Genomic DNA, 144,179 nt, shown 5'->3' on the forward strand with positions numbered 1-144,179 from the left:
CAACCTCTTAGCAAAATAAATATGGGCAAAGTATAAAATAATGGGAGGGGACAAAGGCTTGAAAAGTGGGACAGATTTTAAATATTGCTTTTATAAACTTAGAAAGTTGCCATAATAACATGGTTTGTGTTAGCATGCATTCTTGTGTAGGATATGAAATCTGAAACTCAATGTATGTCATTATTTATTAACTTCAATCCTCAATGATTTGTCAGAAAACCACAAATTTTATGAGGAACATAACAAAAACTACGACTGTTGAGAGTTATAAAGCCATAAACATAGCACACACAAAGCATAATATTAAAATAGCATCATAATAGAAAGGTATAATAGTGCATATTTTAATTAAAAAGCTGCACATAAGTACATTGCCTTTTTGCAAGGGACACATCTTTGCACTTCCCAATGTGGGGGCTGTGTCCCGCAGCTAAATATACTAACTCTAAGACTTCTGTACCTTAGAATAAAAGTAATACTAAACTTTGTCAAAACCAAGAAAAAACACTTTAAAAATATTAATTAAATGCTTTTATAGTTATATATTTTAGTTTTGATGTTGCAGTTACATTTGGATAGACAATTTTCGACCATGTAATAGTCCATCAAGTGTCATTTATACATATATACACAAACACACACACATCCATATTATATATGTATATCCATACATGCATACACAGAGGGCCGGATTCAGGAAACCTCCGTGTAAGATTTAATATGTTTTACTCAGAGGCTGCAGTTGAACGGTATGATGTCCAGCATGCCATGCATATTCATGAGGGCATGCTGAATCATACCCTAGGCTAACACGGTCCGTGTAGAAAAGTAGGGGGCGTGTCTGAATGCCGAGTACTGCAGAGGGACATGCCCCCAGAAGAGTCAGAGGCCTGAAAGTAAACACCCATGAGCGAGTCCTTAGAAATGTCAAGGAACACAACACCACACATCTCCACAGACTAAACCCTACTGAAAAATGTGTAAAACGTAAAAATAGCAGTTTCATTTTTTTTTTTATAATTTCAAAAATGTTTGCCCACATTTGTGTTCATTTGCGTGGGTATGACCTTCACTCAGCCACAGTTAGCAGACATTGAAAAGCATATAAGATCTACATATGCAAATTAAGCCAAGTAGCAATAGCGTAGCAGTAGAAACGTTGGCCAAAGAGAAGGTAGTCACGGTTCGAGCCCCCACAACATCATTCACCATTTTTATTTAAATAAGTATGAAACAATCCCCTGACATATATATATATATATATATATATATATATATATATATATATATATATATAAAACTATAATTTAAGTAAAATGTAATGAAATGGGCCATGTATTTGTGAAGAAATCCGACAGAATAATTTATAAAAAAGGATTATAATTGCCCATAGCTGAGCAACGCTTTAGCAAGCTGCATATGAGTGCTCGTAGGTGAGCAGCACTTTAACAAGCTGCATATGAGTGCCCGTAGGTGAGCAGCGCTTTAACAAGCTGCATATGAGTGCCCATAGGTGAGCAGCACTTTAACAAGCTGCATATGAGTGCCTGGAAGTGAGCAACGCTTTAACAAGCTTAATATGAGTGCCCGTAGCTCAGCAGCGCTTCACCCAACGTAATATGACTGCTCATAACTAAATAACGCATTACCCAGCGTAAGCCGTTTGCGTGGAGCTGCGCAACGCACCAACCAGGTTAACAGCGGGCAACATTGGGCAAGCTGTATCAAAGCCGCCTTTACACAGACACACCTCCTAGCCTGTCTAGACAGTAGTAAAATAAAAAAAAGCAATGCCAAGGGTCGAACCCAGGATACTGTGCACCATAGTCAACGTACTGAACCACTAAGCCATGACAGTTGTACTGAGAAATACAATATTAGCATATATATAGGAATGAATGAAAATAGAACCATGACAAAGCAGGTTTGCTTTAAGCTAATAAATATCCAAAATGGCCAATCAGTGATAAGTGCGGGAAAACCGGCATATATAAGCCCCATAGGCGGGAATACACACCATAACTGATTGTGGTACCCATTTGCAGTCAGGATGGCAGGTGCAGGAAAGGGAAATCGCTTTAGAGGACAAAGGTGGGGTGTTGAGGAGTCATAATATATAGTTTGGCTCCTAGTCCATGATCATGAAGCACAACTCATGCAGGGCCAGGTTCAATGGGGAGCGCACAAGGCAGAGGCGTGGAACCGGTTGGCACATGATCTCACCGGTGCCACAGGCATTCTGAGGACTGATGAACAGGTCTGTCACCACCATGCGGACCTGAAGCGATGTAAGGAGGACCAACTGAACCGCTGGATCCAGGAGGCCCGTCAAATGCCCAATGCCCCACTACTGAGTAAGTATCCATGTAATTATGTATGTAAGAAATGCTATCCTAGCCTATAGTATGGAGAGGTATGTTCCAATATTCCTTCATTTATATTACAGCTGCAGGTGTCCATTCCACGAATCGGCGAGCCTATGCTGATAGCCTGCTGAGGTTGCGCCACCAGGCAGGTTAGTAATTATTTAGCTGGTATTGTTATAGAATATAAGTGAGACAGATTGTAAAAGAGTTCATTGTTGTAACCTAGTAATAAAGGTGAAATAAGCCTAGAATAAAGATTCTGCTAGTATTGTAAGATTAGATAAGTGATGCAGACTGGAAAAGAGTGTATTGCAATCCAGTAATAAAGATTAAACAAGTCTCAAATAGAGTTTCCACCTGTATTGTAATATCAGATAACTGCTTCAGCCTGAAAATGAGTGGTAATCAATCAACAAAGGATAGACAAGTGTCGAACACATCCTTGTAAATTCTGCCATATGAAATAAGTGAGTCAGCTGGAAAGGATTGTTGTAACCCAGTAATAAATGTTAATAAAGCCTAGAATTATGTACCATTCTGAAATGTAAATATAAAATAAGTGAGAGAGTGTGAGAAACACAGTTTGAAGCTACCAAAAAAGCTGCAATAAGTCTGGAATATAGGTATACTGCAGTCACTGCATATTATGAAATGAATGAGACAGCCACAACCAAAGAGTGTAATGTCTTAAATAAAGTACAGAACCTGGACTGTGTCCGTCCCACAATTTAGATATGTTGCTGTACCCTTGCATTATGGAGATAGTATGGTTGTATGAAATGCTGAACATCCACAGTTGTCTAGACCCATATAAATCAAATGTAGTAGGATGCTGTACCTGAACACAGACAGATACGAACATATATGAATAAAAATGGAATGTATATTAATGTAGCAGTAACATCCCCATCACCAACATTCCTAAGGTTGCATACAGGAAACTGTACTAATACATGTAGGGGATATATATCTGCATCTACTAGGAATGTACAGTATATGTATAGGTAGTGTAAGTTGTTAATGAAATATTTCTCCACCCTACCCTATTTTCACAAATTATGCCATTCCACACCAAACTGGGTATGTGTATTCACAATTAATTCCCATGGACATTTGTCCTGTTGGTTCATACATATCTGCATGTATGTTGATGCATGTGCCCTGCTCACATATCCAAACCTGATGGCCTGTTGCCACCAATCAACCCTGTATGCTGTTGGAATGTGCACTGTTGTTCTAAATATGCATGTGTTATGCTTGCTGCTCAATGTTCGGAATTCATGGGTGTTTGGTTAATGGGAATACTGATGCATGTTGTTACAACTAATTTTGAATGGTGTTGTTTGTTACTAACCCAAAATGCCATAAAATACTGCTAAACATAGGACAACAGGGAAGGCGGGTTCCAGCGGACCCACCTCTCCCATCTCAGCTGGTGAGTACACCTAGCACCAGTGCCCAGGCCGGGACCTCCTCCTCCGGTGGCCCTGTACCACCTTCAGGTGGAAGCACTGCAGGGGATGGGGCTTGTTTCCCTCTGCAAGCGTGGCCGGAGGAGAGCCTCCACTCACCCTCCATAGGGTCCGGTCTGTGGTGCTTAGTGAGATCAGGCGTTCTGTGACTGATCCCCTATGCCAGCTCGAGGCGAGAGTGGCACAACTCACGGCTGTGCCTGCCCATCCTATCCAGCCCCCAGCACAGCCCCGGCCTAGGCTGTGAAGGTGCAGTGGTAACTGCCCATGGGTGGGGATCTCAGTTCCACTGTTGCCATCTGTGGGCTCATGGGCTTGCGATATCCAAACATCCGTTCCCGTCAATTGTGTTTACCCCCCACATGTGTCATACTCCACCCCTGTATGCGTCTTGTTTGTCTTGTCTGTTAACCTCCCCAACCTACCTCCCCAAATATACCTACTTCCTGTATCTCACATTCCACTCTCACCTGAAAAAAAAATAAAAAAAGGGCACTCTGTTCCCACAAAAAAATTATGCCCCATACATAGCTGCCCAATTTGCATACATGTCCGCTGGACATGTAAACTGATAATTCTAATTGGCAGTACAACACATTTTGTTGTCCTCACCCCTCTCTCAGGGGTGGAAGGTTTCAAATTTCACACGAAATTTCAAACATATGCACAACTGTTGCTGATAAAGAAATGGGCAGCTATGGACCTTCCCTACATCCTTCCTGCACATCCCGAGCTTGTTTTCCTACTGTCCTACCCTCTTTGTGCCCCCTTTTTCACCACTTTCCTATTTCCCCATTTTCTTTTCTTTAAAAGAAAATAGCGTGGGTGTTAGCGGGAGTAAGCACTTTAAGCAGTAGTCAGCGGGTGTGCGCTTGTGTGCGCTTAGCTAAGCATTGATAAGCATAGCTAAGCATCGCGCAAACCCGCTTACAACTGCTTAAAAGTGCCTTAGTCACTCTGTATGACAAGGCCTGTAGTCTGCTCATCAGCAAAATAAAATACGTCTGTCAGTCTTGAACCCCGGACCTTGGAAATACTAATCTGCATGAATTACTACTGAGCCACAGCAGATATACAAGAACTTGGTGCTGAAAGAAATATATCATAGTGAATGTAAAGGGAAAATAGGAAGGCCAATACACAAAGCTTGTTCTGTGTATCTTTACTGGCAATTCTTGTGGAATTGCATTACATTAGTGTGAGAAGAGAAACAGCCATGCTAGTAGGTAATAATGTTACAGTAGCACCTTATAAACCCCACACAGTATCAGAGCAGGATAAACACCGCCATATTTGAATAGGTAAGAGGCCAGACCTCCCAACTGTGACTGATTTACAGGGATTTCCCTGATTAGCAAACAACTGTTACCTGTGCCCCACTGACTCCCTGTGAAATGTACTGACAGTAGGCAGAAAGGTGGGGAATCCCACATAATGGTAACTGACACTACTTGCATGTCAGAAATGGTGTAGTAATACATATGCTCAAAATACCCCACAGTCACAACTGCAGAATATCTGAAATATATCACGGGTGTATCCCACTGATATGTACCTTTCCCTGAGGCTGGTCAAATATATACCTGAGAGTATCTGAGGCCTACAAGTGTCAGAAACACACAGGCATATCAGCCTGTCTGCTGTTACATACTTTGCGAATAGCTGTAGAATTACTTCCACAAGCATGCCCTTATGTAGGAGTACAACACAGAAATATCAAAGGATGTAGCCATCTAACATACTAATGACAGTATAGCAGTTCACAAGCACTGCATGTGCCTGATATTCATAATTGTTAGTACAATATACTTAGTTGTCCTCACCCCTCTCTCAGGGGTGGAAGGTTTCAAATGTCACAGCAAATGTCAAACATATGTACAGCTATTGCAGTTAAAGAAATGTGCAGCTATAGCCCTTCCCTACACCTAGCCTGCACATCCCTAGCTGGTGTCCCCACTGACTTCTTGCTTCCTGCTTACAACTGTTTAAAAGTGCCTTATTCACTCTGTATGACAAGGCCCTAGTACTGCTCAGCAGCAAAATAAAATACCCCTGTAAGTGACAAACCCCAGACCTTGGTCTCACCAGACTGCATGAAGTGCCACCAAGCCATAGCAAACATATAAGAACTTAGTGCTGAAAGAAATATATCATGCATTACAAGGAGTGAATGTAAATGGAAAATAGGAAAGCCATAGCAACACATTCCAGTAAAGACAAATATCAGGCATTCAAGGAGTGAATGCAAAGGGAAACTACAAAAGCCATAGCAACACAATGCAAGAACTACTGTTGTATGCCAGTTAATCCTCAAATCCCACAGGTAAGTGCAAACTGCCATGTAAACAGTGTTAGCATTAGCAGGTGTGAGTTAACATACACTGAGAAGAGTGAACTGGAAGAAGCAACAGTCAGGTTTCAGTACAACATGCAATTCAGTGGCTACAACACAGCGTTAGATATGAGAGATATACCAACCTTCTGACTCACAAAAAAGTGTCCACAGCAAACCAGCATGGTCCCCACCTTGCAAAACTGAAAGGCCTATGCCTACCTAACCTATCATTTTATAACAGTGTCCTGAAATCACAGTGAGAACTGCAATTACCACACAACAGGCTGCATGCAATTACTAAAGGCTGGCCACCAATTGGTGCAGAGGCCATCACATGCACATGTGCAAATATCTACAAAAGCAGCCTGTACTGCCAGTCCACACATGCAATAATATCATTGCAGCAACTGGAGGGAGAGAGAGAGAGAGAGAGAGAGAGAGAGAGATAGAGAGATAGATAGATAGATAGATAGATAGATAGATAGATAGATAGATAGATAGATAGATAGACAAAGACAGAGACCAAAAAAAAAAATAAAAAGCAAGCCAACCAGCAAGGCAGCAAGCAAGCCAGCAGAAAAAAGCTGTCAGAGACAAAGGTAATGTAAACTACATAATCTAGTAATCTACATACTGTGAACCCTCCATATGTGTTAGGAGTCTGTATCTATATGTATATGCAGATGTGCACAGGGCAAGGGACATGCTGCAACTGTTAGTGAAGGCTGGACATACATATGTAGTTGTAGGTTGCTGTGTGCACATATCAATGTAGGTTGTACTGTGTGGCATTGAAAACAGCATGCAGTGCAGGTATATGTCATGTGGTGGTTAACTTCTGTGGGACTGAGCCAGTGAGGCCTTCTACAGATATACGGCCTGAGGACAGCATAATGCATTATGCACAACACTGTGCAATATCATTACAGAATGGTATGTCTCACAATTGTTTCAGAAGTGATATTCCCACCATGAAAGGTGGGCAGTCTATGTGCCTACATGTGCATGTATATGTACAGCAATGGATGTTTAGAAGTGTGTGTGTGCATATATATATATATATATATATTTATATATATATATAAAAAATATATATATTTATATATATATATATATATATATATATATAAAAATATATATATATATATATATATATATATATATATATATATATATATATATACATATATATATATATATATATATATATATATATATATATATATATATATATATCTGCATATATATATATATATATATCTATGTACATAGAGAGGTATGTACAGATAGATAGAGATATATAGATAGATAGAATATGTATATACATATAGATATAATAGATGCCTACATATAGATATATATGTAGATACATACATATATACACATAGATATGAATGTCTATAGATATGTATATCTATATATATATATATATATATATATATATATAGATATATATATATATATATATATACATATATGTAGATATGTATATATATTTACATATATATATATATATATATGGATATGTATATATTGTTATATATATATATATATATATTTATATATATATATATATATATATGTATATATTTATATGTAAATGTATATGTGTGTGTATATATATATATATATATATATATATATATATATATATATATATATATATTATAGATATATATATATATATATATATATATATATATATATATATATATATATATATATATATAGAGAGAGAGAGAGTGAGAGAGGTATATTTATATATATATATATATATATATATATATATATATATATATATATATTTATATATATATATATATATATATATATATAGAGAGAGTGAGAGAGGGGGACATGGGGGCAGATGTACTGCAACAGGTGCCTGGTGACCAAGGCATGGACTGAACACCAGTGTTGATACTGCAGTACCATACCCCATTCCAAAACGTTACCCACTAACTACCACATAGGTGGTTGCCCGCCTACCACTGGAGGTGTCAGAAGGGAACATGGGACATGGGTGTACAATAGCCTCCCTTTTGATATCTACAATGGCCCACTAGTCTTGTAATCCCTGTACATGGTACGTGTCATCACAAAAGGTGTGTCAGCTAGGGAAATGTAAGTCAGTGTACCCCTGTACACTTCACAATGTACTACGCAGTATGTACCTCCCATGAGAACTACAGCAAGCAGAAAGGCCACAGATATACCTAACAAAGACTGATAATGCCCTCAAACACATTCCCTATGCAGACTGACTCTCATAACCACAGCTAGAGTGCCTTGGATACTTTCTACACAGAGGTTACCACTGCTGGACATACACAGTTATGTCACACCCATACCAGTTGGCCAATCAGCATGGCAACACTTCACAATCCATCCAGTCTACATGACCTAGGGCCCTAATCCTTGTCACCGCACTAAACAGCACATGCTGGAGGTACAGGTTTCTATACGCAAATATGACATACCCTGGAGTAAACCACCCACTACGGATATGTCTGTCCATGACTGCAAATACATACAGTGGCCTACAATGCATTCTACACATGACACACCTAACCACCACAAGGGTATCATACGGACAGATACCTGTTTTCCAAGCCATGCTGTATTGCTGTAACGCAACTGTGGCATTGGCATCGGCATGTAGTTAACATAGTATTCCAACAGTACCATGTAGGTGGTAGCACCTATCATGTAGAACGGGTAATGGTGTGTACATGTGGACAAGTGTTATCTTGTCTTTCCTGTAATATTCACATTTCCAAAGGTATTCTGCAGTCCCTCGGTGTATCACCTAAGCAAGAAGGTGTTTGTATGCATATTGGCAACAGTTGCCATACACCTACACTTGGTGCCCATCACTCACAGACTTTGCTGTGTTTTAACATGTCTGACATATACTCCAGACATGAACCCTCACCCACATTAATCTATCAAAGCTTTCATGGGTGTGTGTCACATAGTTGGCCTAGGGCACAGATCACTGCAGTAGCCTGCATTGTCACCAACATACATGTATGGCCTAAGGTCTGGTAAGCTGTGGCACATGCTGGCAAAGGTAACAACTGTATTCATATGGGGCAGACTTCACACATAGGAACTATTAAAGGTCAAAGGTACATTTCTGTATGTGGCACACACATACCAGATGTGTGCATTGAAATTACTGTTATAATAATATGTCATACAATAATAAAAGCAAAACACACAACACATTGACAAATACACATATGGCATTTGTAGGATTCAAACCCCTACCTAACTATGTTATGATACTGGAGAGAGACACATTAGCACAGCATGCTATTCTCATTACTGGATGATTTTCCTTCTCCTGCTGTATTTATAGGGTGCTGACATCATCAGTCTTTCCAAAGAGGAATGTACATATTTTAGTGCGTTATCCCAGTCTTCAAAAAGGCCATTCCTTTCACAGAGAATTGCATAAATACACCCCCACACACACACACACACACACACACACACACAGCGTTTGCAGGATTCAAACCCCTACCTAACTATGTTATGATACTTGAAAGAGACACATTAGGACAGCATGCTATTCTCATTAATGGATGACTGCCCTTCTCCTGCTGTATTTATAGGGTGCTGACATCATCAGTCTTTCCAAAGAGGAATGTACATCTTTTAGTGTGTTATCCCAGTCTTCAAAAAGGCCAGTCCTTTCACAGAGAATTGCATAAATACACCCCTCCACCACACACACACACACAGCGTTTGCAGGATTCAAACCCCTACCTAACTATGTTATGATACTGGAGAGAGACACATTAGCACAGCATGCTATTCTCATTACTGGATGATTTTCCTTCTCCTGCTGTATTTATAGGGTGCTGACATCATCAGTCTTTCCAAAGAGGAATGTACATATTTTATTGCGTTATCCCAGTCTTCAAAAAGGCCATTCCTTTCACAGAGAATTGCATACATATACAACCCCTACACACACACACATAGCATTTGCAGGATTCAAACCCCTACCTAACTATGTTATGATACTTGCGAGAGACGCATTAGCACAGCACGCTATTCGCATTACTGGATGATTTCCCTTCTCCTGCTGTATTTATAGGGTGCTGACATCATCAGTCTTTCCAAAGAAGAATGTACATCTTTAACTATCCCTCAGTATGGGGGTTAACAATATCTGTGCATTAACAGAAGCCTAGTTCAGGGTTACATATGCACACTGGCACTGCCAGGTTATGATCTATAGCATGCTTCGTGACCACAGGACTTGTAACACACAACACAAGTAGGGGGTGTATCCATATACATCACAGATACACACACCTCTGGGTTGGTACCACTGCACTAAGCATGACAGGCCATACATATAGAACTACCATGGTTGTGTGTGAACATGACCAATATTGACATTTATACTGTGTGTGTTGGAAGTCATGTTGTGTTCTTACTGCCAGACTCCTTTGTGTCATAACTCAACAGGGATTATGCTGTGCCTGCAGGGTTTCCATGGGGTAGTTTGCAAAGACTTGGCAACATTCTCTCATACTGGCTGAACACTGCAATACTGTCATGGTGTAGTGGTTCAGTACTTTCGTTATAGTGCACAGTATCATGGGTTTGAGTCTCATCACTGCTTTAAATGTTCATACTGAGCAGACCAGACTGGTTAAGGGCCAGTTGGGCAACTATGAGCACGTTGCATTTTGTTCAGCTAGGGCCTACTTAAACCAGGCTTGTCCAACATTGCTGTGTATTCACCAACTTGGGTGGACATTGCCAAACATTACTCCACATTGACCACAGTTGTACTAGTTGGTGTGTGTGATTCTGTTCATAGGTTCATACTAGGCTATCTGCCCTAGGGCATTTATAATCCTAGCCAGAGTGTGTTTGGCTTTCAACACACATTTTAAGTGGAGTTTGCCATGACATTTTTCAAGGTTAGTATACTGTGCCTCTGTCTAACAGTGACATAGAAGTGATACCCAGGGTAAACCTACAATCTCCCATCCACTCAAGATTCCTCTTGAAGAGAGTCAATGAGGGACTCTGGCTAACCTGGAGTGGGGGTTTACTCAAGAGTTGGGGGAGCCTCTGGGTTATGAACCTGTCACTCCAGCATGTCCTATTTATTTCAGTCCTGAGGTTCAGGTCTCTTGAGTGCATAGCTTGATGGGATTCTGAGTTTCCGAGGTGCAGCATGTCCATTGATTCCAGGTTGGACATGGCTTTATACATCAGACACAGATTGCCTCTGGGCAGGTATTATGTCACTGAGTGGAGCGGCAGTTTCTTTAACCGGCCAGCGAATGGCATGTGTTTGAGCCCTTTGATCCTCCTGGTGAGGTACTTTTGTGGTCTTTCTAGCTGCTGCAGGTGTCTGATAAGGTACATCCCACAAGGGACATTGTACTCAATTATGGGCCTGATGAGGGGTGAGTTAAGAGGTACGATGACCTCCCCTGATGTAGATGTGAATACCTTCATGATTAGGTGGGCTATATGAATTGTTTTTCTAAACACTTTGGCCACGTGGTTATCGAATGAGAGATTGCTATCAGCTTGGGTCCCCAGGTCCCTTATCACTTCTTCCATACTTAATGGGTTACCACCTATGTGGTAATTTGTGGGCACTTAGTTTTTGACAAAGGGGAGGACTATACAATGTTTTGCGTTTAGCTTGAGGACATGGCTCTGGCACCAGTTGTCTGTTTCTATGAGGCCCTTTTGTAGGATGCTTGTGTCAGCTGGAGGGTCGATTATGGCACCCAGTTTGCAGTCATCTGCAAACTTGTTCACCAATAGTCCTTCTGTGTTGGCCTGTACCTCTGAGAAATGTATACCAAACAAGGGAGGTCCCAGGACTGAGCCTTGTGGGATGCCACTTGCAGCTGGTTTGGGGTCTGACATGGCTCCACCATTTCTGACCATGTGGGTTCTGTCCTTGAGCCAGTTTGCAACCCATCTAGTGACATAGGGGTTTATATTGAAGCTGGTTATCTTATCTATGATGACCAAGTGGGGTACTGTATGGAAGGCTTTTGCGAGGTCCAGGTAGGCTATGTGGACCACCTTCCCCTTGTCAATGGCCTTCGTGACTGTTTCAAATGACTCAACCAGGTTTAAGAGGCAGGATCTGCCCTTAACAAAGCCAAACTGGGTAGGATCCAGTGTCTGTAGGTCCCCAATATGTTTATTTCTGAGTTCCATGATGATCTTTCCATAGCTTTGCAGACCAAGCTAGTCAGGCTTCTGGGGCAATAGTTTGCAGTATCCATTGAGGCACCACCTTTGTGGAGAGGGACCACTGTTGCTGTACACTGCTCTTTGGGTACATATCCTGTGGTAAGGCTGAGATTGAACAGTGGTTTTATGTTTGTGTTCAGTTCTTCTTAGGGTTCATGTTGGACACAGCCCAGGACACAGTCTGGTCCCATTGATGCTGTGTGTTTTGCATTGGAGAGGCTGGCTATTACCTGAGCATCTGCGATGTCAGGGGGCCATCACTCTGCTGGGATAGATATTTGCCCTTTTGGTGGTGGGGGGGAGAAGTTTGCGCTGAACCTGTCAGCTCAGATGTTGGCAATGTCTGTGGGTTGGTGTATTGTTTGTCATTTTGGACTACTTCTGAGCATATCTGGGGATTCCCACACAGGTTCCTACCATAAGTAAAGAATGCCTTGTGATTATCCTTGGTGTCCTGCACAATTTTTATCTCAAAGATGGCCTTAGACGATCTTATGTGTGGCTGTAGTTTTTCAATAATACTGATCAGAGATGCCTTCCCTTTTTGGGATTTTGATCTATCATATAGTAGCTTCCTCCTTGTATTGTATGTTTTTTTATGGCTGGGGTCCACCGGACAGGATGCCTGGCTTTGGAGGATTGGGTATTGGTTTTATTTGGGATTGCATGATCCATGCATTCCTGAAGGTGTTCATAGAATGCGTTTATAAAGGGTTATGAGGTCTGGGCAATATTTTCCACAGGCACAGGGGCTGTGAAGGATTCCACCTCCATTTTGAGGAGTGTGACATTTGCTTTAGTGAATAATTTTCACTGTGTTTTTCTGGCCATGGGCTGGGATCGGGATGTGAATATCCAGTGAGATTACTCTCTGGTCTGATCTTACCAGTGAGGGGTACACTTCTGGTCTTGGGCATAGAGTCTCCATGTTGGTGATGATCAGGTCCAGTATGTTTTCCTCTGTTGTGGGAGTGGTAGCAAGTTGTTCCATAGCATTTTGGTTTATAATTCTGGGAACCTTTGGGCTAGGGTGTTGGGGCTAGGGTAATGCTCCCAGTCTATGTTTGGGTAGTTGAAGTCGCCTAATATAATGGTGTTTGGGAAGACCTTCATATTTTCATGTGTTCTCCAGTCGGCCAAGTGTGGTTCCTGGGTTTAGGAGGGTGGGCTGTAGCAGGCTTATCCCTTGTGAAACCTATGGAGGTGGGTTTGTGTTTTGAGCCTTACCTAAAAAAGGCGCTATGGGGGTGACAAGAGCCTTTGGCAATATTCAAAAGGCCACAGGTGATAGATGAAATCCATCCCTAGTGAAGTCTTGTCAAGCATGTCATCCCAGGCTGACAGGCATTGTATCCCCTTTCACTGACACCAATACTTAAGCCAATTGTTGTAATTGATCATCTTGTCTTCATACTGTGGCCTCATGTTTGGTGAGGGTAGGATGATACTCAAGGTCATCGAGTTTGCATATACTACATGGTGGTAAATGCTGTTTAGCACTACCTTACATTGCTTAACACATGGCAATTATGCCTCAGGTGGTGCTGCAGGGCTGCTTATTTCAGATGCACATACTGCACTCCCTATACATGTTTGGAAACAGGTAGTGTCAAGTTAGGCATCCCTTTTACTATATGTGCGAGTCAGAGAGAGGTATCATTTCTAGGGTTCCTACTGAGCCAGTGTATGTGCTATGCGTTGCCTCTTTGCCAAGGCCAAGGCATACTGGGCATGCCTCCTTCTGCCTACTGGAGCAGGCTCAGGTTGTTCCTCCTCCGAGTCACGCTCTGCCTGTGATGGCCTTGGCACTGGTGGGGGGCTGTTTGGCCCAGGCCTATGCTGGTCCTGCTGCAGCTGTTTTTGCAGAATCATATTATGTAGCATAGCACATACCATGACAATTTGGGTACATGTAGTTGGTGAGTATTGCAAGGCTCCACCAGATGTGTCCAGGCACCAGAACCGTGACTTGAGCAACCCAAACACACGCTCAATTACATTTCGTGTTTGTGCATGTGCCTCATTATGGCATTCCTGTTCAGGTGTGTGTGCGTTTCTGATGGGTGTCATCAGCCATGGCTCCAGTGCATAGCCAGCATCCCCCACTAAGTGACCATGTGGGATGTCCCCATTGGCAAATGTCTGGTAAAGCTGCATCAGATGCCAGATATGGGAATCATGGTAGCTTCCAGGGCAGCCAGCACACACATTCATTATTATGCCCTGGGCATCACACACAACCTGGCAGTTGATGGAGGGGAAGCCCTTGCGGTTAATGTAGGCCCTACCCCGCTCACTGGCTGGTGCTTTGATGCATATATACATGCAGTCTATTGCACCCACTACCTCAGGGTATTCTGCTATTTGCTGGAAGATACGCATATTGCTGGTCAATACCTCACGGGAATTGGGGAAATATACATGATCACCGACATGTGCTGACATGGCATCCAGGAACTGGTGCAGTACCCTGGATGCTGATGCCTGTGATATCCCCATTATATCACCAGTTGGTCTCTGAAAGGTACCTGTTGCTAGTAATCTTAGGCCAACACATACCTTGGTTTCCACTGGGATGGGTTCCCCTCTGTTGGTTCTGTGTGTGAGGCGTGGCCTGCACAGCTCAACAATTTGCTGAAGGAGGTCTCTGTTCACTCTATAGCGCTCCACTATCTCCAGCTCATTAACCCCTGGTAGGTGACCCTGGGCCTGTACACTCTTCTCCGTCTCCTCACTGTGGGTTGTCCGGCAGCATTTGCATTGTCACCACCCTCAGCATGTTGCATATGTCGCCTTATAACAGCAATGGCAGCCCCTAGCATTTTTTGTCTGAGTGTAGCTTTTTCAGTTTTCACTTCTAGTAGCTTACTCCAGTGTTGCAGTGTCTCTTGAGAGAAACAAACTGCACTGTTGTTTGCAGAGTTTTAAGTGCTGGGCTGGGCTAGTGTTCTGCCTGTGTAATTGCCTGATTCTGATTGTTTGCACCTGCTAGCTCTACTAGTATTCCCTGGTAGCTTCCTACTATTTGTTGTGCTTCCTTTTTCCTTTCTGTTTCCTCGGGGGAGTGAAACGCATACAAGTGGAAACACACTCACAGCAGCTCACATGCACGCACACATGCTTAGACGGACTAAAACTTGCTTATTCGGCTTAAAACGCGCGCACACCAGCGCAAACACACTTACAGGTCTTCCAACAGCCTTATACATGCTTACTCCAGCTTAAACGCATGCACTCACGCTTCCACGTGTGCACTCTGTCTTACTCGAGTTTACAGGCGTGCACACACGCGCATACCTGCTCAGCAAGAAACTTTGGTGTTATTCACAGTATACACCTTCCATTTCTTGGCTTTCCCTAACCTACCTGTTGACACACCTCTTTCCATGATGTCTAACTGACAGCTAACACATGCCACTGTGCTCCAATGAGCTTCACTACTTTCATACATACCCCCCTTGTGATGTCACCTATCTCTTACTCTGTTCCTCCCCATATCCTACTCCTACACTCCACTGACTGTGTTCATTTGCTATGTAAAAGTGTGATTCACTATCCTAACACTCATTTACATAGGATTGCCTACTAATGCTTGGCTACATGTCTTAGACTGGGCTTCTCCCCTTAGCAACCCCTACTCGGTGGCCATGTTGTCTTCAGCCTGCTATTCCCTTACATTGTCATATAACAATTTTCATAAATTCCACGTTTGTGGCTTTTATTGTCTTATTTTATGATTTTTATAGTGCACCCTGTTTGCGTGGCACTGCACTATGCTTAAACATCGGAAATCGCCAAAAAAAAATCTTTTTATTTTAATTTTGCATCGGGGAATCTTTCCAATGGCCGCATATTTGGCCATTGGCATGCTTCCTCAACCATATGCAACCTTTATTTGGAGCTGACAAGGCTCCATTGTGCTATTTGTCAACTGAGTACATTTCTGCAGCTAACAAGTCTCCTACTCGGACAGGTTTGTGCTTCCTGGATCGCAAATTTACCTCATTTGCATGCCTTTCGGCTGCAACTGAGGTAATTTGCATATACCATCCCTGTCCGTGTAGGAGACGTTTTAGGAGCTCTCTTACACACCCCTACTGGCTGTTCCTGGATCGCTTGTTGGACATGATGGCTGCATGGAGTCTTACTCTACTCTACTCGTAGACTCCGTGAAAGCCATCGTGAATCCGGCCCAGAATCATTTGTGTGACTTTGACTGTGCCTATTTTTTCTTACATTACTCCAGGAGTGCCTTTTTGGAGAAGTTTTGACAACAGTTGTAGTCATGTACAGAAGACAAAACAGAATCCTGATCTAGTCTGCATATCAAATATGTATGTACATTTCTTTATTTACTGCACTTGTTTATCAGGATAGTCCAGCTGGGCAGAAAGCTACCCCTTTTGAGTAGAGGTCCAGGAAGAATAGCTCTGGAAAAATTACATTACATAAACAACAAAGTAAACATAGGTATACAAAATTTAAACAGAATATCATTAATTAATAGCAGCATAATGTAAAGAGCTATGAAATATATTTAGAAATTAACTAGGTATAAGCAGAGAAAATGAGGAAATGAATTAGTGTTGAGAGGTGAAAGAGAATGTTTTAGTATAAGTAGAAGGAAGAAAAGGGAGGTACAAAGGAAATGTAGGAAATTTCAGAGCAATAACTGAGGGTGTAGGGCTTGGAAATAGTAGGGGAAACTAAGGGGGGGGGCATTTATCATCTAGGAGGTGTGTATTTACAGAGCCATGTATTTTCTTGTTTGCACTTTAAAAGAGTTGGCGTTTACAGTGTTTCTTAGCATGAGAGGAAGGGAGTATCAAATTTTAGCCAGGAAAGAAGAGTACAAATTGTCACCAGCTGAGTGGTTTGTTTTTCTAACAGCTACTAATATTTTGTCAGAGGATCTCAGTTGTCTGTTTGGGTTATAAAGCTGAAAAATATTTTTCAAACTAGGCCATTTGTCTGAATAATAGATAAGTTTGTGGGAAGTGACTAGATGGAAAGTTTAAGGTAATTGTAAGCCTTAGCTCTAACCACTGCAGTTTTTATAGGGCCAGAAAGTGATGCGTCCTATGATAATGACTGGCAGCAAATTTTGCTATCTTATTATAGCACTGTTCTAAGAGTGAGAGTTGAGTGGACTGTAAGTTACTCAGGATGGGAGAAGAGTAAAATAATGTAGGGATGGCAAGGGATTGAGCAATACCTTTATGGCATCATCTGTAAAATATTGTTTTACTCTACAGAGTACACCTATGTTTTGGTAAGTTTTCTGTACTGTTTGTTTTATGTGATGATCAACTTTTAAGCTGTTGTTAAAAGAGACTAATAGAAGCATAGATTGACTTACTTGTTCTATGTTGGTGTTAACAGAGGAAGTGATTTTGAAATTGTTGTAGTCATTTGAATGCTTTGGGGTAAATAGGATCCTTTTTTTTAAGGATTAAGGTGTAGCTTTGTCTCATTCAGTCAGGCCTCTATGTCGGAGAAAGACTCTTGGGTGAGTTGGTTTAATTTATCTGTGCTTTTAGCAGAACAGATTATTGTTTTGTGTCATTTGTGTACTGCATGATAGTGGTTTGTTTAGAAGCCAGGTGGAGATATTTAATAAATATATTGAGCAACATGGGGACCTAAGGGACACCCACTGTGATGGGAAGGAAAGAGATGTCATTTTGACATTTTACCATCTGTATCCGGTTTGAGAGGTACCTGGAAAACCAGGGTAATGAAGTTTCATGCATTCCTAGGGAAGTTAGTTTATGAAGCAATTTCTAGTGTGATACCATGTCAAAAGCTTTGAATAAATCTAGGAAAAGGGCTGAGATTAAGTTCCTAGAGTTCTGATATTGGCTAACCAATGTTAAAAAACAGCAGGAGAGTTGTACATGTACTATGAAAAGGACAGAGACCATGCTGTATAGGGGAAAAGAGGTATTTGTCAGAGGGAAAAATGAGAAGTTGAGACTGGATACAGTTCTCCAGAACTTTTGAGAAGGGATACAGTATGGCTATAGGCTATTTGAGATCTCATTTGAGCTTCCACCTTTATGGGGAGGAAGAATATAGCACCATTTTCATAGGGTTGGGGCGTAGCTTTTGGAGATGGAGCAGTTGATTAGGATGGAGATACGAAAAGCTAGGGCATCAGCTGCAATTTTTCAGCTTTCAAATAGTATGTTATCATGGGCAAGGGTGGTAAGTTTTAAGATTAGTAACTTTTTTTGTAAAAACTACAACTGGTTTGAGGAAAGTGCTTTATGGGCTAAGAAGGGCAGACAGAAACCTGTGTCTGCCTGTGCCAGCAGTTTAGTAAGAGAGGTTACTGTTTGGATGCAGTTGGTACTGAATTTGGTGGCTATGTTGTTACTTTGGTTAAATGTTAAATGTAAGTTGTGTTGGTATACTGGGTTTTAACAGCTGATCGATTGCAGTCCAAAAAACTTTGAGATTGTTATGATATCCTGCCTGTGTATTAATATTGTATTTGCATTGCTCTTGATTTGATTTTACTGGAGTTTTGAAATATGATGGGCACTGATTGGCAGTCATGGTTTTAACTTGTTTCAGGTTTTCCCAGGCCATGCCTCTCTTTTTCATGAGCAGTTTAGTACTTTTTGAGAACAATTTTGCTGGATTTGATTTACTTCTTTCAGTTCTTATCAGGGCTAGTTCATTTAGTATGTGAAGGAAAACTGAAATGAACATAGCTAGAGCCTCATCTAGTGGAAGGGTTAGAAAAGTCTGCCAGTTGACTGATTTTAGTGCTACAATGACATGGTCGAGGAGAGGTTACAAGGAAGGTTGTACCAAGGTTGTTTTGGGTAAGGTTTATGATGCCTTATTGGGAAGATGGGTAGGTGATCACTTATGGTATTCAATAAAGCACCCACTGAGAAGATTCTGTTTTGGGCACTAGAACAAAAAACAATCTAAGATAGAGGTTGTACCATGTGGGAGATGAAATAATCCAAGTAAAACCATACAGATTAATGACATTAGAAGGACTGCCACTGTCAGTAGTTTGCCAGTCAATATTCATGACTCCTAAAATGACTGTCTTAATGAGATGTTGATTGATTACCTACATCGAAGGACTTCAGCTGTTACCATGTTATTTTGGAGGGACAATAAGCTCCTGTAATGCAGATGCTTTAGTGAACATGAATTTGCAAGGATGCTATAAATATTTCAGCACTGAAAAATGGGAGTGGGCTTCCATGAGACCTAGAGAAGTTTAAAGTATTCTTGTAGATAATGGCCACCCTACCACTTTTTATAGGTTCTGTCTATTCTTAATGTATTATATCCCAAAGGTAAGATTTCTTCATCTTTTATTTCTTGTTCAAGCCAAGTGTCTAAGGTGACTAGTATAAATGGGAAGTGGTAAGCTACCCAGGTATACACATCAGTAAGTGTGTTTCTTATACTGCTGTGTATAGGTGGAGATCGCATGGCATTGATGGCTGAATATTTTGTTATGTGGCATACTTGTTATTTTGTTGAGTGGTTGCAGGACCTGGGTAAGGATAGCTGTCATCACATTTTCAAGTGGAAAGACACCAGGGAGTATGTAAAGAAGTGTATGAATTTCAGGTTTGGTCTAGGGAAAGGTTCGTTGATTATGTTGTTGTGGGTGTAATATTTTATTTTAAAGTGCTGAACAATAGCACAGGAGAAGAGACTAGGGGATATTAATTGTTGGAGTTGTATAGTGGTTGGAAGTTGACTTGGGTGAGTATGGAAAGTTGTGTATAGAGGTAGGTGCTTGTAATATGTAAGGCAGGCAGCAGTTGTGAGGGATAATACAATTGTGTAGAATACAACCAGGAACACCAGCATGTAATTCGTTGGCAACAAAACCCAATAAAATAAACAAAGCAAACGAGGTAGTTGATGCCAGGCACAGGTAGTGCCACAACTTGATAAATCACACTTTTAATGATTAAAAAATTAATAAAATATAAATGGTCAAGCGCTTTCGTCCAAACACATAGGACTTCTTCAGAACCATTTAACATCAATAAAACACCAACTTAAGTAATAAAAAGTCATGTGATGCTCCTACTCATTAATTATCTTAAGGAGATACAATATACATAATAAAAAAGTTATAGAGAACCATTGCTTTTTTCCCCGACTATTGGTACAATAGATGTGTGTTCATTAATACCTGGTAAAGTTGTAGCATTTAATTTTAATTGCCATTTCAGCTCACATTCATCCACTTTATTTTCCTAATTGGCTACCCATCTAGTGATGTAAGGGTTAATCCTCAACTGATAACATTTTTCAATGATACCTGAATGGGGATTGTGTCAAAAGCCATGACCAGGTCAAGATAGGCGGTATGCACTATTTTACCTTCATCCAGGGCTTTGGTAACTTTCTCGAAGAAGTCCACCAGGTTTAGTAAGCATGATCTACCCTTAACAAAGCCAAATTGGGTTGGGTCTAGAGTTTGAAGATTGCCTATGTCCTTGTTGATAATGTCCATGATGATTCTTTCCATGGCCTTGCAAATGAGACTGGTCAGACTTATGGGTCTATAGTTTCCATGGTCTGCTGATGGCCTCCCTTCTTCTAGGGATTACTGTTGCTGATCTCCACTCTGCTGGAACAAAGCCAGTTATCATGCTATGGTTAAAGAGAGCTGAGTGGGTCTACTAGGTCCTGTTTTAGATTGCCTAAATCCAAATAGATAGTAAGCATCCTGGGATGTTATCTGGTCCCACTGAGGCTGTGTTTGGCCTTGGAGAGTGCATATAAGACCCAATCTCTATAGATAATAAGCAGACAACTAATGTCAGGTATGCTTTGGGGTATGGCGGAGGGGGAGGAGTTTGCACCAAATCTGTCAGCTACCATGTTGCTGATTTCCTCCAGTGCAGTATGAGTGGTACCATCTATTACAAGTTCTGTGCAAAGCTAGGCATTCCCTTTTAGGTTTCGGACATAATTAAAGAATGCATTATAATTATCCTTAGCTAGGGATGCTATTTTAGCTTCATACTTAACTTTAGAGAATTTCAAGAAATTTCTGATGTGCTTGTTCAAAATGAGGAGGGAACTCTTCCTTTGCTGAGTCAGTTTCCTCTTATTCTTGTGCATCAGTTTCTTCCTCTTGTTATATAACCTGTTTATACTTGAGGACCATCAGAGTTGCTTGTTTTTTTTGCAGACCTGGTTTTGATCTGGTCAGCTACAGCTGAGTCTATGCAGCTATTTAATTGTTTATACAGGGACTCTGAGTACACCTCTGCATAGGAGTCACTGTTGTCTGTGCGGGGGTTATTAAGCTATTTATACCACCATTTAGTAGTCTAAAGTTAGCTTTGGAAAAGTTCTTCAGCTTTTTACTCCTTTGGGGGTGTCAGGTCCAACAGTTACTTCTAATGAGATAGTTTTATGGTCCAGCCTTACCAGGCAAGGCATCATATAGGGGGGATTGTAGTGACTCCCCATGTTGGTGAGTACTATATGTCTAGGACATTTGAGCCCCTTGTGGAGGTGCAGACTATCTTTTCTGGAGCATTTGTATTAACAAAGTCCAAGAACCTCTGGGCAAGTGTTTGTACTCATATATGTCACCCATTTGATGGAAGGATAGTTAAAATCACCCATGACTAAGGTACTGGGTTGTATGGAGAGTGGTTGCAGTAAGTCCAGGTAGGCAATGTGCTTTTTTTGGTTCATGGTTTGGGACCTATAGCTAGCAATAATGTGGTAGGGTATTTTGCTTAGAGATAATTGGATGTGGAGAAGTTTGAGAGAGTCATATTGTTTGACCAGTATTGAGGTGTATTTGGCTTTAATAAAGATGGATACCCCAGCCACCTTCAGTTCTTTCATGCTCATTTTGAGGTCTGAATGTGTGGTCAGCATTGTAGCCTTGCACGGCCAGGGTACTCTCCATGGTCTTGAACTATGTTTCAGTGACTGCACAGATGTTTGCACCTTCCAAGGTGAGGAGTGCTTCCAGGGAGTTCAGGTTCATGTTTAGACTTCTAGCATTAAACAGCAGAACCTTGAGTTTGCCTCAGGTGGATTTTGTTACGTAGGAAATGTTGTTTGACATTGTTATAAAAAGGCACTATGAGGGGAGGCAAGCGTCTTTTCCATTATCCAAATGCCTAGAGGAGACAGGTGCAGACCATCTCTGGCAAAGCAGATGGATCCCCCTGGATTGACACCAGAAGCTAAGCCAATTTTTGAAGTCGATCATTTTTAGTTTATACTGTGGCATCATCCTGGGAGAAGGTAGAATGCTGCTTAGGGATAGGCTCATACCTGCCTGGGACACATAGTCTGAGAGTTCAGTCATGTCTCTATTCATATAATCCTGAGAGATGCGTCTCAAGTCATTCACCTCAGCATGAACTATGACTGAGTCATAATGGTACTTTGTGTCAATGAGTGACTTGAATGCATGTGTGAGCTGACAGATCCTGGCACTGGACAGGCAGTTGACCATGACCTTTTCCTTGACTGGTGAGAGAAGTATCTGTGTGTTTCACTATGGAGTTGCCTATGACCAAGACATTTGGTTTAGACGTGTTCTGTCTTAGGGGTTTAATTGTTGAGACACATTTGTATGTGTAATTATGAGTAGTGGTTTCTATCTGCATAACAGTGTGTGCACTTTGTTTACATTTGGGAGGTCTCTGAAATGTTTGTAGACTTCTAGTGAGTACCTCAACATATGTGGGTCTATGTGGTGTGTCTTTAGTTTGTGTGAGAGGTGAAGAGTGTGTACTGACAACCTGTTTGGTATGCAGTTTGTTGTTACATGAGAGAAGTGATTCCAATTTCATAGCATACTTACATCTCTCACATAAGTTATTTGTTTGCTGTAGGAGTAAATGGTTGCCAGTATACATGAGGTAATTACTACATTGCCTCAGTATTCCCTTGTCAATCAGGCTGGCCAGAGAAATGATGGGAATCTGTCTGTCAATTATAGCAGGTTTTTACAGTATTAGCTATTAAGAAAAGGAGTGGGCTAGATTAACCAGTTTTTGTGCTAGGACTATTAAGGGTTGCTTAGCTGAGGATTGTGGATGACAGGTGTTGCAATACTGCTCAGTTAGCAACTAAGTTGCCTTTAATGCAATAAAGAAGACTGTGAGGGTTTCACTGACAGTTGTCAAGGAAAAAACTGTGTTTCAAGGCGTTTGCTTCTATACAGTAAATCGCTAACCCTAGTTGCACGATGTGCATTGACAAGCAAATGCAAGGCTTAAATATAGGTGTAATTAAAAAGTTTTAAGCTAATATATATACCAATAGGAAAGTACACAATGACCCTTCCTCTAGCAATCCCCAGCTCAGACAAGGCTGGACCCACACTCTTTTGCCCCAAGGGGGCAGAGGAGCCTTTCTTAATGTAAGATGGTTGGTTTAGTGCTCGGGTGTAACAAACACAGGCTAGATTCAGAGGTGTGAATCTAGACTATTCTATCTAGGCTGGAAATCAGTTGAAAACAAGTGCAGAAAACATGCAGTCACAACAGTAAAAAAGCAGAAAAATGCAGTGATCAGATACAATGCAATTTGAAAAGTGCAATAGAGACACAAAATATACTTATTTTCTTGATGCTTTCCCAACCTAAACAGACCAGGCTACCTCCCAGTGCACTGGATGGAAAATCCATTGACCTCTTGACGTAAAAGCAGGTGCTTGCTAGAGTGTAAAAATACATTACTTTATGTAACAGCTAATTAGAAAATGAATTCAGATCAAGTAAAGTAGTAGAACAGACAACATGCACTTTTTCAATGCAAGCACAAGGAAAGGCAAATATATAATTCAATATTATCACCAGCAGTATAGAAAGGGAGGAGCTTATTAAGCTCAATTTACAATAGGGGTGGGCAGCTTAAAATCACTAGGTTTAAATAGCACATCAACAAAGGAGAGGGTGGAAAACACTGACAGAGAATCACCAGCTGTGTTTTAGTTTATGCAGGCTTGGAATCTTTTCAGCAAAAAACAAAGGAACAGAAATGTGCTTAAAGAAAACAAAATGAAGTAGGCAATAGAGGATGCAGCTCTATCAGTCACAGACAAAAAAATATAGGTTAACTTTCCTCACCCAGCAGGGAATCACTAGCAGTGCATTAGTTTATGCAGGCTTGAAATCTTTTCAGCAAAAGATATCCATGGATCAGCTTATGAACAATATATGGATCCTGTCATGGAACAAATTGTTGCCACATTACTGCTCAAAGAATTCATAATAAACTCTCAAACTGCACTGCAAGATAGCGGCTTTCTTTCAAAACAAACTTCCAGTAACTGAAATTTGGTTAATTCCCCATTAAAAGATGAAGAAATATTACATCCTGTCATTGACTCTGATCAGACCATGCAGCAGAGAGGGCTAAAGGTGCAGCTATCATATATTCAAACTAGAGCTTTCTATAAAAACACTACAAACATGAGATTATTCCAAAGAAGAAATCCTCCTAACTTCCCTTATACAGAGAACTCATAAAACTCTTTTCATAGGTGCTATCTATATACACCCTGCTTATTACTGTGCCAACTAAAGTAGATACATTAGATAAAGAGAGTATACTAGTAAGGACTTACCGCAAACCCAAATAAACTCATTCTGGAATTATGCCAGGCTCACTAAGTGACCACCATCCTGTCTATGCTGCATGGGAAAGGCTGGATTAACAAGTGGAACAAAAGAGCTGCAGCTCAAGGGCTGCATGCGTGGAGAAGGACCTGATGTTTCCATTAGTAGCTTAGTCAAAAATCCGGTGCTACCATCAAACAAAACAAATAGGTCTCTTAATTTTCACCTCCAGGTCCATGGGGTCCATAATCCATCACTATGATATCACATTAAAATGTATGAAAAATATGTTACGGCAGAATGCACAATCTGATAACTCCTGCTGAAAAAAAGTTCATGTTATTTTTCAGTGCGAGCAGTAAACCCCTGAAATACTTCCCATTAGAAGATGACGTAACTTAACTTTAACAAAACTTTCCTTAACATATATAACTCTATAGCCTCACATCACAGGAAGAGAATTAAAACTTTTCCTGTCCCATTGTAACCTATGACAGGTCATGTGGCTCAGACACAAAAATTATACAAGTGTGCAATTAAACACTTTCAGGCATATAGACAACCAAGGAACCAAACATAAATGTTGGTTACAAATAAGAAAATGCCCAATACTAGAACAATCTGCAACAAAAATATAAGAACAACCCCAGACCCTTCAGTAACTTAGTTGACAGTCAAAAACAGCCTAACCTGAGTCCATAGCTCAGCTTGCAGATTCAACTTAAACTTCATAAATGCAGTTACTTTTCTTAAAAAAAAAAGGAAGGAAGGAAGAAGGAAAGAAAAAGGAACTTCAGCTATATCATACCCCATAATTTCTCAAATGTTTACCTCCTCTATCTACCATGTTCCAACTAGCACTACCAGAAAAGTACTACAAAAATGAAAAAAGAAATACAGTTTTAGCACCATAGAGTTATCCTTTAAGAAATAATGGTTTACTGTTTCAAGATGTCAAAGGGAGTTTCCATGGAAGACAACAAGGCAAAACAGTAAAATGGGCCTGCACAGAAAGAAACTAACTTCAGAAAGTCTGCATGATAAGAGGAGACTAAAGACTCATCAGCTTATGAATGGGAAAACATGTATTTTCTCACACTAAGTTAAGAATGATATGAACATGACTTCCTAGTGGTAGGCATTCTACTAGCCTTTTGAGTAATATACGCAGCCTGCAAATAAAACAATTCCTTATCTAATCACAGACTTTTTTTTTCTTGCTCCTCAAACTACAGTGGAGGGGTGCTAGAGTGTGAAACAGCTACTGGACACTACATGAGCTAGTTGCAACTCTGCCAAACTGCATTAACAATACAGAAAACAAGGTCACCTTTGATGCTGCAGTGTTTCCTAATGTCAATGCGGCATTCTGTCTTCATGCATCCAGAACGACACTTTGTATCAGCAGGATAGGAGAAAAGAATAGAACAGCTACCTAAATTAAGACCTCTCATGATTGTCTCAGGATCTGATCCAAAAGTTTAGAAGCTGTACATTATCCTGAGTTACAAGTCAGCTGTTTTTTAGAACTCTATAAAATGATTTCTGGATCATTACAGAGAAATTACTGACACTGGTCTGGGATGCCAGGATCAGAAATTAGATAATGCTTCTCTTAACTCCAAATCCTAATCCTTACCACCCCTGTGAATATCCACTTCCCTTAAAGGTACAGCACTCCCTTATACAGTTCTAGCATGTCGAGTGGTAGATTACTGGCGTCGTCTCCAGTTCAGCTGGTCAATCTGGATATCTTGAGACAATGCTACAATTGTCTCATGTACACAGACAACCCTCTCCTCCTCCCAACAAACACAAATACATGTGAGAGATGCAACTATATAGCCAAACTGGAGGCTGAACTCTCTCAACTCAGGGCTGGCATGACCAGACAGGAGGAGATGGTAACCACACACATACCACAACTGCAAACCAAACACATAAAAAAACACATACTCGGCTAGGCTCTAAAAAAAACTTAAAAAACAACAGAGGCTCCCCAAAAGCAGACGCAAAAATCCACCACCTCAAATGACCAGGCTGAACAAGGAGAAGGTGACTGTGAGCTGTCTATTGGGAGCTAGGATCCGCCACATAACATTGTCCATGCTGGTGTGAATTATCTCCTCCCTGGACTACATGAAGATTATGTAGCCCAGGCTGGTATGACCCTGACCCTGAGCAGCATCTTGCCCTCACCAAGAATTATACCACAATACATAGACAAGATGATCAGCTTTAACAATTGGTTCAAGTACTGGTGTCATTCTAAGGGGATCAATGTCTGTCTGCCTGGGATGACATGTTGGACAAGCCATGCTGCTTAGTCTAAATCTCAAGATGCAGGCACTTGATGCACTCCTCAGCATGGTGAAGCATCAGAGACCATACAGCAACTGGTAGCATGTTACAGACCACCCTCCCAATCTCAAGAACTCCACTCAGCCTTCCTGAAGACATTGGAGGATATGAATGTATCACAAAATACCATCATACTGGGAGACTTACTACCCAAAACATAGATTGGGTACATATCTAGCCTAATACCCTAGCCCAAAGGTTTCCTGGAATTCAAAATTCAAAATGCACTGAACACAATTACACCTCTCCAACTAGGAGATAAATATACTAGACCTGATCATCACAAACATGGGGACAAAATGTTTCACACTGGTGAGATCTGACCACAAACTAATCACCCTGGACACCCCTCCACCCCCCACAACCCAGCACAGACCAAAAAGAAAACCTTCTCCAAGCAGACTTCACTCTTCTTAAGACTGAGATGGTATCCTAAGCCCACACTGTGCCCAGTGGATACCACATCCACAATGCCGAATCCTTCACAAATGCTTTCTATGGACATCTCCAAGAATGCATGGATCATTAAACAAATCCAAGTCCCTCTCTGTCTGGTGGACCTCAGCCATAAACAAATTGTATAACAAAAGACATCTCTGATCAACATTAGCCATAAAACATCCAAGGCCAACTGTGAGAGAAAAAAAAATGCACTAAAGGACAGATAAATAACCACTTCTTCTTCTTCAGCTATGTTACCTGGGCGGAAACCCTCAGATATGCTCAGAGATGGTTCCTGAACCCACAGATATTGCCAACATTCTGGCTGACAGGTTCAAAGAAGAAATACTTATCCCAGCTGAATGTAATCCTAAACAAGGCAAAAACACAGCATCAATGGGACCCTGAACACTGGCATACAGCAACAGTGGTCCTAACCAGCCTGGTCTGCAAAGCTATGGAAAGAATCATTATGGAACTCATAAACAGAGACATAGGGGACCGGACACATCTTGCCTTTTAAACCTGGTTGACTTTTTGAAACAGTCACTAGAGCCCAAAGCAGTCCATACAGCATACCTGGACTTGACTCAGGCATCATAGATAAGCTCAACAGCTTAAATGTAAACCCTTATGTCACTAGATGGGTCAATGTCAGACTCAAAGCCAGTCCAAAGTGTGTCCCACAGGGATCTGTCCTGGGACCCCTCTTGTTCAACATTTATTTCTCAGATGTTAAAGCAAGACAAAGTTTGCAGATGACTGCAAACTAGGTGCCATAGTCGATACCGGACAACTGGTGTTAAACTAAATGCCAAAAATGTATAGTCATCCCTTTGGGAAAAACAAAGTACCCACAAATTATCACATAGACAGCAACCCACTGAGTACTGAAAAGTAATCAGAGACCTAGGGACCTAAGTCGACAGCGACCTCTCATTTGATACCCACGTTGCCATAGTGGTTAGAAAAACATTCTACCTTGCACACCTCATCATGAAGGGATTCACATCCAGATCCAAGGATGTCATTGTATATTCCTCCCTCATCAGACCAATGATTGAGTACAATGGCCCATTTGGTATGTGTACCTCACCCGGCACTGCAACAGCTGGAGAGACCACAAAGTACCTCACCAAGAGGATCAAGGTCTCCAACATATGTATTCTTCTGCCAGACTAAAGAAACTTCAGCTTATTCAGTATCATACTGCCTGCTCAGAGGTGATCTCTGCCGGCCATGTCCAATCAGATCTGATGACATGCTCCACCTCAAAAAGGACATGCTGGATCACGACCTCTCTCAAGAGAAATCTTGATGAGTGGGATGGGAGATCATCTATTATATAGGGGGGACCTTCATTGTGTCACTACTAGACACAGTATTCTAAGTTTATTCTGTACATTTTGTACCATTTCATGGACAAATGCCCCAGGGCAGATAGCCTAGTACTATACTATGAAACTATGAATCAAAAAGTGAGGTTAGTTAGAGGTCAGACAAAAATGGATATATACTATACTGCATGCATTTGTGGGGAAGGAAAACATTACTGCGCCCATGGACCACAACATTTATATTCACATGAAGATGTAGTACATTGCATCTATTTGTGAGTAAGGGAAGCTTTCCTATTCCCCTATGCCCTGACACATTCTCTGAAGTTGCACTGTCTCAGAAAAGAGTACATACTCCTTATTTTCAAGTGTACCTGTAGGTATTGCATTTTCTATATGATTCTTTTGTACCTCAGAATGAGAAAAAATAAGTATCAGGGGTGTTGGGAGTATTATCTGTCATGTTAAGGGTGCAGAGGGGCGTGCTCACTTGCAGAGTGATGAGCCATTTCTGTATAAAATGCCTTTTCTTCACTACATATCCTATAAGCTGGGATTTCCTATCATAACTGATGCACAGACACATATGCTAAGTAAAACTAACAAATTGCTACCTGTCTGCTCTACCTCTTGTAAATTCCACCACATGCAACTATCATCACTGCAACTTGTAATGTATCACTTGTCTAAAAATGTACATAGAGATTCTGGGTCTATATCACAAAATCGAACTTCCAAAATGTCGAACACCATAAGTTTGAACTTGGAAGATCAAATTCGGATAACATTGAAACTTCAAAACAGCGAATTTTTTCCCAGGGAAAAAAATTTGGTGTTCCAAAAAACACACACACAACACAATCACACCAAACACCTTCAAAACCTACACTAAACCTAACATACACCACTATCTATGCACTATCCTTAACCCAGCCCTAACCCTAAAGTCCTTTACTACCGCACACTTATCTGACCCGCGCCCTAACCCTAAAGTCCATCACTATCACACACTTACCTGACCCATACCCTAACCCTAAAGTCCGTCACTATCGCACACTTACCTGACCCGCACCCTAACCCTAAAGTCAGTCACTACCTGTTCGTACACTTACCTTGACCCGGTCTGAAAATGCTGAAGCCGCAAAAAACGGCAAACCAAATTCTTTCCCTGGGAAAGAATTCGGGTTTCCGCGGCTTCGACATTCTCACCTTTCGAACTACCAAGTTCGGCCTTCTGGTATTTGGCATTCCTAATGTTCGATTTCGCAATAGGAATCTGAGATAATCAGTCAGCTCAGTTAGAATTTTTCTCTAAATTTAATGCATTATGCAATGACAAGTCTTAAGTGTGATGTTACTACTTGACATATGTCACCAGTTTGTATTGCGCGCTCTCTCTGTAGTACCATGCACCCTGGGCTGAGCCTGCAATTGGCCAGGTTTGATCAGTGCTCTACTCCGGTAAATAAATATGTGATTTAAAAGGTAATTTTCAGGATATTGTGAATTAAGACTGTTGTTTTTCTAATGCCATGAGTCCATTGATGGCACTTGAGAAAACATTTCTGAATTTAGATGTGTAGGTAATGATACAGCAGAACAGTCAGGCCCAGTCAGTCCACCCAAACATCCCACAATAGTCAGGATCAGTCAATCCACCCGAATATTTTGGGACATTTGGGTGGACTGACTGAGCCTTACTACTGTGGGATATTTGCGTGAATTTACTGAGCCTGACTATCAGGCTCAGTAAATCCACGCAAACATCCCATAATAGTCAGGCTCAGTTAATCCACTCAAACATCCCACAATAGTCAGGCTCAGTCAGTCTACCTAAGCATCCCATAATAGCCAGGCTCAGTCAGTCCACGCAAATGTCCCACAATAGTCAGTCTCAGTCAGTCCACCAAAGTATCCCACAGTAGTCAGGCTCAGTCAGTCTGCCCAAAAGTCCCATAATAGTCTAGTTCAATCAATCCACCCAATCATCCCATTCCCTTAGAAGATAAATAGCTTAGAGGAAAACCCATAAATCCAAAGTTACCTAACAATTGGTAAGAGGGAATACCTCCATGTTTCTTATATGCATCACATCCCTGGTGTTGTCATTCACATACTGGGCAATACCCAGCTGCAAACAACTTAGCATCACCTTCGAACTGGTGTGAACAGGATCTGAGGAGTGGGCTGTTCAAGAACACAAACATGCCCCCTCACAAAATGTCTGATGCATTTGTTTTCAGGACATCTGGGGAAAAGAAAGCAACAGAAATGGCCTGAATATATGACAACTAGTTATCAACTACTTAATGGCCTGAATATATGACAACTAGTTATCAACTACTTAATGGCCTGAATATATGACAACTAGTTATCAACTACTTAATGGCCTGAATATATGACAACTAGTTATCAACTACTTAATGGCCTGAATATATGACAACTAGTTATCAACTACTTAATGGCCTGAATATATGACAACTAGTTATCAACTACTTAATGGCCTGAATATATGACAACTAGTTATCAACTACTTAATGGCCTGAATATATGACAACTAGTTATCAACTACTTAATGACAACTAGTTATCAACTACTTAATGGCCTGAATATATGACAACTAGTTATCAACTACTTTGTCAGAACTTGTCTGCTGACATCAGTATCATGGCAAAGTCCAAAGGAAAAAAAATTCAGTGGAGAACAAGCCTAATCCTATTTCAGAACTTCAAGACTGTTTCTGGTGCTGGGCTTTTCATAAACCATCAGTAAACTGTTTTAACACATAAATGAGTTATGTACCAATGGAAAGGCCACCTTCTTCTAAGTAAGAAAAACAGATACTTTTATTGTCCATGTTGCCATCTCTTCATCAACAGCCCTGGGAGAATCAGCTGTGAAGCAGATGAGAAAATAGGGGCTTTTGCAGGGGGTTGCACGATGTTCTAATTATACAACAGCTCTTAGCTGAATGGATATAATTGTCACTTCGAAGACACAGAAAATATGTTGGTTTTGCTTAATGTGGGAGTATACTTTGCAAGTTTGATGTGGGAAAGGGAGATCCTGTACTAATTAGCCTGTAAAAAGACCCAACCTTATGAACTGGCAACAAGTGAGAAAAGGTACAGATTCCTACACTGATAAGAGGTCTTGCACTGCTTTTAAGGGCAACTTCTTTATTTCCTTGCAAGGCTGCTGTTGTGGTTGGAGTTCTTTTAGTAGTTGTCCTGGATATCGACACAAATACAGCTTGATAGCCATACCAAGCTCTTCATAAGTGTAGTACAGTTTGCCTCTCTCTCCAACAAGGATATTCTGCACAAGTACTTAATGAGATCACAGGTATTACAGGGTACCACAAAACTATAATAATGGATGACAAATATTGACTGGAAAGGACAGCAAAACCTGCACCTAAAATATCTTGTTACAATTTCAACTTAGCACAGCCGGTCTCACAGGGAAGAAGACCCAACACTCATACTGGTCTCACAGAGAAGAGGTAGGATGCAACACTATAGAAAGTATCTCACAGAAAAGAAGACCTAACACTCACACTGGTCTGACAGAGAAGAAGACCCAACACTCATACTGGCATATTCTCAGCAACAGCATGCCTTTCAAAGTTCAGACAGTGAACATTCTGCCCACCTCCCTCAGTAACCACTACTCAAGCCATGCCTCCTGATGCTCAAAGTACACATAACACCCCCAAGTCATTAGGACAGTTAAACATATTCCTGACACAAGAAAATAACTTTGTTGCACAGCTCTTACAGTTCAACTGGGTAACAATATACCAATGCACTGATACAACTTCTGCACTTTCTACATTCTGCAACCTACCTGATGTTCCCACTCAAAAAGGCAAGTCTCAAAGGGAAATCCACACCATGGGTAATTGATGGTTTAAAATACTAATTGAAAATAAGGGATCAAGTCTGGAAATGTTAGAAAGCCAATCAACTTAATTAGGACAAACACAATCTATACCTTAAACTGCACAGGGAAATCCAGCTTAATGCTAATGATCGGAAAGTAGTCTTCACCAGAAATATGCAGACAGAATATCTAGAGCATTCTAAACATTTTAGGAAAATTAAAAACTTGAGTACCTATAAAGTGTTCCCAGTGCAAACTGACTTCCATGTTCCACAGGATGACATCAGCCAAGGAATTTTCCATAACATTTCCTATCCACCAGCAGACTTCTCAATCCACTTCAGTTCTACTCCACCCTTAACTCCTAATGCCCTACTGAATAAATACTTAGAGGTACCCTCCCTTCTACTTCAAGGTAGTGAACAAAGTTCAAGTCTAAGAGCTACTAGGTACAACAGATTGTACCTACAACATGTTTCTTACCATCTTTCCATAAGTCTATCTCTAGGCTGTCAGTACTTTTCCAGGCCTCTTTCCTTCAATTTCAGCCTGTCTTTAACCACCAAATCCATCCTAGTTAGCTTTAAAATATACCTTGTTACACCCCTATACTCATAGCCAACCTATTTCCCATTGCCATGAGGCTGGAAAAATTATGTTATGATCAAATAAAAAACTACATAATCAAATACAATATTTTCTGAAATAAACAGAAAAGCGTCAGTCCCAAATAGACTACTCCAACCATACCTCTCAACTGTACAGATTTTTGCCTCATATCTTTGGTCCATTTTTCATAAAAGTGTAGTTTCTGGCAAATTAGTGGCAGATTTATTTATTTAACATTTATTTTACCAGGATAAGTCCAACTGGACATCATGTGTCCTTTTTCAGTGGAATCCTGGGGAGAAAAGCTCCAAAGAAATAACAGTGTACATACATGCTTTAGATAACAATAAAACTGGCATACAAGATAATCATTAAATCATTAAAGACTAAAGTAAGAAAATAATGACAGACATTTGAGTTTTATACTTCATATCCTTCAAAAAATGCATTCTAGTGCAAAACCTGTTATGCTATCAACTTTCTAAATTTGTTAGAGCAACATTTAAAAACTGTCCTTATGTTTGGGCCTTTGTCCCACTTTTGTTTATGGCTTTTGTCCAGATTTCATGCTCTAAGAGGTTGAGAGGTATGACTGCAACTGCAGTTTTCTCCCTTACTAATCTAATATGCAGCAATATGGACTTAGGCCTACTCAATGGTGCAATATTCCTGAACACGAAACAATCCTTTCAGATGGTGAATCATACCATGCTAATTGAGAAGTTACAATCAGTCTGAGTCACCAAAGTGCTAATCCCGTGGTTTATGGATCGCCTGTCAGACAAGATTTTCAGAATATCTGGTACTAATATCCCTTAAAAGATTGGCAAAACATACTCTGGTGTCCCCTGGGGATTAGTCCTAGGGCTACTCTTGTTTTTCCTGTTCATTAATGACTTGCCATGAAACACTCCACAGACACAGATGTTGTATACAGATGATACTGTGATCACTAAAGCTGATAAAAATGCCACCTTCATCACTACCGAATGATGGAATTGGCTGGCTGCAAACAAAAACACTTCAAAGACAAATATCATGCCTTATGGCCCTGCTTAACGACTGATTAAAATAGCAAACTAACCATAACTGACCCTAGGCTCCCCACTGCCAATAACCACCTCACAAAAGCCGCCCTGCTCCTAGATAAAACATTGACATTCACAGAGCATACTGAAGTAGTGATAAAGAAGTTATGTCAAAGTTCAAAATGGCATACAAGATTTCAAACCTGCTAACCTGAGAAAGCATGTTTGCTATTATCATCAATGTTCAAATACCTCGACTGGAATATGGGCTGTCTCTTATCACATTGGGATCAACCAAAAATTCTAGACTGATTCAAATCACAGAAAACAATATACTCTGATTCATAAATGCCAGTGTCTGTGAAGCAACAGATAGTATACACACCCTTGCTACTGGAAGACAGAAGGCTGTGGGTTCTATTCCCACTGCAGGTGACTGGATTGCTGACACTGCACAACAGCATTCGGGGGATGTTACACTCCCAAATGTGAAAAACCAGAAAACGATGCACTGAACTCGAGCACAAAAAACGATGGTAATGGAAGTAGAACTTCATCAGACAGCAACCAGTGATTTTACAAGGGGTACTTAAATAACCTCTCAATTAATTGTACAAATGCATACAGTTACAGCTACAGCTGGTAGCGTTCTACTACTTTGTGGGACGAAAAACGCTGGTAGCGTTTCACATATTGCTTCATTGCTTTTATGCTGTATTTACCAAGTGAATGCTTTGTGGTTTTCATTGATTAAAACGTTTTCGAATTTCTGTACAAGGTTTCATTCTTCAAAGGCTGGCATTACCACCGTTTTTTGTGCTCGAGTTCAGTGCATCGTTTTCTGGTTTTTCACGTGTTTTGTCCATTGGTTGCCAGTTAGGAAGAGATGGAAGACATTACGAAAGGGGAAGACTCCTCGCAGGGAAATCTTACACAGCTGCTTCAATTAATCAACACGAGGATCGACCGCTTATCGGAGAAGGTGGATAGTGTTACCAACTCCAGCGGGGACCTTAGAAGCACAGCAACCAGTACTACCATGGTAGTTTCGGGAGCGCAACTAGCACATAACTCTAACAGGTCAGCTTTGCCTCAGCGTAACCAGTATGGTGAAGCAAATGAGAACACAGGGCGTAGGTGTTCTCCTGGATCCAACCCTGGGAATGATTTTAATGTGGGAACATGGCTAAATGTGGAACTGGACATGGAATGCCTACAGGCAAGTAATGAAGTTATTTATTCTAATGAAAGTGAATGCTCAATTATGGACAAATTGAAACTTTTTGATTTCAAGTTGTTTAAGATTAAAAAATTACAACTGGAATTGAATTATTTTAATAAGTGCATAAAAGAGAAAATCGTCCCAAAGGGGTTGAGACACTCGTACCCTTCTGGTTTGGTTCATGGATCAGACTTTTTTAATGACCTAACAAACATGTATAACAAGCATGGCTTAGAGGTTATGCAATATATGGCAAAGCATTACCAAATCAGCCTTGACATGTTAACTAAAGAGACTGTCTCCCTTGAACAAGATATAAGGGTAGACATTGATTTCAATAGGAATGAGTTTGAATATGACATAATCCTTTCTAGCATAGCTCAACAGATGTTGAAACTTAAAGTAAATAAAATTAAAAAACTGCAAAGAGACTTGAAAGCATATCATGAAGGGGTAGCTTACCCCAAACCACCAATACCTCAAAGCAGTGTAAACAATTACAAAAATTTGATAAATCATACCACATACAGAGACCAAAGTAGTCAAAAGTTTAATAGAAACATTTCCAGTAACTTGGAGACAGGGGCTGAACTGGATGTGGGTGGTTTCGACAATGACGGTGACATTTTTGAAGGAGAACCAAACTGTTCAAACTCAAACCAATTGTACCTTACTGACAATTATCAAAATCAACATCAAGCACCACAAAAACTACATGCAGGGGTCAAACGAGATACAACACCCGCAGCAACAACAACAATTACAACTGACTGGGGTAAAATTGCATGAAGTATTGCAAAACAGTGAGGGTGACTTTTCTATATACAACTTTACAGAATGTAAAATTGACCAAATATTGGTCAATTTATTTGCTAAGGGATTGACGTTTGTTCCTTTCAAAAAATGTGATATTGCTGAGCTGCTTGTTGACTTTAAACTGTTTATACGTAAATTGAACCTGAATTTATTGTTTGGAAAGGCTTTGAAAAATGAAAATAGTTTGAGAATAGCAAGCACATTTAACCCACCCCAGAATAACACATTAAACATTTTTGAATATTTATGTGAAAATGAATTTAGAGAAGTCTTGAAACATTCTAATAAAGTCCAATGCAACCTGTCTACTGAAGAAAAGTCTTTGCTAGACCTATTAAGAAATTTACCCCTTAGACTTATGAAGCCAGATAAAGGAGGAGGATTGGTAGTTTTCTACAAGGAAGATTACTCTAATACCATGTTAAAGCTGTTAGAAAGTAGTACATATGCCTCAGTTAGTAGAAATGAGCTGAACCAAGCATACGGTAGAATTAAAATGTTCATCAGTGATTTATTCACAGATGGTCTATTAACCTTAGAGCAATACACATATCTTACAATGTTAGCCCCAAGAATCCCAAAGATTTTTGGGATTCCGAAACTACATAAAAGCACCTTGAATCCACCATTTAGAGCACAAGTTGACGCAAGGCAGTCAATATCTTATCCTTGTGCCAAACTAGTGGACAGTTGCTTAAAGAAATATGTCAAGTCAGAAGACCAAATTTTAAAAGACTCATGGGCCTTTTTACAGCATTTGCAATCTATAGGATATGATGAGACTACTAACTTTCTAACAGTGGATATAATAAATCTGTATTCCTGCATTCCACATGATCTAGGAACTGAATGGGTAGTGGACTTTATTAGATCCAAAGGGGCAAATGACAATGAATGCATTTTAATGGAACAATTATTGGACATCATTTTAAAAAACAATTTTGTGTCATTTGAAAACAGGTTATTTGTGCAAAGAGTTGGAGTGACAATGGGGTCACCAGTGGGGTCTAGTTTTGCAAATCTGGTTTTGGCCCACTGGGAAAATAACTTGATTTTTAATAGCCACTGGTTCAAACAAATACGTACTTACAGAAGATTTCTTGACGACATTTTTATTTTATTTAAAGGTAACAAGGAAGAAGCAGGACAGTTTGTGGAATTTCTTAATTCAACAACTACTTTCTTGAGTTTTACATACAACTTTCAAGAAAACATTATTAATTTTTTGGATGTTGAATTAAAGAAAAATAAAGCATCTTACACAGCAAAAATTTTTAGAAAGGTTACGTACTCAAATAATTTCCTCCATTTCACTGGTATGCATCCTCTTTACCAGAAAAAAGCAGTAGTTAAAGGTCAACTGGTTAGGGCGGCAAGGATGACCTCATTGCAAAATGAATTTGAAGACGAATGTAATTTGTTATACCAGATGTTTTCAAAGAGAGCATACCCTAACTCATTTTTGGACAACATTTTCCAAGAAGTTTTGGAAAAAAGGCTTTTATGCTCCCCTTTTGGATAGTGAGAAAGACAGCGGGGGAACTAGAGTAACTACTGACTTTAGAATTTATAATGGCAACACATATGTGAATACAGATAACAACTTGGTGCAGGAAGCTACAGTGAAAGAGGTTACTGATAATGATTTTACAATAGCATTCACTTTCACTTATTGCCCAGAGGCTGGGGCTATAGGCAAAATAGTGAGGAAATACTGGTGTTACCTTTCAATGGATAAAAGTGTATCTAAAGTCTTAAATTTTAACCCTGTAATAACATACAGAAGGGGTACAAACATGAAAAGGCTTCTTGAAACAAAACCTACTAATACAAAGATGAAAGGGGGAACAAAGAAATGTGGTGCTTGTAAATACTGTAAAGACATTGAGACATCAAATATTTTTATTATTAGATCAGTCAGTTATTATGTAAGGGACTGTTACACTTGTAATTCTAAGGGCATTGTCTATTTAGTGCAGTGTAAACAATGTCCGTCATTCTATGTAGGAAAGATGGACAGACGTCTGCGAGACCGAATTTACGAACACTTATATGCAATTGCAAAATTTAAGGATGAGAATGCTTTAGCTAGGCACTGCGCTAACCACCATGGTCATGCTTTTATTTTTATGGTCATTGATGGGATCGATAAGGATACCTTAAGTAATGGATTTGCCAATGAAAATTATTTAAAACTAGAATTGGAGAAAAAGGAATTGGCCTGACAACTGCGCCTTGCTGCATGCAGAGACCCAGGTATTAATGATGCTTGTTCTATTGCATGTATTTTAAAGTTAAAAAATCTTTTGAGGTAGGCATAAAAATTTGATTACTGCTTCGACAAGTTTAGAACAATGTATGTGTTCATGCATTATTTTTACTATATAATTATTTTGCACAGTTGTTTACTGATATGTTTTGAGTTTTTAAAAATTAACCAGTTTTAAAAATTGATCATTTTTAAACTTATTTATAAAATATTTTATAAGGTAGAACAAATTTATATGATACCCCTATCTAGTTAATATTATAGTTAGTTAATGTCTTTATAGTTGAAATATATGTACATAAGGCATTTAGTAATACAATATATTATAGTGTTTATATGTAATGTAGTGCAGAGTAGAGCTTTACTTAATATATTAATGTTTAATTATGTATTTTAATGTTTAATTTTGTATTACAGCGTTTAGGGACTAGAGGATTACTTTGGGACTTGTTTTGTAATAAGTACAAACTTTTGGCTATGATGAGATGCATAGTAGCAGTTCTTCATAGAGAGACTTCCTCTTTAAATGAAACTATGCCTTTAATTTTAACTGTATGCATTTGTACAATTAATTGAGAGGTTATTTAAGTACCCCTTGTAAAATCACTGGTTGCTGTCTGATGAAGTTCTACTACTTTGTGGGACGAAAAACGCTGGTAGCGTTTCACGTATCGCTTCATTGCTTTTATGCTGTATTTGTGGTTTTCATTGATTAAAACGTTTTCGAATTTCTGTACAAGGTTTCATTCTTCAAAGGCTGGCATTACCATCATTTTTACACTCCCAAATGTGTCATTCTTTAGATAACATAAACCGAGGTTCCATCTGCTTGAGTTGGCGGTAACTCATATGGATGTTAATGATCCCAAGGCACCGATTGAAAAGACTGGAGAAGTTACCCAATGTCTTAGCCAAATTTCCCCTGGTAGAATAAATAACATCTCAGGTCTCCCCAGTAAAGAGGACGCTAACCTGGCCAACAAAGGATACATAGAAAAATATATAAATAAATCTCAACAACCCCAGGGTGCATCTCTGCCCTACTATTTCCAAATATGAACAGCTGTCAGTGTAAGCCAGAGATTCACTACTGATAAACATCTTTACATATCAACTTTGTGCATACTTATAAAGCAGGCAATTTGGCCAAGAACCAGCATATTCTTCTAGAAGCAGCATCACTCTGCTTCTTGAGAGACTAGCATTCAAACTGACTTGCACTAAAGAAGCTTTATCGTAAATCACCCCCACAAGGTGGTATAGTCTCCCTACCTCCCTCCTTCCTACATTAGAGAATTAAATAATTTAAATCTATTTAAAGCTATACACAAAGCACAGCTAAGTAGCATGAACAAATGACATTGCTTCAAAGATGATGGTTAACATATTATTGCCATCTTCAGCTCATCCTTTCTCTTTGCAGGTAATCCCCAGCACTGAACTATGTAAATCAATAGGCTTATAGTGCCTGCATATTTGAACTGTTTCTTACTGAAATTGGTGTGCCTTGTTTGCTGTTGCATAAACTAGATTCAGGCCTGATGAATCTAGCTTTGTTTGCATAACTTGAGCACTAATCCAGGCCTTCTTTTTGGAGAAGGTTCCCCTGCACCCCAGTGGCAGAAGTGTGCAGTTAGAACTTGTCTGATTGAAGACTGCAGGAACAGGGCTCAGTTTTGAGATTGTTTTACTGGTTAATTGGGTAATTTGTTTAAAAGCCTTTTCTGATTGCTTGTAGTCATATAAAGCTGATTTAAGTGTATTTTTTGTACTGTTTGTAGTCGTTTAAAGCTGTTTTAAGTATATTTTTTACTGTTTTTGCCTTATCTTTTAAAAAATGTTTTTTCCTTGTTTCCCATCTTTCTAAGCTAGTATAGTCCAGTTTTCAGGCTAGTGCTGAATTCAGAGTTGTGTTGCAATTTCCTGAGTTGCCCATACCTTACTTGGATAGAAGGAGGTTTCTCTGTTCACCTGTGAGAGAGGGAGCTTTGAGCAGCCATCTGTCCCTGGGTGAGTGGTTCCAGCCCAGAAGTTACTAGTTTATAGGCCATTTTGGGCTAATTTCTATCTCTTTCATTTCCCTGCTGTAAAAACTGCATTTGCATGGTTTTGCACATCTGGGCAGCACTGGTTAGCTAAGGTTAAATTACTCCCGGCTCCACCAAGTCTCCTCTTCAGTTTTTCCTTTGAAAGTAGTCTAACTCTCATCCTAATCACTTAAAAAGCACCCTACAGTCCAGCACTTGCTCAGACCTAATAGCAAGCACTAATATACCCAGACACTTGATTGCCCAGCAGGGCAAGGCTCATTATTCATCCCTCACCTACCAAGTGACTAAGCAGCTCACCCTACTATTCAGGCATGACCAAAGGGCAATTAGAGGTATACTCTCCAGTCCATCTGGTGAACCTGGGTATCCTGAGGCAATGTTACAACTGCCTCATGTACACAGACAACCCTCTCCTCTTACACAAAACATTAACATATGTGAGAGATGCAATTATATAGCTATATTGGAGGCTAAGCTCTCTCCACCCAAGACTGAAACAGGCAGTCATGAGGAGAAGGTTAACACTTGCACCACACCGCCAACCTCACATAGACATACTAAACCAGCACTGGCAAAAAATACACATAAATACATGAAATCATACTTGTTGGCTCTAAATAAAAACCTGCAAAAGCATCAGAGACCTCCAAAGCAGACACCCAAAAAAACTGCACCCTCCGTCACAAACCAGACAACACATAAAACACAAAATTAGTGTGCCGCACAATCACAGCCCTTAAGGCAAAATAACATACCTAACACACTAGTAATAGGTGACTCTATAGTCAGGCACACTGATGTCCCACTCACTAGGCTGGACAAGGAGAAGGTTACTGTTAGCTGCCTGTCAGGAGCCAGAATCTTCCACATAACACAAGCACTCAGGTCACTCCAGAACAAGTACAAATATGACTCTGCCATTGTTCATGTTGGTGTGAATGACCTGAGACGTACCTCCCTGGACTACATGAAAAGAGACATGGAAGAGCTCTCTGATCATGACCCTGAGTAGCATCCTGCCCTCACCAAGAATGATACCGCAGTATAAAGAAAAAATTATCAATTTCAACAACTGGCTAAGCTTCTGGTGTCATTCAAAGGGGATCCAGTGTCTGTCAGCCTGGGACAACATGCTCAACAAGCCTCGTTGCTTCGCAAGTAATGGCTTGCACCTGTCACCCCTAGGCTTTCAAATACAGGCCAAGGCTCTTGCTGCCCCCATAGTGCCTTTTTTATGCAAGGCTCAAAAGTCAAACCTACCTCTGTAAACAGCACAAATAAAAAAATGAGGGTTATGCTACTCAACATCAGGAGTTTAAATCTCAAAATGCACGCGCCCGAAGCACTCCTCAGTATGGAGAACCTCGACATCTGTGCAGTAACTGAAACCTGGTTCAAGGCTCCACAGAGCACCCCAGCACTACTGGGCCAACTCATACCACAGATTTCAGCCAAAGAACATGGACCAAAACACAAAAGGAGGGGGTGTATCCATATTCATCAAGGATACCTACACCTCCAGATTAGTGGCGCAGCATGATACCTCTGAGATTGTCCATGTGCAACTAACATCAGGCAAATCTGCAATGCAAATTGTGGCCTGAAACAGATCACCCTCTATGACCCAGGACCACCACTCCGCCTTTCTGGAGACACTGGAAAACATGAAGGTCCTACTGAACACACTGATATTGGGCGATTTCAATTACTCTACCATTAACTGGGAAAACTGCTCAAGTACAAACTCCCAGGTCCAGTGCTTCCTGGAATTTATCAACTCAAATGCCCTAGATCAGCTGGTAAACTCCCCTACCAGAGGTGAAAACATATTGGATCTGGTCATCACCAACATGGGCGACAGGTGTTCCGCACCGGAGGTCAACCCTTCACTGGTTAGATCAGACCATAACCTAATCACTCTGGATATCCACACCACACCACCACCCCCAGGGCTGTGCTACAAGTTTCTGTGTTGCTATTACCTTACTTGGATAGAAGGAAGTTTCTCTGTTTACCTGTGAGAGAGGGGAGCTTTGAGTAGCCTATCTGTCTCTGGAGGAGTGGTTTCATCCCAGAAGATAGTAGTTTTTTGGCCTTTTTGGGCTAATTTCTCTCTCTTTCACTTCCCCGCTATAAAAACCTCATTTGCACAGTGTTTACGCTTGTATTCCACTCAGCAAGTGCCTTCCAGGTGTTCTGCAGAGTCTACAGCAGCAGAGAGACAAAAGAGTGACTTTGGAGTGATTAATTATCACTTTTCTGCTTTTCTTGCTGTCTTAACTAATTCCACCTAAAACGCCAGTGTTTTTAGTGAATCTGTGATTTAAAAAGTTTGTTATATTGTAAACAACTCCACACAGCTCCTCGTGGTGTCCTGCGTGATACAGGCAACAGAGAGACCCAAGAGAGACTTTTCCAGATTTACGTATTTTTTTCTTTGTTTTTTTGCTCCGACTGCCTTTTCCCACCTAAAAAGCAAATTTCTAACTGATCTGTGCTTTAAAAAGTTTAAATTGCATTTGCCTTCTGCTTTTTACAGTTTTTGCACTTGTTTTATATCAATTTAAGTCATTTTTGTATTGTATAACTGTTGTAGGCTACACACTAAAGTGCACTAGCCTATTTATAGCATTTACAGTGTTTTCTGTGTGTTTTTCTGCTGTTTCCTGAAAAAAAAAAAAAAACAAAACAAAAAAAAATTCTCTTTTCCCACCTTTGCTGAACTAGATAAGTCCAGATTTCAGGTTTTGCTGAATTCTGGACTGTGGTATAGTTTCCTGTGTTGCCCATATCCTTACTTGGATAGGAGGAAGCTTCTCTGTTCACCAGTGAGAGTGGGGAGCTTTGAGCAGCCTATCTGTCCCTGGAAGAGTGGTCTCAGCCCTGAAACTAGTAGCTTATTGGCCGTTTTGGGTCAATTCCTATCTCTTTCAGTTTCCCTGCTTTAAAACCCACATTTGTGCAGTTTTGCGCCAGTATACAACTCCGCACAGCTCCTCGTGGTGTCCTGCAGAGTGATACAGGCAACAGAGAGACCCAAGAGAGACTTTTACAGTTTTAAGTATTTTTTCTCTGCTTTTTGCTCCGACTGCCTTTTCCCGCCTAAAAAGCGAATTTCTAACTGATCTGTGCTTTAAAAAGTTTAAATTGCATTTGCTGTCTGCTTTTTACAGTTTTTGCACTTGTTTTATATCAATTTACATCATTTTTGTATTGTATAACTGTTGTAGGCTACACACTAAAGTACGCTAGCCTGTTTATAGCATTCACAGTGTTTTCTGTGTGTTTTTCTGCTGTTTCCTGAAAAAATATATATATATATATATATATATTTTCTTTTCCTGCCTTTGCTGAACTAGATTAGTCCAGATTTCAGGTTTTGCTGAATTCAGGACTGTGGTATAGTTTCCTGTGTTGCCCATATCCTTACTTGGATAGGAGGAAGCTTCTCTGTTCACCAGTGAGAGTGGGGAGCTTTGAGCAGCCTATCTGTCCCTGGAGGAGTGGTCTCAGCCCTGAAACTAGTAGCTTATTGGCCGTTTTTGGTCAATTCCTATCTCTTTCAGTTTCCCTGTTTTAAAATCCGTATTTGCACGGTTTTGCACAATTTTGTGCATAGCGCAGCATCGTGTAGCACTGCTTAAACTGGTTTAAAGTATTCCCTGCTCCACAAAGTCTGCTCTTCATTTTTTCCCTTAGAACTGTCCTAAATCTCAAAGTAAGCACACTATTTTCATTCTAAAGCCCTGCACTTGCTCGTATAAGTAATCTTATAAGTAAGCACTAATAAACTAAAGCACTACACCCTCTTATACTCCCTGTAAGTACTTGGCTCCCTGTTGGTCCTTTTTGATCAGTCAAAAAGTAGTTCCTTATACTATTCTGGCATGTCCAAAAGTCAGTTTTGGGTTTACTCTCCAGTCCAGCCGGTGAATCTGGGAATCTTGAGGCAATGTTGCAATTGCCTTATGTACACAGACCATTCTCTTCTCCTCCCAACAAGCTCAAATATATGTGAGAGATGCAACTATATAGCCAAACTGGAAGGTGAGCTCTCTCAACCCAGTACTGACGCAGTCAGTCAGGAGGAGAAGGTAACTACACACACCATAAATCCAGTCTCACATAGACCTATCGCAATAGCAAACCAAACACATAAACACACAAAAACATACTCGGAGGCTCTAAATAAAAATCTGCCCAAGCAGCAGAGACCTCCAAAGCAGACATCCAAGCAACCGCTACCCCACAACAATACCCATGTATCACATAACTCACAATGTCAGTGTGCCACACAGTCACAGCCCTTAAGGCTGAACAACACACCTAATACACTTGTAATAGGTGACTCTATTGTCAGACACACTGATGTCCTACTCACCAGGCTGAACAAGGAGAAGGTCACTGTAAGCTGCTTGTTGGGTGCCAGGATCCACCACATAACACAAGCACTCAGGTCACTCCAAAGCAAGTACAAATATGACTCCGTCATTGTCCATGCTGGTGTGAATGACCTGAGACATACCTCCCTGGACTACATGAAAACAGACATAGAGGAGCTCTCTGATCATGTAAGCCCAAGCCGGTATGACCCTGACCTTGAGTAGCATCTTACCCTCACCAAGAATGATGCCACAGTATAAAGACAAAATTATCAATTTTAACAATTGGCGAAAGTATTGGTGGCATTCAAAGAGGATCCAGTGTCTGTCAGCCTGGGATGACATGCTCGACAAGCCATGTTGCTTCGCTAGGGACGGCTTGCACCTGTCACCCCTGGGATTTTGAATACTGGCTAAGGCTCTTGTCACCCCCATAGTGCTTTTTTTAGGCAAGGCTCAAAACACAAACCCACCTCCATAGACAACACAAGGAAAAAGAAACTAAGAGTAATGCTGCTCAACGCCAGAAGTCTAAACCTCAAGATGCATGCACTCGAGGCTCTCCTCAATATGGAGAATATCGATATCTATGCAGTAACAGAAACCTGGTTCAAGGCTCCCAAGAGCACCCCAGCACTACCAGGTTATACCTCATACCATGCTTTTTGGCCCCAAAACTCGGACCGAACCACATAAGGAGGGGGAGTATCCATATTCATCAAAGATACCCACACCTCCAGGTTAGTGGCACTGCATGAAGCATTGGAGACCATCCATGTGCAACTAGCAGTGGGCAAAACTGCCTTTCAGTTTGTAGCCTGCTACAGACCACCCTCCCAAACTCAGGAACCCCACTCCGCTTTCCTGAGAACACTGGAGAATATGAAGGTCTCTCCAAACACCATTATATTGGGTGACTTCAACTACCCAAACATAGACTGGGAGCACTACTCAAGCCCCAACACCCTCACCCAATGGTTCCTAGAATTTATAAACTCAAATGCTATGGAACAACTGGTCACCACTCCCACAAGAGGGGAAAACATATTGGACCTGATCATCACTAACATGGGGACTCTATGTTCTATATCAGAGGTATACCCCTCATTGGTAAGATCTGACCATAAATTAATCTCACTGGACATCCATATCCCGTCCCCACCCCCAGCCAAGGAAACCACGGTGAAGAACCTCAAAAAAGCAAACTTCACACTTCTCAAAACTGAGGTGGAATCCTTCAAAGCCCCCGGGCCAGTGGAAAATACAGTCCAAACTGCAGAATCCTTTACAAACGCATTCTATGGACACCTACAGGAATGCATAGATCATGCTATCCCAAATAAAACCAAGACTCACTCCTCCAAAGGCAGGAGACCTGTCTGGTGGGCCCCAGCCATAAATAAGCTATACAACAGATGGAGGAAGCTACTACATGATAGAGCAAAATCCCAAAAAGGGAAGGCATTTCTGATCAGTACTAGCAAGAAACTACGATCCCTCATAAAATCATCTAAGGCCAGCTTCGAAAGAAAAATTGCACAAGATGCTAAAGATAATCACAAGGCCTTCTTTAGTTATGTCAGGAACCTGGGTGGCAACTCCCAGATATGCTCTGAGTTAGTGCAAAATGACAAAAAATACACTGAACCCACAGACATTGCCAACATCCTGGCAGACAGGTTCAGTGCAAACTTCTCCACCCCAAAAGAGCAAATGTCTGTCCCAACAGAGTGTAGCCTCTCAGACATCACAGATGCACAGGTGAGAGCTGCCCTCTCCAAAGCAAAAAACACAGCATCAATGGGACCGGACGGTGTCCCGGGCTGCGTCTTACATGAGCTCCAAGAAGAACTGAACCCTCACATAAAGTCACTGTTCAATCTCAGCCTTACTACAGGATATGTACCCAAGGAATGGCGTACAGCAACAGTGGTCCCACTCCACAAAGGTGGTGCCACAATGGACCCTGGAAACTATCGCCCTATAAGCCTGACTAGCCTGGTCTGCAAAGCTATGGAGCGTATCATCATGGAACTCATAAACAAAGACATTGGGAACCTCCAAACACTGGAACCTACCCAATTCGGCTTTGTTAAGGGCAGATCTTGCCTCTTCAAACTGGTCGACTTCTTTGAAACAGTCACCAAGGCCATAGATGAAGGAAGGTAGTCCACACAGCCTACCTGGACCTCACAAAAGCCTTCGACACAAAATCCCACTCGGGCATCATAAATAATCTCACCAGCTTAAATATCAACCCCTATGTCACAAGATGGGTTGCAAACTGGCTCAGGGATAGAACCCACATGGTCAGAATTGCAGGTGCCATGTCAGACTCTAAACCATTTACAAGTGGCATCCCACAAGGCTCAGTCCTGGGACCTCTCTTGTTCGGTATATGTTTCTCTGAGGTACAGGCTAACATGGGAGGACTATGGCTGACCAAGTTCGCAGATGACTGCAAACTGGGTGCCATAATCAGCTTGCTGACTGACACAAGCATCCTCCAAAAGGGTCTCACAGAGATGGATAACTGGTGCCAGAGCCATGGCCTAAAGCTAAATGCCAAAAAGTGCATAGTCATCCCCTTTGGGAAAAACAAAGTGCCCACAAATTACCACATAGGTGGTAATCCATTAAGTATGAAAGAAGTAATTAGGGATTGGGGGACCCAAGTAGATAGCAATCTCTCCTTTGACAATCACGTTGCCAAAGTGGTTAGAAAGACCTTCTATATAGCCCACCTTATCACCAAAGGGTTCACATCTAGATCAAGAGGTCATTGTGCTCCTCTACTCATCACTCATCAGGCCCATAATTGAATACAATGTCCCATTTGGGATGTACCTTACCCGACACCTGCAGCAACTGGAAAGACCCCAAAAATTCCTCATCAAGGAACTCAAACAGATGCCCTACGCAGTTAGGCTAAAGAAACTCCAGCTCTACTTGGTTGCTTACCGCCTACTCAGAGGCGATCTGTGCCTGACGTATAAAGCCATGTCCAACCCAGAATTAATGGACATGCTCCACCTCAGGCAATCCAAAGCCCTTAGAGTTACACACTCCAGGGACTAAAACCTCAACACAGAAATAAATAGGACATGTTGGAATGACAGATTCATATCCCAGATGCTCCCCTCACTCTGGAACATAATCCCAATTCATGTTAGGCAGAGCCCCTCAATGACCCTCTTCAAGAGAAATCTTGATGAGTGGATGGGAGATTATAGGTTTACCCCTGGGATCTCTTCTGTGTCCCTACTAGACAGAGGCATAGTAAGATAACCTTAAATGGGCTATCTTCTGTGACCTACTATACAGAGGCATAGTCAACTAATCTAAAAGGGTGGCGAAAGCCAAACACACTCTGGCTAGGCTTGTAAATGCCCTAGGGCAGATATCTTGTATCAACCTATGAACCTACAGCAAACTTCACCTTACTTAAGTCAGAGATGGTAAGTTTCACAGCCCTCACACTAAATGGTAACAGTGTGCAAGATGCAGGAACCCTTACAAATGCATTCTATGAGCACCTACAAGGATGCATGGATCATGCCATCCCTAGCAAAACCAAGACTCACTCCCCTAAGAGAAGGAAACCAGTCTGGTGGACCCCTGCCATAAACAGGCTATACAATAGAAGGAGGAAAGTATTTCAGAAAAAAAGCAAATCCCAAGAAGGAAAGACATCCCTGATCAGTATCAGTAAGAAACTAAGGTCCCTCATAAAATCATCCAAGGCTAACTTCAAATGAAAAATAGCCAAGGATTTGGATGATAACCACAAAGCCTTCTTTAGCTATGTCAAGAATCTAAGTGGCAACTCGCAGATATGCTCTGAGCTAGTGCAAAATAGCACAAAATATACTGAACCTACTGATATTGCCAACATCCTGGCAGATAGATTCAGTGCAAACTTCACCCCACTCTCACTCCCAAAAGGGCCCACAACAATACCGGAAAAGTGTAGTGTCCCAGAAATCACAGACGCATAGGTCAAAACAGCCCTTTCAAAAGCCAAAAGCACAGCATCAATGGGGTCAGATGGTGTCCCAGGCTGAGTCTTGCACGAACTACAGAATGAACTAATCCCCCGCCTAAACACACTGTTCAACCTCAGCCTCTCCACAGGCTACGTGCCCATAGAATGGTGCACAGCAACAGTTATTCCACTCTACAAAGGAGGGGCCACAACTGACCCTGGTAACTATCGCCCCATAAGCCTGACTAGCCTGGTCTGAAAGGCTATGGAGCGCATCATCATGGAACTCATTAACAAAGACATTGGGAACCTCCAAACACTTGACCCAACCCAGTTCAGCTTTGTTAAGGGCAGATCATGCCTACTTAACCTGGTTGACTTCTTCGAGACAGTCACCAAAGCCATAGATGAAGGGAAGGTGGTTCACACAGCCTATCTTGACCTCGCCAAGGCTTTTGACACCATTCCCCACTCGGGAATTATGGAAAAACTCACCAGCCTGAATATAAACCCCTACGTCATGAGATGGGTTGCCAACTGGCTTACAGACAGAACTCACACGGTAAGAATAGCAGGCTCCAGGTCCGACTCTAAACCAGTCACAAGTGGTGTCCCACAAGGCTCGGTCCTGGGACCCCTACTGTTTGGCATATACTTCTCAGAAGTACAGGCAAACACAGGAGGACTATCGCTAACCAAGTTCGCTGATGACTGCAAACTGGGAGCCATAATTGACTCTCCGGCTGACATTGGCATTCTCCAAAAGGGCCTTACTGAGACGGAAATCTGGTGTCAAACTCATGGTCTCAAGCTAAATGCCAAAAAATGCATAGTCATCCCATTTGGGAAAAACAAAACATCCATGAATTACCACATAGGTGGCAGCCCCCTTAATACAGAAGAGGTAATAAGAGATCTGGAGACCCAGGGAGATAGTAATCTCTCCTTTGACAATCATATTGCCAAAGTAGTTAGGAAATCCTTCTATGTAGCCCATCTAATTACTAAAGGGTTCACATCTAGAAATAAAGAGGGTATAGTGCCCCTCTACTCGTCACTCATCAGACCCATCATAGAGTACAATGCTCCATTTGGGATGTACCTCACAAGACACTTCCAAAAGCTGGAAAGACCACAAAAGTACCTCACCAAAAGGATTACTGGCCACAAACATATGTCCTATGCAGCTTGACTGGAAAAACTCTGGCTGTACTGAGTGGCACATCGCTTACTCAGAGGTGATCTCTGCCTGTCTTACAAAGCCATGTCCAACTCAGAATTGATGGACATGCTCCACCTAAAGAAATCCAAGTCACTGTGAGCCACTCGCTCTAGTGAGCTAAACCTTGCCACAAGAATAAATAGAACATGCTGGAGGGATAGATTCCTGTCACAGAGACTCCCCATGCTTTGGAACAAAATTCCTAACTACATTAGGCAGAGCCCCTCACTAACACTCTTCAAAGGAAACCTTGATGAGTCAATGGGTAACGGAAAATACACCCCTGGGATCACTTCATTGGCTCTTCTTGACAGAAGCTCAGTTAATTAATCAATGGGGCAGTGAAAGCTGACACACTCTGGCTAGGCTTATAAATGCCCTCGGGCAGATTGCCTAGTACCTACCTATGAACCTAAAAATAGCCCAACATACTTCAAAACTATACAGACCACATAAGATTGCCTTGTAAGACCTTCTTGAATGTACTATTTTGTAATATTATGGCATACAAACCAACTTACTAATGTACAATGCAATAATGAGTTGCAGCAATGAATTATATTGTATTACAGTAGCTGTAACTCCAGTAAAATATTTTAATATTTACTTATGGGACTTAACACATTGTCTATTATGATATCTTATATTCTTGCCATATGTTCTGTAAAGCATTCACTGTTTACTATTTCATTGATGTAGCTGCATCTCTATGTGGTGTAACACTTGTCTTGTAACTGAACTAATATAAATTTGTAATACTTGTCTTGCAACTGAAGAACAATATGCAAATCTTTAAATTGCCTACAATCACCAGGGTCATGGCCGAAAATAACCCAAGATATCTATAAAATTCAGTACATTGTTTGCAAAGACCTGCCTGTGTGCAAAACCTGTCTGCTAGTTATAATCCCAAAAGATTTAAAACCACCATAATCAGCATGAGACGTACTCACTGGGAGTGTGTATATGCACCCGTACATATGAAGATATGGACATTTGAGCTTGAGCAATCAAAATATGAAGAACTTTGCTTTCACTAACTTTCAGGGCATGTCTTAAGGCATCAGAGCAGTCTAGTGCATCATGTCATTATGAACATTTTATTGCATAAAATGTTGCAGTTTAAACACAAATTTTAAGCAACAAAATTTCATGATCAAAATTCAGTTTTTCCACTTGTAACGCAAAGAATCCTGTACTGTACACAAAGAAACTAAATGAGCTGATTAGGAAATTTCATTCATTGACATCTGTCCCCTTTCCTAAAATTCTTGCAATGTTTTTGTTTATCTTCCTTTCCTATTAATTCAACTTTATTTCTAGCAAGCATTCTCAGTGCTTTGTAACTGTATTCATCTACCATGACTGTTTTATAATGCTCACTATAAACACAGTTCATGTTTTAAATGATTGTGTAGGACCTTCTAAATGGGATTCAAAAACAGTGGCTATACTGCAGTAAGCAGCTGTGTGCAGTGTGTGCAATTCAGACACATTGAGCACGAGTGGTGAAGAGTGAGCAGCATGAGTGCTCGAGTATATTCTAAGAGTCATGTAATAAGATGATAATTAGCAACAGTGTTAAACTAAGGGGCTTTGTGTATGCATGTAAGTCAAAACAAGATGCCTGCATGATTCAGAAACAAAGAGAACAAAGTGATGCATGGCCACCAGAATTTATGACCACACTGAAAGCCCAGTGTACATACAGGGAATTGAGGAAATATGTTAGGGGTGCCACAACGTTAGTGAAAGTCTATACATTATTATTGCCAGAACTGGCCAAGGTGATTGTTATCTGACCATGCTTAATATTTCATGGCCGTGACAACACAGATATAGTAAACTGGTACCACGTGAATATAGACACCATACAGAAGCTGGTGGATGCATGTTGGCCTTATCTACAGGCCGAGTGGATACCAAGGTATGCATTGTTTACATATATTAACTACAGGGACTATTCAGTGACCAAATGGAGGACATAGTGGAGGTTATCTCAGACTTCTGTCTTGAGAATACTCCATCAGGCAAATGCCTTGAGAATACTGCATCGGCTTCTCATACCATGCTGTAGCATATGGGGGAGAATTGTGGTCCCCAAATACCACAGAGGAGATGACCAACACCACATAGAATTTTTATGATACAACCTATTTCCCTGAGGTACTAGAGACCATAGACTGTACCCACATTGAAATAAAGACCCCATCTGGTGATGATAAAAGGTATCACTCCATCAACAGCCCAGTGGTATGTAATGCATAAGGGTATCATCTACAGTGTGTCTGATGGCCATCCAAGCAGTTAGCATAACTACCATATATGGTACATTTGTCTGACCTTTATCAACAGTTTGTGAGGGGTAGCTTTCCAGAGGGGCATCTTACAGAGGATACCAGAAATGCCTGAGTTGATGACATTCGTCTTAAATCCATGGAATGTGACAGATCAGGGATACACCTATACCTGATCACAAATCTGGGTCTTTGTGGAACAGGTTTTTGGGCTTCCAAAGACATGTTTTCACTGCCTGGATGTATCTGGTGGTGTTCTGCAGCATGACCCTGGCACATGTGCCAAGATATTCTCAGTGTGCAATATTATACAACATAATAATTAGGAAACAGTTGCAGAAAGGAGGCCAGTTGAATGATGAACATCTCCCAGCTTATCAGGCAGTAAATGGTGAACCAAATTAAAAGTTACTGGAAGAACTAATAGCAGGTGATGAACATGCTAGAAGGAGGTGGGAGTGGGTGCTATGGCACTGGCAAAGGAGGAGTGAATTGAACACAGCTTCAGCCCAAAGTAAAGATAATATACTACAGTAAAAGTGATGTATGTAAACACAATGCAAGACTATCCTTACCAATGCATAGGCTAGCCACACTGTGCAGCAGAAATAGGCTACCCCAACTAACAAAGTAGAAAGAGCAGAACACAGTTATCTGCACTGCTGGTGAAGGGAGCACAAGTGTGCATCATCTTCCACAACTACATGCTGTACAAAATGAAACCTCTGCACCACGTGTGTGCATAAGGAGGGTAAGTAGGAGATTGCTGTAGAATGTTTTGGGACTGACCATTGTCACTGGTTATCTGAGAGTGTGAGGCTGTGGGAGCAGTAGTGCTGTGTATGTGGGTATGCTAGAAAACAGCCTCAACTTTGGTTGCTGCACTGCAGCTTGCTTTAACAGACAGGTCCAATGCATACATGAAAGATGTGCTGGCATCTCCCATGTACACCCATGCATGGCAACTGTCTCTACCAGGAATTTTACCAGTCCTGGCCAGACGTAGATGTGATGTATGACCATAAGAAACAGTCATTACCAGATATGTAACTGACATGGGTACCATGACCTTGAGGATTTCCTCTTGTGCCCATACACACTTCCACACCCAGTGTCATTGTGGAACTGATGTGTTGTGTAACCATGACTTTGCCTTCCATGTCCATGATATATATATCTATACACACACACACACACACACACACACACACACACACACACACACACACACACTTCACAGGCCTATGAAGCCTGGGGCAGACATTAATGGCTGTGCTACAGGGTTGCCTTGACTGTGTGTATCAATACCTACCAGTCTGTCATGTGTGTTATGTGTGTATGCCTTGGGTAGTGCTCACAAACACAGAGTCTGTGTTCATGGTTTGGAAAAGTGATCTTGTCTGTATACTCCCTGTGCCCAACACTGATGTTGTAATACCTGACCATGCCAACTGTTCATTGCCATCATTGTCAGAGTCAGACATCTCTCCAACATCAGGCAGTGGAATTTCCATGGTAATAGAGCTGGATAGAGCATCACCTGTAAAGACATCAAAGTAAAAGACCCAATATAATAAAAAAAATCATCTCTACTGTACTCCAAGTGCAGACTTAATATGCATGGTGAATAGTAGCAACAATGAGCAATATTATCTTTGTGCAGGTGCCCTTGTAGCCTGTTTCCCTGATATACCTAAAGTACAGGAAATAAACAATGGCATTGTCATGTTTATTAATTAAGGGATCAATCAAAATTATTGATGGCTTAATAGAGAGCAATTATTGCCTAGGTTGTCTCCAATGGATACTGCTGAGGCATGTTGCAGCTCACCTCTGAGGTCAAACACCCAATCGTGGGACTGAGAGGAGTCTGATTCCCCTATGCAGAAAGGCCAAAACCTCCTATGTCTCTGTCAATTGTGGTTTAAGTGACAGCCCTTCTTCTCTTTGCCCCACCTTCCTGTGCAAGGTGGTCAGCACACTATTTCACATCAGTTATAATGTCGGTGTGTCTGTGTCTGACCTGCTTGTAGGTGCAGTTCTGGTCAACAGCAGTAATGTCTATGCCAAGCTGAGTCAGCAATCCCCTGTCCAAGCAACCATTGTCTATAGAGATGGATGGCCTGTTGCAACACTTCATTTTCACATGGGAAAACTTGTTCTTCCTTGCTTTTCTCTTGTCATGCACATTGCTGTGTGGAGAAAGACTACACTGTGTGGGTAAGTCAGTAAGGACTGCTTGTACAGTTAGACTTTCTACAGTGTTGCAGCCTTCCTCTACACTCATTTAAAAAAGTAATATGTAGATGCAGGAAAAAATTGTACAACCTTCTCCCACTAAAAGACCTAGAAACACCATCAGAACCCCCCCCAACACACATACGCACTCACACACATGCATACACCAAACATATGTAGTTAACCACACTGGCCCTTGCAACCTCCCAATATCACATTGTAGAGGATTATACAGTCTGCAACTGCACTATTTCATAGTTACACTCATAGCTTCCCACAATCACAACAGGACATAGGCTGTGACAAGTTCATGCTATACATAGCTATGTGTGTCCCAAGGTAAAGCTATTAACAAGTATGTGCGTCTTAGCATATCATTTGACAATACTGGCCTGGCACCTTTCAGTGCTGTATTTCAGAACTGCTCTGGGATGCATCTCCCATTAAACTTCAAAATAACTGTATATATCCCTTCTGTGTTTCACTGAGTACTTTACTTTTGTTAAAACACTTAATAAATACACTGTTCCCTACATCAAGGATTTCCACAAAGAAACATTAGGTAACAACTACAGACATAGGAGTGTAAGGAGAACGTTGTACCTACATTCAGCAAGTAGTCCTTCTGCTTTCCTCAGGATTATCTAGCTAACACAGATGAGGTTCCTTTCTCCATCAGAGCTCTATACTTTCTGATGTAGTACAATGAGCCTCTCTTCTGCCACTGTGATTTATATTACTCAGATTCTGACCTCAGTGGTCAATGATTATGCAAATGAGGGCACAGCTCATGAATGTGTCTGACTTGTTTATTTGATGCATTACTCCTCGAAACACAGTCCCAAATGCAGGTCTACATAGCATCACGCATGCACCTAAGCAGCTCTGACACACATTGAATGTCTGTGGGTATGATCATGGAGACTCCATGTACTTCCATTTTTAAGACTGCTAGTACTGATACAAGTGGCATTCCCCAAACTAGTGAGCAGTGAAGTCAACACTACAGTGACCTGAATAGGCACCATCCAGTCTTACTTTACTGGTGTGAAGAAAAGGTAAGAGTGAGAGCTCCTGGGATGTACTGTAAGTATTTTATGTTCGCATTGTTTGTATCTATGCCCATTTGTTTCTATGTTGTCCCTTGTTTGTTGTCCAAGTCTCTCCTTTTCCTCTTCACCACTGTCTTCCCTTCTGTTTGTCTAATTCTCCTAATCCACTGTGCTCTCTTTCCCTCAGTGTGTCAGCACCTGCCCTGTCAGTCTTGTATGTATTCTATGTTCCAGTATATGCCCTGGCCACCTACCCTAACCCTCTTACCATTCCTTCAACTTTCCTTCCTTCCTCACCTTACCGTATCTATCCCTCCAAAATTTTTCCCTAATTTTCCCTCTCCCATCGTATTCATTCCTTAGGAATTTTTCTTGTATGCTTCCCACTGCTTACGCTCCCATTTCCCACATTGTCCTGGACTCCCATTTCCACCCTTTAATAGATTAAACAAGTGCAGCGAGCCCTTTAAGGATGACAGCTTCCATCTTAGTTAGCTGCTATTTTCTCACAGCTTTCTTTCCTGTGTTAGTCGTTCATGAGCTTAGGCAGCTTTGTTTCCAAACAGTAAACGGAGACCAACTTGCTGTGATCGGGTACACCATGTTTCTGCATCCCAGGGATGGTTTATTGTGTGCATTTAAACATTTTATGGAAAACAGGTCTATCATAAATAACAGATACCAAATATAATGTTGTCTGTATCATTCACTAGGTCTAAGTTAACATGTTTTAAGTTTTCTGACCTTCTGAAATGAAAATATTATTTTGTTTGTATATAGCTAATTAGTATTTGCAACATACCTCTCAGCTGTTCAGATTTTCACAGAATGCCCAAATTTTTGCTCTATATTTTTGATCCGTTCTTCAAAACTGTGATTTTTCTGGCAAATCAGTGAACAATGAATTCATTAAATAATGACAGATGTTTGAGTTTCAGATCTTCTATCCTTTAGAAAATGCATGGAAACACAAAATATGTCGCTCAAGCAATGTTCTAAGTTTATAAGAGCAATATTTAAAATTTGTCCCTATTTCTGGGATTGTGTAAGGAATTGTTTGTAGAGGCATCCAAGAATATATGGAGGGCAGCATAGGCACAGGAGATACACATTGCTCCTTCAGTTTATAAACATTGTGACAAGATCTTGGTGTTAAATTGCTCAGTGAACGGTTGGACCAAACATTTTGGTTATATGTTATAGAAGTTGTTAAGACAAGGGAGGCCAAGTTGAAGTTATCAGAAATCACTTCCAAAAAGCACTAAAAAGATCTACAAGAGTTACATGGTTGTAAGTGAAGAGGGAGTGTCACCTTAATTACAATCAGTATGACACAGCTAATTCATTGTTTGTTTGGAGCCTTGAGGGAGTTATAACATTTGTGTGGACTTTGTTTTCAGAATAAATAAGATATCTAGGAATTGATTATAACATAAGAACACTAGAACAAGATGGAAAGAAAATCAAACTGCAGCTATGGGACACAACTGGGCAAGAACGATTCGGAACCATCACAACAGCACACTACAGAGGAGCCATGGGTATCATGTTGGTGTATGATATCACAAACGAAAAGTCATTTGAAAATATAAAGAACATCAAAGATCATGCTTCATCAGGTGTCAAGAAGATGATTCTGATTAATAAATGTGACATGAATGAAAAACGTCAAGTATCAAAGGAAAAAGGATAGAAGTTGGCAATAGACTGTGGAATAAAATTTTTGGAGACAAATCTTTTTTTAGTGAATAAATTATCTGGATTTCAAAAAACTGTTCTTGGGCTTTGCATTCATCAACATTTTTGGATTTAACGCTACTTCTCCAGTGTTCCAAATTGGTTGATGGTGTGGAAGGTTACAGGTTTATTTAGTTCAGCTAATTGTTTCTGTTTTTATAATAATAATAATAATAATAATAATAATAATGATAATGATAACAACATCAATTAAATGAGGGCTTTAGTCACTGAAATGTATTCTTTCTATTTCCTGCAACTGATCAGATGCCAGCAGCTCCTCTCCTTTCCTCAGTCTTTTGATCAATTGGCCACACTTTAGCCAGGCCTGAGTTCAACCTGGTCTATGCCTTGGGCCAGTGAGGTGATCAAGGATGGTTGCACAGGGTCATACTGCTGTTGGGAAGTGTGCCATAAATCCTCTCCTATTGCAGCAGCCTTGCCAGCTCTGCATTCACTGCTCTCCAGAGGTACATGCTTCCAGGCATGAACAACCCCCTAAGAAGCTCACCACATATGCAGCACAAAGCTGGCTAGGCACATTCAATGCATATTGCAGTGAGCCTAAGCTGTTCCCCTCACCCACCCAGGGTGGACATGTCAACATCAGCCACTCAGTCTTATTCTCTCTCAGTGACTTCTTTATTGCAAGCTAACTACATTATGTTATAATTATAGCAGACATGGTACCCACTGTAAAAATTATTGACCAGAGCATCCAATCAGATGAGAAGACTTGGAACCCCTATCTTCTGATGTACAGTAATAAATCCTTAACACCAAACAATAATGCACAACAGGGTGTGGATTATTGTGGAAATAACACCCACCCAGGGGTGTTTGGAGGCCTGACGCTGCAGGTGGAGGGCCTCTACACCCCTGGAAGGGCATTATTTCCACAATAACACACAATAACATTCTGCTTAGGGAATGGGCTATCTGTTAAATTGTTTTGTATGTGTTTGTTTCTCTTTTTTTAATAATTATATATATATATATATATATATATTTAATATGTTTGATGCAGAATAGTTCATCCACCTAATGTTTCAAACTTGCTGTAGTATATTAATTATTATTGGGAAAGTACTTTACATCCAAAATATAAGTTTGGTTAAGTAATCAAAGTCTACATATACTCTGTCTCTCTCTAACACAGACATAAGTACCCTTAAAAACACAAGACTGCACTAAGTTAATAATGCCAGCCATTACAAGTTTCATACCCATACCTCTCAACTGTACAGATTTTTGAAGAATGTCCATATTTTTTGCCTCATTTTTTTGCTCTCTTCCTCATAATATTTGGATTTGCTCACAAATCATTGGAGTTTAAGCCACAAAATAATGAATTATAATAGAGTTTCAGACTTTAATATTGTTCAGAAAATGCATTTAACATAAATCCTGTTATTTCACCAACTTTCTACTAATCTTTAAAATATGTCCTATTGAGTCTTTGCACCACATTATTTTAGGCTTTGAGCTAATTGGTTTGCATACCTCTTAATTTTAAATAACTTGCATCCACTGCTCAAGTAATATCTCTCTCTCTCTGTTGCACGCACACACACACACACACATTTGCTTTCATGCACCCAAATACCCATACATTCACACATGCAGACAGTAAAATAAACACACGTGCACTTTTCTATTTTTTTTAATTATGTGTTTGTTTTCATTTTACACTTGCTAAAGAGCAAAATTGCTGTTTACCGAGTGTAAAACGCGATCAATCTCACTCTGTCTTTCATGCATGCATACACACACAAACACACACGCACTTTTCAATTTTTCTTTTTTTAAATTTTACACTTGCTAAACAGCAGAAGTGCTGCTTAGAGAGCATAAAATAATGGCGGCCATTAGGTCATTTTCAGTCTGAGCTCCACAGCAGCTTAATATGCTCCCGTGAAGTGGCAGACTCGTTTTTCAGCGGGCATTACCTGTAAATTAACACCCTGCTGGAAAATGTTCTTTCTCCAATCAGGGTGAGATCTACACATTGCCCATTCTCTAAAGAAAAATAAAATAATGCAAGGGGCAAGTGTAAAAGGAGGGTGAAAGTTTTAATTATGAAAGAGTATGTATATTTGCATGTGAGAGTTTAGTCTAGCTTGAGGCAGGGCACTTAATGCCATGGAGGGAGGACAGATATGGGAGAAGAATGGGTCTATCAAAATGATCATTTCACACCCAAATACTTATAACAAGGGGTATTTGTTGGAAATTAGTATTTTATATGGAATTAAGCCCTCCATAGACCATAACATCCCTGCACCCTCACACCTCCTGCTAATCATCATCATCATTATTATCATCATCCCTCAGGTCACTATTACCCAGTGAAAGGATCATCATCATCCCTCAGGCCACTGTTACCCAGTGAAAGGATCAGCATCATCATCATCCATCAGGTCATTGTTACCCAGGGAAAGGATCATCATCCCTCAGGTCACTGTTACCCAGTGAAAGGATCATCATCATTCCTCAGGAAACTGTTACCCAGTGAAAGGATGATACCACAGGCCACTGTTACCCAATGAAAGGATCATCATCCCTCAGATCACTGTTACTCAGTGAAAGGATCATCCCTCAGGCCACTGTTACCCAGTGAAAGGATCATCATCCCTCATGTCATTGTTACCCAGTGAAAGGATAATCATCCCTCAAGTCACTGTTACCCAGTGAAAGGATTATCCCTCAGGCCACTGTTACCCAGTGAAAGGATCATCATCCCTCATGTCACTGTTACCCAGTGAAAGGATCATTATCCCTCATGTCACTCTTACCCAGTGAAAGGATCAGCATCAGCATCATCCCTTAAGCCACTGTTACCCAGTGAAAGGATCAGCATCAGCATCCCTCAGGCCACTGGTACCCAGTGAAAGGATCATCATCCCTCAGGTCACTGTTACCCAGTGAAAGGATCAGCATCCCTCAGGTCACTGTTACCCAGTGAAAGGATCATCATCCCTCAGGCCACCATTATCCAGTGAAAGGATCATCATCCCCCAGGCCACTGTTACCCAGTGAAAGGATCAGCATCAACATCCCTCAGGCCACTGTTACCCAGTGAAAGGATAATCATCCCTCAGGTCACTGTTACCCAGTGAAAGGATAATCATCCCTCATGTCACTCTTACCCAGTAAAAGGATCAGCATCAGCATCATCCCTTAGGCCACTGTTACCCACTGAAAGGATTAGCATCATTATCCCTCAGGCCACTGTTACCCAGTGAAAGAAGGATCATCATCATCCCTCAGGTCACTGTTACCCAGTGAAAGGATCATCCCTCAGACCACTGTTACCCATTGAAAGGATCATCATCCCTCATATCACTGTTACCCAGTGAAAGGATCAGCATCAGTATCATCCCTCAGGCCACTGTTACCCAGTGAAAGGATCAGCATCATCATCCCTCAGGCCACTGTTACCCAGTGAAAGGATCATCCTCCCTCAGGTCACTGTTACCCAGTGAAAGGATCATCATCCCTCAGGTCACTGTTACCCAGTGAAAGGATCATCATCCCTCATGTCACTGTTACCCAGTGAAAGGATCAGCATCATCATCCCTCAGGCCACTGTTACCCAGTGAAAGGATCATCCTCCCTCAGGTCACTGTTACCCAGTGAAAGGATCATCCTCCCTCAGGTCACTGTTACCCAGTGAAAGTATCATCATCCCTCAGGTCACTGTTACCCAGTGAAAGGATCATCATCCCTCAGGTCACTGTTACCCAGTGAAAGGATCATCATCCCTCAGGTCACTGTTACCCAGTGAAAGGATCATCATCCCTCAGGCCACTGTTACCCAGTGAAAGGATCATCATCCCTCATGTCACTGTTACCCAGTGAAAGGATCAGCATCATCATCCCTCAGGCCACTGTTACCCAGTGAAAGGATCAGCATCATCATCCCTCAGGCCACTGTTACCCAGTGAAAGGATCAGCATCATCATCCCTCAGGCCACTGTTACCCAGTGAAAGGATCATCATCCCTCAGGTCACTGTTACCCAGTGAAAGGATCATCATCCCTCATGTCACTGTTACCCAGTGAAAGGATCATCATCCCTCAGGTCACTGTTACCCAGTGAAAGGATCATCCCTCAGGCCACTGTTACCCAGTGAAAGGATCAGCATCATCATCCCTCAGGCCACTGTTACCCAGTGAAAGGATCAGCATCATCATCCCTCAGGCCACTGTTACCCAGTGAAAGGATCAGCATCATCATCCCTCAGGCCACTGTTACCCAGTGAAAGGATCATCATCCCTCAGACCACTGTTACCCAGTGAAAGGATCGTCATCCCTCGGGTCATTGTTACCCAGTGAAAGGATCATCATCCCTCGGGTCACTGTTACCCAGTGAAAGGATCAGCATCATCATCATCCCTCAGGCCACTGTTACCCAGTGAAAGGATCATCATCATCCCCCCCTCAGGTCACTGTTACCCAGTGAAAGGATCATCCCTCAGGCCACTGTTACCCAGTGAAAGGATCAGCATCACCATCCCTCAGGCCACTGTTACCCAGTGAAAGGATCATCATCCCTCAGGTCACTGTTACCCAGTGAAAGGATCATCATCCCTCAGGCCACTGTTACCCAGTGAAAGGATCATCATCCCTCAGGTCACTGTTACCCAGTGAAAGGATCATCATCCCTCATGTCACTGTTACCCAGTGAAAGGATCAGCATCATCATCCCTCAGGCCACTGTTACCCAGTGAAAGGATCAGCATCATCATCATCCCTCAGGCCACTGTTACCCAGTGAAAGGATCATCATCACCCCCCCCCCCTCAGGTCACTGTTACCCAGTGAAAGGATCATCCCTTAGTCCACTGTTACCCAGTTAAAGGATCAGCATATCCCTCAGGTCACTGTTACCCAGTGAAAGGATCATCATCCCTCAGGCCACTGTTACCCAGTGAAAGGATCATCATCCCTCAGGCCACTGTTACCCAGTGAAAGGATCATCATCCCTCAGGCCACTGTTACCCAGTGAAAGGATCAGCATCATCATCCCTCAGGCCACTGTTACCCAGTGAAAGGATCATCATCCCTCAGGCCACTATTACCCAGTGAAAGGATCATCATCCCTCAGGTCACTGTTACCCAGTGAAAGGATCAGCATCATCATCATCCCTCAGGCCACTGTTACCCAGTGAAAGGATCATCATCCCTCAGGCCACTGTTACCCAGTGAAAGGATCATCATCCCTCAGGCCACTGTTACCCAGTGAAAGGATCATCATCCCTCATGTCACTGTTACCCAGTGAAAGGATCAGCATCATCATCCCTCAGGTCACTGTTACCCAGTGAAAGGATTATCCCACAGGCCACTGTTATCCAGTGAAAGGATCATCATCCCTCATGTCACTCTTACCCAGTGAAAGGATCAGCATCATCCCATAGGCCACTGTTACCCAGTGAAAGAAGGATCATCATCATCCCTCAGGTCACTGTTACCCATTGAAAGGATCGTCATCCCTCATATCCCTGTTACCCAGTGAAAGGATCAGCACCAGTATCATCCCTCAGGCCACTGTTACCCAGTGAAAGGATCATCATTCCTCAGGTCACTGTTACCCAGTGAAAGGACCATCATCCCTCAGGCCACTGTTACCCAGTGAAAGGATCAACATCATCATCCCTCAGGTCACTGTTACCCAGTGAAAGGATTAGCATCAGCATCATCCCTCAGGCCACTGTTACCCAGTGAAAGGATCATCCCTCAGGCCACTGTTACCCAGTGAAAGGATCAGCATCATCATCCCTCAGGCCACTGTTACCCAGTGAAAGGATTATCCTCCCTCAGGTCACTGTTCCCAGTGAAAGGATCATCATCCCTCAGGTCACTGTTACCCAGTGAAAGGATCATCATCCCTCAGGTCACTGTTACCCAGTGAAAGGATCATCATCCCTCAGGTCACTGTTACCCAGTGAAAGTATCATCATCCCTCAGGTCACTGTTACCCAGTGAAAGTATCATCATCCCTCATGTCATTGTTACCCAGTGAAAGGATCAGCATCATCATCCCTCAGGCCACTGTTACCCAGTGAAAGGATCAGCATCATCATCTCTCAGGCCACTGTTACCCAGTGAAAGGATCATCATCCCTCAGGTCACTGTTACCCAGTGAAAGGATCATCATCCCTCAGGTCACTGTTACCCAGTGAAAGGATCAGCATCATCATCCCTCAGGCCACTGTTACCCAGTGAAAGGATCATCATCCCTCAGGTCACTGTTACCCAGTGAAAGGATCATCATCCCTCATGTCACTGTTACCCAGTGAAAGGATCAGCATCAGCATCCCTCAGGTCACTGTTACCCAGTGAAAGGTTAATCATCCCTCAGGTCACTGTTACCCAGTGAAAGGATCATCATCCCTCATGTCACTGTTACCCAGTGAAAGGATCAGCATCAGCATCCCTCAGGTCACTGTTACCCAGTGAAAGGATCATCATCCCTCAGGTCACTGTTACCCAGTGAAAGGATCATCATCCCTCATGTCACTGTTACCCAGTGAAAGGATCAGCATCAGCATCCCTCAGGTCACTGTTACCCAGTGAAAGGATCATCATCCCTCAGGTCACTGTTACCCAGTGAAAGGATCATCATCCCTCATGTCACTGTTACCCAGTGAAAGGATCAGCATCCGCATCCCTCAGGTCACTGTTACCCAGTGAAAGGATAATCATCCCTCAGGCCACTGTTACCCAGTGAAGGGATCATCCCCCAGGCCACTGTTACCCAGTGAAAGGATCAGCATCATCAGCCCTCAGGTCACTGTTGCACAGTGAAAGGATCATCATCCCTCATGTCACTGTTACCCAGTGAAGGGATCAGCATCCCTCAGGTCACTGTTACCCAGTGAAAGGTTAATCATCCCTCAGGCCACTGTTACCCAGTGAAGGGATCATCATCCCCCAGGCCACTGTTACACAGTGAAAGGATCATCATCATCCCCCTCAGGTCACTGTTAACCAGTGAAATACAATATTTTGTTTCAACAAATATAATGTGTTTACTTTTTTCCCTTTCCCTGGCAAATTCAAAGAAAAGTTTAATTTTTGAAACATTGGTCTCAAGTTAATGTTATCGGAGCAATTTTTTTTCAGAAGAAAAAAAAAGATACTTGGATGTTTTGTGATTATTAATAGTGATCTCATTCTGTGAACTGTTCCTGTTGTCTTCTTTCTGATTTTTCTTATGCTTTACCTGTTATTGCAAGAAGATGCCAGCAGAGTCATTTCCCACCAAAGCGATATATCAGTTTATTAAATGAATGCTGTTTCCACTTTCTCATTCTCTTCTTATCCTTTTATCAGTACATTTGAAACCATCATTGCTTATCACGACTTCTTGTTTCCTCTCCTTCTCAAACTCCCACAGAATATTTGTTGAAATACACTAACAATCAATGTATTGTGATGTACTAATTGTTGACAGCTTCCAATACGTCTGCATTTGTACTTGGTTATGACTTTTGCATCTACCGTTTTATCTTGATTTTGGTTACTAGGTCATATGATAATCTTATCTTGATCTGCAGATTTGCAAGTCTTTATTCTTCTTGTAATTTCCCATTATTAAGAAATAAACATTACCCTTACAAAATAACATTAACTTTATAAAATGTATTAACATTCATATCTATCATCATTATACTGCAGAATTTCTTGCCCTTTTAACAAGTCACAACAAGCATGCACCCTGTGATTTAGCAGAACTGAGCCAAACAGAGATGCAAAGCTATTCAGCAGAGAAATGAGCTAGAACAATACAACCTATAAATCAGCTTTGGGAAATGTGGTGTTTTTCAAGACAATACTTTGAGAAAAGGAAATCTATACCAGCAGTACATGTGCAATGCTTACTAATCAGCGACTTGTTCTCTCAACTACAAAAAGACGGACGGACTACATCAAACAAGACTATAATAAATAGAGGAACTTAGTCTTCTAATACGTGTTTCACATTCCTTTGAAATACAGTGCATCTCTAAAGAGACTGAGGTGAAATGGTGCGCATAAAAATAAAAAGCATGAATCCAATAGCTGTCAGTGGATATATACTAAGTGCTTGAAGAGCAAAGTTAAGTTGTGGTTTTGATGCCCCTTCATTTCTTCAATCTACTGAACCTTTCCTTGTTTAAAAGTGCCTGAACACTGACTAGTGTGTTTCTTCACTTCCTTCTCCCTCAGGGGAAGAAATGTGGGATGCACTTAAAAGAGCTCTGAGTTGAATGATTCCCACAATAAACTTTGATTATGTCCCAGAAAGTCTTATTTCACCTGTCCGATTTACATCTAACACTTGTATCATTATATGCGTTTTATTTTTGCACGTGTTATACTAATGTAAAATAAAATCAACCTTTAAGTCTTGTATTTTGTTCTTGACTACCCCTTTTCTTAGGCATTTTAGAAAGAAATGCCTTTCGCTCAGCACACTGCTTGCCAAGTCCAGTTAAACACCTTGAATTAACTTTCATTTTGTATGTGTTTGATTTTTTTAAAAGAAACAAAACATTCCACAAGAATTTAACAATATTAATAATTAATATGTGCACCAAGTTATTTCTGTTAGCTTTTACCTTAGTATTCTTAGTGCTAAAAACAATAACTGCTTCATTGATAAGTTATAAATGTCTGTAACTGCAGCACACCTGCCATGCAAGTGTATTTTTTAGCATAAGCAACAAGAACAGGAGGTACAAACTGTGTTATACATTGTGTTGCAAAAATTGATTTTATTTAAACTTATTGATGGGGGTAGAGCACTCTTCCAGGAGTAATACAACTAACAATCAAGGCTGGATCCAGCACAAGATGATCTAGGTAGATGCCCAAGGCCCAGTGTTGTCAGAGGGGCCCCCATAAGCATAAAAAATGTCCCATGAGTATTAAAAAGACTACATCTGCCCTAACCACAAATACGTTGATTCTCTTGACTCTTCTGTTTTTCTCCAATTTCTCTTCTCTGACAATAAGAGAGACTTCCTACAGGAAACAGAGGAGCACTAGAAGCCAGTAAAGCATGGTCTTTTTAATCAAAACAGATGCTGTAAGTAAAAGGCACAACCAAGACAGTTAGGTAACAACAGATTACACATTTACCACAGGGTGTGTGTGTGTGTGTGTGTGTGTGTGTGTGTGTGTGTGTGTGTGTGTGTGAACAGAGGAGGATTTTGCTTCACATGATAAATTACTTTTTCTTGCTTAATCACACAGTCATTTAACTACCACTTTTCACTGTTTGTGTGTGTGTGTGTGTGTGTGTGTGTGTGTGTGTGTGTGTGTGTGTGTGTGTGTGTGTGTGTGTGTGTGAGATTTACTTAACCAAAATGGAAGAGAATTTGCTGAAACAGAAGACCATTGTGATTTACCCACCACCACTTTCAGTTTACCGCACAGAACCATTTGCTTTTGATTAACCACATCAGCACCAAAACACTTTCAGGCAAGTCACTAAGGAGTAAAGTCAGTAAAGGCAGGCAGTTCTAGCTTCACAGTTGTTGTTATTTTGAAAATGCACAAGGAGCCTCTTATCTTTTTATTTGTTAAACAGTCAAAGGAGCTTCCCAGGAGCACTGTCTGGTGAAGTGAGTTACTCAAAATTGCACAGTAAGCAAATGGAGGTAGAAAGAATCTAACCCTTGACTACTAGAAGCAGCTCACTAAGAACTTAGAGCTTTAATCCTGTACATCATTTGGCATTAAAAAATCCTCTACACCAACTGCCAGACATTCATTTTATGATAAATCACTGAATATTACAGTAAGTCAGCAGTGCCAGTCTTTGGACTTTCATAGTTATTGTTCAGAAAATGCATACCCCTACAATACCTGTTGTTCTGTTACCCTTTTAAGTAAATTAGAGTTGTCTAGCATGGAACAAAAGGCTCTGGCCTATTAAACTGCTTCCAGTAGTCAAAAGTACAGGGCTTGAATCCTTCTAACTTAATTTGCCTAATATGTAACTTTGAGTAAGTCACTCAGACAGTGCTTCTAGGTTGCCTCTGAAAAGGTACACTTTGTCCACTGGATTTACCTGATAAGCAGACATATAAAAGAAAATAATATTTAGAAATTGTTCCCCCCACCCCAATTATTTTGGCTTTGTCCAAAATTCTTGGAGAAAGAAGTTCAGCGGTATCTTGGTCTGTTCCATTTAAGATAAGTGAATTTCTGGCATTTTTTTTTGTGGATTGCAATCACTAAATAATGACAGGCATGTATGTTTCAGACTTTGCATCCTTCAGAATATGCTTGCTAATGCAAAACTTGTTATTCTAATAACTTTCTAAGTATATGAGAATTTTTTTTTTAATTTGTTCCTAATTTTTGGGTCTTTGTGATTTCTGAGATATGAAGTTGAGACGATAGAGAAAGTTGCAATGGGTTGAACTCTATGATTCTGAAAGAAGTGGGTTAAGATATATTTCTGGGTTGTTATTTATGAATTTATTTGATTCACTTGATCTCAAACCAATATCTGAGGTATCTGGGTTGTTATTTATGAATGTATTCATTCACTTGATCTCAAACCAATATCTGAGGTATATATAGTCATACAAGTGAAAGTAACTGATGGTCTTTCATACGAGTGTGTGTGTGTGTGTGTGTGTGTGTGTGTGTGTGTGTGTGTGTGTGTGTGTGTGTGTGTGTGTGTGTGTGTGTGTGTGTGTGTGTGTGTATGTAAATATTTGATTTTTGCATCCCAGACTAGTTATGGTATAAAGGAAGGGATCAACTGTAGTAAAGAGGAGTATCATAACATGAGCCATGTTTTAAGGACAATCCTTGGTTTCCTTGTTTTGTTGACAGTGTGTTTATTATTTGGCTGTGAATAAACTGGACAGCATGAAATCTAGGAGTTTAATGTTAACTAACTATAAATACATTTTTAATTTAGCTTGCTTTTTTGCAGGCACATGGTTGTGAAATGCACTGTTTTGGGTTACATCAGTCTGTCTGGTACTTAATGCAAACAAGTAAGTTCACAAGCTGTTAATGAGCTGCTTCAACAGTGCGGGTTATGATTCACCCAGCCTTTGTCTACTGTATGACTCTGACCAAGTCACATCAATAGACAGTATTACTGTCTCAAGCTGTTAGCAAATGTGTAATGCATTTGTCTTTTGAATTGCTGTATCCTCCACATAACTGCTATTTGACTATGAATTGTAATACATACCTTGTAGTTTAGTGAGTTATCAGATGCATTTTCAAAAAATGTGAGTTTCAGTGGAAGAGCAGTATATTGCTGCTCATACCAAGTCTGATTTCAATGTGAGAGTGTTTTATTCAGCACATAGCTGTCAGTGTTTTGCTGTAAAACGTTTTTTTTAAATCAAATCCAAACACTTCTGATGAATGTCAATGTAAAAGTAAAGAGAAAAAGTATGCACACTGACAAGTTTGAACAGTGTTTTATAGAAACTGGGAACAGACAGTCAAGTAATAGTGGTATGGCTGTGGGAAAGGGTCCTAGTTCATTACCTCAACCCAGGTCCCATTTGACCATGATCAAGCTCTGCTAACAATATATTTATTGAAAAAAATATATTATATTATAATATAATATAATATAATATAATATAATATAATATAATATAATATAATATAATATAAAACATACTTGTCACCCAGTAACAACTGCATCATGTCCATGAACAAAATATCTGTATATTAAACATAATGGAATCAAGAAGTATACAAGCTACATCTTAAAAATCTATAGGATACAACCCCCCTCCCTGGAATACTTCCATAATATACACAAATAAGAAATACATATGTTAGGCATGAAAAATCCAAATGTATTCCAGAATCAGTCTGCTTATAGGGGTTACTTGTGAAATGATAATTTACAACCTTTATGAGCAAGTCCTTTACAGTGAGACAATGGAGGTTAAGTTAAAATGAGTAGAATAAGGGGTGAGAGTGTTTGGGAGGTGATGAGGAAGGGTGAACAGAATAGAAGTAATCTGGGTTAAGAACAACACTAAGTGGTAGTGAGAGAAGAATGAGGCAGTGTTTGTTGTGGGTTCTTGGAAAATGCTGCCAGGTGGGAGATAGTGGTGTGGTCTTTTGCTAACTAGAATTTGTTCTAAAATGCATATGTTATGATTGCAATAGGTAGTAGCTGAAGTTGGAGTTTGTTAATTTTTTTATGTGATAAAACACTAATATTCAGCCTTTGGAGAGTATTTTAAGGCTTATCTTGAATCTGGGGTAATGAGTACATCTTGATGTATGGGAAAAGGGAATTTTCCATATTTGGGGCCAAGAACTGCAAAGCTGTCATTGTTGCAATGTTAGTATAGGGAGCATCGAGACACGGGGTGTTTTCCAGCCAAGACTTAACATCATTTAGATGACTGAGAAAGAATTCAGCTTAAGTAATTAAGTATGATTTTCCATAGATGCTCAGCTCTTTGTTGGACTAGAAGTCAGTCAGTTTTCATTAGTACTGATGAACTATTTGTGGGGCAAGGAAGATGAATCAGTATATTCATCTTGAAGTTATCTATATGGTGGCAAGGGGCATTTTAAAAGGTAGGTATACAATCAGAAGTCTATATTTTAGCTGGGCCTGAACGATTCCCTTACCTATAGCTTCCTTACATGCAGGAGACAAGTAGTGAAAGATTTTCCAAGCCTAGAATAGATTTTGTTTGGAAATTACTTTCAGTATATTTGACATGGTGATGGAAGTGTGGATTTTGATCTAATCGTAGCTCCAGGTACTTCAATGATATAATAACTTTTTATAGGTTGAGATGATGGTTGAGGATAACCCAGTTAGAAGGAACAGTCCTTAGTTTCTGGTGTGTTCCAAACAATATTGTTTTTGGCTTTGGTTAGGTTTAAGATAAGCTTTCTGATGCTTAGCCACTTGGCAAACAGCAGAGGACTTCTTGTAGTAAATATAGCACAATGTGATTTGTAAATACGCATAGCATCTGCAGAATGTATGATTTGTAATGATTCTTGTGGAAGGTTGTTAATATAGAATGATAAAAGTAATAGAGGCAGTACAGAAACATGGGCATTTCTTTAAGTAAGGGTTGTGAGGGGGGAGTTCAGGTGTCTATATTCATTAGAAATATGTGATTGGTAAGGAAATTGTGGAACCAGTAGGAAGCTTTGTTGCCTGTTATATGAAATAAAAGTGCCATATGGAGGCACTGCCTGTCAACAAACTCAAACTTCCTTTAGTAAAATGAATAAGTATTGCCCCTGCAAGTATTTTGTTCCCATCCAGTTAGGATACTATCTGTTATTATCCTGAGTGCTGTTACTGTGCTATAGTCAGACCAGAATCCATGATGGTTTCTGGGGATAAACCACTGGATTTTTATGTAATATAATAGCTGAATGTAGGCAAGCTTTTCTAGTACTTTGCAATACAGGAAGAATGGAAACTGGTCTGAAATCTGAAATGATGTCTATTTGGAATCTTTAAAATAAGTTTTATTATCACCTCCTTTCATATTGTTGGAAATCCAGTGTGCCATAGGGAAAGGCTACAGAAGTGTTTCAGTGAGTCAGTAATATCTTCAGCACATACTTTGACAAATCACAGGTGTAGGTTGACAGGCAGCATATTTTCGTGAAATGTTTTGATACCATCTTTGATTGTTTGGTAGTAATAGTCAAAGTGGAGTAATGGAGTATACAATGGTGGGTGTGAGTGGAGAATGAAACTGTTGAGTGTACAGTGTTGAGGCAGGCTTGACTTCATGTATAAAAGCATACTCTTGGTGTGGTAGGACTGCTGATAGAATTGCAGGAGTTGGAAGTTGGGATATCTGCCACTCCCTATAAGTTTCCAGAATTTTTGGTTGATTATAGAGAGCATTGGATGAAGAGAGGTAGTTCATGCCTCCTATTACCTGATTCTCATATTTGCTAGATTGTGAAACGTGATGAACCTCTCTCTGTATTGTTAGTTTTGGTATCTTTTTAGAGTCCTCATGTTTGACCCTAAGTTTTAATAGGATGTTTAGCTCTTCTGTCATCTGTTTTAGTTAGGTTTCTGTAGTTAGGTTATTTCTGGAAAAAAGCTTAATTCATGTGGCTAGACGAGCATAGGTTAAGGTGTCTGTTTCTCAGTCCTGGGAGGAGAGGAATAGACTTCAGTCTGCTCAAAGGCAACATGATGAACAGTATTTGAAAATGTATGAATGATTTGGATCTAAAGGTTATTTTATTTGGAGTTGGAGTTGTGTATTTTGGGATGTTGGTGATTAATGAATCAATATGTGAAATGTTGCTTGACTTGAGTTGGGCCTGGTAGGTTGGTGAATAGACTGTTTAAATGTGTTGATTAGAAGCTTGGCATTCCTTTATTAGGAAGGTAGGATGATGGTTTTCCTTTTCTGTGGGACTTTTAAGAGTAGTCAGTTTGGCTTATACTCAGAACTGGAGTTTGCTTGACCACATGTGATTAACTGTAAAGCCAGATTTGTAGAAGATCATTCCATCCCCCTCTGTTCCTCTGCCTTGGCCTGTTGTTAACTATACAGTTGTAACTAGCTATGTGTGGATGGAGGGGGATGCAGTATCACATTTGACCCTTTATTCTATAGATGAAGTAATACACTGAGAGTAATGTCATAGGAGGAATTAAATTATTCTAATTTATTTACAACACTTCCTGTCTTAATCAAGTAGCATTTAAGAGTGGCAGAGTTTGAGGTATTTTGAGGTGTTGGCCTAAATGTGGCTACATGGTTTACTTCAAAGTTGCTTTATAGTAGAAGAACAAATATAAAAGAACATCACCTGAAGAGAAATCTTGACCACTTGTAAGTATGTACGTGTTTTGTTTTGTGAGGTATGAAATATGGGAGAGTTGACTGAAGGAAAGGGAGGTATGTGGTTTATGAGAGAGTGAGAGTGCTGTTTATTGTGGCATTAGAGTTAGAAGAGATATTTAATGTGGAAATCATAGGTACTGATTGGCAGGGGAAGTGATACTCTGCAGTGAGCTGGTTGGACACTGATGCACAGAATGTGCAATGGTGCCTATATAGTATAAAACGGTAATGAGTAAGAGAATTATGTGTACGGATATGACGGGGAGTAACTGTATGCATAGTGTAGTAGCGATAATTTAAATGTATTGTTTACTGAAGAAGTTGTAGAACAGGTGTTGAAAGCCTTTGTCTTTAGTTATAGGTGTTGAGGAGAATGTGTGGTTATAGGAAAGGAAGGAGAGACAAGAAAGGTCAGTGTACATTGGCAGTCTGGGGAAACACCTATTAAGCTAGTTAAGTAGCAAAGAAGGAAAATTATCACGTGTGAAGCATTATTATTCTTGAGTTATAATGCAAATAATTCCGTTTTGGAATTTATTAGTGTTTTACATTTAATTTATGCTTGAGAAGTATGCTTTTTAATGTAAAACTCTTTTGAAGTAGTTTAATGTTATTTACACCAGTCTACTTCCACAGGGTAAAAGTAAGAGTAATGAATAGGTGGCAAATGCATTAAATTTTGGTATTGAAAGAAACACTGTAATATGGTAATTAGTAGCTTTTCAACAGTAACATTGTTTTACTAGAGATGAATCACACTGTATAGAGAGTGGCATATTGCTCTATGTCAGTGGACAACACTTATTGAACTGACATTCTTTCGATTTCATAGGTTGGTACTAGGCTATCAGCCCTAGGGCCTATACAAGCCTAGCCATAACAATTCCCTGGCTATTTCTTCCCACAATATTTCCCTGGATCCCTGTCTAGCAGGATGACTGACGTGATCCCCGGGGTGAATTTCCTATCTCCCATCCAATCGTCAAGGTTCCTTTTGAAGAGGGCCAAAGAGGTGCTCTGCTTGACATGTTTAGGCAGTCTATTCCAGAGTCTGGGGAGTCTCTGGGTCAGGAACCTATCCCTCCAGCATGTTTTGTTCATTGTGATGACAAGGTTTAGATCCTTGAAGCATGTGGCTCTGAGGGATTGGGATTTCTTTAAGTTTAGCATGTCCAACAACTCTGGGTTTGACATGGCCTTCTATGTTAAGCTGAGATTGCCTCTGAGTAGATGATATGTGACAGAGTATAGCTGGAGTTTTTTTAGATGGTCAGCATAGGGCATCTACTTTAGGCCTGTGATTGTTTTAGTGAGGTATTTCTGTGGCCTTTCCAGTTGTTGCAGATGTCTTGAGAGGTACATACCAAATGGGGTGTCGTATGCTATAATGGGACTAATGAGGGATGAGTACAGTGGGACAATGACCTCCTTTTTTCTGGATGAAATGCCCTTAGTGATGATGTGTGCCACATAGAAGGATTTCCTGACTGTTGTGGTGATGTGGTTATCGAATGTGAGACCACTGTCCACCTGTGTCTCTAAGTCTCACACTTTCGGTGTTTAGTGTACTGCCACCTATGTAGTAATTCACAGGTACATGTTTTTTCCCAAAGGGGATAACTATACATTTCTTGGCATTGAACTTGAGCCCATGGCTCTGGCACCAAGCATCTGTTTCTGTAAGGCCCTTAAGGTTTATTTTATACAATTTGGTAACCAGGGTAGGCCACTGATCCCAATGGACCAAAGTTCAGTCTCTACCCAGAGATACAAAATTTGGGTTTTACAATAGTGAAAAAAGAAAGCAAAGACGATCATTAAGTACAATTGAACAGGAGGAAAAAATGTGACAGTATAAAAATGGAAGGTGTAAAAATGCAGCATAGTATACAAGTATATACAGGGTCAATAGTATAGATGAACAGAGATGTCAGTATAATGGAAACAAAGACTCAGTAAATCAAATATCTACAGCATTTACAAGAATGTATGGCTTGCCAAATACCTTGGGGTTTGAAGAAGTAATTCATGACAGTAAGTAAAATTAGAAGCGAAGTAGAATAAGGAAGTCTGAGGTAGCAGAGAGTCTGATTATGTTAAATAAAGTGACCTGAGGTAGAGCAGATTCATTCAGCTAGAGATTTGAAATGAATTTTAAGTTTATTCAAAAAGAGAAGTAAATGGAAATAGGTTCATACTAAGCTAACTGCCCTTGTCAGCCAATTTAAGCCTAGCCAATTATCCCTTGTGAGAATCAAACCCTGCACCTTGTGTTTGTAAGGCGAACACCTTAACCATTAGGCCTCCATCCCACCCTTAAGATGTGAGTGGAGGTTTTCCCACAATTTGGAGATGAAAATGAAGAACCTGTGGTTAGAGCAATGAAGTCTAGTTCTGGGAGCCAGCAAAAGTGGGGCAGAGTGATAAACACTTATAAAATTGCATGTCAGAGCTGCCTAATTAACAAACAAGTTGGGGGTAGGTGTCATCTCTGAGGAGTTAAAACGGACAGACAAGGAGGAAGTTGGCCTAATGTTGCACAGGGAGCCAATTGGGTTTCTCTTGTCATAGACAAAGATGCTCATTTCAAGAGGAGAAGGTAATAAACTGGCAAATAGAGCTAGTGAGGGTTTGAATGGTGGCAGTATTTCTTTTGAATACAAAGGCCACAGGTGAAAGGCCATATTTCTGCTAATACAAAATAATTTCTTTGTCTGAGGAATTCCTGACTGGTCTGGAGAAACATGGGGAGAGTTTGCTGGCCAGAAGAAAAGGGAGTTTTTCTTTTTCCAGGTAAGAGAGGGTCCATCTAAATTATTAGGTATTTAAAGATGGAATGTCACCATGGCTGGGTTGAGGCTGGGAGGACAGTAAAGTGTGCAGCCAATGTGTGCATGCACACTACAGAAAACAAAAATGAAAACAGATATTAAATTCCAGATTACTAGTTGCAAAAACCAGCCTCAACCCAGCCATGGTGACCTTCCATCTTTTTCGTAATACCACTAAAAATCCATAATCCTAGACAAAAAAAATGACTACCTCAAAATTCAACAAAACCAACAAAACAATCCTCAAAAGTTCTGGTCAAATATCAACAAATTACTCCACCCAGGACAGTCCAAAACACCTACCCCCTCTAATCTAAGCCAAACCCCTCCCAACCAAATTGCCGACACCTTTAACAAATTTTTCTCTGAAACAGTTCAGTCTCTTGCAACTACCTTACCACCTATTACCACCACTAAATCTCCCACATCAACCAACTTACCCCAGTCTTTTAACCTTCAACCTATTCCAACATCTTTAATACACTCCTTGCTTCTTAAACTTAAACCATGTACACCATCAGCAGATCTTCTCCCAGCTGAATTCCTGCAAATTGCAGCTGGTGTACTTGCCTACCCTATTTCTATCCTAATAAACAGAACCATCTCTGAATCTTACGTCCCATCCATCTGGAAAATCTCCTATATCATCCCTCTGCATAAGGGAGGTACCTCAAATGAATTATCAAACTTCCGCCCAATAGCTCTTCTCTCTCCCCTTGCAAAAATTATGGAGAGATGTATCCACCGGCAATTACTTCAGTACCTCTTACAAAACAACCTACTAGTTGACTGCCAACACAGTTTCAGGCCACACCATAGTACTACAACAGCTCTCCTATCCTTTACAGACTGCATTAATAAAAACTGGAATACAAACCTTCAATCTTCTGCACTCTTCTTAGACCTCTCAAAGGCCTTTGATATGGTTAACCACCAACTATTGATAGGTATACTTGAATCACTCTCCCTTGATCATCAACTAGTAAAATGGTTCCAATCCTACCTTGAAAACAGAAAACAAGCTGTCCTGTGGGAAAACAATCTATCTTCTCAGTTTCCTATCACCCGTGGTGTCCCTCAAGGATCCATTTTTGGACCTCTCCTTTTCATAATTTTCATTAATGATCTAAAAACTTCCCTTCCCCAAACTACATGCATACAATATGCAGATGATTCGACTCTGATATGCGCTGCATGCTCCCCTGCAAAATTACATACTAACACGCAAACAGTCTTTACTTTAGTTGAAAACTGGTTCCATCAAAGATGTCTCCTCCTGAACCCAAAAAAAACTAAATTACTACTATTTACTCCCACACAGAAGTCCCCCTTGATCAATTTCCTAGTGAAATCAAACAATGGCACAGAAATAGCCTCTGAACCTACCACTAAACTCCTCGGTGTAATAATAGACAACCATCTTAACTTTGACACACACATTAACTCAACTATTAAATCAGTAAATAGAAAACTTGGATTCCTCTATAGAATCAGACCTTTTCTTACAGAGTCAGCAAAGATCTCTATTGCCCAAACCCACCTCATTTCCGGCCTACTCTATGCCTCCCCTATCTATACGAAGCTATCCAAAAGCAATCTAAATAAACTAGCAACCGCCTACAACAACATAGCCAAATCTGCCACCGGTGCCCCTTTCCATACTCACCACTGCCTTAATCTTAAACTTCTAGGATGGCTGGAAGTACTAAACCAACTAGTTTTCCAGCAACTCATTTTTATTCACAAGATTTTACATCATCCTACAAATACTCCCATACTTTGTAGCCTATTAAATTCTTATAAAAACCTTCCTACCCTAAGATCTGTTAAAAAGCTACAAGTTGCCACCACTAAATCCTTTAACAAATCCGGGGACTGCCTATTCTCAAATGCAGTTGGCAATACTTGGAACAAACTTCCAACTGAAATAACATCCCTTACCTCCACCAGCCTTTTTAAGAAAAAATTGAAAAACATCATTAAAACCCAATGGCTTTGCCCCTGCTCCAAGCCTGACTGATACTTTATGCCTTCTTTCTAGTTCTGACTCACTAATTTAATTATTTTTGCTGAGACTTCTCTACCTTCTATATATGACGTGATTAAACATTTTTTCTCTTGTAACTCCCACTGTGCTATGTGAATTGTTATGTCCTCTTTTTGTTTTTTTTTCTTTATATAGTCATATATTTAATTGTATATATATTTTTTTATCTATATAAACTGAATCAAGAACAATTTTCCTTGTATACTTTCCTAAATGGTAGTAAAAAATTGTTTTTTTCTGTCGTAATTATTGCTGCCAATCAATTTTATACTGACGTAATTATTTTGTATATCCACTTTTTTGATGGACTATGTAATTATTTTTTATATTTCTACTGTTCTTTTGGACTATTTGTATATATTTTTTCTTTGTAATGTCTCGGAGCTTTTCTCCTTGGGCATCTACTAAAAATGGACATATATCCAGTTAGACTAGCCCGGTCAACAAATGTTAAAATAAATAAAAATAAAAATAAAAAATAAAAAAACAGATTCCTTGCTTAAAAATTAAAGTAAGATGACTGCCCAAATAATGCCAGGGGCAGAAGTACCACAAAACCTTTAAATACAGGACAGAAATAATCACAGTTAAGTGGGGAGAGAACCAGTGGAGTTGGAGTCGTACCCTGCAGATGAGTACAAGAAGGCAGTCTGGTGTCTTTGGATCTGAAATGTCTATGTGAGGCAATTGTTTATCCCACTTAATATTTAAACTCTCTGACATGTAAGGACTCCAGCATAACAAAGAGTTATCAGATGATAATATATATTCAAGAGTACAGCCACAGTAAACTCCACCTAACAGGCAGATGAATTGTAATGGCAGAAGTGCTTGGTAGAGGGCCCATTTTAGAAAGAAGCAACATAGTGGAGAGCTGTCCTAGTTGTGTATTCTTGTTGGCAGTGAATCTGTTAAGCAAGGGGCAGGCTAACAGGCAGTCAAACTGTAATGACAGCAGTGCTTGTAGGAGGCCTTGCTTCTTGAAAGGATAACACAAAGGTGAGCCATTCAAGTCAAGTATTTTTTTGCAAAGGACCAGTTACTTTTTAGTTAGCATATTAAACTACTTTAGCACATCAAAAGGACTTTCTGTTCTGAAACATGATGCAAGTGGCCTTAACACATTCCTTTAGAACTTTATTGCACACCAATATTAATTATTGATTAGGGAATACAATAACAAATTCTGTTAGGTTTTGTAGGATGTTGCATACTGGCATGTTTATAGCCCTAATAGCATTGTGATCAAGTAACAAAAATGTACTGCCCTGAAAATGTGATGCTATATTTTTAAATCAAAATGCAGCAAGCACTGAAAACATTATGTGCTTCTGTTAAACAGAATGACATTTCTGCCCAGACTAATATAACAGAACTAGCATACGATTCTGCAAATATATGCCAAGGTAATCAGCAGGGTGTGTTTTGTTTCTGAGACTGATATTAATTAGCTTTGCATGTGCAACATCTTTAACAAGAAATCAATGTTGTTTTTTTTTTTCAAATGGAAATGCCTTAGGTTTTACAGACTCTTTCCTGTTTGCTTCATGTAATAATAGCACCATTTGTTTCTGGCACATGCCAGTATTGTATTGTATTGTATTGTATTGTATAAGAACATTTTACATGCATTTCTTAAACATTACTCCACTACTGGAGATACACAGCAGAGACAAAACTAAAACATACACCCTACTTTTTTCCCCTATTCTCCACCCTGCTGCTCTCTCTCAACTTTTTATCTCTTTAGATGTACCTCTCCTTTAGTGTTGCTGTGTATTACCTGTTCCAGCTTCTCAACATGGAAGTTCACTATGTGGTGAGGTATTTTACCACCTAACTTCCCACCTCTGCCCATTGTACAGCTGTAATACTCATGCTGCCAAAACTTTACCACTCACCTAGAAACCTTTCTCTCTCTATTTTATGGGGAGTTACATCCTGAAAGACAATTCCTATTACCACCAAAGCCCTTATTTCACATCTGGAGTGCATCAGCTCCTGCACTCCTGCTTGGTTATTACTTCTGGCCCTTTTCAATACTGTTCTCTGAGTTCACCTGAAGTGACTCATTTCTGCCATGTAGCATATATCTCCCAACCTGGTAATATCTGCCACTGTTCTATCTTAGTGGATGTTCCTTAAAATAACATACATGTCTGTTTGCTGGACATTAAACCTTAAGCTGCGACTTCTCCATCCTGTGTGATTTTATTCTGTACGCTGTTGCATGCCTTATCCTAGATCCATTTTGTTTCATTGGATCCTTTTATTCCTTTTTCTCTACTTACCATCTCTTCCCACTATTCTTTCTTTTAAGATCTTTCTTTTTCACATACATCTACATACTAATTTTCTCTATAACTTATCTCTCCATCCCTCTAGTAGCATTTGCTTCTCTTGTTCCCCTCTGAATTCAATGATTGCCTCCCCTGAAATTCTGATCTGGCCTGGTCTGCTTTGCATCACTATGCCTGCTTCATGTCACTTCCCTACCCAACCCCCATTCTCACCTACCCCATAATTTCTTTAATACATACATGACGTCTCCTCTTCAGTCAGTTACCCAAAAGACACAATCCTTCCATTGTGCTTCCCTTTTATCCACTGACCTATCCAACCTTCCCCAGCTTTATTTTCACCAAATCATCACTCTAGAGCTTCCCACCCTAATTAATTTCTATACCTTCATACAATCTACTGTTCCATACTCTACTATTCCATACTATTCCACACCATGGATATTCTCAAAGTTATATTTTAGACTACTATCCTTGGTACTCTTTTTGTCACCTTTATCCTCACTGCAAAGGTTACCTATACAGGACTTCACTCAGGCATTTCTTTGCCTATTGACATACCTACATGGTAGACTGCATATATCATCTTGCTCTATCCCTCACTAAATGTCTTTACTTCTTACTCTACATTTCTTCCACAATTTCAAACTATTTTTAAACTTTGCAAGTCCTCCTCATTCTCACTTCTCTAATGTTGTTACAGTCCAGTGACATTCATATCAACCTTGGACAACACCTCCTCCAACACCCCCACCTAACCTAAAAATGTCAGTCTGAGCTACATGAACACTGGCAACATTAATAACAAATGGACCCAGAATCAGTCAGTTTAACACCATCTCAAAACTGATAGCCATCCTTGAATCTTGACTTAAAGACTCTGCCCACATTCTAGCATATTTTACCTAAAACTATTCTATCTTTACTGACAACTATACAAGTGCTCACCAAGGAGGTGATACTATGCTATTCATCAGAAATTATACAAAGCTTTCTCCTACTATGGTAGCAGAAAATTGTTCATCTTCTAATACACACACACACACACACACACACACACACACACACACACACACACACACACACACAAAATGACTTACTGGAATCTACACCAAGCACTAACCTTCAACACACAAAAGGAAAAAAAGTAATACTTGTAGAAGATCTTAATCTAGATTAGGTGATCTTGCTCAGGACGCAATTCAACAAAACCTCTTCATCTCATAATCTCTTACAAATTATATCTTATTGGACTAGGCTTAACATGCTCAGCTCTAAATACATACTTCTTTACATCATTCTAGCTAATATGCCTGAAAAACTACACCTACTGCAAGCACATTCTAACTCCCTCAGTGACCACTGCCCTACCTTTGCTTCCTGGTGCCTTCGATGTAAAAAAAAATCCAACAACAACAAATTATTCAGAGTAGAACTGTCCCTAAACCCTCTCTAAACATTATAAATTAACTGAGTACCACTGACTGGTCCTGTTTCTATAACTGCTGCAATCCAGTTTCTGCCCTCTCCACTTTCTATAATTTGCTATACACTATTCAAAAAAGACTACGCCTTAAAAAAAAAAAAATATATATATATATATATATATAACAGAGAGAGAGAAAAAGAAAACATGCTTCATCCTTTTTTCCTGGATAACTGACAAAATCAGACTGGAAAGCCAACCTTTCTAACTCAGAACAGTTCAGCATTTACATCATATGCACATGTGCACACACATACAAACTATACATCAAATACTTTGAGCTAAGGTAGATTTTTGCAGATCACTTCATAATTTTTACCTAAGCCACTCAATGAAATTCTGGCAAGATCTGAAACAGCTTGCTTTTTCTCTTTGTCAAATGTAGCTCAGACCTCACATTTCCCACCCTCACTTTTCTCAGAAAGACAGTACCAGAAATTGCCCTACTGAATACAACCAGCTTTTTCCTAACTACCCCCCCAGCACATATCACCTTCACTCTCCTTAGACAAGCTGCTTGCCTATTCCCCATTACACTTTAAGGTGATTAGTAGAAAAGAAGTTCAGAAACTCCTCAATAAAACTGACTGCTCCTAATAGACTTTCTTTTATAATGTACCCTCTAATATTTTTATGCTAGGTAAATCATTACTCTGCAAATCACTTGCCGTTCTATTCAATGTAACACTTGGTAAAATAATCCTACATCCTCAGTTTTATGCATGCTCTACTCCTTCCTCATCCTAAAGTCTTTAACCCCTCATCTTATGACTTCTAAGCCATTTCCAATCTTTGCCCTAAACAAAATATTTTGGATTACAATCACTTTGTCGATCACACTTTGTGCAATTGACATATGTGTGAAACTGCCTTTGGCTGAACTGAAATTATGAATGCCACAATGTCGAACCTTACACTAATGATCATTCATTGTTGTAAGGTTCAACATTCTGGTGCAGACCGCACTATAGTGGGGATCAGGAAATGCACCCTTTCCCTCATTGTAGTGCGATCTTGGAGTTTGTATATATAAGTAGGGGGGTGTGGGGGGTGCAGGGGAGTTCCCCCCCCCTGCAAAAGTGTTTAATGTTGAGCGGAAGTGCAGCATTTCTATAAAGTCTACATTTTCGAAATTTCGACTTTACTAAAATGCTGCCTTCAACATTTTTTTTGTGTTCGGTGTTGAGATTTCTGAACATGTGATTCAGACATCTTAACACTCGAACGGAGTGGATATGTAATAGTAAACCAATTTTTTTCTACATAGGCCACCCTTTACTCTTGCAGCCTTTGAAAGATCTTTCTTCAAAATTGCCTGCACTTATTGGAACTGTCTAAAACTGTATGTCGAATATTGTCAATATTCTCAATTTGACAATCTCAAAACTTTAAAAAAATCCCTTCACTCACATCTTACCGCAAATAACAAATTTAAATGCTTCAGACATACAGGTTAATATCTCTTCTATACTCACTTCTTTTCATTTCTGCTCCCTGATATTCCACCTCGGTACACTAATGGGATAAAAGAGGAATTCTTTTCTTTTTTTTTTTTTTTCTTAGTTCCATTTGGTATACTGCATTTTGCCAATACCCTTTTACAAAATGTAATTGCTGCTTTTTTATGTTATAGTACAAAGTTATATACTCTTTGTGTTGTTATACTAAATATACTGTAGTAAATTTGTAAAGTCTTCTAAATTGCATTCTGCACTGATTAAGATTCTCTTATTTGTTCTCTTCTCATTCATTTGAATTTATGTAATATGTTACATACCTGCTCATTTTAATTTGCATGTTATGTATTCCTGTGTATCTTTTATTTGCCAGCTTGGTTGGGTCATGGCTGAAAAGGGTCCTCTGAACAGCCTACTTACTTACTTAGCAAATGTTAAATAAAGAAAAGAAAATAATTAATTAGCTCATTATAAAAATGATGGCACAACAATGTGACATTACTGTTGTGTTTGTCACACTGGGATTTAGAAAGGAACAGTGCATGGGTATTTAAGCCTCATATTCAAGCCACGTGCGATGAAATTAAATTATGTTTTAAATGGGTTTTGATCATCATTCTCATCTTCTACAGTCTCCTTTTGTTTAGGGAAACATGCTGCTGATTATGTTGTATCCTTTCCTTCACTTTCAAATTGTTATACTTTTGACTAGAATCCTAATAACTTTCAATAATTAAATAGGAAATGAGTAATACTCCTTCCTGCTCCATGCAATGTTCCAAGGACTCCTGATGACTGTGAATCATGACGGTCAGTCTGCTCGGTTATTTTCTTCCCATGTGAATACAAAGTACTGGAACCATACAACACAAACTACATATGCACACATGGAGGACCCACTCACTTCCGCCTGCTGTAAAACCCCTTTAAAGAAGATGGTTTATTTTCAGCTGTCACTGACTCCCCTATGTTTACCCTCATCCCAGAATATGACATGTGGTGATACGAAGTTGAGTGTTATGTGCTCTAACAGTTTCTTCTTTAAACTTGTTTCAGATGTGCATATTGTATTTTATGGTGGTATTTCTCACTTGCATTCAGTGTCAGTAGCCAAACGATAACTAAAAGTTCCTATAACTCACCTTAAAATGATGTAAGAGCAGCCCATCAGCTGTTCAATCTATTGCATTTTGGCTAATCACATGACTGTCTGATCTTCATATCAATCTTGGGTCATCAGAGGCACAGATGCATGTTTTGATTATATACAGCCAGCCTGGACACTAAACCATTATAATGTACTTTTCAATACATTTTTAATAACCTTTTGCAAAAACGAATCCTATGGCTACCACTAGCCCAAGTTAATGCATTTTGTTTATTTTTTTTAATTTTATTACATTAAGGTCAATACAAGAGTCTTAATGATTCCAAATATCTTGACATCTTGAGTGTCAAGGCTAAGTGCTTTGTTTTGGTGTTACTGCTGCCATTCTGTTTCTTTTACTGACACTAAGTTAATATTAGTGAATAAAGGCCTACTAACAGGTACTGCATTTGCTGACCTGACTGAAGTATTTGACTTCATAGACAACCCACTCCTCACAAATTCCATGCTATCTGTAGAGATCAGTAAGCATATAATTCATTGGTTTAAATCCTTCATGACAGTTGGGCACTTTCAGGTTGAAAAGGTGGAACAAACCCCCATTTCTCAACTCCACATGGGTATCCACCAGAGTTAAATTCTCTCCCCCTGTTATTCTTTTTATTTGTTAATAAGCTTCCCTCAGTTCTCACCTACCTCCCCATGATCATTTACGCTGCCACTAATATAAAAACATCCCTTGAACATAGCCTCAACCACCTCTCAACCTAGCTCCAACAGCATCCTCCTTAATATCAGCGCACAAAAAAAATCCTTGATAGCTGCTACACCTCAAAGAATAGGCAAGGCTCCTAACAACTGGACTATTATTCACAGGAAACAAGAACCTACTGAAACTGTTCAAAAGTACTGATACCTTGGTATGTGGCTCAAACACTGAATAATCTTTTAGTCCCTCACTCAAATAAAAAACCCAAGGTAAAGAAATTTCTTTTCTTGGCACAAAATATCTCTGTTCTTTTCTCTGGAAGGAAAATCAGTCACTGGCAAAGACGTCTTTCTTCCTTAATTAAAACATGTCAAAGTCAGAGCAAACTTTATTGTCATTTAAGACTGCACAAGTGCAACCTAAACAAAATTCTGAACATCGACTCACCAGAGAGTACATAGGAAACAAGGATAACAAGAACTTCAATGCAAGACCCACAGAAGGATAAATAAACCAATAAGGACCTCAAAAAACACCCCCCCCCTCCAGACAGTCATAAGAAGGATACTGTACATAGCAGCATGTTAGAGTAGGATTGCACATTAAGATCATCATCCTTTGTTGATCTGCATCAGACAAAGAGCAGGCAATTACACTTGAATAAGAAAATATATCGCTACATCAAAGAATAAAAAAGATATTGCACACTTTTCAGCTGAGCTACGTATTGTGAATGATCAGTGACTAAACTATTACTGACTGGACTTTCTATCTTTGCCACTGCATCAAAAATGACTTTGGTGATGCTTCAAACCATTACAAATAATATCTGCAGATTCATAACAGTGGTGTACTTCCTAAAGTCAAATGGCTCACAGTCACGCAAAGATCTCCAGTCTTAATGTAATCCTTTGCTTTTAAGCTAATCAATCTAAATATCTTCTACTTTGCTGGTAGGCTATCTAAATGCTCTACCTCATACAACCCACGATTCCTCCCTTCCTCTTACTGCTACAAACTGCAGCACTCCTCTCCCCATAACAAGCTCAAGTCCATTCATTCTTGGTCCTTGGTCCAAAGGTCTTGCAGTCTTTGTCCTCTCAACTTAAGACCATACTCACCTACCCAGATTTCAGTAATTTCCTTAAAATAGTTAAAGAAGCTCAAAGTCACAATATGGATTATAGTCTAAAGCGCTTTGTTAACCCTTGTATCTTAGCATTGTTTTTACTAGTCTACTCTTTTGGGATAACAGTTTGCTTGTAATAAGGGCTGTAATATCAGGATGACTGTGAAAGTAGTACAGGTAAATTAGTGTCTTACCCTGGTCTACAATACATATATTTCAAAAAAAATTATTACTGGACCATTAATATTACATTGCACCTTCATCAGTTTCTGTATGTTTTTATGGCATACACCATCAGTGCTGGTGTCATATGCTTCATGGGTTGGGTTTTGATAATTGCTAGGTCAGGAAACGGGTTTGTATTTTTGTTATACTGAACTGCAGGTACAGTTTGAATATTTCTTCCAAGCACCAGAATACTAGAGACAACCTGTGAGAACTCACTGCAGTGTTTGCCTTTTCTGCATGGTTATGCAACCATGGAGTCAGTGTAAGACCTCCCTACAAAAAAAATAATTTCATTATTTGCTTGTCAAGTAGGTGCAGGCTGTAATTATTTATTTGCTAATTGATAAGCTCAATGGACATGTCCCTTTTTTCTATACTCATCTCCAAATCATAGTGGTACCTCTATTTGCACAGTGCTGCTTATCTTCATATGTATTGTGCACCTCTCGATGTGTTGGGGTGCAATCTTTGCTTCTAAGAACAATAGTGTTCATTTGTTTAAACGGTGCATTGATCTTTCCCTACATTTTATACAACTTTCATATACAGTATGGCCTGTGTTTTTAAATATGAATATTTTATTTGTAAGGCATTAAGTTTTCATACTTGAGATTAAGTGTTATGTGTTTCAAGTACCACCGTTTTTAAACAGCAAACACCTTTCTGTCCATTCTTTTTCTCACCTCTTAATGAAAAGCAGACCAGATCACAAATATTTTTATTTCAATTGTTTCCTTCATTTTTAGCCCTCTAATTAAAGCATGCTAGCTTGTCAAGATGGGAGAATGTATAGTACAGCAAACTGCTGAAATAAGATGATGAGCTTTGGGAAAACAGTGCAATGGGGTACTGAAACAGAGATAATATGGATGCAAGGAATTGTTTCTCTGACATGAAAGCATGGCAGATTATAGCTAAGGGTAAGACAGGCCTTTTTACTTTGATTTGTGAAAATGGCTACTTGGACTGTCTACAAGTAAAAGAAATGAGTTACAGACATAGCGGCCTCACACAGTATCAGACAGTTGATCCATTCACTTTATGCATGCAGTGACTGGTTGTCAAGAATAACACTTGCACTACCCCTTCAGTTTTGGTACCAATTTTTAAGAATAAGTTTGATGTGTCCCTGGTTTTGCCTTTTGACCTACCCCAATAAATTTGGCTTTTTCCAGACTTCTTGTGCTGGGTTGAGATGCAGTTGAGTATTGAGTAGATTTTACAAGGAGCTGAGAGCTGCAGGGGAAGAGAATTTAGTGCTGATTATGCTAAGTCAGCTCACATTGCTAATAGCACAACAGGTTGTGTACTTGCTTTTGATGCAGAAGGCTGTTGGTTCTACTCCCATAAGGGGTGAATGCTGCCGTACTGAAAGTTAAGATACTAACTATGAGCCTGTTATCAGTTTGCCATCCATTTCCTATTGCAATATTACTAGCTTATTTTTAATGTAATTTAGGCAATTTATTCCTCAGGGGCATCAGACACTATTTTTCGATTAAATCATGAAATATAAAGGTGATTGCTAGCAGCAACCTCTTCATTACAGATTTATTTAACGTGGAATTATTTAGATGACTTTTTTACTACTTCAGAGAATGTGCATATTTACTGATAATGGTGGACTGTAGAATTGTGCATATTTACTGATAATAGTGGACTGTAGAAGTTTGAGTAGACTTTTATGATGGAAATGTTCTGAACTGGGCAGTTTTGTTTCATTGTTTACTGGAAAAATGTTCAAAGCAATAGGAAGGTGTATCAAGGAGCACATGTATGTTTCATATGCAAGGGGCCTATGATTTAAAAGCAGCTCAGAATTAATTTTTATCTGCCACGGGTAAAATGTATTTTCTTTGAATGTGGGTTTTAATGTTGTTTCAATGAATGTGAGTTTCAAGGGCAGAGAAGTTTTAATGCCAAGTTTGTTTAGCAGATGTCTTAGTGTTTGTGCTGTAAAATGCAAAATAAAACTTTCAAATGAAGTTCAAATCATCATAGAAGTAAATCAGTATGCACATTAGTGTTTATGGTAAATGGAGTGAAATAGCAAAGTAATGAATCATTGGAATGGCTGCAGGGGGAGGTTCCATTCAACCATGGTTTTGTGAGGGGGAAGGGCGGCAAACTTAGGCAGCCCCAGCTGAACTATACCTCCCAACTGTCCAGATTTTCAAAGAATGAATAGAGTTTTTTGCTTCTTATTTTTGGTTTGTTCCTCATAAAATGTGTGGTTTTCTGGCAAATCATTTAGTAATTAAGTCACTAAATAATGCACACTAGTTTCAGACTTCATAACCTTCAGAAAAATGCATGCTAAAGTAAGACCTGTTCTATCAACTGTCCCAGTTTATACAAGAGCAATTTTTAGTACTGTTTATAAGTTCCCCCAATATATTTGGCCTTGTCCATATTTATTGCATTAACAGGTTGAGAGGTACATGCAAATTGCTATATAGAATTAGGCATAGCCAAACCTCTCAACTGTCCCTGAATTTGGCTCAAAATGTTGCTCTTCCCCTAATAATCCCTCTGCAGAAAATAGCAATTTTGGAAGAAAACATGGAGGGTTTACAATTAAAAAATAACTGTAATAATCAGAGTTATAGATTACTTTTATTTCAGAAATGCATGTAGACTGTTTTATTTTGTCAGCTGCTCATGTTAGCAGTACTAATATTAAAAAAGTGTCCCTTCTTTGACAGGTTCCCAGCTGTATTGTGTGGCTATTTTATATTGTTGCATCACATTTTTGGTCCATTTTTCATAAAATTGTGTTTTTTTGGCAAATTAGTGGTAAATCATTAAAGACTGAAGTTAGAAAATGATGACAGGCATTTGAGTTTCAGATTTCATATCCTTCAGAAAATCCATACTAATGCAAGACCTATTATTCTATTATCTTTCTAAGTTTATAAGAACAATATTTAAAAATTGTCCTTATTTTTGGGCCTTTGTCTCACTTCTATGTATGGCTTTGCCCAGATTTTTTGCTCTGAGGGTGAGAGGTATGACAAATGTGTTAGGGCCATCACCGTCAGCCAGAGACATTTCAAATTGTGACATAGTTGTTGCACCCCCACTCCCCCATGTAGGTACTCTAGATGTGTCCAAGCAAAGCAAGGAGCAGTTATGCAGTGTAAATGTGCAGTGTATCCCCACACACAAGGTAGACACAAGTACCACAGTGGCTTTTCATCTGTTCTTGATTTTGCAGAATGGTCTGGTTTCTATCATATTTTGTACTGTTGATTTATGCTTATTACTCAAAGTGCCTGTTGCTCTGTGTTTTAAGTAGCAATGCTTTAATGACCGTCAAGTAAGCTTGTCTGAGATCATAACATGCAAGTAAGCTTTAATAAGCATACTGTTAAAGAATTGCCAACATTGAAGCCTTTCTGTTGTTGCCATGCAGAGAATACTTATGTGTAAACATTGGATATTGGAATGCATATGACAGTATTTGTAGTAAAGGACAGGATTACATTATTTTAAGAAGCTCATTACACTTGTTGGAGACTTCTAGTGATCTCTGAGGGCTTTACCAGTAAACTACACAAAATGCCATTCATGTGTGGTCCATAACCTGTACAGTAATAATTTAAGCAATGTATCTTGAGCTTGTTTCTTGTTTGCTTTTCATTTTTACATTGATCGTGTTTTCCCTATGAAACAAGTAGATAGTTGTCAGGCAGCAGGTCTGTTTTGGATAAGAAACATTTTTACAAGTGGGGGCATCACAGAGATTGCTACTTTCAGCATGTTACTTGGTGCTTTAATAAAGCTGAATATAAATTATAATTAGAACTGCAGTGCAAGGAGGAGTAGTTTGAGTTGAGTGCTGCTTGTTTTTCTTATACTTGATTTTGACTGGCATTCCCGTAATGTATTTAAAAAGTAATTTATTTTTTCATGCCTCACAACCTTTTTGTTTCCATCTAGATATTAAGTAAGCTGTCATGCAGCCAATGCATTTAAATATTTTTATTCTTTTACACTTCATTTGTCATGATTGGACTCTCATAATGAGGGTTTGGCACCCAGGGCAGCATATTTGATTAAAGTTAGTTTTTGTGGTTTTGAGCATAGCTCCTCCCCTTTCTAGTTGGCTGCACCCCTTCCCATTGACCCCACCCATTCAGCTATCCCCTGCAGCCCCCCTTTGATTTGAAGTCACCAGCCGCCACTGAGTTGAGTGTTATGTGCTCTAACAGTTTCTTCTTTAAACTTGTTTCAGATGTGCATATTGTATTTTATGGTGGCATTTCTCACTTGCATTCAGTGTCAGTAGCCAAATGATAACTAAAAGTTCCTATAACTCACCTTCCAATGATGTAAGAGCAGCCCATCAGCTGTTCAATCTATTGCATTTTGACTAATCACACGACTGTCTGATCTTCATATCAATCTTGGGTCAACAGAGGCACAGATGCATGTTTTGATTATATACAGCCAGCCTGGACACTTCACCATTATAATGTACTTTTCAATACATTTTTAATAACCTTTTGCAAAAACGAATCCTATGGCTACCACTAGCCCAAGTTAATGCATTTTGTTTATTTTTTTTAATTTTATTACATTAAGGTCAATACAAGAGTCTTAATGATTCCAAATATCTTGACATCTTGAGTGTCATGGCTAAGTGCTTCGTTTTGGTGTTACTGCTGCCATTCTGTTTCTTTTACTGACACTAAGTTAATATTAGTGAATAAAGGCCTACTAACAGGTACTGCATTTGCTGATTTGACTTCACAGACAACCCACTCCTCATAAATTCCATGCTCTCTAAAGAGATCAGTAAGCAGATAATTCTTTGGTTTAAATCCTTCATGACAGTTGGGCACTTTCAGGTTGAAAAGGTGGAACGAACCCCCATTTCTCAACTCCACATGGGTATCCACCAGAGTTAAATTCTCTCCCCCTGTTATTCTTTTTATTTGTTAATAAGCTTCTCTCAGTTCTCGCCTACCTTCCCATGATCATTTACGCTGCCACTAATATAAAAACATCCTTTGAACATAGCCTCAACCACCTCTCAACCTAGCTCCAACAGCATCCTCCTTAATATCAGCACACAAAAAAAAATGCTTGATAGCTGCTACACCTCAAAGAATAGGCAAGGCTCCTAACAACTGGACTATTATTCACAGGAAACAAGAACCTACTTAAACTGTTCAAAAGTACTGATACCTTGGTATGTGGCTCAAACACTGAATAATCTTTTAGTCCCTCACTCAAATAAAAAACCCAAGGTAAAGAAATTTCTTTTCTTGGCACAAAATATCTCTCACTTCTTTTCTCTGGAAGGAAAATCAGTCACTGGCAAAGATGTCTTTCTTCCTTAATTAAAACATGTCAAAGTCAGAGCAAACTTTATTGTCATTTAGGACTACACAAGTGCAACCTAAACAAAATTCTGAATATCGACTCACCAGAGAGTACATAGGAAACAAGGATAACAAGAACTTCAATACAAGACCCACAGAAGGATAAATAAACCAATAAGGACCTCAAAAAACACCGCCCCCCTCCAGACAGTCATAAGAAGAATACTGTACATAGCAGCATGTTAGAGTAAGATTGCATGTTAAGATTGTCATCCTTTGTTGATCTGCATCAGACAAAGAGCAGGCAATTACACATGAATAAGAAAATATATCGCTACATCAAAGAATAAAAAAGATATTGCACACTTTTCAGCTGAGCTACGTATTGTGAATGATCAGTGACTAAACTATTACTGACTGGACTTCCTATCTTTGCCACTGCATCAAAAAAGACTTTGGTGATGCTTCAAACCATTACAAATAATATCTGCAGATTCATAACAGTGGTGTACTTCCTAAAGTCAAATGGCTCCCAGTCACGCAAAGATCTCCAGTCTTAATGTAATCCTTTGCTTTTAAGCTAATCAATCTAAATATCTTCTACTTTGCTGGTAGGCTATCTAAATGCTCTACCTCATACAACCCACAATTCCTCCATTCCTCTTACCGCTACAAACTGCAGCACTCCCCTCCCCATAACAAGCTCGAGTCCATTCATTCTTGGTCCTTGGTCCAAAGGTCTTGCAGTCTTTGTCCTCTCAACTTAAGACCATACTCACCTACCCAGATTTCAGTAATTTCCTTAAAATAGTTAAAGAAGCTCAAAGTCACAATATGGATTATAGTCTAAAGCGCTTTGTTAACCCTTGTATCTTAGCATTGTTTTTTACTAGTCTACTCTTTTGGGATAACAGTTTGCTTGTAATAAGGGCTGTAATATCAGGATGACTGTGAAAGTAGTACAAGTAAATTAGTGTCTTACCCTGGTCTACAATACATATATTTCAAAAAAATTATTACTGGACCATTAATATTACATTGCACCTTCATCAGTTTCATATGTTTTTATGGCATACACCATCAGTGCTGGTGTCATATGCTTCATGGGTTGGGTTTTGATAATTGCTAGGTCAGGAAACGGGTTTGTATTTTTGTTATACTGAACTGCAGGTGCAGTTTGAATATTTCTTCCAAGCACCAGAATACTAGAGACAACCTGTGAGAACTCACTGCAGTGTTTGCCTTTTCTGCATGGTTATGCAACCATGGAGTTAGTGTTAAGACCTCCCTACAAAAAAAATAATTTCATTATTTGCTTGTCAAGTAGGTGCAGGCTGTAATTATTTATTTGCTAACTTGATAACCTCAATGAACATGTCCCTTTTTTCTATACTCATCTCCAAATCATAGTGGTACCTCTATTTGCACAGTGCTGCTTATCTTCATATGTATTGTTCATAGGTTCATAGGTTCATAGGTTCATTCATCGTTAGCTGCCCTCAAGCCTGTATTTTAAGCTTAAGCAAATATCCCTTGTGAGACTCAAACCCTGCACCTTGTGTTTGTAAGGCAAACACCTTAACCATTAAGCCACCCTCCCAACCCTGTGCACCTCTCGACGTGTTGGGGTGCAATCTTTGCTTCTAAGAACAATAGTGTTCATTTGTTTAAACGGTGCATTGATCTTTCCCTACATTTTATACAACTTTCATATACAGTATGGCCTGTGTTTTTAAATATGAATATTTTATTTGTAAGGCATTAAGTTTTCATACTTGAGATTAAGTGTTATGTGTTTCAAGTACCGCCGTTTTTAAACAGCAAGCACCTTTCTGTCCATTCTTTTTCTCACCTCTTAATGAAAAGCAGACCAGATCACAAATATTTTTATTTCAATTGTTTCCTTCATTTTTAGCCCTCTAATTAAAGCATGCTAGCTTGTCAAGATGGGAGAATGTATAGTACAGCAAACTGCTGAAATAAGATGATGAGCTTTGGGAAAACAGTGCAATGGGGTACTGAAACAGAGATAATATGGATGCAAGGAATTGTTTCTCTGACATGAAAGCATGGCAGATTATAGCTAAGGGTAAGACAGGCCTTTTTACTTTGATTTGTGAAAATGGCTACTTGGACTGTCTACAAGTAAAAGAAATGAGTTACAGACATAGCGGCCTCACACAGTATCAGACAGTTGATCCATTCACTTTATGCATGCAGTGACTGGTTGTCAAGAATAACACTTGCACTACCCCTTCAGTTTTGGTACCAGTTTTTAAGAATAAGTTTGATGTGTAGAGCTGTAGTAACTACAGAGGGATAAAACTGATCAGTCACAGCTTGAAGCAAAGGCAAAGAGTAGGAGAAGCCAGGTTAGGAAGGGAGGTGATGATTAGTGACAGCAGTATGTCTTCATGTCGGTTAGCTAGGGTATAAGTATTCCCAGCTCCACAAAGTCTACTCTTCAACTTTTCCCTTGGAACTAGACAAACCTTCAACTTAAGCACTCAAACCACTCACTTCTCAACCCGGCACCTGCTCAAACCTCATAGCAAGCACTAATAAACCTTAGCACTAGACCCCCCCTATACTGTAGAGAAGGACATGGCTCTCTCTATTCGACCTTACCATCCAGTCAGTAAAACAGTTCACTGTAACCTATCCAGGCATGTCCAAAGGGCAGTTTCAGGTTTACTCGCTGGTTCAACTGTTGAATCTGGGCATTTTGAGGCAATGTTACAATTGCCTCATGTACACAGACAACCCTCTCCTCCTTTCACCAAACACTAATACATGCGAAAGATGCAGTTATACAGCCAAACTGGAGGCTAAGCTCTCTCAATCCAAGACTGGACCAGGCAGTCAAGAGGAGAAGAGAATTACTTGCATCACACCACCAGTCTCACATAGACCTATGAAACCAGTGCCGCAAAAAACACACATAAATACACAAAAACATACTCGGAGGCTCTAAATAAAAATCTGCAAAGCAATAGAGACCTCCAAAGCAGATATCCAAGCAACCTCCACCCCCCAACACAAACCATTAAACACATACTTCACAAAACCAGTGTGCCATGCAATCACAGCCCTTAAGGCAAAATAACATACCCAACACACTAGTAATAGGTGACTCTATAGTCAGACACACTGACGTCCCACACACTAGGCTGAACAAGGAGAAGGTTACTGTTAGTTGCCTGTCGGGTGCCAGGATCTGGCACATAACACAAGCACTCAGGTCACTCCAGAACAAGTACAAATATGACTCTGTCATTGTCCATGTTGGTGTGAATGACCTGAGTCGTGCCTCCCTGGACTACATGAAAAGAGACATGGAGGAGCTCTCTGATCACGTAGCCCAGGCCGGTATGACCCTGACCCGGAGTAGCATCCTGCCCTCACCAAGAATGATACTACAGTACAGAGAACAAATCATCAATTTCAACAATTGGCTAAGCTTCTGGTATCATTCAAAGGGGATCCAGTGTCTGTCAGCCTGGGATGACATGCTCGACAAGCGACGCTGCTTCGCTAGAGACGGCTTGCACCTGTCACCCTTAGGCTTTCGCATACCGGCCAATGCTCTTGCCACCCCCATAGTGCCTTTTTTAGGCAAGGCTCAAAATACAAACCCACTGGCATAAATAGCACAAGTAACAAAAAAACTGAGGGTAATGCTACTCAATGCCAGAAGTCTAAACCTCAAAATGCATGCACTCAAGGCACTCCTCAGTATGGCGAAAATTGATATATGTGCAGTAACAGAAACCTGGTTTAAGGCTCCAGAGAGCACCTCATCACTACCAGGATACAACTCATACCATACATTCCGGCCACAAAACCCAGATCGAAATACAAAAGGTGGGGGAGTATCCATATTCATTAAGGATACCCACACCACCAGGTTAGTGGCACAGCACGATGCTTCAGAGATCATCCACGTGCAACTAACAACAGGCAAAACTGCTATTCAAATTATAGCTTGCTACAGATCAACCACCATGTCCCAGGACCCCCCACTCCGCATTCCTTGAAACACTGGGAAACATAAAGGTCCTACCAAACACCCTGATATTGGGTGATTTCAATTACCCAAACATTAACTGGGAGAACTACTCAAGTACAAACTCCCTTGCCCAACATTTCCTAGAATTTATAAACTGGATCAACTGGTCAACACCCCCACCAGAGGTGACAACATATTGGACCTGGTCATCACCAACATGGGCGAACAGTGCTCCACACCAGGGGTCAACCTCTCACTGGTTAGATCTGACCATAAACTAATCACTCTGGATAACCACATTCTGCCACCACCCCCGGTCAAAGAAACCACCGTGAAAAACTTTTCAAAAGCAAACTTCACGTTACTTAAGACTGAGGTGGGAAGTTTCAAAGCCCCCATGCTAAAGGATAATGCTGTCCAAGCTGCAAAATCATTTACTAATGCACTCTACAGGCACATACAAGAATGCATGGATCATGCTATCCCAAACAAAACCAAGACTCACTCCTCCAAGAAAAGGAAACCAGTCTGGTGGACCCCTGCCATAAACAAGCTATACAATAGAAGGAGGAAACTAGTACAGAAAAGAGTAAAATCCCAAGAAGGGAAGACATCCCTGATCAGTTTCAGCAAGAAACTTAATTCCCTCATAAAATCATCCAAGGCTAGCTTTGAAAGAAAAATTGCCATGGACTCCAAAGATAACCACAAGGCATTCTTTAGCTATGTCAAGAATCTAAGTGGAAATTCTCAGATCTGCTTGGAGTTAGTCCAGAATGGCACAAAATACACTGAACCAATCGATATATCCAACATCCTGGCAGACAGGTTCCATGCAAACTTCACCCCCCCTCTCACCCCCAAAAGGGCCCATGACTATACAAGAAGAATGTAGTGCCGTTGAAATCACAGACACTCAGGTTAAAGCAGCCCTCTCCAAAGCCAAAAATACAGCATCAATAGGACCGGACAGTGTACCAGGCTGCATCCTACATGAGCTCAAAGATGAACTAACCCCTCACCTAAACACACTGTTTAAACTCAGCCTCTCCACAGGCTACATGCCCACAGAGTGGTGCACAGCAACAGTTATTCCGCTCCACAAAGGTGGAGCCACAATGGACCCCAGGAACTATCGCCCTATAAGCCTGACTAGCTTGGTCTGCAAAGCTATGGAGTGCATCATCATGGATCTCATTAGCAGAGACATTGGGAACCTCCAAACACTGGACCCTACCCAGTTCAGCTTTGTTAAGGACAGATCATGCCTCCTAAACCTGTTGGACTTCTTTGAGATAGTTACCAAGGCTATAGATGAGGGAAAGGTGGTCCACACAGCCTACCTAGACCTCACAAAGGCCTTCAACACCATTCCCCACTCAGGTATTATAGACAAGCTCACTAGCCTGAACATAAACCCCAACGTCACGAGATGGGTTGCCAACTGGCTCATGGATAGAACCCACATGGTAAGAGTTGCGGGAGCTAGGTCTGACTCTAAACTGGTTACAAGTGGCAATCCCCAGGGCTCAGTCCTAGGACCCCTCCTGTTCGGCATATACTTCTCAGAGGTACAGGCAAGCACAGGAGGACTATGACTGACCAAGTTCACAGACGACTGCAAACAAGGGGCTATAATTGATTCTCCGGCTGACATAGACATTCTCTAAAAGGGTCTCACTGAGACAGATACTTGGTGCCAAAACCATGGCCTCAAGCTAAATGCCAAAAAGTGCATAGCCATCCCCTTTGGAAAAAACAAAGTACCCACAAACTACCACATAGGTGGCAGCCCCCTAAATATGGAAGCTGTAATAAGGGATCTGGGGACCCAAGTAGATAGTAACCTCTCCTTTGATAATCACATTGCCAAAGTGGTTAGAAAATCCTTCTATGTGGTCCACCTAATCACAAAAGGGTTTGCATCCAGATCGAAAGAGGTCATTGGGCCCCTCTACATATCACTCATCAGACCCATCATAGAGTACAATGCCCCATTTGGGATGTACCTCACAAGACACCTGCAACAACTGGAAAGACCACAGAAGTACCTCACAAAGAGGATCACTGGCCTCAAGCAGATGCCTAATACAGCTCGACTGAAGAAACTCCATCTGTACTTGGTTGCATACCGTCTACTCAGAGGTGATCTCTGCCTGACATACAAGGCCATGCCCAACCCAGAATTGATGGACATGCTCCACCTAAAGAAAACCATATCCCCTTGAGCCACACGCTCCAGGGATCTAAACCTCACCACAACAATAAATAGGACGTGCTGGAGGGATAGATTCCTGTCCCAGAGACTTCCCATGCTCTGGAACAAGATTCCAATCTACATTAGGCAGAGCTCTTCACTAACCCTCTTCAAGAGAAACCTTGATGAGTGGATGGGAAACAGAAAGCTTACCTCAGGGATCACTTCAATGGCTCTGCTGGACAGAGGCACAGGGAACTAATTTAAGGGGGCGGTGAAAGCCAATACATTCCTGCTAGGCTTATAAATGCCTTCAGGCAGATAGCCTAGTACCTACCTATGAACCTAAGAGCACTACAGATGCGATGTTTGCTCTGAGAGTGTTGATGGAGAAGTATAGAGAAGGAGTTGCATTGTGTCTTTGTGGACTTAAAGAAAGCATATGACAGGGTGCCTAGAGAGGAGTTGTGGTATTATATGAGGAAGTCGGGAGTGGCAGAGAAGTATGTAAGAGTGGTACAGGATATATACGAGGGTAGTGTGACCATAGCCAACCTTAGGCATAGGCCAACTAGGTGGCCGCTTAGGGCTCCGCTCTAGCAGGGGCACTTTTCCAGTATTTGAGTAGGTAGATCAGGATGGGGGGTTGCCATGGTGCCCTTTTACCTAGGGCACCAGGTGACCTAAGGACGCTCCTGAGTGTGACAGCGGTGAGATCTGTGGTGGGAGTGACAGATGCATTTAAGGTGGAAGTGGGATTACATCAAGGGTCAGCTCTGAACCCTTTCATATTTGCACTGGTGATGGACAGGTTGACAGACAAGATCAGACAGGAGTCCCCATGGACTATGATGTTTGTGGATGACATTGTGATCTGTAGTGAGAGTAGGGAACAAGTTAAGGAGACCCTGAAGAGGTGAAATATGCTCTAGAGAGGAGAGGAATGAAGGTCAGCAGGACTAAGACAGAATATATGTTTGTGAATGAGAGGGAGGATAGCGGAATGATGACGATGCATGGAGTAGATGTGGCGAAGGTAAATGAGTTTAAATACTTGGGATCAATAGTTCAGAGTAATGGTGAGTGTAGAAGAGAGGTGATGAACAGAATACAGACGGGGTGGAGTGGGTGGAGAAGACTGTCAGGAGTGATTTGTGACATATGAATACCAGTAAGAGTGAAAGGGAAGGTCTACAAGAGGGTAGTGAAACTGGCAATGTTATATGGGTTGGAGACGGTGGCATTGATAAAAAAAGCAGGTGGAAGAGTTAAAGATGTTAAGATTTGCAATGAGTATGATGACGATGGACAGGATTAGGAATCAGTACATTAGAGGGTCAGCCAGTTTGGAGACAAAGCCACAGACGTGAGATTGCATTGTTTTGGGCATGTGCTGAGGAGGGATGCTGGATATATTGAGAAAAGGATGCTAAGGATGGAGCTGCCAGGTAACAGGAAAAGAGGAAGGCCTAAGATAAGATTTATGGATGTGGTGAGAGAGGACATGCAGGTGGTTGGTGTGACAGAGCAAGACGCAGAGGACAGGAAGAAATGGAAACAGATGATCTGCTGTGGTGACCCCTAATGGGAACAGCTGAAAGAAGACTACCCCGTCAGACAGGACAATACTCTTCTATTTATGGGGTCCTTTTAAATACTGTCAAAACAGTCATTAGACTTGGTGGAGCTTCCAGCAACATTTATTGAGCTGAGGGTTCTCCCAGCATTAACAGTAATGCCAACTGCCAGCCACATATCATGGGGGCAAGGTGGCTACCTCACCACTTGTGACCTGAATGCATTCAGAAGCCAGTGCACTGATACCACTGGGATTAACCTTACATTTACCATGGGTAGGTTAGAGATTCCTTGTTGTCACAGTATCTTCTGTGGATGACAGATTGGTATCTTGCAGTGGTTATCATATAAATGACTGCTTGTGAAAGAGGCCATACCAATGGTCGTTGGGTGGAAGAGAAAAAAAATATTCCCACATTTTGATGCTGTTCAGCTCTTATACCTGGAGTGGATGATACAATTAATGGATAGGCAAAGTCTACAGCCCAAACAAAATTAGGACATTCAGTAGTCATACAAAGACTACTAAAATCAGAGGGAGGGTCACCAAGACTAAAGAGATCACAGAGAATTCCAGCAAGACTCACAGAGTCAGAAAGACCCTTCAGGATTAAAGTCAGTAAGTTTACAAAGGATTGATAAGCTCATCTCTCACAAAATTAATCAAGTTGATATGCACCAGTAGCACATTGTTGTGGTAGCAAAATTAATGAAATCAAGGAAGATTCTGCAAGATAAAATGTGTCTGAATTGTAGGCCTTGCAAGTTTACTACAATTAAAGTTTTCAGAAGTAGAATAATCATGGGATCCAGCACAACTAATTGGTTCCAGAAGAAACAATGTACATTCAAGGGATTCAGAAGCCAATTGTATGTTTGTTAGTAGCGGGCTTCCAGCAAGATTAACAGAATCAGAACTTGGCAGTCACGTGTCTTGTTCAACCAAATTAGTGAAGACTGGGGACCGACAGTAGAGATGTGGGAATCATTGAATATCAGTTGTGGGGGGTGGAGCATTAAATAAAAAAGGCTCCTTTTGGCAACATGTATGACAGTGCACTGGAATGATTCAGACTCCTCTTTTACTACAAGATGAATGCTGGATTAGGTCTGGGGGTATCAGGTGGCTCTTGGCATCTGAGAAATAGCACCAGCAAATTAAAAAAAATAAATAAAAACTGATGCACACTTACCGAGCAATAAAATGCAAACCTTATATTGCTGTGTCTTATATTGCTGTGTCTTGAAATAAAGTCAAGATATAAGGATTTTCTCTAAATTTATGCACGCTGCAGTAGAATGCTTCGATATTAATCTGGAAATATTTAATAAAAAATGTAAAACCTCTTTCTATATTAATGTAATGTATACAGCTCCATAAATCCATCAGAACAAATAGGAAGGAATAAAATATTTTATATTATCAGCTATAAATTTGGCTTGTGTAGCAGTGTCAGAGACTGAGGTTGAAAATTAGTTGGCTCAGCACATATTTTCCTTCTTCTGAACCTATTGTTCTAGGTTCAAATTAAGCCAAGAATTAAAAACAGCTAGCACACACCAGGATGAGTTTGTGTAAACACAGAATTTATTACACTATTAAAAATAAATAATTAAGGTCTGTTCATTGAAAGTGTTGTACAAATTACAAAGGCAGAAAAAATCACTTAGATTAGTTCAATGAACACAAAAAGTTAGGAAAGTCAAATATTTATAATCCAACTCCTCCCAAAAAAATCAAAATACTTCCTGGTAGGAAACTGTCTTTGGAGTTAAGGTTTAGCCTCTGTGCGCATATCCAAGAAATTATTTCAGTTTTCTAGATTCCTTAGAGAAAGTGGATACAGAACCCAGAACTACTTCTCCAATGCTTACCACAGAACAAACAGCCTTAAAAGATTACTCCAACCCAGAAATATCTGGGGTCCCAAAATAGGGATTAGATTTTAACCCAAGGGCTGTTTTCTACCCAGAAGCTTCTACATAAAAAAAAATTGTTTGCACTTAGAAATATTATTTGACCTTCCTAACCTTTTAATGGACATTGAACATGTATAAGTAAATTTTCTGTCTTGTTAATCTATACAGCATTTAAATTAATGTCCTTACATTGCATTATTAATGTAATAAATTTTATGTTTTTACAAACTCAGCCAAGTACATGCTAGCTGTTTTAAATTCTTTAAAGTCTTATCTTAGTTTAATCCTACAACAATAGGTTTGTAAAAGGGAAAATACACACTGAGTCAACTTTTCCACCTATAGGTTAAATGCATAGTGGATAATATGAAATATTATATTCCTGTTTGTCCTGACAGACTTATAGTCACCAATAAAAGGTTTTAACACCATGTCTGTGTTTGAGCTTCTTTATGTTTTCTGCTAGCTGATCAATGTGACTTATTTAATTTTTTTCTACTTATTTGTAAGTAGGTTACTTGGCCAAGTATAACCTGGCAAAAAGCATTGAAAATGGTGAAATGCCAACGGGTTTGTTTCTCTTACCCCCACCAAAAGTGGAATGTTATTGGAGCTGGTTATATTACACAAGAATCTATAAAAGTTGAAAAAAATTAGTTTGTTTTATTGTTAGCTGTGTTTTTCAGTTAATGTTTACTTTTGTCTAAGCGCTTTTTAGTCAATCAACATATATTCTTATGTATCCACTATTACAAAACGTGTTTGGTAACAAAAGGCTAAAAATAGACAAAAAAAATATTTTAATGAACATGGAAGGTACATTAATTGTGATTATTTTATTATTTATTTTATTTTACATTTGTTGAGCGGGATAGTCTAACTGGATTTATGTCCATTTTCAGTAGAGTCCCGAGGAGATAAGCTCCATGAGATTACTAGACTACTAACATACAGGTACTAGTTGTTATACAGTTAACAAATTTTAAACAGTTCAGGAATCTTCACAGCTTATACAAAAAACATGTTGCAAGCATTAGATAAGATATTTTAGACTTTATGTACAAGACTTCATTAGTAACTAGAAACTAATTGTTAAACAAATACATACTTCAAATTTCAACAGTTCAGCAATGCTCACAGTTTAAACAATACTTGTTGCCTGCCTTAGGTAGGATGCTTTAGAATTATATGCAGAAGAATTTAACTAGGTATTTTAAATCATCACTATTAGGATAAGATGTGCTTTTGCCAAGGATAGGCCTTGATCTAAAAAGACACAGACAGAGCAGGAATTAGGTCTTAAGAGAGGGTATTTGGGATATAGTACGATGACATGTTTGTCCAATTTAACCCATTTTACCAAAATATGAAGTATTTTTACCAGACGCCACCATATAAGATGGGTCAATAGTCTGCAAAAGACTGTAAACCAGAGCTAATAAACCGCTCTTGTCCAAATAAAGTAGTGGAGGAGAAGATAAATGTGTAGTTTTTTGCTTCTTTTGGTCAGGAAAGTTGGTGAAAAAAGGTTTATTAATGGCAACATCAGCTTTCCAAGGGATGGGCACAACATACTGGCTAAGCACGGGCAAGCATGTCCCTCTCTGTTTTTCACTGAGGAGGACATCAACAGCTGCAGAGGTTATGGCTAATCCCCAGTCCATAATGGCTGTATAGACAACACTGAAGGAATCCAGGGAAAGAGATTAGTGGTCTGAGGAACCGGCCTTCACCACAGCAGAGTCACCTCTTATGGCTAAGGCAAACTGCCAGCCTGTTGTGTTGGCAAAGGCTACTTAGTTAACTCTTCTTTTTGTGGCCAGAAGGACCGACCATGGAACAGATAGTTTGTTCTACGTCAAGCTGAAAATGGTGCCTCTTTCTCAGGGAAACTAAGTAGCACAAGTCAGTAAAATTTAAAAAGTAGTTAAAAGTTACTTTTCCCAGTTAAATATGGCGAAAAGCACTCTAATACATGTTGTCAGCCCCTAAAAGTAATTTAAAAGCAGTTTCTCCATAGAGAAAAACAGTTTTAGAATGTTTAGACTAACCTAAATTGTCTGAAAAAAGAGTGTACTCCCATTCAAAAGTACAGAAAAGTTGTGTGACAATCCATAAAACACATATTCCTATGTTAAAATATAATTTCCTCAAGAAGGTAATAAGTTTTCATGGAGGAAATAATATGGGAAAGGTTTTTTCCCAAAATGAACTTATCTAGCCAGCAATGGAACAGCACAAGCTGACTATCGATCCTCAAAATCCCAGAGAGGAACACTGTCTTCGGTGTCAAGAAAGCTCTGAAGGGCTTGGTGCTCAAACCTTTTTAGTCAGCTCAGCTCAAGTTGACTAGTTGTTTGGACAAGCAGAAGCTGCCCAGAAGCTTTGGAAGCTGGCCAGCTGCTACATCCTATGTAGGATATAACCCCTGTATCTTAGGCTGCTGCAGCAATGATGAATACAAAGAACAGTCTTCAAGTCTTCATGAAATCAATTATGATTCCATAAGTTTGTTTCTTGCTATTAAGTAAAAATAAAACACCTCATGATGTTTTATCAAGGGGAGTAAGAGTGATTTCAGCATTACTAACATTTTATTATCAACGTAAGAAGGAGAAAAAAAGAAAACATTCATTCCCGTGACTCTCCACTTCGGAAACTCTTATGCAACTCACTGTGATTAATGGTATATCAAAGTGAATAAATAGTTAATACACATAAAATGGTTCAATGTGCATAACGGATAACTTCAGCTGATCTTATGACTTAAAGGAAGGAGCTGAAAAATGGATAGGTGCTGGAAAGAGCGCAAATAAATACATTTAAGACAGATATCTCCATATGACTGACTGTGATTCCCTCAGCTTCCATTTCCTACTGTGTGAGTCTGAATAAGTCACTTAACCAGACATTGTTCCTTGGCTAAGTCTAGTAAAGGTCTATGTGGATCAGTCCTCTACCCTGGGTTACACACATAAATAAAATTACAAAGGCATGCATCTGAAGCATTTCTTCCTGGGCCTCTGCTGAAAATTGGCTTTGTTCCAAATCGGAGTTTCCCGGTAAACAAATGTTAAATAAAAATAAAATTAAAAATAAAATACAATGTTGGTTCCAGAAAAAATTAAATTGAAAAGAAGCCAGACTAGAACCAGTTATGATCTTGTCCATTTGATTCACTTTCAGCTGTAGAAGCACAGCAGGTTGCATTGCGGATGAGGACCAAGAAGAGGGGAGGAATGCAGTAAGAAGAGAAAATAAAACACAAAGAAACAGTACTGCTCAGGGCAGGCAAGGCAGTAGAGAGACATGTACATCAGGGCAGAGTGGGGTGAACCACAAATGTAGGCAAAAAATCAAGTTCTTAACTCAGATTTATGCCATTGCTCAAACCTAAGTACCTTCCAAATACAGTGAGAATGCAGGAATTACAAACTGTACAATAATCAAAAACATCTAACAACAGGTAAAATAAAGTACACTGATGTGTGCTGATGCAACAAGTGACTTATACAAATAAAACAGCATGAATTGGCAACAATACAATCATAAAGTACATAAAGTACACAAAGTAAATGAAGTAACTTAAAAAATACAATATTCATTACAAATGCATGACAATCTCAGCATCCTAAGCTTCAAAACAGGAGTAAAGACATTGGGGCAGATTCTAAAAGGGGTGTTCTCTGTACAAGTCTGCCATGATTCTGAACTGCAGTGTAAGATCTATCTGTAAACAGGCTTGCACTAGGTGCCAGATTTCAAAACATCCGCTCTCAGCCTGCTGTCAGTGTTAAGTGGTCACTTATAATGACAGCAGGTCTTTTGAAATCAGGCCTATTATATTTTTTATTATTTTTTATACGTTTGTTAACCACGTAAGCCCACCAGACACAAATGTCCCTTTTCAGGGTTGACCTAAGAGCACTGTCTGTTTAAGTGACCTGCTCAGAGTCACACAGTAGGCAAATGAAGGTGGGCGGACTTCAAACCCTGTAGACTTGGTTACAGGAAGCAGCTTATGAACGCCTCAGAGCCTTTATCCTCTTCACTAAATGCCAGACATTTACAGACCCATAAGCAGAAACTGTAAACTGGTCAAGCATTCAAACATCGAGCATTAGATGGACTGCTACCACTGATTACAATTTCAAGAGAGCTAAATGGGTTTCACAAGTCAGCAAACCGCAATCCCTACAAATCATATTGTCAAAGTTAATTTATAGTATAGCTCACTTCCCTACTAAATCACCTACATGAATCCTATGTATTCCTTGCCCCTCTGTAATATTTCTTCAGAGGGAACAAATATATTTGTAAATATCTTCGTATTGTTTTATCTTGAGTCTTTGCATTTTTAAAAAACTAACATATTTGTAAATATTAACTATGCTTGTTTTTATTATTTCTGTTTTTGCATTTTTACTAAATTGCACCTTAAATACCATTTTTACCTATACTATTGTATTTAAAAAAACTTGCTTATTATACACTTTGTATCATTTACTTTGTACTTTGTATTCTTGGAGCTTTTCTCCCCAGGACTCCATTGAAAATGGGCTCCTCTCAGCTCAATGGACCATCCTGGTAAACAAACTGCAAATAAATAAATAAATGAATAATAGTGAGCACACAATCTCAATATAACATAAAAGGTAGCAATACTTTAAGTCCATAGAATCCCCCTATTGAATTCAACCACCAAAGAGCTTTCATTGAATTCAACGTCCAATAATCAGTAAATCAGACTTAGTCTTCATGAAGGCTGGTGATCAAAATACAGGCTTCAAACCGAAGCTGAGGTCAAACATCACTTAAAAATGACCCAGCATCCTTAAACACCATCTCAAAGATCACAACAGATCACAAAATCTCAAAAATCACAACAGTCTGAGCTTAAAATGGAAATAAATATAATTGCTATTCATACTTACTGTAAAATAACCAGGTAGTGACAGCATTCTAATAGAGTTATTCATAACTGCTGTAATATTAAAAAAAAATGCACATTAATGTTTAATGATATATCCAGTGGACCCAGAAAAGCCAAACAGACTAACAGAATGTAGTCAGTCAAGTTGAAAATACCATAAAAATGCAAATCTCTTGCTGCTTACAAACAACACTCAATGCACCACAGAAAACCTAACCAGCTCCTGCCATCTTGGATGTAGAACATTCTAGAGCTAGAGAGGTCTGGGTCACATTTTCAACAGCTGACTTATGAGCAAGTGACTAGAATGTCGCTTAGTGATATGTTTAATAAAGCTCTAGTTACTATCTGCTTGGGAACAAATTTTCTTTTTAGAATTTAGTTTTTAAATCATTTGGAGTCTCAGTAACAAACCTCACCACACTTCTGTCTGTAAGACTACATTTTCAAAAGTAAAAACAACACACACAAAAAAAACAGCACTGGAAAAGGAGCCAATATTTTTTCTTTAGCACTGTCATCCCTTTTCTACTCAAGACTTAATCAGAATAAAAAAAACTTTAAACTTATGTATACAACACATCATGTGATCCAACATACAAACCAATAACAGCATAACATTTATTTTCATAACTTAATCACCACAATTTAACACAAGTTAATTATTATTTAACATTTGTTTACTGGGAAAGTCCGCCTTGGAAAGAAGCCAATTTTCAGCAGAGGCCAGGGGAGAAATGCTCCATGTCTTTGTAACGTGGGAGGAAACTGGAGTACCCAGAAAAAACCCATACGAACGCAGTGAGGACATGCAGATTCTACACAGAAGGCACTCTAGCCAACAATCGAACAGGAGAAACTCTTCCTGTGAGGTGAAAATGCTACCGCTGCACCACTGCGCCATCCAATCAGATATTCTAATTCTTCTATCTCTCAAAATACATTTAATATTTATGGTTTTGTTAAGGTCTGGAAACTTATCGAACTGGAGTTTAAGTCGCCATAATGTTTATTTGACTTCTAATTTATTCTTAAAATCTATCCTATAATCTAATGAAACTCTGGCCAAAACATTAAAATATAACTTTTTAAAATATAACTTTTTAAACTGAGTGCAGTGCTTGGTGTGTCTATGTAATGTATTGTTCTCATTTTTATGTCTAATAGCATAGAAATGCTCTTTAATTCTTTTAGATAATTGATGCTTAGTCATCCCAACCTAACAAGTATCGCAGTAAGAACAAATAGCAATATAAATCATTCCTACAGAATTACAATTATGGTATGAATTATTACTGTTGGTACTCTCAAAATTCATTCAATTAACTAACTTCCCATCAAAGGCTAATATTCATAGTTGCATGGGCAAATGCAATAGGGGTATTCCTGATGCTTACAAACCAACATAGCAAAGGTGAGATTCATAGAGGCCATTTATGTTAATACACAAAGCCTCTATGAAAAATAATGAGATACAGATGAGACATGCTGTAAAGCATAGACACTAATGAGACAGTTTTGCAATCAATACTCCGACATTCCTGCCGTATGCACATCCATTGTTAAATGCAGTGCTTCACTTTTGATATTGGAGTTGCAATCCATGAGCTTGTTTGTCCAAGTATGAACAAGCACTTCTCTAACATACAAATTAATTATTTCCCCCAGCAACCCCTTCAATAGTTTGTATTAAGTATGCACAAGCACTAAAAAGAAACAATAAATTATTTTGCCCACCAATCACTTCATCAGTCTGGCCACGTATGCACAAGCACTTCACTGACACACACATTATTTCCTCCAGCGATCCCTTTCAGTAATATTTCTCAGTATGCACAAGCACTAAAATGAAACCTTTCCACAAGCAGCTACCTTCAGTAACATACCCTAGTGTGCACAAGCACCAAAATGAAACATTTCCACAAGTGACCCCTTCAGTAACATGCCCAAGCATGCACAAGCACTGAAATGAAATAATTGCCCAAGTGACCCTCTTCAGTAATACATCCAGGTATGCATAAGCACTAAAATTAAACATTTTCCCAAAATTACCCCTTCAGTAATATGTCCAGGTATGTACAAGCTCTAAAATGAAACATTCACCCAAGGGACCCCTTCAGCATACCTCTCAATTGTACAGACTTTTGCAAAATTTCCAGATTTCTGCCTCATATTTTTGGCCCGTTTTTCATAAAACTGTGGATTTCTGGCAAATTTGTGCAAATCATTAAAAACTGAAGTTAGAAAATAATGAGAGACATTTGAGTTTAAGCCTTCATACCCTTCAGTAAATTCATGCTAATGCAAAATCTGTTATTCTATCAACATTCTAAGTTTGTAAGAGCAATATTTAAAAAGCATCCCTTTCTTTAGGCCTTTCTCCCACTTTTATTTAAAGCTTTGTCCAGATTTCTTGCTCTAAGAGGTTGAGAGATCTGCCCTTTAGTAATATGTCCAGGTATGCATAAGCACTGAAAGGAAACATTCACCCAAGATACCCCTACAGTAATATGTGCAGGTATGCAGAAGCACTGAAATGAAACATTCACCCAAGCAACCCCTTCAGTAACATATCCTAGTATGTACAACCACCAAAATGAAACATTTTTCCCAGCAACCCCTTCAGGAATACAGCCAGGTCTGCATAAGCATCAAAATAAAACATTTACCCAAGTGACCCCCTTCAGTTTAAATGTCCAGGTGTACAAAAGTACTAACTAAATTCTACTTGCATCTACATATTCTGACTGAAACTGCTGCTTTCTGGATTAAATTCAGGGCAATTTACATCCTTTGTATGCAAATTAGTTCATTATTTATTCATGCCTACATATCAAACTCATATTCATACGTGTAAAGCCCCTTAACAGCATACTAAATGTCTCCCTATCGCTTATGCGTTAATCATGTTACACATTTGCAATGGGGGAGTGTTCACAAAAAGTCCTCTGCATTTCCATAGTCAGCCTGAAAGTCCAGCATTTGCAAAACCTTGTAGCGCCACTCTTTGTGGATCACAGCTACAAAAATGTGAAGCCCCGGACTATGAATACTGCCCTAAATATAGTTACTTGCTGTACAAAAATACATATAAAAGTATCTCTACCCTTACGAAAAGATTCTAATAGTATACTGATAGTTTCTGTTTGAAAAACATCCTTTAAAGACACAGTCCTCTTAAAAATAAAATGTGCAAAGTATCCAACAGACTCGGCAAGGCACAAAAGAGAGACCAGTGCTGTTTATTAAATGAAGCGCTTTTCGTTGCCATGTTACAGCAACCTCATCAGATTAATACACACAGAATACCTTACAAATTTAAATAGCAAATACACAAATCACATGATCAGCAATCAGCTGATATTGAGTATGTCAAAATATGAGTCAACACATCAAATCAAATAAAATAAATGAAACGAGTTCCTCTTACAATTTGACTAAATATAAATCTCAAAGTAAAAAACATTTCTTTGCTTATAACCAACGGAATTCCCGCTCACTTCGAGTACTAAATATACATTATTCAAATCTATTAGTTTAAAACACTAACCGTAAGTAAAACACCTTACCTATCAGTTGTTTAACTACAAATAACAACGTATATGGTAAATGACAGCTTAGTTACAATTTCTTTTTTATGTGTGTGTATGGTGACTTCACCCTCCACAAAGAATTCATAACTATAGAACAATGCTGTCCATTATAGTTTAAACACCCTATCATGTCAAACCGAGCAAACTAGTTTGACCGAAGATGTCATATACGTACAGAAAAAGTAGACAATTAAAATTGTGTATGCTGGATGATACTAAATATGTCATAATGTAAAATCATAATATAAAATTACCTCGACCTTTCACAAGTCAACCTATTGTATTCTACCTAATCAAACTTCTAAGTTTTAAAAGACGGGCAATATTACAAGAGTCATTGAGACCAGGACTTGAAAAGGCATTAAGCCTTATCTGCCATGCTAGTTCTCGTTCTTTGAGCAATAAATTAAAAGGACCACCTCTAATATCCATGTTAACTTGGTTGATTGCTTTAAATAGGAATTTATGATTGTATTAAGGGCCAGGTGTCTGACTAAAGGATTCTCCTGTTTGTTTGTCTCGATAGCATGAGTGTGTTCATAAACCCTATCTCGGAGCCTATGCTCAGTCTTCCCCACATAGAAGGCTGAGCAGAATTGACACCTGGCTACGTAGACAACCTGTTTAGAATTACAGTGAAATTTGCATTTCATCTTATATTTCCTCCCATTTATACAAAAACTTTCACCAAGTTCCATAGGTTCATAGGTTCATAGGATCATACTAGGATATCTGCCCTGGGGCATTTATAAGCCTAGCCCGATTGTGTTTGGCTTATGCCACCCCTTGATTTGAGTATACTGTGCCCTTTTTAAAGTTTAGTTTACTGTGCCTCTGTCTAATAGTGACACGGAAGTAATCCCCGGGACAAACCTACGATCCCCCATCCACTCATCAAGATTCTTCTTGAAGAGAGTCAGTGAGGTGCTCTGCCTAACATGAATTGGAATTCTATTCCAGAGCAAAGGGAGCCTCTGGGTTATGAATCTGTCCCTCCAGCATGTTCTATTTAATTCTGTGCTGAGGTTCAGGTCCCTCGAGCACGTGGCTTTAAGGGATTTAGATTTACTGAGGTGGAGCATGTCCATTAATTCTGGGTTGGACATAGCTTTATATGTCAGGCATAGATCGCCTCGAAGTAGGCGGTATGGATTTACACATCCTGCAACACCCACATGTAGTCATCCCAATTTGTTTAGTTAGGCATGATGTTGCCTTCCTTTCAAGGAGGTTCTTAAGATTAGGTCCTTTCTTAAACACTAGTTTAGGAAGGTCACCAAATTTGTTAATCAAGAGTTTGTCAGTAGTAATAAACTCCCAATTTTTGTATAAAATAAATCTAACTGTATCACTGTCCTTACTAAAGGAAGTAATGAAACTGGTTCTAAAGTCCTTGTTGAGTTTGTCTACGTGTATTTGTTCAGTTAATAACATCTGAGGTACTATAGACTCTAAGTCAAATCTATAGACAATACTGTCATGTGATGTTCTTCTGCTTAGAATAGGTTTAATCAGACCTGCATGTCTCTTATGTGTTATCTCCACAACTAGAGCCTGTACTAAACAAATAGGATAGTCCCGCTGTTGGAACATATTACTCAACTGTAAACATTCATCACTAAAGTCAGATTCTAATGAAACCATCTTAGCTGCTCTAATGAGCTGACCCTTTACTATAGAGCATTTTTGATGGAATGGATGACAGCTCAAAAAGTGAAGGAATGAATTAGAATACATGTCTTTTCTATAAATTCTTGACATGTATCTATTATTAATGGTATCCTTGGTGAAAGTTTTTGTATAAATGGGAGGAAATATAAGATGAAATGCAAATTTCACTGTAATTCTAAACAGGTTGTCTACGTAGCCAGGTGTCAATTCTGCTCGGCCTTCTATGTGGGGAAGACTGAGCATAGGCTCCGAGATAGGGTTTATGAACACACTCATGCTATTGAGACAAACAAACAGGAGAGTCCTTTAGTCAGACACCTGGCCCTTAATGAAAATCATAAATTCCTATTTAAAGCAATTGACCAAGTTAACATGGATATTAGAGGTGGTCCTTTTAATTTATTGCTCGAAGAACGAGAACTAGCATGGCAGATAAGGCTTAATGCCTTTTCAAGTCCTAGTCTCAATGACTCTTGTAATATTGCCCGTCTTTTAAAACTTAGAAGTTTGATTAGGTAGAATACAATAGGTCGACTTGTGAAAGGTTGAGGTAATTTTATATTATGATTTTACATTATGACATATTTAGTATCATCCAGCATACACAATTTTAATTGTCTGCTTTTTCTGTACGTATATGACATCTTCGGTCAAACTAGTTTGCTCAGTTTGACATGATAGGGTGTTTAAACTATAATGGACAGCATTGTTCTATAGTTATGAATTCTTTGTGGAGGGTGAAGTCACCATACACACACATAAAAAAGAAATTGTAACTAAGCTGTCATTTACCATATACGTTGTTATTTGTAGTTAAACAACTGATAGGTAAGGTGTTTTACTTACGGTTAGTGTTTTAAACTAATAGATTTGAATATTTGGTGGGAATTATATATGTTTAAACACTAGGCTTAATAAGTTAATCGGTCATTTTAATGTATATTTAGTACTCGAAGTGAGTGGGAATTTCCGTTGGTTATAAGCAAAGAAATGTTTTTTACTTTGAGATTTATATTTAGTCAAATTGTAAGAGGAACTCGTTTCATTTATTTTATTTGATTTGATGTGTTGACTCGTATTGTGACATACTCAATATCAGCTGATTGATGATCATGTGATTTGTGTATTTGTTATTTAAACTTATAAGGTATTCTGTGTGTATTAATCTGATGAAGTTGCCATAACACGGCAACGAAAAGCGCTTCCTTTAATAAACAGCACTGGTCTCTCTTTTGTGCCTTGCTGAGTCTGTTGGATACTTTGTACATTTTAGTTACCAGTTTGTCTTTTTACCTCGTTTGTTCCTCTTAAAAATAAACTAAGGTGAATTATCCACTGTAACTCTCTTAATAATGCCACCATTGATTGACATTTGTAAAACACAGGTTTTCTTACAGTTAAATTTAATTTCAGTTTAACATGATTTAATATTACCAACAAGAACTGAAAGAAACTGACTATCCATCTTATTCATTATTCCTTCTGCTATTGCCACCAGGCTATCCCTGTTGCATCCTCTACTGAGAAACGTACTAATTATTTATTGACCTCCTTACTTAATGTAAGATGAGTGACTGCTAGAATAATGCAAATAATTGTTTACAGATGCAGCTTTTATAAAAAATGTTAATTGTAAACATCCTTTATTCAAAATCACAAGTGACAACAATATCCAGAAAGTTAATGGTGGTATCTACAGGTCCTAAAATAAAAGTTAAAACATTTGTAATTCTGTTAAAACATCCACCAACTGTTTCTATTCCTAAGAACCATTTAAAAAATAAATAAATCATACACAAAAGGAGACTTTCTTGAAAACTGACAAATCTTATAAAATATGTCTATCCCACTCTCACAAAATGCAACATCCTTGAGCTGCTGGTTATATTTTCCATTAAACAAAAAGCAACTATTTTATAACATGTTCTCCATCAACATACAAAAATATTAATTTTACATTGTTGTAAAAGTTGTATAATGAGTCAAAGATGTAAATAAAAACTCTACCCCGTATCAAAGTGTATACTTGACATAATGTGCTTATGACTCCAGAATAGTTGAGGCTCAAGGGAAGCCATGACTACTTTTCTGAAGGAAGTATCTTGACAATATTAACATTTTTTTGCAGTAAAGTAGTTTATCTTCAATACTTCCTCAGAATTTAAATAAAATAAGTAAGGGAAAATATAAGATTTGATATTAGATTAAAATAATAGAAAAAAGAAAGTCATTTATACCTTTAAACAAAGAAATAAAGAATAATAATATAACAGCACATTTTATTTCATGTCAGAGTCCAACTATTGCCATCAGAAAGAATTAAAGCTTTCAGTTCACTGGAAGAAGCACTCATTTACACAAAATAAAATACTATTCCCAAAGATGCAGAAGAAATGGAGTGGAATACAGCATTCTTGAAAATAAAGTAGATAAGAATGGATGAAAATATGTGTGCATGAAAGACAATTGAATACATAGGTTCATAGGTAGGTACTAGGCCATTGTTCTGTGCCCTTGTCAAGCAGAGCCACAGAAGTGATCCCCGGGGTGAATTTCCTATCTCCCATCCAATCATCAAGATTTTTCTTGAAGAGTGCTAATGAAGAGCTTTGTTTAATATAGATAGGTAGTTTGCTCCAGACTATGGGAAGTCTCTGGAACAAGAATCTATCCCTCCAGCATGTTCTGTTTATTGTGGTGCCAAGGTTTAGGTCCCTAGAGCGTGTAGCTCGGAGGGACTGGGATTTCTTTAAGTGGAGCATGTACAACAGCTTTGGGTTTGACATAGCTTTGTATGTTAGGCAGAGATCACCTCTGAGTACGCGATATGCAACAGAGTAAAGCTGGAGTTTTTTGAGACGGTCTGCATAGGGCATCTGTTTGAGGGCGTTAATCCTCTTTGTGAGGTATTTCTGTGGCCTTTCCAGGTGTTGTAGATGTCTTGTGAGGTACATACCAAAAGGGGCGTTGTACTCTATAATGCAAGGAGATACTCTGTTTCTTGCATTTTTTTCTACTTAACAACATACTATATAAATATGTTTGAATAAGTGTTCACCTTATAAAGAGGCAAAGGGGAATCAGCCCTTTTAAAGATTATATGTATGAAGGATATCTCTGCAAAGCAACTTAACAGAAAATATTGCAATATGAGAAATAATGAACTGGAATCCCTGATAAACCTGTGTGAGGCCAGGGAAATTTGAATAATGAAGACATAAGGGATGTGGATTCATTGGTGAAGACACAAACAGGTAGAAAAAGAAAATAAAAAATATATTTACAAATGAAAAATGTTACAAAAAGATTGAACTGCAGGATATTACTGATGCTTACAATTAGCTTCATGAGAGACTCAAAATACTGGCAGACCAAGATCTCATTAAAGAAAGAATAATGTATTTTTGTATCACAGAGTATTCTAGAAATTCCAACATTTTCCAATATTTCAAAACCCCATGATAATCCACAAGACCCACCAAATAGGCCAGTTATTGCAAGTGGGTGTTCAATTATAGAATTCATGGCTATATAACTTTAAAGCAAACTCAAACCATTTGACAAACAGCATGATAATTTATTTTGTTTTCCTTGAATTTCAAATTTGCATTAGGGAGGAGTGTTCAAAAAAGTCCTCTGCATTTCCATAGTCATCCTGAAAGTCTGGGATTTGCAAACCCTTGTAGCTTCACTCTTTACAGATCACAGTTATGAAAGCAGGAAGCCCCAGACTATGAATACTGCTCTAAATGTAGTTATATGCTGTACAAAAAATATATTTAAAAGTACCTCTACTTCTGTGAAAAAACTTTGAATGGTAAACTGGTAGTTTCTGCTTGAAAAATATCCTTTAAAGACAAAATCCTCTTAAAAACAAACTAACGTGAATTATCTACTGTACAGGACATATGGGTAAATGAGGGCACTTTACTTGTGATAGTACATGAAAAACTTTATATTTCTCTCCCACACTACTTTTGCCTATGGATAGTTACCTCAAAACTGGAAAATGAAAGACACTGACCCCAGTAAGATAAGGACTGTACCTCCCAACTGTCCTGATTTCACAGAATGTCCAGATTTCTTACTCATATTTTTGGTTAATTTCTTATAAAATTTTAGTTTTCTGGCAAATCAATGGCAAATCATTGAGGACTAAAGTCAGAAAATAATTGCAAACATTTGATTTTCAGACTACATATCCTTCAGAAAACTCATGCTAATGCAAAACCTATCATTCCATCAACTTTCTACATTTGTATGAGCAATATTTAAAAAGCGTCCTTGTTTTGTGGGCCTTTGTCCCCCCATTATTTGTAGCTTTGTCCAGATTTCTTGCTCTAAGAGGTTGAGAGGTATGATAAGGGTTATCAGAGATTTTCTAGACATAGTGCTCAGTACTTACTTTACGTTTTGGTACCAAGCACAAGGAAACAACAGAAATCATCATAGGAGTAGAAATGGCTGCCAGCATGGCCAACCTTGCACTTCCCTACTAGGAGGACATAGAGATTTATACTTTGACTTGCAATCAACAGCTGATTTTTTTTTATTACCACTTTTTGCTACTACCAATTTACTGTTGTTGTTTTCATTGTATCAAATTGAAATAGAGAAGAACATGCTGAATTCATTAACTACATGAAAAGGACAACTGATTTCTTCAAATTTACTTCCCACACAATACTCATTTAAGGTTCCATTTCTGGATAACACTCTCTACAGACAGAATGAAGATGGGATTCTGCTAATGGACTTGTACCATAAAGCATCAAGAATTAATCAATCCTTTTTGGCAAGCAGCATGTACCCTTATTACTCAAAGAAACGTGCAATGAAATCTCATGGTTTACAGTTAGCAAGGCTTATCTCAGAGCCTGAAAAATTCCTGAGAGGCATTGGAGACTTAGAAGATTTCATCAACAGATGGTATAAAATAAATTAGATACTAAACATCCTGGACACCATAAAATACCTGAAACTTTGTGGAAAACAAGATCTGATACCTTTTGAAAGAATATAATATGAAGAATTTCCAAGTTTACTGGGATGTTACAGTAACTTAAAATGTAGGAACAGCATGTGCAGTGCCTACAGTACTGATTCAGAAAATATCATCAAGCTCAACTGGTAAATTATATAAGGTAACAGGGTATCAACTCCACTTTTTCAGAGTAAAATCAATCCAAAGCTGTCTGAATAGCAATTGACCCACCAAGACAAAAATAAAAATAATCAAAGTTATCATGCTTTTGCTGTAGGACTGCTAACTATTGATACTGCTTTCATATCATCAACTCAGACAGAGTTATATACCCAGCTAAAAACAATTTATTTTATTTTACTATTTGATAACCAGGCGGTTGGACTGGTCCAGAAACCCTTTTCAACCATGACTTGTGACCTACATCTTCCAGATCTAGTAGCTGCAACACCTCCCAAGTTGTTCTTGTCATCAGCTGCACAAATGGTAGTTACATTGGCAAAATAACCATAAACTTAAACACTCACACTTCTGAACACTTCCATGATACCAAGAAAAATGACAACCAAAATGCACAAATACTGATAAATCTGTAGGAATGTCTCAAAGTTTCTCTATAATGTTTGGACAAGATCAAGCTGTTGTACCCAAAAGGTGATCTGGGTTCATTGTTACAAAAGGAAAAGTTAAAGTGGCAGATCCACATGAATCCATGTGTACCTTCAGGACTTAATGGAGCAACTTCTAATTAAAGCATTCCCAAACCCATACACTTAACCACAAAAATATATTAACCCAGACTTTATGTTGAATCAGCAACTTACTTCAGATTTATATGGACAACAACCAAGAGTTTTTCACGCTGTACCAATCACATTATAAAGAAAACACTCCTGAGGGTCAGATGATTTCTTCCCCCCTCTGAACTTTGATTAGGACATTTTGGCTCTTATAGGTTTGGTCACTGATATGGCCTTTTTAATTCTAACATCAATTGCTGTTCATTTTGTAGAAGTTTAATGAGCAAAAATAGTGTACAACATAATTAGTCACGTATCCTTAAGCATGGTACTGTATGTTTGTTCCATTAGAACCAGATTTTATAAATCAGTTTATTTCTCTTTACAACTGTTAGTGTTAAGTTTTATTGATTTTTCAAAGCTAGACATTTTTTTTATATTTAGTTATAACCATTTTAGGGTTATTTTACCACAATTTTCTTTTTGAGTTACATTTTTAGTTTTCATGGGAGGACTTTATTTGAGTTTGTTCAATACAATAACTATGTTTTATTTATACTCTGGTGCATCACATTATACAGCATAATTAAGACAGACAACCTAACCCAAATGATGGGTCCAGTGCTCTTCCCTAAAACAAGCATACTCCACCATTTTACCTTTGACATGCTCCTTTTACAAAGATTGTGTCTGAGAAACCACCTTGTACTCTAAGAATGGCAGTTCTGACACCTTGACTGGATAGAAGCCCAAACATAACTTACATTGCTGGACAGCTTAAGATGCAACATGGCAGAATACATCAAACTAGACTGCAGATACCTCCCACAAAATATTGTTCTATGGAGAAGACATTTTTTTTCCACAACTGCTACCCCAAACCAGGTTGTCTAATCATCAGTTTATCATTATTTCACTCTTACAACATAGCAGATCCACTGGAATGCTGTACCTTCTGGCCATAAACCTATAAGTGACATAACCAGGAGTTACCTATTTCTTCTGAGGAGGTGACAACCCCTTGATTATAAATCTTATACACTTCCAACCACTTTTCCTTGTCAGAAGTTTTGGCATACTTTTATTAAGGAAGAAAGCACTAGTTTCTCACCTTTTTGGCAGAGCTACACAGATGAACTAGGTTTACAAGTAAAAATATCTAACATTATATTTAACCTTTACAAGGGGACTTGTTCCTCAGAGTTTAGTTCTGCAGACTGCCTGGAGAGCTCTGGATCAAGTTTCCATTCCCCTAGAATGAGAGAAGCAGGCCACTCCCAAGCCTGACACTAACCTTTGATTTTTAACTAGAGAAACAGGTTTTTCTATTTTGCATTGCTCTGTGCCATTTGAGATTCAGGGAAGACTGAATGATATCATGTGTCAAACACTGAGCTTACACCCAGCTGGCGATTCACTGACAATTTATTTTTTCTCACGGTCTTGATCACACGCCCTGGGAGATCCCCTTATAACTTGTAGTTACAAGAAGATGTTTACATGTCAGATTATCCGGCAAATAATTAGAGTACACTTGTTTTAACATCAAAGAAGCATTTATTTGCAAGGCAAAAATGTTCACCTGGCTGTATTATTCTCAATCATTACTGTTTATTATTTTTAATCTACATTTTTTTACGTATTTTTACTGGCTATGAAAAATTAATACTATTCAGTTACTCTTGGATAAAAAGAAAATGATTATCTGGAAGTAAAAAAAAACTGTGGATTCCTGTGCCAGCTTGTAATAATATCAGGACATTTTAGCATTTTTTTACACTCATTCACTACTTCATTTCTTTGTTTGGTTTACTGGACTTATGCTGGAGGTGACAATTTTTTATCCTATCAAGAAGTACTGGATCTGAATTTTTGGATTTTGGAAGTGCTTTGCTGCTGTTTTGCTCTTGAGGGTTCCACATGTATAAGTCTTAGCACAGACATCTAATTGCACCACAGGATGGAGTTCAGCTCAACTAGAGATATGAGAAAAACAAATCCCAGACAGCCAGCACAAATATTATGAAAAAAGATTGGAGCACCAAAGGGGAAAACAACCTCAGAATATTGGAATAAATGGTAAAGTGATTACAAGATGCCCTAAAAGACATGTGGCCACCTAAACCAGAATAGAACACATGTGACTGAAAACAGACTAGAGAATCCAGAACCAAAAACATATTCTGTTCCAAATTATAAAAAGAAAACAAAGACTAATTAGCCTCTAATTGAAAGAAACTTATTTTGAGAGTAACCTTTAACTTAAAATTGTTCCCTGAGGTCTACACCTCGAAAAAATTCCCATATGGAATAAAGTTAATCAGAACTTGATAGAGAAGCTGGAAGACATCCTAGAAAATGCTGGAATTGAATTAGTAAACATATTCCTTGAACATAATAAAAACACCCCAAAAAGCATTACTGCTGGAATTAAACTGCTCCAAACCAAGCAAGAGGAACACTATGAAGATTCTCCTAGATTAGACTAAATGTCAGAAAGACTGTACAAATTAAAAAAAGAAAACCACAAAACAAAAAGATCAAACACTATACAGACTTAAGGAATGATGAAGAGAAGGCACATAAGAAAGAACCAGGCAGCTGACTACACAGAAACATTCAACAGATGGGAAAGAAGAGAACCAACCAGCTTCAACACCGAATGCATGCAAACCATCCTAGAAAGGGGAAACAAACATGAATAAAGAGCCTTTGTCCAAAGAAAGAAAGAAAGAAGCACAAAAAAGTCCATTTCTACTCCAAAACACCAGCAGTCATGTGCCTCATTTTTTAGAGATGGACACCAGGAACATTGTATTAGATACAAGTCCCTGAATCAGGACAGAAATGAATGAAATAAATGAAATCAATCCCATATCAGTTTATAACATAAATCATGCTGCAGCAACCACCAGGTGCAGTTGAGCAAAATGATTGGGAGAACACATGCCACCAACAAACAAAAGGAAGAGAACTGACTCATAAGCTACAGCTGCACAAAGTGAAGAGACCAAGAAAAAAACAGGATACGCAGAACATTCACAATAGAAAACAACAGAGAAAGAAACACAAAATAAATGAGAAAACATAAGAAAAGTTACACACTAAACCTCTCTCAAAAACTCTCCCAGAGGTAGTTCTTAGCAAAGGACATACCTTTGTACCAAGCAGCATGGCAAAAATAGCTGATACACTCTCCAAGCTAAAAAAGTTTTTTTCCAGAAATCTGAACCAAAAATGGGAAAGATAGGAAAACTAGAAAATTGCCCCAAAATAAGTTACTTCAACCCCCTAAACAGCAATTTGTTGATATGTGACAATTAATGTAAGAAAGAAATATGGATAGCCCTCACAAAATATCCAAAAACATATTGCAATATAACAATCAATGGCCTAGAAGCACTAAGAAACCTTAGTAAGGGCAGGGAAATTTGGATTATGAAGGTGTGTAAATTTATTCATGAATACACAAACAGATACAAAGAAAAATTTAAAAAGTATGTTAGCAAATAAAAATTATTACAAAAAGTTTGGACTGCATTACTGATACTTAGAATTAGACTGATGACAGACTCAAAATACTGGCCAACCAAGATCTTATTAAAGAAAGACCAAATTATTTTTTTTTTACCATAGAGTATCCTAAAACTCCAGTGAACTTCTTTCTCAGATATTATCTTTGCAGACTTCCTAGAGAGCTGGGCTACATTTTTTCTTTCCCAGGCAGACACAGGGACAGGCCACACTCCATCCTGACAGCAGCCTTTGATGTTAACTAGGCAGACTGGTGTTGATCTGTTACATCACGTTCGGCTCTGCTTTGTCATTTGGGATTCCAATGGGTGGATTAAAAAGCATAATTTGTGTAAATCAATGTTAAGGTTATACCCAGCTGACACATTACTTAGAAAGACAGACCAAAGGGGATATATTACTTTTCCCACAGCCTTTCTCACATACCCTGGATAGTCTGTTATTACCTCGTAGATAAAAGGTGATGTTTGTTTCAGATTATGTTGCAAATGCTGCAATGTTTATAATAGGCCATGAGACCTCATAAGAGATCATTGCAGGCCAAGCTCCACAAGGAAAGCATCCAGAGCACATTGTATCCACACCAGTGATCCAAATTCTTCTTAAAAGTAGCTACATCTCTGGATAATCTCAACTCCCTAGGTAAACAATTCTACTTATGACCTACTCTGTATTGAAAGAAATCCCCACCTAGATTTCATATTCTCTACGTTATATTCTCTAGGTTAACTAAAAGAACATTATTCCTATTAGTAACTTTATGTTTATAAATAACAATACCAATGCATATTCCAATTCTAGGTTCATAAGCATACATATGGCCATATTAAATCTCCTCTTATAATTCTATAACAAACTAAGAATAAATGTAGTGACCCTAATCACATTACATACCTCATATTCTTCTTCCCAATAATTTTCTTGGTAAACAGTGTTTATATTATTTCCAAATTATTAATTTCAGTTCATTTATAAAAACTAATTCCATTAATGGTCCTATAAGAGTCTTATAAATTGGTTCTATCACAGTAAAGTCTTGTATGAGATAGTACTTAACTTTTCCTTGACAGAAAGTACATTTTTTTAGAATACCATTTACTTGACTGACAAAACTCATCCTTCCATTACTCTTTATTCACAAATCTTTGAATTTAACACATTCATCAAAACAGTGGTTATCCAAACTAAAGGAATATGCAGGATTCATTTTAACCACATATAAAACTTTACATTTTGTATAATTAAATTCTACCCCATTGGATATAACCCATTAATACAATTTATCTAGGTAGTACTGTAAAATTTTCTGATCTAAAGTTGAGCCCCTATATCCTGCAATCTTTGGCATCATCAACACATTTTCTGATAAAACAATTTCTATACATTGGGAAAGTTGATATGAAAACGTGAATTAGAAATGGTCCAAACACTAATCCCTGGGGTACTCCTCCATTAATCACATATTCATCTGACTTCAGTATTTATACACACACTCTGTTTGACCTTCCACTTAACTAATTCTTATTCTACCTCACAGTATACAAGTTAATTCTGAAAGTTCCTTTGTGGCACATCATAAAATGCCCTAGTTATAGCTTGGTACAAAAATTGGCGAATACATGATGTTTAAATTTTATTTTTAATGTTTGTTATAATCAGTTTGGTTGTACTGAATTATTTTACAATGTGATATTAAGTTGCAGTGTCAAACTCTTGTTTTAATAAATACATTTAAGTTTTGTTATGAGATATTCTGACTTACTGAAGTAATTATTGTCTTGTTTATTATTTACTGCAAATCAAACTGTTAAAGCATGTTTGGAGAAGCTAGACTTCCATACATAATACATACACAAAATGTAAAGTGAGAGTTTGATTAGTTAGAATAATCAGTACTAGAAAATAGATTTTCAGTGGGGAAAGGATAAATATTAGTTTTCTGCAGATTATTTGTTTATTAACATTTGTTGACGGGGAAAGTCTGACTAGGACAGAGCCTATTTTCAGCAGAAGTCCAGGAAGAAACACCCCAGACGCATGTCTTTGGAAATGTGAGGAAACTGAAATTTCCAGAGGAAACCCATGTGAATTCAGGAAGGACATGCAGACTCCACACAGAAGGCACCCCAGCCCAGAATCGAACCAGAAAACCTCTTGCTGTGAGGTGACAATGTTAACCACTGCACCACTGCGCTGCCCAATTACTATTAGACAGATTACCTTTTTAAAGTATTCATGTATTCTTAATTTTTAAACATAATAAGGAGAATCTTATGCAACTTGTAAGCTCAGTGTCCATCCTTCTATTTAAAGCTTATCAGACATATGAAAGAAAACACATAACTTATTTGTATATACCTGATAAGAAGAATTCAGAAATCCAAGATATTTATCCTTAAATAATAATGTTGTCAACAGGTATTTAAAAGTTCATTATTTAAGAATTTAGAAAAAAGCAAAGCAGATATATTTTACAAGTAGTACAGGGTGACTTACATAAATTGCAACACAAACACTTTGATATAGTAATAAATTCTTCTTTTGATTAAAAAGAATGTGTAAAGCTGGGTTCACTATGAAATCTAGAAATACTGAAATCCCAAATTTCAGTATTTCGAAATTACATAGCCGAAACCTGCAAATCCCGAAAACCCATAATCGCGAAACTCAAAATCCCGAACCTACACTACACACAGAGTATACACATAAACATACACACAACTTCCCCCCCACAAGCACACAGACAAACCTAGACCACATAAAAGTAGGGGGGGGTAAGCTTCCTTGTACCCCCATGTGCTCACACCCACACATTTCACAGTCCCTCGCACACACACATCACAGTCACAACACACATTGACACACACTAAAGCCCCTAACCAAAACACTTACACATACATACATACCCGAACTAACACCTAATCATTCATACACCGCAACACCAGAAGCGCTAATTCATAACCTCCATACTGCGGGATTTTGAATTTCGTGCTTCTGATGTTTTGGGATTTCAAGGCTTCGGTGTTATAATTTCGAAATACTAAAATTCGGAATTTCAGTATTTTGAAATTATGTACGGAACCCGTAAAGCTACATTATAGAAGGGAATAGACAATACTGGCTAAAATCATTAGTTTCTTTAGTGATATTAGAGGGATGTTACACACTGCTGTGTTGCTGTAACACTGGTATGTGCTTAAGTGGTAATTTGTAGATATCCCATAGGCCTCCAGTACAGGAGGTTTAAAGTATTACACAGTGAAGACTCTAGCTTGGCTGGGTATTTCTTGTAATTTTTAAAACATTTGAATGTAAGAGACGTGATATTACTGTCCGAACCAGACAGTTAATTTCCTAACTGCTCTTATGTTCTTGGCACTTAAACATGAATAGACAGGGTATAATATATCTCTATAGATTTAATAAATAAGCCAGAGAAATTAGAAGTCTTGCTAAATTAAACTAAAGTAGCTGCCTATGCATAAAAAGAATTACTTAATTTTACAACAACTATGACATGAACGAACAAGCTGAAAGAATTTAAAGAAAAGTTTGACATGAAAAGAGAGAGAGATTTATAAGTTCTAATGGTAAGGAAAGAGACTTGATAATGTTATCTTAAGGGACTACATTGATGTGACAAAATTTAAACATTCTGTAAATGAAAAAGGTCTGAATGGCAAAAAAATGAATAATATTGGAAAAATATTAGAAGTATAAACAGAAGTACAAAAATTAAATATAGCTTAAGTTTTTCATATTAAAATGCTAAATAAAGACAGGTGAATGCAGTCCTTGAGACCATTAATGAGCCTAAACCAAATTCCCAATTGCCCCAAAGTACTGTATGGTTAGATGACTTGCTCAAGGTCAAACAGTAGACAAACCCCATACCACAGGAGGTAGCTCATTAACAGCTCACAAACTTAATCCTCTTCACTAACTCCCATTCCTAATATCAAAATATTTTAAATCTCAAAGCAACAATAGCTCAAAAAAGTTAGACTACAATCTTATGTATCCAATAAGATACCATGGGGGGGGGGGGGGTAAAGTTGTTAAGGTATTTACCTTACAGACACAAGGTGCAGGGTTTGATTCTTGCATGGAGTAACTGGCTAGGCTTAAAATGGCCCACAAGGGCAGTTAGTCCAGCACTAACCTGTGAACCCTAAATCATAAAAAGTTTACACATATTAATGAATAAATGATAAAGAAAGCATACCAGATTAAAAATGTTATTCCAGAATTTAAAAATTAAAATAAATCTTCCATTATTGAAGCTATACTCAAAAATATTATGAAAAAGTAAACAATAAGGAAAAGAGTAACACTGATTGAGCTCTTATAGAAATAAAAGGAAAGAGAATATCTTATATAAATTGTCCAAAGAGCAGATGGGATTTCTCATGAAGCCTATAACAATAGCAAAGATTAAACAGCAAATTAAGAATTTGAAAGGCAATATGTTCCCAGGTTCAGATGGTCTAATTCCTGAATATATAAAATATTTTCACAAAACATCATTGTACTGCTTAAAACATTAATGGAATTAATGCATAACAAGAAAATCATCCCTCCTTCATGGAAGTATATTTCACCCATTTTAAAACAAGATAGAAATCCAGAACTATGTAACTCATATAAACAAATATCTTTGTTTAATTTAGATTACGCCCTAACAGACTAAAAACTATGTACATTAATTAATAATGACATAATAGTATCTGTAATTAAAAGGCAGACCCATGCAATGACAAGATAAAAATTATTTCCTTAATTACATATATAATAATCATAAAAAAAACATCTGATTCTATGGCCTGATATTACTTCGTATAATGATATTTTTTGGCTTCCTGATAAATATATTGAACTATTTAACCATTGTAGGCTACACACTCAAGTGTGATAACCATTTATGTGCTTTTAAAGTGTTTTTTGATTGTATCTGCTTTGTTTTCTGCAAAAAAAAAATATATATATATATACTTGTTTCTCGCCTTTCTAAGCTAGTATAGTTCAGTTTTCAGGTTAGTGCTGAATTCAGGGCTGTGTTACAAGTTTCTGTGTTTGCCCATACCTTACTTGGATAGAAGGAAGTTTCTCTGTTCATCTGTGAGAGAGGGGATCTTTGACTAGCATATCTGTCCTTGGAGGAGTGGTTTCAGCCCAGAAATTAGCAGTTTACTGGCCATTTTGGGCAAATTTCGATCTCTTTCATTTCCCTACTATAAAAACCACATTAGTGCGGTTTTTCACGCTGGGCAGCACCGGTTAGTTAGGGTATAACTATTCCCGGCTCCACAAAGCCTACTCTTTAATTTTTCCCTTGGAACTAGACAAACTTTCAACTTAAGCACTCAAACCATTCACTTCTCAGCCCGGCACTTGCTCAAAACTCATAGCAAGCACTAATAAACCTTGGCACTAGACCCCCCCCCCTATACTGTACAGAAGGACAAGGCTCTCTATTTGACTTTTATCAGCCAATCAGTAAAACAGTTTACTGTACCTATCCAGGCATATCCAAAGGGCAGTTTCAGGTGTACTCTCCAGTCCAACTGGTGAATATGGGCATTTTGAGGCAATGTTACAACTGCCTCATGTACACAGACAACCCTCTCCTCCTACCACCAAACACTAATATATGCAAGAGATGCAATTATACAGCCAAACTACAGGCTAAGCTCTCTCAACCCAAGACTGGATCAGACAGTCAAAAGGAGAAGGGAATTACTTGCATCACACCACCAGTCTCACATAGACCTATGGAACCAGCACTGGCAAAAAACACACATGAATACATGAAAACATACCCGGAGGCTCTAAATAAAAATCTGCAAAAGTAACAGAGAACTCCAAAGGAGACATCCAAGCAACCTCCACCCCCCAGCACAAACCATGACACACATACTTCACAAAACCAGTGTGCCTCGCAATCACAGCCCTTAAGGCAAAATAACATACCAACACACTAGTAATAAGTGACTCTATAGTCAGGCACACGTACGTCCTACTCACTAGGCTGAACAAGGAGAAGATTACTGTTAGCTGCCTGTCAGGTGCTAGGATCCACCACATAGCACAAGCACTCAGGTCACTCCAGAACATGTACAAATACGACTCTGTCATTGTCTATGTTGGTGTGAATGACTTGAGCCATACCTCCTTGGACTACATGAAAAGAGACAAGGAAGAACTCTCTGATCATGTAGCCCAGGCCAGTATGACCCTGACCCTGGGTAGCATCCTGCCCTCACCAAGAATGATACCATGGTATAAAGAAAAAATTATCAATTTCAACAATTGGCTAAGCTTCTGGTGCCATTCAAAGGGGATCCAGTGTCTGTCTGCCTGGGATGACATGCTTGACAAGCCATGCTGCTTCACTAGAGATGGCTTGCACCTGTCACCCTTAGGCTTTTGAATACTGGCCAAGGCTCTTGCCAGCCCCATAGTGCCTTTTTTAAGCAAGGCTCAAAAGAAAAACCCACCACCGTAAATAGCACAAGTAACAAAAAAAAAAAAAAAAACGAGGGCAATGCTACTCAATGCCAGAAGTCTAAAGCTCAAAATGCACGCACTCGAGGCACTCCTCAGTATGGAGAAAATCGATATATGTGCAGTAACAGAAGCCTGGTTTAAGGCTCCAGGGAGCACCCCAGCACTACCAGGCTACAACTCATATCATACATTTCGGCCACAAAACCTGGATCAAAATACAAAAGGCGAGGGCGTATCCATATTCATCAAGGATGCCCACACCTCCAGGTTTGTGGCACAGCATGGCACTTTTGAGATCATCTAAGTAAAACTAACAATGGGCAAAACTGCAATTCAAATTGTAGCTTGTTACAGAACACCCACCATGTCCCGGGACCCCCATTCCACATTTCTGGAAACACTGGTAAACATAAAGGTCCTCCCAAACACCCTGATATTGGGTGATTTCAACTATGTGAACATTAACTGGGAGAACTACTAAAGTACTAACTCCCTTGCCCAACATTTCCTAGAATTTATAAACCCAAATGCCCTGGATCAACTGATCAACACCCCCACCAGAAGTGATAACATATTGGACCTGGTCATTACCAACATGGGTGACTGGTGTTTCACACTGGAGGTCAACCCCTTGCTGGTTAAATCTGACCATAAACTAATCACTCTGGATATCCACATTCCGCCCCCTGCCCCCAGTCAAGGAAACCACTGTGAAAAACTTTTCAAAAGCAAACTTCACGTTATTTAAGAGCGAGGTGAAAAGTTCAAAAGCTCCCATGCTAAAGGATAATGCTGCCCAAGCTACAAAATACTTTACTAATGCACTCTACAGGCACCTACAAGAATGCATGGATCATGCTATACCAAGCAAAACCAAGACTCACTCCTCCAAGAAAAGGAAACCAGTCTGGTGGACCCCTGCCATAAACAAGCTAAACAATAGAAGGAGGAAACTAGTACAGAAAAGAGTAAAATTCCAAGAAGGGAAGACACTATGATCCCTCATAAAATCATCCAAGGCTAGCTTTGAAAGAAAAATTCCCAAGGACTCCAAAGATAACCACAAGGCATTCTTTAGCTATGTCAAGAATCTAAGTGGCAATTCTCAGATCTGCTCAGAGTTAGTGTAGAATGCCACAAAATACACTGAAATGACTGATATCGCCAACATCCTGGCAGACAGGTTCAGTGCAAACTTCACCCCCCCTCTCACCCCCAAAAGGGTCCATAACCATACCAGAAGAATGTAGTGCCCCTGAAATCACAGACACTCAGGTTAAAACAGCCCTCTCCAAAGCCAAAAACACAGCATCAATGGGACTGGACGGTGTCCCAGGCTGCATCCTACATGAGCTCCAAGATGAACTAACCCCACACCTAAACACACTGTTCAAACTCAGCCTCTCCACAGGCTATGTGCCCATAGAGTGGTGCACAGCAATGGTTATTCTGCTCCACAAAGGTGGAGCCACAACAGACCCTGGGAACTATCACCCTATAAACCTGACTAGCTTGGTCTGCAAGGCTATGGAGCGCATCATCATGGATCTCATTAACAGAGACATTGGGAACCTCCAAACACTGGACCCTACCCAGTTTGGCTTTGTCAAGGGCAGGGCATGCCTCCTAAACTTAGTGGAATTCTTTGAGACAGTTACCAAGGCTATAGACGAGGGAAAGGTGGTCCACACAGCCTACCTAGACCTCACAAAGGCCATCAACACCATTCTCCATTCTGGTATTATAGACAAGCTCACCAGCCTGAACATAAACCCCTACATCACGAGATGGGTTGCCAAATGGCTCACAGACAGAACCCGCATGGTAAGATTTGCGTGAGCTAGGTCTGACTCTAAACCGGTTACAAGTGACGTTTCCCAGGGCTCAGTCCTAGGACCCCTCCTGCTCAGCATATACTTCTCAGAGGTACAGGCAAGCACAGGAGGACCATGGCTGACCAAGTTTGCAGACGACTGTAAACTAGGGGCTATAATTGACTCTTGGCTGACACAGACATCCTCCAAAAGGGTCTCACTGAGACAGATACCTGGTGTCAAAACCATGGCCTCAAGTTAAATGCTAATAAGTGTATAGTCATCCCCCTTGGAAAAAATAAAGTACCCACAGACTACCACATAGGTGGTAGTCCCCTAAATATGGAAGACATAGTAAGGGATCTGGGGACACAAGTACATAGTAATCTCTCCTTTGATAATCATATTGCCAAAGTGGTTAGAAAATCCTTCTATGTGGCCCACCTAATCACAAAAGGGTTTGCATCCAGATCAAAAGAGGTCATTGTGCCCCTCTACTCATCACTCATCAGACCCATCATAGAGTACAACGCCCCATTTGGGATGTACCTTACAAGACACCTGCAACAGCTGGAAAGACCACAGAAGTACCTCACCAAGAGAATCACTGGCCTCAAACAAATGCCCTATGCAGCTCGACTGAAGAAACTCCAACTGTACTCGGTTGCATACCGCCTACTCAGAGGTGATATCTGCCTGACATACAAGGCCATGTCCAACCCAGAATTGATAGACATGCTCCACCTAAAGAAAACCATATCCCCTTGAGCCACACGCTGTAGGGATCTAAACCTCACCACAACAATAAATAGGATGTGCTGAAGGGATAGATTCCTGGCCCAGAGACTTCCCATGCTTTGGAACAAGATTCTAGTCTACATTAGGCAGAGCTCCTCGCTAACACTCTTCAAGAGAAACCTTGATGAGTGGATGGGAAACAGAACCTTTATCCCGGGGGTCACTCCAATGGCTCTGCTGGACAGAGGCACAGGGAACTAATCTAAGGGGGTGGCAAAAGCCAACACATTCTGGCTAGGCTTATAAATGCCTTTGGGCAGATAGCCTAGTACCTGCCTATGAACCTACTATTACAAATATAAAACAAAATCTAGGTCTTATGTAAAAATAAAGGCGGGGATTCAATAAAGCCTACATGGATTAATTTTCTGTGTAGACATAGTTACACGGAGTTTACATGGAAGTGAGCAGCTGTGTGATCCAGTAAACAGAGCTGAGGTGCATGCACGAGTGTGCTAATACAAAAGTGTCCATGGCATGCAAATCACCTCATAAGCAGGTGAACTGCATGCAAATGAGGATGTTGGAGTGATCCAGCAAGCAGATAGGCATTAGTGCAGACCCTGTGTTGGTGTCCAAAGTGTACACATAAAAATTCTGTGTAACTGAGATAAAAAATGAACAAGGGCTGTAAAAGCCCAGTTAGAAGGATATAGATAGAATGTGTAAAACTATGCCCTGTGTGTCCAAAAAGTAATGGCAAATATTTTTTTTAAATACTCATATTATGCTTGAGCAAATTTTCAGCAGTTTCAGCAGTGTGCAAACATGCCACTATGTAAAAAGAAAATATTTAAAAGTGTAAAAACGAAAAAAATAAAATATGTGACAATAATGCATTATAGGGCCTTGCATGGAGTATGCACAATGCTAGATTTCTGTGGTTGCTAAGGAGGGAGGGAGGGTCTGCAATAGTGAAGTTTCCTGGTTGTGTGCATGGATCTGTATGCGAATGAGCTGTGGTTACTGAATAACAAAAATGGGTATCCATGCCTGCAAATCACATCTGTGAAGCCCCAGAATCATGTTGAAGTCCACAGAAGAGGTAGCTGACATTAAAAGGGGGTGTGTCTGTATTTCTTTAAGCATATTGGAGCTCAGTTTTGTTTGTTTGTGAGCCGCACTGCTGAGCTGAGCAGGGAGATGTGTCCAGTGCCTGCTAAGCTTTGCTTAACTTCGGGGAGCGTGTTTTAGCTAGTTTCAGTGCATTTTGCACAGAACGCTGCTGTGCTGAGCATACACATCTATGGGGGTGTGTCCACTGAGTGCTGAGCATTGTTTATATCTGCAGCACTGGTTTGTGCACTGGACTACAGTGCTTAGCAGGGAAGGCTGTTTAAAAAAAAAAAAGAAAATTGCCTGGGAAAGCCAATCATATATAAATTACTGATGACCCCTGTACCACTTAAACTGAGCCATTAAAACACTGATAATGATGCACTTGGCAGGTGGAATGCATCATAGCTAGCCAATCACACAGGCTGTACCTACAGCAGAGCACTAGAAAAGTCACATACACCTTACAATCTAATTTCACCCCAATACTCTGCACCAGCAGAGTGCAAATGTCGGGTTTTTAACTAAAGCAATGCTAGGGGCTGCTGCAGCTCTGATACATCTGTATGTGCTAGATTCTGAGGTCAGTGCTGATGCTGCTGCTGACAATAGGCCTAGACTGAGAAGGAGAAGAGTGTTCAGGCCCAGGGTAACATTCCAGGAGCTACATGAGCTGGAGATTGTAGAGCACTACAGGGTGGACAGGGACATACTACAAGAACTCACCAAGCTCTGCCGCCCTCAATTCAGACCCAGACCCAACAGAGGGGAACCAATCCCAGTGGAAAGAAAGGTATGTGTAGCCCTTAGGATACTAGCTACAGGTACTTTCCAAAGACCAATTGGGGACATGATGGGGGTCTCACAGGCATCAGCATCTGGGGTAATACACCAGTTCCTGGATGCCATGCTAACATATGCCAGTGAGCACATTTATTTATCCCATACCCTTGAGGAGAGAGGACTTGCAGTATTTGACTCTTCTACCATGCAGCACACTACCCTGAGATACTGGGTGCCATAGACTGCACTCATGTACACATCAGAGCACCACCCAGTGAGGAGGGTAGAGTCTACATCAACCACAAGGGGTATCACTCCAACTGCCAGGTTGTGTACAATGCCCAGAGCATTATCATGAGTGTGTATGCTGGCAGCCCTGGCAGTTATCACGACTCACAGCTGTACCAGATGTTTGCCAGGGGGACATCCCATATGGCCATCTACTGGGGGATGCTGGCTACGCACTGGAACTGTGTATGATAACACCTATCAGAAATGTACACGCACCCACTGACGAATGCTATAATGATGCAAATGCACAAACTAGGAACATCATAGACCATGTGTTTGGGCTGCTCAAGTCACTTTTCCAGTGCCTAGATATATCTGGTGGAGTCCTGCAGTACTCTCCAGCCACATGTGCACAGATGTTCACAGTATATGCCATGCTGCACAATATGATCCTGCGGAAACAGCTGTGGCAGGATCATCAGAAGGAAGGGCTACACAGCCCCTCACCTGTGCCTAGATCCCTATAGCCACACCCACAGAGGAACTTGGAGGAGGAACGCCCTGAGGCTGTCCCTGTAGGCAGATGTAGGTGTGCCCAGTATGCCCTGGCCTTAGCCAAGAGACAACGCATAGCATATGCACTGACAACCTAGAGTCCTAGGGACTGACACCTCACTCCGGCTCACATACATAGTAAAACGTATGCCAGCCAGACCACACAACCTGTACCTAACCATGTATTGGCTGTGTACTGCGTACATCAGACAGAGTCATCCCTGAAACACAGGTCTCTCAACCACTGCATTCACAAGGTAAATCACTATCCTATACAATAAATGTATGGGGTACTAGACTATGGTAGTATATGTATGGACTTGCTGCATATATGCAAGTGGAAGGGAATAGGGTGGGCTAATTGCAGAGAACAGCTACTTAGGATAACAGGTACTCTATCCAATACTGGGTGCCCCATAATATGCATTAGGCCACATGGCTGGAAACCCCACTGCATTATGCAATGGAAATGCCAAACAGTGGGGTCATAGGTCAGATGCACAACTGTCAATGCCAGACTCTCCTACCCCTAACACATCGGTGTTCCCATACAACTGCAGTAACAGTATGTTTACAAGGATATATCAGCAGACCACAGAATTCCAGGGCTGTCACAATGAACCTGGCCACATGTTGTATTTTCCACAAAACGCAGGGGTCACAGTGTATGTCTGTATGTGATTAATAGTGTGAGGAATTAAACCTCACTTTCTGGAGGCTGGTGTGGCTCACTGGGCTAAAGACGTTAGCATGGTTGATGGTTTGAAGCTGGCCACACCTACAACTTTTGCATGTGAGTTACTCATATGGTAGGAGTCCCACAGACTGTCATAACACTAATCTGTTACTGCAAGGAAGCTGGACACAGCCAGAAAAGAGAGGTCCAAACCTACAGACATTATACATGCTTTGAGTAACCTAGAAGGTGGCTAGTATAACAGCAGCTTGCAACAGATCAGATTAGCCTCAGTATGTAAAGGCTATCACATAATTGTGTCAGTATTTACAGCAATTCAGTGGACTGCATTTTATAGTGTATTACCGGATAAACACAGCTGAATGAGGAACAGAGCAGACATATGGGGTGGAATGCTGGGCATTCTGCAAAATCATGTACAGTGAGAGGTATGAAGACTGTCACCCTGTCTGTGGTGTTACATCATGTACCTCAGTCACATCATATACCTCTCAACCTCTTAGAGCAGGAAACCTGGACAAAGCCATAAACAATAGTGGGACAAGGGGACAAATTTTATTTATTTATTATTTATTTACTTATTTATAGTCCGTTTACCAGGATAGTCCACTGGGCCCAAAGAGCCCATTTTCAATGGAATCCTAGGGAGAAAAGTACCAACAAGGTTAAGAATTAAACAGCAAAAGATAATATATAGTTTTAAAACTTAGTATATAGCTCCAACCTGGTTTAAGAATAGACACTATAACAACAAATGCATATATATATATATATATATATATATATATATATATATATATATATATATATATATACATATATATATATATATATATATATATATATATATATATATATATATATATATATATATATATATATATATATATATATATATATATATATATATATATATATATTCCCCTTAGGATCAAGAATGTAGTAAGTGAGAAAGTAGGAGATAGAGAAGAGAGGTGGGAAACCAGGAGGGGTGAGAGCTAGTGGGAAGTCATGAGGGGTGAGAGTGGAGTAGGGACTTTGAGGCGTGGTAATTGAATGTGTGGAGGAAGGGAATTCCAAATATATGGAGAAGGATTAGCTATTGGCCAGACAAATGTGGAAAGCTGATAGAATAGCAGATCTTACATTAGCATGAATCCCCTGATGTGCATGGAGTCAGTAACTCAAATGTCTCATCATATCCTAACATCAGTCTATAATGTTTTGCCCCTAATGTGCCAGAAAATCAGAATGCTATGTAAAAATGTACCAGAAATATGATGTAAAACTCTGCACATTCCACTACTATCTGTACAGTTGATAGGTATGGGTCACATATTACTTTAAGCTAACACCTGGGGAATGCCTTGGACAAAATATCAGGAGGTGCTGGACTGTGGAAACAGGACCAGCAGCCAATTGGCTGCAGCACACAAAATCCCAGACTGGAGTACAGGTAGGTCTGGCCTGGAGTCACCTTGTAAGTACTGACAATCACACTGGGCATGCTCCTACACTTGGCTAGCTTGAGCCCATGTCTCTTGCCTCATCTGCCCAAAGACCTGCTACATATACATATCTGTCTCTCCTTATCCCCTTCACACTTGATTAGTGTCTCTATCAGTATGTTACACACACACACATATATATATTTATATATATAATAACAAGATGTCTATTTTGTTATATAAAGAACAATGATACATAGATTCCACACATACATCTACAGAACATATTTACATTACTGACACTTACAACTACATATAAGAAGACAACCTTGTTATACAGATTGAGACAGATATGGACAGGGATGTATAAATGTGCCCACATACTCCTGACTGCTGGAATTATCTGCACATCACAACAGCCATCTGATGTCACCTGACCAAGGGCACATACATAATCCACTCACCCACAGACCCCTGAGCCCATGGACTGTCACCCAGCAGACAGACATAGGTATGCAGGTGGTGTAATGTACAATGGGTGCAAAACACTCCATGGACAGGCCATATGTCCATGCCTACGTGTCTGCCTATCAAACTGCAAACAGCCACGTATGGCCAGACTGGTAGGTGTACACACATATCAGGGATATGACCAGGTATCCCACCCCTAGGACACTAGATACAATAACAGTACCAAGCAGTATCACTCTGCAGGCTACACATGCTGTCTAACACAAGGCCACTTAGTATACTCCACAAGTACTCTGCCTGCATCAATATATACAACAGACATAGCCTGTGGCACGTGTGATAGGTACTGTTAGCTGTAGTGTGTAATACTAGTTAGTTAGGAGTTCTAATCTCACATCCCCCAACTCTGTCTATCAATATATCACCTCACAGTACTATGGACATGCTCATATGTGCTGTCTCCATGCAATGGTATGCATTTTTGGCCCTATGACTGGCTGCTGGCCTCTAAATGCCCTCCTCTACAAGGCCTGCTGATGTCATCCACTTTAAGAGCACTGGCTGACAGTGCAGTAGCAGATAAACAGTGTGTCGCATGTAATAATTACTGCGAGCTGTAGTGTGTAATCCTAGATAGGTAGGAGTTCTAATCTCACAGCAACCAACTGTGTGTGTGTGTGTGTGTGTGTGTGTGTGTGTGTGTGTGTGTGTGTGTGTGTGTGAATATATCCCCTTGCAGCACTTCAGACAGGCCCCTATGGACTATCTCTGGACAATGGTTATGCATTTTATGCCCACTGACTAGCTGCTGGCCTCAACAGTGGCCTCTGTTACAAGGCCTGCTGATGTCATTCACCTTAAGTGCACTAGCTGAGAGTATAATAACAGATAAACAGCGTGGCACATGCAACTAAGTAGATAGGGGTTCTACTCTCACAGCATCTAACTTGTGTGTGCATGTGTGTGTAAATATGCCCCCTGACAGCACTAGAGACCTGCCCATGTGCCCTACCCCTGTGCATTGGTTATGCATTTTTATGGCCCTGTGACTAGATGCTGGCCCTAAATTGTCCTCCTCTACATAAGAATAATTTATATCCGCCACTATCTACAATTGCATGTGCAGACTACCCAGGTGACATGTATCAAGGGTTGTAGAGTGTGTCACAGGGTATGAAAACATGCTGATGCTGACTGTCCCCATTGTCCTGGACACAATGTTCTACACATATGTACCTAGGGAGCCATGCACATATACTGGCATACCTGTTGATTTCATATCTCTGCTGTGCTGCCTTGGCATCCTGTGCTGCTGTATTTCTGCCATGTGCCCATCGTTGCACCACTCAGACTCCTGGGACAAAAAAATACACAACTCCGTGACACACCTGTCATTCTGTAACACTAATGCCAGTGTACCATCAGGCAACAAAGATACACAATTCTTGATGTGTACTCCTGACACATGCCAGCATACAGTACCTGTCATGGTCCACAACAACTGCCATGGCATAACACTACTGCACTACACAAACACATGTAAAGTTATATGGTCACCCTGTGCATCAGACACATATATGCAGGTCCCCACATCGATGGCATGGATGGCAGGGATTTGGCACAGGTATCATCATATGCACAGGGTGTGATGTGGTGGTGAAGAGGCCTAAGCTGTTCCAAACAATGGATAGCATGTGTGAGTCAGGAAGGGGTGATGTTGACATGGGTCATGGAGTGGTGATGTGTGTGTCTGTAGGTGACCTGCATGTGACAGTGGGCATGTACACAGTCAAGGTCAGTGCTAGCCCTACACATGTGTACGGTGGACAGCTGTGGACCATACATGGTAAAGTGGACAGTTCACAGTCTCTGATAATGAACATGGAAACTGGCTCCTCCATGAGTAGCATGGGCAGCACCATCCCCAAGGTCAGATGTGGTGCCTATACCTGATGGTGTCTGCTATCCGCTGGGTCTGTGTCCACCATGGGACTGCCCAGGACCATGTGCCCATAGCCTGCGATATCGTGTTGTGGACAGCAAACCTCTCTCTGTAGTGCTGGAGGTACTGCCACTATAGGAACTCAATGTGCATGGCCACATGGACTACCAGCAGATGGTGTTGCTGGCCTACATTCACATGTCTGACACCCAATCACATGTTCCAGCACAGACAACGTGCGCTCAAAGACAGACACTGTCTGAGCCTACTGTCTGCCCACTACACCAGTGAAATGTTCCATGGTGTCGCCAATGTGGTGGAGGCAGTCATGGATGTCAGACTGTGGTGCATCCATAACCCTAAGAATCCATCTGGTGTTGCTTTCAGCTCATGCCTATGCCTCCATGACAGCCCAAAACATGTGGCAAGTGACCCGCTATGTGACACCTGCAACAGGAAGTGGATGGGCAGCAGTCCTACTTTGAGCACCCCTGTCAATTTGCCTGTGTGGGACCTCACCAGCTGTCTGGCTATATCCAGTGTCTACACTCACTGACACCATAGTTCTCACACAGTTCTGTGCTATGTCATCACCCTCTGTCCAATATCTGTGGCCTCTGGTGACTGAGTATGTGCAGGCATACTAACTGTGTGCAGGGACAATGGGGGCAGAAGATGGATGTCAACCACTGGGACAGATTCAGCCACTAGAAACCCCACCTGTGCCTCACTATGACCACCATCATCATTAGAGTCCAATGAGACACTGATAGGATGTGAGGGGGACAGACGTCAACCTGTTCACCTGTGAGAAGCAAGACAAAAGCAGTACATTACCACCTGCACTATTATATGTTGTAGTCCACACAGACTCATACAGATAAGGATCCTCATCTGCATTATATATCCTAATTCTTCTCATCTCTGATGCCATGCACAACACACACATCCGCAACAACATACACAGACAACCCATGCTCTATAAAACATGCACGTTAGCTACATACGGGTAATGTTGCCAGTTCAATACACCTATGAGGTATGCAATAGGATAGTGTATGTGACAGAAATACACATTAAACCCAGTACACTTATCTTGACAGATATGTCATTTGCAGTACCACTGCCTCAGGTATGTACAGTACCTTCTCTTTATTGTGTCTGAATGGGTATCTTGGAGTAATTGCCTCATGTATAGCAGGCTGTGCAGTTGCTCAGAACTATAAGTGCAAACATGTTGATGTTTGGACAAATACACACCTGTCATTCCCTTGGCTATGCACTGTTGTTAACTGCTCCGAAATGGAACATACAATTATTCTACTATAGCTAAGCAGAACACTTGTGCAAAATGGTAAAATGACAGTCCTTAACATTCATAGGATATATCTGATCAGGAAAAACAGTATGGCACTTACCAAGTATAGGACCACAAACTCCAGCGACACCTGACGTACCTGTGAAAAGGTGAGGGAGAGGTATTGTCAGCAACATCAGATGTTGTAGTGTTACAAGGTAATATGTAGGTATATCCGCATGATACTGGCTATACTGCTGCCATTCTGAGTACGTGTGCACAACTGTGGTGAAAAGCCAACCTCCCCATGCAGATAGACTTGACACCCATGTACTGGTCAGTAGAGCCTTCCACAATGACTGAAAATGTATTATACTGGTGAACAGAGACGGCTTACCTGGACGCTTCTCTGATGTGAACACTGTGGCACCCACCTCCAGGATGTATGGCATGATGGTTGGCTGGAAGCTGCGGACTGACCCTAGGTCTGCCAGAAATTCCTCTGTGGCTGAGAGTGGTTGTTGTGTTGTAGGTCTTCCACCAGTGGCAGCATGATCCCTGGCAACAACAGCTGTCCCTTACATGTGTGGTATTGAACCTGCATGTAGGTCCTGTCCTGTTGGCCAATATCATTAACAGCCCTCACAAGGTCGGCCCACAATGCTGTCCACTGCTCTTGATTGTAGCGAACCCTTGACAGTAGGTTGTGATGGTTGAGTCTGAGGGCATCCACTATAGCATCATTTTCTGCAGATGAAAATGGAGGATGTCTCAGTCAATGCATCGTACCTGCAAGACAATAACAGGAAACACATTACAGGACCAGATACGTGGATGTTCATGATGTACAGACCCTGCACAACAAAAATTGGCTGCACTATTCACCACTTTCTCACATGTCATACCCTGCAATCTATCAACACCCTACATGTGTGGCTATCACCAAGAAATTAGCAATACCGGTTATGTCCCTGTGTGCTGTGACAGAGTCTTCTGTATGTCTCTACACCCATCACTGCAGTCTACTATGGTGTGTCCACTATGGGCAAAGTCCCAGTATTATGTCATACAGCCACTGTCAGATAAATACCTGTGTGCTATTACAACTATATGGGGACAGTCCAGCAACACCAGTGTGCCACAATGACAGCAATGCAAACCTGCAAAACACCTCCAGGCTTTGGCTTCATCTTCTTTTTCTGTTTGTGAGCCTAGTCCAAGTGTTATAAATAGATTTTTTTATTATTTCTGCATTGGAATTGTTTTTTTATTGGTGGACCTGGGATTTTTCTGCAGTTGATTTTTTTTTATTGCGGTGTTCTTTAGCAATGCAAACCTGCTGTAGTATATCTTCCTTGTGGGTATCATACCTCTCCACTACACAGATGTTTCTGGAATGTGAACATGTGCCTCATAGATGTGGTCCTTTTGGTACACACATGTGGATGTCTGACAAATGGTTGGCCAATCATTGATGGTTGTTGTCAGAGTATAGAAAATCTGGCCGTCACACACAAGACCCCTCAGAAAACACTTATGATACAGCAATATCTGTTAGTTTATTCATACTCTTACTTTGCATGGCCAATATGTATACTCTATCACTAATTTTGGGCCTGTGCCTCCCCCCCCCAATAATCATGGCTATGACTTGAATTCCTGCTGTAAGGGGGTGACAGATATGTTAGCCATAGCTCTCATGCAGTGATGTAAGAATGTCAACAAAACACTGACCTAGAAGTATATCAGGGACAGTCAGGGATACGTTTACAATGTCAGAATTATTTCTGTGTGACATTGACAGATGGAGAAGAGGTGACTTACTTACATAATTTGATATTCTATCTGTGTTCACCCTTACTTAATGTCAATATGCCTAACTCATAATCCACTAGCTTTCCTACAACAACTGGCCATTGTAGGTGGGAGTAACAGGTGCAGAGCTGTGATTTGATTCAAAGCAGGAACAGTTGAGAGGCCTGCCTGTAGCTGTTGGATAGAGTATCACCAACATGTCAATACCATAGATGTACTGCAGGCCTTCTGTTGGAATCCCTATTCCCCATACCTCCATCCTCCCATCTGCATCCCATTATATGGGGACATTTATTACATACCTGGTATTGTGACGTAATCCTATTTTGACCAGAACGTCTGCAAACAGCTTGCTAAACCTTTGTCAGTCTAAGTACAGCAACATACAGACTAAGCAGTATATTGCCTTTTGTAGGTAATACTCATTAACAGGTGATTGCCTGTGCACCAATCTATGGCTCAGACTTGATAACTGCATCCAAAGCAGCTTGGTTGCACTTTCATTAGGTAATGACAAGGCATTGCAGTGCAATATTTAATGGCTTCATGTAGACCTTGGCCCCTTTCTTCGTCTTTGAGATGGACATTTGTGAGGTGTGCAGACTACAGCATCACAGAGGGTAGGTACAAATACTGTCCACTGTTGATATTTATGCAGTATGTCCACAGTTTTGCATGATATGTTTGGGCATTGTGCCATGACATTGTGATTATCTGTCAGTTCAGTGGTAAACATTGTGGGTTGTGGTTAGTAAGGAGAGAGAGAGACATGTGAGTGTCAGACATCATACCCATCAGAATATGCATGCTGATGCAGTAGCTGCTATTCTATCAGCTCACTATCTTTGTAAGGGCAAACTGTGAAAATGTTCATGTCACTGGACCTTTGACCCCCCCCCCCAGCCTTTATGTATGGTTTTGTCTGGATCCCTTGTTCTAGGGGGTTGTGAGGTATGGTAAGTCTGTAGCAGCTAGCTTAACATACAGCTGCATATGTTCCAGGCTGAAGCTGCTGCTGCAGCCTAGGACACATAGGGGTGTGTGTGAACACTTTGGATGACAGCAAGCTGTATGTGTAACTGAGGCAGCAGTGTTATCTCTGTCATTACAGCAGAGCCAGGGTAAGGGTACCCTTTATAGTCCAGTCGAGGCATGTGCTTAAGGTACATCTGTTATGTAACAGTGCCAATCACAGAGGAGTAGGTGACATATAGTTAGGCAATACGAATATATGCAGTGTGTCCCTACCTACAGGCCTTTGACTTGCAAATATGTGTAGCAGTTAATTCAATGGCAGCAACCTATGAGGGTTAATTTTGCATGACTCAGTCATTACTTGCTGTGTTCACAACAATGCAATTGAAGTGCAACACACTGTATTTGAACCCAGGACTCTGGGTGGCATAATGTACTGCATGCAAGGCATTTAACAGACTGAGCTACTGAGTTAGTGCTGCAGCAGGTGTATTTGCAAGATATATGTGCATACATACAGTCTGTGACACACGTCTACATCCATCATTATTTGCATGGCTGTCAAAGGCAGTTGTTCTGCAGCAGGGTCTCAGTTGTCCACATGTACTTTGCCATTGCTGTCTTAGCAGGTGTGTTTAAAGGTGTTGCTGATAAAAGGGTACATTTACCTGCTATCCCAGCCCTCATGTACATCCACAATTATTTATATGGCTGTGCACTTTTTGCATCATAGTACCAGGAACACTCCCATTTTTCTCAGTAGATGTACTTGCAGTCTATCAATGGCAATCTGTATATTTTACTGGAAACACCTGTTTTAATTAAGAGCTGAGTGGCCTAGTGGGCTAATGCACTATGCTTTAGTCGACAGGGCCCGGGTTTGAGACTTGGCTGGGGTGATTATTTTGTAGATGTGCCTAACACTGCAAGAGACACAGAAGATCATAAAGGCACATTAAAGCATTTTAAGTGGGTTTGAGCAGGTTTGTGTGATGCGCTGCTTAGCTCCACACAAACCCAAGCTAAAAATTTAAAAAGAAAAAGGGGGTGATAGGAGAGTAGTGAAATAGGGGCAAGCAGGGGGGGGAAACATACTGAAAGGCAGGTAGGGATGTGCAGGACATGTGTACAGTTACAGCTGTGCAGTTTGACAGAATTTGTGGATGAATTTGGACTCTCAAACCCTAGAGAGGGGTGAGGATAACATAAACGTGTTGTCAAGTCAACTGGACCAAATTAGTTGTGTCCAGTGGACACGTGTGCAAAATAGAGAGCTATGTATGGGGAAATACTTTTCTTGTGGGACAGGTACACTTTTTTTAAGGAGAGTCTGGAATGTTGGGAAAGGGATATAGGTACATGTTGGTAGGTAAGTTGGATAGGAGAGGATGCGATTGCAGACACACAAGACAGCAGACAGGGGTGGCGTGTGACACATGAGGGGGGTAAACACCTTGGATGGGGAGGGAGTTGTGGAATCTGAGAAGTATGTGCCTTCAGATGGCAGCAGTGTGACTGAGCTGTCCACCTATGAGCAGTCAACACTGCTCCTTTATTGACCTGAAGGTGGCTGTGCTGGAGGCTGGGCACCAGGGCCAGTAGGCCCCACCAGGTTGTCGAGTTTTCCCTCAATCTGGCACAGGCATTGTTCACAGCACCTATGAACTATCCTGCACACCATGGATGGTAGTTGATCTTGGGTGACTGGTGCCTCTCTGCCACTGCTCCCAGGGGGGATGGGCCCTGTCCCCTGAGGTGGATTCACCCAAATGTAGTCCAGGGCCAGCAGAGGGGCACCACTGGCCGGCGTTCCAGACACACTGGTACACAGTCCCACAGCCAGCCAAGGTAGGGTAGGCAGATCTGCAGGAACCGGCCTACCCTGATGTGCTGTGGTTATGGAGGTGAAGCAATACATTTAGGTTAGTTATGAACAAAATCATTGTTAGTATTAACAACATGTCAAAACATTGGAAATAACTCAATCAGATTTAAATGCATATTATATGGAACACAACAATAAATAACATAACAGTCAGTATATTAACAGCAAGCCAGTAACAGTTATGGCATAAGGCCAACAACATAGGTATTTAACATATGTTAACATGCAGCCATTTTAATATATAACAATAGTAAAAAACGTCCCCCAAAATAAAGTTTAATGTAACAACAGATGTTAATAGTAAACCATAAGCAATGGAAAACAATAACAAATAAATAAATGAAGATAAGGGGTGGGGAGAGAGAGAAATACATAGTCCATTAATACCATTATAGTCTATTTTGTGGAGAACACTACTGCTATCTACTCTACAGGTCTGTCCTTTCTTTATGTTTACAAGTGGACTATGGCTGATATAGCATGTATATACTTCTCAAGGTATCTGCATGAGGCAGTATGGGCCAAGCTGTAGCAACTGCAGGTAGTAAACTACATAGAACACTTGCACATCAGGTGGACCTATATAACTACCAAGGTGTACTCTGGGCTGATGTAGTGATACAGTCTTAGCTAGATAATCATGTCAATGGTACATGTGTGACAGAGGGATTACACACTACTAATTACATTCCGTGACAGAGTGACACTTGACAGACATGTATGTGTACAGTACAAAAACTATACTACTATCGGGCCTTGCTTGACAGACATGGGGATAGAACCCAATAGCAGTGACTGCAAAGGATAGCTGCATCAAATGTATTAACTGACTGCAGCAACCTTTAACAGACACTCCAGGCATACAGCCATATCAATGATTGCACATTTTATTTTTTTATTTTATTTTATTAGTATTATATTTATTTCCTTTATTTTATGCTGTATATTCACATACTTGGCAATGATTGTAATAGTCTATGACATCTAAGCACAAAATTATTTACCCAAACTATGGCCTAACTCACCCATTTTCCTGTAGTTCCTGTGGAGAGAAAATCTGTAATAATTTCACGACTGCTACTGTAATATACAGTGCACTGGATTTGAACCCTGGTCTGTGTGTGGCAAAATGTACTTCAGACAGATCATTTAACAAACTGAGCTACTGAGTCACTGCTGCTTGCTTACTGACTGGTATTTGTCTAAATCTCACCTGGAATGTATATATGACCTGGTAATAGTACAGTTTTATAGCAGACTGCAGTGACAGTTGAACACACAAGCATGAAATAGATACTAGATAACGTATACATTACTACATTAGAATG

The sequence above is a fragment of the Protopterus annectens genome, chromosome 16.part0 (assembly GCF_019279795.1).
Source record: "Protopterus annectens isolate FY-2018-M chromosome 16.part0, PAN1.0, whole genome shotgun sequence".
NCBI classification, from domain to species: domain Eukaryota; kingdom Metazoa; phylum Chordata; order Ceratodontiformes; family Protopteridae; genus Protopterus; species Protopterus annectens.